Source organism: Cebidichthys violaceus, unplaced genomic scaffold (genome assembly GCF_023349555.1).
Source record: "Cebidichthys violaceus isolate CVI_PGR_0920_01 unplaced genomic scaffold, fCebVio1.0.p SCAF_20, whole genome shotgun sequence".
NCBI lineage: Eukaryota > Metazoa > Chordata > Actinopteri > Perciformes > Stichaeidae > Cebidichthys > Cebidichthys violaceus.
Window position 1 is genome coordinate 3,988,568 of NW_027176373.1, and position 144,179 is coordinate 4,132,746.

The 144,179-nt window shown below is 39.5% G+C and overlaps 2 protein-coding genes and 1 long non-coding RNA gene across 3 annotated transcripts; 1 reads left to right on the forward strand and 2 right to left on the reverse strand.

Annotated features, from left to right (window-relative positions):
• Positions 1 to 13,278: 13,278 nt before the first annotated feature.
• yipf5 (Yip1 domain family, member 5) lies at positions 13,279 to 18,638 on the reverse strand. The gene is made up of 6 exons (XM_068715728.1): positions 18,558 to 18,638; positions 17,325 to 17,433; positions 16,732 to 16,907; positions 15,518 to 15,663; positions 14,851 to 15,032; positions 13,279 to 14,493 (listed from the first exon to the last, which is right to left on the reverse strand). Exons 2-6 carry the CDS (start codon positions 17,423 to 17,425, stop codon positions 14,331 to 14,333), a joined length of 768 nt encoding a protein of 255 aa, XP_068571829.1. The 5' UTR covers positions 17,426 to 17,433; positions 18,558 to 18,638; the 3' UTR covers positions 13,279 to 14,330.
• Positions 18,639 to 31,160: 12,522 nt separating this feature from the next.
• kctd16b (potassium channel tetramerization domain containing 16b) lies at positions 31,161 to 105,666 on the forward strand. The gene is made up of 2 exons (XM_068715729.1): positions 31,161 to 32,984; positions 99,424 to 105,666. The coding sequence occupies exons 1-2, from the start codon at positions 32,147 to 32,149 to the stop codon at positions 99,885 to 99,887; spliced, it is 1,302 nt and encodes a 433-aa protein (XP_068571830.1). The 5' UTR covers positions 31,161 to 32,146; the 3' UTR covers positions 99,888 to 105,666.
• Positions 105,667 to 139,796: 34,130 nt separating this feature from the next.
• On the reverse strand, positions 139,797 to 141,986 carry LOC137876787 (uncharacterized). Its single transcript, XR_011103464.1, has 3 exons — positions 141,854 to 141,986; positions 141,202 to 141,292; positions 139,797 to 140,468 (listed from the first exon to the last, which is right to left on the reverse strand). It is a non-coding gene; the product is annotated as an uncharacterized lncRNA (long non-coding RNA).
• Between the last annotated feature and the right edge of the window lie 2,193 nt (positions 141,987 to 144,179).

Consider the following 144,179-nt stretch of genomic DNA (forward strand, 5'->3'; position numbering starts at 1 on the left):
ATTGTGAACACAAACCCACCTGCATTCAGTTTGGACACCATTTTATGTGATATAAATTCATGATTTAACTAATGGTAAGTAATATCAGACTGGTAGTTGCATTAAAATAATGAAATGATTAGTGAATTAATTGATTAGTCGATTTACAGTAAAACAATCAACAATAAAATGGTGATAATCAATTCATCATTTATCAATTAGAGAAACCAAATGTATCAGACCCTTCCACATCCTCAAACTCAAGGATCTTCTGCTTTTCTGCTAAAATGGTAAAATGCTAAAAATCTTAAACTTATGGAAATAAGCTGGAATTGCAGGTGTGTTTTGTGATCTCATTTCCCAGAGATCCAAACAATGTGTGCCACTTTGTTTTCCCAGAAACCATTTTGTTACCTTGTTTGGTGATAGATATTTACTTGACATACATTTATTCAAAGGAAAAGTTTAGAAATGATTACTTTAAAAGCTCAATTACTAATTTTCTTAACAATGGATCAGATAGGTGTAATGTGAAAGGGTTCTCTCGCAGTGATGAATCCACAGGGAATCATCACCCGACGTATTATGGCCTGCAAGTAACATAGTGTTTTGGTGCTGAACCAAGCAGCTGAATAGCCAGATATTTCCCTCAGAAGTTGGTGGAGACCAAAACAAAGCTAAAAGGACATTATACTACTGTAATTTTGTTGTTTTGTATTGGATGTTGCTGTATTCTACAATACATCACTGCTTACTGAGTTTAGTGCAATTGAAAGATCCATTGAAAGAAATTAGGTGGGTGTTTCCATGGAGTTTATTGCTTTAAAAGGGGATTAATGAGTCAGCCTTCTTCTCAGCAAATGTTTGAAGAGAAAAACCTTGGGAAACTGAAAAATACGTCAATCATTTGTTTGTGAATTGATAAGCACACATAACTTATTGTTACATTTCTATTATTGTGGGGGTGGGAGTGGGTTTGAAAAATATTCATATTGATTTAAATGCACCTTCAAGAACTCATAATGCATAATCACTCGTTTTTTAAGGGCACAGGGTCATTGACGTTTTGGAGTATGTCAAGTTTTTTCTGCCCTCTCTTTCAATGCTATCTGTTACATTATAAATGTGCAGATCTCACGAATAGGCAGATCCACATAAGCGCACACCCAAATGGGAAAAAGGTATTCTGGGATGATGGTGATGTGATGGGATGAGTCACGCAGCGGCAAATCCACCCCAACTGAAACTTCACACCACAATTTCCATCATCGGCCAAACTGCTTCTCCTACTCAACTCCACCAGTTCTAACACATTGAAACATTCTTTTCACCTGATGCTGTGGATCAAATGTAACGATCACATCACTGCTATTTGTGCACTTTTAAAATAGCTCTTTGACTTTAAAACGGATCTGAAAGAAAAACATTTTTTCCTGTTGTTTGTTCAGTTTTTGTAAGTTGTGGAAATTTGACTGTGGGATTTTTTTTTGTTTTGTTTATTCACTGCAAACAGCCAATACAACATCTGCATAGAGGTTAGCTTCAAGCTAGCTACGTAGCAATGTACATAATGACTAAGTCTGGAGTGTGTTTGTTTATGTTAAGAGTTCAGCCTCAAAACAAAAAAGGAACTAGAGCTCTTTCTATCATTTTTCTCCAGATGCTCTCTTTCTTTTAGTCACAATAATATGTATACACCCTGCTACATTCTTCAGCTGAGAGAAACTGACCTTTCACAGGGTCACAAGACTGCATGCATATTCAAAAAATATATTCAGTAAAATGCAAATTGCTTCGCTGAACAATCAGGCACAAATATTTTAATACAAACCACAAAAATAAGCACAAAAGAAAATTTCCAAAAAAGCAGAAAATCATATCCTCATGTATGAAGATGATTGTGGCAAATCAATGGGCTTCTGTGATTATAATGCCTTGGTGTGTTAATGCAACTAGTTACAATCAGCTCTGAGAAACATGCTGTGCGGTATAACCACTAAACCCATGCAGCTTAGACAGTGTTTACATTCTACACTGATGTCAAACAACTTCCATAGCGTAATTTTATTGACTGACAATGAAAGCCACTTTAATTAAGGATACATCCAACTGTGAATACTATTTTACAGCCAAACTACTTGTTTAACAAACGATTGTCCAGTGGGCCCATACTGAGAAGGCCTAACAGACACAGGCCCAGGAGCCTAAAGTATCATGACCCCACCTGGACTCCAAAATATCAATCAAAGAGACACTTACCAACCAGGACTATACTCAAAATGACCACAAAGAAAAACACGACTACAAAGAAATACAAAGGAACTACTACAAAGAGACAGATAATAATGACTGTGCATAATAACAAATATGATTGAAAAATATGATTTTAATAAATTAAAAAACATTGCTTCTGTTGCTGACATCACTGCAGTATATCTTAATTATGCATTCAGGCATAACCTAATTTACATTTTATTTTGAAAATTGTACTTTTTTGGACTTACAAAACAGTAAACAACAGTTATAAAACTGAATGGACGGAAACAAAGGGTCAGACCAGAATGTAAATGTCTCTCAGTGATAACATATACTTTCTGCGATGCCCTTCCTATGTTGAGTCACCCAACGCACCTGTCAATAAACTGCAAGTGAGGAGACAAAAAATGAAAAAACAAAGACAATCCTAAGTGGAAGAACAATGAGGACGGCAAAAACAAACTGATATCAATCTCAGCTAACAACACAAAGTGATAAAAACACTTAAACAACTATTATACTGTATTAAAACAGCCAATTCGACTGTTAAATTGCAGCACAAAGACTGAAGGCAGAAATTACCTTTTTCAATATTTATTGGCAAAAATGCAGTTATACGTCCTCGAACATAATGCAATGTATGGCAAACTTAATGACAAAATACCATTAGTAATGAACTGTCATTGGAAGGAGATCATTTATTTGACATCGGCAAAGTATGCTTTAAACATACCTAATAACTACAGAACACATAGTATGATTTATCTAACAAGGAGAGGTCGGTCACAGCATACTACATGCCTAAGCATACATTACCAGCAGTCAAGTCATTTTTGCGCCAAATGAGCAAACAAAACAAAAGTCTTGCTGACATCACTGTGGACTCTACATTATTTGTGGTATCTTAGATCTTCTACTGACAATCGAGCAAAATCGAGTAGGCAAAGTTTGATTATTTGAAATCTCCTTGAAGATGGACTTTAGTGTGAGTAGGCACTATTGCTTTGTAATTAAGGCTGTAGTGGTGCGAAGAACCTCAAACGCAAGCAAACAAATCAACAAACAAAGTCCCTTACAGAGTCAAGACGTTTTCCTCATGCACCCTTTGTTAGGAGATGTCCCTGTTTTCTAAGTATTTGATCTTGATCCCCTTATCATTTATGACATTGAGAAGTCATCCAAAAACAAGGGTTTCATTAGCTGGCTAATTGCTGGACTAATGAGAAGCTTGTTTATCTAGGAGTAATTAGTTGTGTTGATTAGCATCAATTAGACCCATAGTGTTTTAATCTGCCATTAGGATGCAGCCAGAGACAATGTTCTCATGCCTACTCCAGGTTGGACACTGTTATTATGAGGGATAGATAGAAGATAGAAGATAGAAGGATGAGTGCTACTAATCGGAGTGTTATGTGAACAGAGAGGATATTGTAGTGCTTAGTCCAAATATTAACAGAGGTTTTGAATGTATTATGTGAATACAGAATAGAATATGTATATAGTTGATATTTGCTGTCTGGGCTGTGACCTCGTCAATCCCTGCAAACATTCACTCAATGCAAAAAATAAATTGTGTCGAGATACACATTAAATACAGAGCCTCACTCCAGCTTCATGACATGTACTACATGTTGGCTGATCACGAGTCACCGTGTGGCTAGTCCCCAACAAAGCACCTCCAACAATGGTAGGGAACATACACCCGATCTGCTAGTGGGGTATTACATAGCGACTTTCTCTTATCACACGATCATGTCTTGTAGCAGATAATCCATCCTTATTGATTTTTATGTCACATGGAGTGTGAATGTGATCATCTCTAGACAGACAAAATTTACAGTGCAATTTACAAAATAAAAAAATAAAGTGCAATTAGGAAATATTACCAGAATAAATAATAGAGAAAGAAAGAAGAGTAGGTAATTCAAAATGAGTCTTTATAAGAGTGTCAAAGAATGTATTAGAGTTGCATATGATTCATGACATTACCCCATATAAGTGGTTAAACATAGTTCAACATTCACTGTTCAATCAAAGTTTGAAGATGCAGTGAGAGTACATCATGTGGCCTACTGTCCATCCCCCTGGTACTATTACACATGTAATAGCCTACTTTGCTCTAGAAGCAGTAGCTCTCTGCTCTGTGTAATTAGTGCCCGAACAAACAGAGCACAATGATCTCATTTGATATTAAGCTGTGCATCATGCATGCATGGCTGAAGACAGAGAGAGGCACTGCCTGTACAGTACTGCGAGGAGAGAGCAATGACAGAGACAGGGATAATGACGAGGAAGTGAAACAGTCAAGTGATTACCATAATTGTATGTATGCATTATAATGAATATCAAGAACAACTACAAAACTAAAGTGCTTACACTTTTTGCAAGATATAAGTGCAGCTGCAATATTATTTTTAAGGTTGAAACTAAATATATATACTGTATATATAGCTAGGGTACAATTTGGTGCTAGTTAATCCATTTACTTTACTATCTGGTCATATAGGTATTTGACCGTGTTGTCCTAACTTCTGTTTTCATAAAAACTATTCTTTTTACGGTAAATATACCATTTGACAGATTAGGTATTCGTCATATTAAAAGGTGCAAAACATTAAATGTGTTGGTTGTATCCATCTCACAAAACTATTGGTGCATTACTTGCCATGACCCTGACAAGCATGTAACCTGCTGCACAAAAAGTATTTTAGTACATAATATAACTCAGTGAATGCCAGTGATTATTTCAGCACTGTTTCTTCACAATAATTAGTGACCTTGCACAGCCTCTCATAGGTTGAGTGGAATGCAGGGAGAAGAATAAGTCATTTGTTGGGCAAAAGCAGTGCAATTTGCTTAATAATCAGAGCTTTTTAACCTGTATCATTGAGATAACCGCTGAGTGTTCATGAGTATATAGTCAAAAACACACATACACAATGGAGAGTAGATCTTTGTGTACATGTACAGTATACTAATACATATAAATGTATTGTGCAACTACACATACTGATTACTAAGAATTGTCACAAAACTCAACTGATTAAATAAAATAAGTCCATTCACACGCTTGTCATCTGAAGTAAATGCCAACTTCCTGGCACAGTGAGCTGTTTCCTCTCCAGCCTGGAAACGTTCCATTCATTGTCCAGTATCTGCTGCGCCACAGAGCACATGCTTTGATTGGTTGTCAAATTCTAACGCTCAACGCCCCTAGCCATACTGGAAAGGAATTGCTATCACTAGCTTGTTAGCTTTTTACATTTTCCTGAGTCTTCCTGTAATTTGAAAAAAGTAAACAGTGGTTTGTTAAATTCTAAAAAGGATTTGCAACCATTGTAGGTGTGCAGGTTAATTTGGTTGTATTATATCTGCAACAATCTGGATATGAGACACACATTAATGACGGGTGTAAAGGAGTTCTAATTGCATAATATGACAACGAAACTTACCAGACTCCCAGATCCCAGTGCAAATTGAGTTGCAGCAGATTGTACCACCTCCAGTAAAGAGTCCCTGTATCTTCTCCCTATTGATGCACTAAATGAATGTTTGGTGTCAGCAAAGTTAAAGACATGATCTAGCTGCACTTGAAATGACAAAATACAGCATGGGTGGTCTATCCAATGAGAGCTGGACCTTGAAACAATGGTTGCCTCCATACTATCTAGGCTGTAGACAATGCATTGGTTTGATTTTCCATCTAAAAATCAAAATTCTGTCTTTTTTCTCCAGCCTGTCAAACTCAGCATTATGTTTTTTGCTGACCATTTTATGAATATTTAAAGCCACGAGGTTATACAAGGCACTGTCAGGATGTTTTTCTTCTGCTTGAGCTCTTCCCTTTGAGGTTCAATAAGGTCCAAAGATCCCTCTGCAGCTCTCTGACGTGCTGCCAATTACTTCCCAGGATCCCAGAGGGAAGGAGGGAGTGGTTCAAACTACTGCTGCTGCCTAAGCTTGTGCTACTTTTACTGTTGAGCTGATGACTCCTAAAATAATCATGATGTTATCCTTACCCCACTGAGCAGTATAGAATAAATCAAGCTGCTATACGATGGGTAGGCTGTGGCAAAAAGAAAAAGTGATGGAAAAAAAGAATTACAGTAAAATCTCACCCTATGGGACAAAAGTCGTTCATCCAGAAAATAAAAAGGCCCTGTGCTCTCTATTTACTGCAGAGAAACATGATGCTTACATATTATACATAGATGATGTACACGTTTTTCTGAGGGCCAAGTTTACAATGCGCTACATTTGTGCTTGTAAGATACAGCATTTTAAATTCAGGGTCGTACTACTATACACTCTGAACCACTACATCATGATGAATTTAATGTTCTAAACATATGAAGGACTGCTGCTTAAATGTCATAGAGTTACCAGAGGATCCAGTGAATCAGTTCAGCATCAACACTTATTTAGCCTGTTCATTCATCTCTTTGTGCATATATCTGGGATTTTGATTGATCTGCTGTAATGGTACGGGGCTGTTAGTTATGTTACAGAGAAACACAGCGCTTTCTATAAATAGCAATAGCTTTCATTAATAAATAAAAAGGCAAGATGATTAAGTTTATTTATATTTCATTAGATGGGTACTGCAAGTAAAAAGAGACACTGGCATAAACAATGCCAACATTTGTGGTTTATAAAATTAAAATATCGATGAGCAATGCTATGTTTTTTTAATAGTAGTCTATTATGAACAAAGATAATATAGTGAGGTGCATTTTTATGTTCAGCACTCATTTCCAAACCGCTGTGGGTACCATATAAGTTAGAGGGAAACACAAGAATGGAATATAAATGATGAGTCACATTTCTACTAATGAAACCACAAATAGGGAATGATGTCAGCTGAGTTGCTGCTTGCTGTGGTATGCTGATGTTCTGAATTATCATGCTTATGTCATGCATATTGAATAAGAACGCCCCCAGCAAGACCAGATGGGTTTCCAGTTTTTGTAGCTGCTCTAATCTGGAGCTGCACACAATTTCACTGGCCAGAATGAACAGTAAAATCCTATCATTCAAGCAGATTATTGAGAGGCTAAACACAGAATACTGACAAATGGTCTTTAATGGCCATTGTCATTTATACTGAACTCTTCGCATTATGTCAAAGCTAAATTGTTATAATATTATATTATGTAAATGATTATGTAATACTGTGCTTAAATCTGATAATTCTTTGTCATCCACTAGACACTGCTTGGCTCACTCACCATCATGTGCTCTATTTTTTTAATTCCTCTGTTTGGGTTTTATTTCTATCTAAGGAGTAATCGTACTATGAGCCATTCAAAATCTGTTCATGATCCCTTCACAATGCTTTCCTTTTCTTTGCCACATTGAAAATCTTCTATGGTGGAGAGGAGAGCGTTTTCTCAATGGGGGAGGCAATGGCCCCTGCGCCCATCAACACACCTGTAACGCTTCTTGACTGATTCATTATTATATAGTTGTCTAGTAAAAGTTAGATTTTCTGCACCCAGTTTCATTATATTGATCATTCAACTTTTTCTGACTCTTTCTCCACGATGATGCTGAAACAATGATTAAGTATGAAAGTCATGTTGAAACCTTGTCTTTTTCATTAAACAATAGATATTTTGATTAAAACCTGGAACACCGAAACTGAATGTAGCCATTTAATATAATTATGAACTAACAAACTATGAAATAAGACAACACATTCTGTTTTTGAGAGGGAGGCGAGATCAGAAAACATGTGATTCAACAAGCCATTCAGATTTGGCTCCACCCCCTATATGTCCCACGCAGACTCATTACAACAAGCCAATCAGAGCAGACTGTGATTTTATCGGGAGGGGGGCTTAAAGAGACAGGAGCTTGAACAGAGTGTATAAGACATAGTGTGACTACAGGTATATTCACACAGACAGCATGAGGAAAAACAATGTGTTTTTTCAACATTAAAGCATGAAAACATATTCAAACTCAAAGTACAAGTATGAACCTGAAAATGAGCATGATATGTCCCCTTTAATCTACATAAAAAGAATGTGGAAACAATCAGCACCATTTCTTCACTGTTGTTTCAAAAATACAGTCTATCTTGGCGTATGTGTGTGTGTGTGTGTGTTTCTGCACATGCTTGTGTACATCTGTGGAAAGGCACTGAGAGCTTACGTGTAACATATCTGCATTTTTGTATTTTTGTGTGTATTTGTGACCTCTAACATCTTTAGTATAGGCACATATTGTTTTGCACATGAGAAGATCCCCCCCAAACACACGCAGTACATACACACCCACCGATGAACACACATGATTAAGCATTCATGTTCACAGACACACACAGACAGACACACACACACACACACACACACACACACACACACACACACACACACACAGGTTTCCTCAGCTGGACTCTGCTGATCGTCCCTTGCAGTGTTTGCGTTGGTTCATTGAGTTCTGAATCAACTGTTAGAAGAGGCCGCAGTGCAACGAGGGGGGACAATTAGCCTAATGAAGTGCAGGAGAAAATCACACTCAGTGCTATGCTAACAGTTGCTTAGTGAATATTCATGTGCTGTTGGCTTTGCAGATGCATTAAAAGGCGGCGCTGCGGCGCTGAATACCAATCGCTACATTTCCACCTGTGGCTTGTCTGCTCTCTCTGTGAAGATAACATCCTAATCAGCCTCATTGCTGGGAGGCTTTTTGGAGCGCATTGCAAACACAGGCCACATTTATTATGCTATCCAGATACATCTGCTGCTGGCCGCCATTTGAAAACAGAAACACCTTCTCACCTTTTACCAAATAATGAAGACACATCACAGTAGGCTACTTAGGATAGAGTAGAAGATGATGTCTGACCGTGCAGCAGACCAGAGAATATCATTTAGCTTTTGTTGAGATGATGTTTTTAATGTTAAAGCCCATTTGTGTACTATATTTGATGTGATTATAACTAATTCTAGTGTAAAAAATAAACAATCCCAAGGAAAGTGTCTGTTGCGTCTTCACTTTGTATGTTTTGTATATTATCACTCGGAGTTACCAAAGACACAAATATTAAAAATAGTACATTTCATGTATGGTGGGCTTTAATGAGTTGATGCATTTATTCTCAGAAGTCTTTCTTTTTTCAGTGATGAATTTGTATGCAAAGAGAATATTGGTGCGCAGGTTAACCAAAAAACTAGTTCTTCTGTGTATCCTAAACAAAGTGTTTTATTTCTATTTTTGGCCACTTGGAGGCAGTGAAACAAGCTTAAAAACAAAACATCTGGCTGCTCTATGGGCCTGAAAACCAAAACAATACTTATTGGGGCTAAAAAGCTTTATATAGCTGTGGGGCAACGCAGAGTTGGGTGAGATTTCACTGTGGGTTTGTCAATATTAGCTACATCTTTCATATAACACATAGTAATAGGTTTGTTCCAAACGGACATGCGGTTTTTTGTTTTTTTTTCAAAATGAGCTTCATTCTATTGTGAAGTTCTCCGGTCTCAGAAAATATACCCAAAATATTCCCCTGGGTGTTCTCAGTATGATCTATAACATCTTTCATAATTCATTGTCTATGGAGAAGTTTCAGACTTTATACTTGATTACATCATAAATTTGAGTTTTAGTGCTCTAGTTTATGGATTGGGGAGAGTTTTTTCTGATATGTTTGGACTGTCCTAGACCGTAGAACCGACATGTTTGAATTTTGAGAAAAAGGACATAGTTCTCCTTTAAGCTCATGACTAGTGTATGAGATCACATTAAAAGGACATATAAAATGTCATAAAAAATGTATTATACAGCTTCCAGTTGTAAATGCAGAACAGTAGCAATCTAAGAGTTACATGTAGACCAAATCTAGTGGGCATCAACATATATTTATATTTATCTGGATGCTATGAAGTTGAATTTCTGATAAAACATGCAGCCCTATATGCCAGATTTACAATTCCTCTGTGCAAATTTAATTACATTTTTTGTGTATTTCGTACAATTCCCATCTGTTTCCTCCTCTCCTTCTCTTCTCATCCATCCAGCTCATCTCACATGTATTTCTTTCGAGCAGAGACGAGTGCATCATGAGCTGATCTAACTCACCAGTCAGCCGGGCCAGTTTGCTGGGCAGGACAGACTGTGGCTCAGGCCGGCCAGATGGAGGTGAGATTATCCTCCATTAGAGAACATAATGGTACGGTGGCCCTTATTCCCCGGAGACAAGCGGCAGTCAACTAGTGAGCTATACCTTAAACAGCTTGTAGGTTAGGATGCTGCTAAATTTGTATGAAGTAGTGGTGGAAGGAAGAGTGGTAGCAGCAGGAGCATTATTGCATGTTAAGTAGATGTATTTATTCAAGTGATGACTAATATTGATACAACTTTCTTTCCAGGACCAAAAATAAAAAGCCTTATACCATTCAGCAATATTTTCCCCATTAATCTCACTTAAATAATTTAGGTTTAGTAACAGTGATGGTTTTACATTGTGCAATATGTGTTTAAAGAGACAACATAAGGGGCTGTTTTGGATTTCTCAGGGCCCACCTGTAGTCAAAGTACAGTATGTGTATTCAGGATACTTGAGGCACCTAAATAAAATGTGCCCACCAAATGGCATGTTCATCTATGTTATGTAAAATGAGATTATCCTACAAACTAAACCAGACAAATGTGTAGACAAAAGACCCATAATACAGTCTGAGTGGTGAGCTGGGTGGGTTAGACTGAAGCTCCTTATAAGCTGATCTGATCCAGAGTGAGCCATAATTTCGCTGATTATGACAATAAGGAAGTTTTCGAAAAAAAAGATGTGGGGATGTAGTTATTTCTCCAGGGGAAATGTCAGACTGTAGCCAGTGAACACAGCAATAACAACATTCAATCAGCCAAGAGGACAGACTGTAACTCAACACTGTCATCTGGAGGCGCTTGGATGTAAATGTTTCAGGAGGTGACGAAAAACAGGAAGTCTTGTCATTTCAACAGCCATCTGGCTCCTATCAAGATTTCCATCACCTGCTGTAAATACTCCATGAACATCCCAAACAGTCAACTTGTTTGAGGTTCACTTTTCTAGCTTCAAGCTTCTATTGTTGCATCCAGTGTGTTGTGAAGACAGTGAATCATTGAGTCATCGCCTGATCTAAATGGATGGATATGCACTGACATCTCGGTTAAATTCAGCTCTGTTGAACATAAATAATCCAAGTTTCAGTGGTAATATTGTCAAAACATTGTGGATAGGAAGTCCTGCAGCTGTCGAAGCCTGGCTCGCATTCAGCAAATTCTGAAACCATATTGGCCTCATGGAATGATGAAATACTAAAATAGAGAATCTTTAATGTTCACTTCAGCACCAACGGTACATTTGGGAACCCCTAGAGTTTGGACAATCAGATGGCGAGAAGGATCAAATAAAGATTTGATTTAAGGCAAACATGGAATTTTGTAATTAATTCCCTCTCTAGGCCTAAGAGGGAAAATGTGAGAATGTGAGATACCCCTGAGTGAATCCAGATGCAAGACATTGAAACCCGACTGCACACTGGCTGAAACCAGATACTGCAAACACGAGGGGTGCGTGAATGTCAACATCCTGCTCACTTCAATCATACCCACAACATCTTCAGCTGTTTCTGAGATCCCCAGAGCTGAGAAGATGCAAAACTGCAGAACTATTTGTAGCACTCGAGACCCCGCACCACAGTGGGTGTGTGCATAACATAACTTGGAAAAAGCAATTCATGACACACACAAGCAATGTTCTATTTAGAGAAAAATCAAAAAAACTCCCAATGAAAGTGCGACACTGAACCCTTTCATATGTTGAGAATCTAATTGAGACTAAACTACGAGTCAATTTCACCTACTTTTTAAAGCTACATACAAACAGATTGTACATACAGAAGATATATAAAACACTTGGCCAAATGAGAGCAGACTTTGCCCGTTACTTGAAATGTGAAGTATCCTCCTTGATGTTGAGTTTGTTGGACAACTCCATTTTCATTTTTGAATTATTCATTCCTCCTAAGTGAGTTATCGTGCATTCAAGGAGCCCCTCTGCGTTTATGTTTAGTGTATGTTAGAACACAGAAAACCCAGAAGGGAGAAGAAAAAGAGAGGGTTGTGTTCTAACCATGAAATTCTAGTAATTTCTTCTCGTCAACCCTGTTTAAATTAAGACAGCTCTTGGATTTTAAAGCTTTACTTCTAAGAGTCAATGTGTTTTTTTTCTGACCATCTCCTCCACACACCATCACAGTTGTGGTTTCTAATCTACCAAACACAACTGACCTTGAAGGCAAGTAGTTTCACAGATAATGATACAATTAGACAAACTTCCATAAATAACCTGGTCTGCAGTATTAAGTGATATTGATAATATTTTCTTGTGGGTTTTGCTTAAAAGATGATCCTCTGGTGTTGCGGTGAAAGGGCAACACACTGAAATTACATTCAGTGGCACCGTATCATAACTACGCCATTAGAGAAAAATCCTGCCATCTATTTGTAAAGTGTCAGTATTTTTAGGGTAGCTTGTGATTGTCTAACTCCTGTGATATGTGCAATGGTGTAAAGGTGTTTTACTGAAAAAGCATTCTGCACTTGTCAATAACTACTTCCTAGTTGATGGAAATAAACAGGAAAAAAAAATTAAATGAAGCTTGCCATGAATTGCTCAGCTGAAAATTTTTAAATCACCCAATAACTATAACCAACCCATCCTGAACACACTAGAGGTAGAAAGCCTTCGAGAATACTTGAAACTGTGGATTTAAGATGTGAAAACGTTGTTGGGGGAGAAGCAGGAGAGGTGATGGGTGGATAATGTTTGGTCTTTCACACCCAAGAAGCAGGAAAAAGGACAATAGCGTGGATCGAAGCAGGCAGGATATTTCCTGTGATCTACCGACCAGCTGTGACTAAATCTGCCCAGCTTGCTAAAAAGCCTGGCATTATGCATCATACGCCTACTTCTTCCAGTGCATGTTATACCACATCTTACAATTATCTGCTTGACCATACAATGTATGTTTTTAATATCACAAAGGCAGATCAATTTCAAAGACAACTTTAATGTGCATGAGAAGACATGAACAACAGATGAAACATCAAAGCATACAGAGTGAGTCGCCTCTCAAACAAAGATTAGAGAAATGTTAAGGATGCAAACTATAGCAACAACCTATATAGACGTGTGTGTACCTAGAAATATACAGCACCTCAGAGTTTTAATTCTCAATACCTTATCAAATGGGTTTGGTTTTGTGCAAACTGTGTTTTCTTCTTGAAGGGTATCAAAAGTCAAATGAATCTAAAGAGAATACAATAAAACATTACATGAGAAGATGTAGCAGAGCTGCTGATTTTACATCAAAGATCAGATCACTGCTGTGATGAGCAAATGATGAGATTCATGACTCGCTCAGTCCTGGAGAAAAGAAGATACAGAAGAGGAGATTCCACCTTTTCCTCCACCCTTTAGGTGGTGAAGTACAATTAGCTACCGTGGTCTTGCGCTGAAGGAAAGTGGGCGTTTCCCTTGGTCTTGCGGCTTTAGAATGTGAAGGGGTTTGCCGGACTGGGCTCACATTAAACAGCTTTTGCCAAAAAAAAAAAATCATGTTTCCACTGGCTTCAAATCCCTCTGCAGGGTTAGCTGAGGGTTGGTTATCAGTCCTTAGTAACCGAGAACCTTCTCCCGTCAGTGTCCAAATTAAATTGTCTCCTCGGGTTCCCCGTGTGTGTGTGTGTGTGTGTGTGTGTGTGTGTGTGTGTGTGTGTGTGTGTGTGTGAACTATTAACTATAACTGCTAGCTTCTTTGAGCCATCATGTCCTTAAAATCATACGACTGCTCTAGGCCGTTCAAGGCTCAACATGGTCCACAGGAGAGTTTATTTGACAGTCCTCTCCTTTAAGGTGTATGAGCGGAACAAAGTGGAGACAAGACATGAGTGAGACGATACACTCCAGCCTGCAGATGGTCAAGTCGGAATGTAGAGAGAGGTGGAGGCTTGAAAAAAAAAAAAGAAAATTGAAAAAAAAAAAAAATACATCTTGGTGCCATTTGGGGGGGGAGCCTTTTTTTGTTACACAATGATTTTCTTTAGAAGACAGAAATGAGTGCAAAGACCCCATATAAGAGAGCGCATGGGTAAGCAACCAAAAGCTGCTGTCCATCCATGGCCAACGCCGAGATGAAGATCTTTGAGGCTGAGAAACTGCACCAGCCAATGATCGCTGCTGTTAGTATAATTCCCACCATGCCCCTAAAGAGGACAAGAAGGAAGCAGGAAGTTACCGTTCACTGTTTAACAGTTAGCTGTAGCAAAACTGCATTTAAACTGTTTTATTAAATGTAGAACTATTTGTGAAACTCCAATCAAACATCCAACAACAGTTACATCATCCCATAAGCTCATCAAATCACACTTAAACTGAATTCTTTAAGCAAACCAATGATCATTTTAAAGTTGGACAATACAACAAAACCCAAACTTAAAATTGTAACTTTTCGACAGTGTCTAGTAGTAGACAGAAGTGGCGTCATAGACAAAGAAAAGCCTTTGCTTGATTTACAAGTTATATTAAGATTCATAAGCTTGACTATTGTCCTGTGTACTCACTGTAAAGAGAGGAGGACTCCAAAGCTGGAGAGGAGGATCATGGGGAGGAGGCAGTATCCCAGCACGCTGGCCACACAGCCGAAGGACACACCCGTCATACTCATCAGGTTGAGCAGGCAGTACACGCCGAGGCAGCCAATTGCACTGATACCGTACACATAACCAAACTGGATCTTACCCGACTGTTAACGGAGAGGGGAGACAGATATATCCACACAGTCAGATATCGGTATACACACTTACACTATACAGATGTGTATGGATATACGTTTGCAATAGGGATGCACGGATACCGCTTTTTATGTAAATCTAAATGTAAACATGTACTTATATTAAGGTACTTGATGATACCAAGTACCGATATGAGTACTTAATACCATTACAGTTCTAACAATGAATTTGAACACATTATTTTCATCAGACGTTCCCCACTTTCTGACTGTAACAAATTAAATATACAACATGATGCTGTTGCTGACATTTTAAAACTCAACTTTGTGTCTTCATCATTCAAACAGATCATTATTTGCATTATGGCTGTAAATAACAACACCGGTATAAGTGCATCCCTAGTTTGCACCATGAGGTATTGCAGGGATATCTAGTGATGTTTTACTAATACAAGTCCTTAGATGTAATATTCACCAAGGTTAACCAAATGATTTACCAGGAGAAGCGTCGCTCCGAAGGCCAAACAGAAGACCATGGGACCAGCCAGGTCTGTCTCATTCATGATGCTGCCGTCTGCTGCTTTCAATGGATGGAGCACCGTCAGAGTCTTCTGCCAGATGTGGTCAAAGTTGATTCCTAATTCTAAAACAGAGAAAATGATCAAACATAGTCAGTGGCAAAATATGACACAAATAAGTAAAGAGTTGTATAGGATCTTTAAAATGGATATTGACAGTATATGCAACAGGTTTGTCGTGTAAATATTAGGCCTTTATACAACAAAAGAAACATCTTTCGTCCATGAATGCTCAGAGGTTTCAGTCAGCACTTTGCATGAGGATGTAGACAGAAAGGTCTCTCGTGTGACAGAGTGTGATTTGTTCTCAGAATAGACTCAATGTGTTTCTTCACCTTTCTAGGTCAAACTCCTTTTAGTCTAAAGAGTCATAATTAGGTTTGAGCGATCGTCAACATTTATATGTACCTGGTCTCAGTGCCACAGCACTGCTGTCAAGTTGACATTGAGACGTCGCCGTGTGGTGCAATACATGTATCCAAGCCCAGGAATGGAGACAATGAGAGCAATAGAGACTGACGTCTAGGTCAAAGTGTTCTCAGCTTTAGTCTCTAGTTTGAAAAAAATAATCTGACAAAGTGTGAGAAACAGGAAGTGCAAGTGTCATACATGGAACCCTGGAAGGCTCGGTCCTAAGATTAAGGCCAACATAATTAACAACTCGGTGTCGCTCAGTATCAGCATGTATGCCAGTGAAAAGTTTTTCATGTGTGCAACTAGAAGGAAAATACTGCCAATTTTGCAGTCACTTTGACAGGTAGCCAGCCTTTGATCAGTCAGTCATTTCTATTCTATTAAAACTCAATATGAGATTCTCTTAAGTCGGCTAGCGACTGCAACTGTCGAACAAAACTTTAATTTCACGCCTTAAGAAATTGCTTGGGTCCATGGCTAAGAACTGAAAATGCAGAACAATTTCAACAGCATGACCAGAGTCTAACAACGGTATTCAATTTGCACTTTTGAGAAGTTGTGATGAGCTCCGACTTAAATGTTTTATCACTTCTGAAACTAGCAATAACAATCAAGTGACAGGACAATAACCAGTAAATCATATTAGCACAGTTAACGATATACACATAGCGAAATAATAGCAAATAGAAATCACAGACTACAGGTTGAGGTTTGCCTACCTTCTAGCAGCGGCGGCTCGTCATCAAAGCCGCTACTATACATGGATTGTGACGGGGATGGGGTGTAGGTCTGTGTGGGCTGGAAGATTTGTCCTGTGTATGGCTGCTGGGGCTGCATCATCCCTGGGGGAGAGTAGCCCATGGGCTGGGAATAGTCGTACTGACCATCGTATTGCCTGTGAAACACATGATAATAATAATGCTCAATAGAATGAAATCAACTTAATCACAAATGCACTGAAAAGATGTCAAATAAGGTATTCAGCCAGGCAACAAAGTGTTAGGTAGGCAAGTCTTCAGCAGCTGAAATGGCACATACATTATTACAGTCATTTAGCAGACGCTTTTATCCAAAGTGACTTACAATTCAGTATCTATCTACACACCGTAGGCACAGCTACGGGAGCAATTTTGGGGTTAAGTGTCTTGCTCAAGGACACATTGACATGAGACTAGTGGAGCTCTAGATCCCTCCACTAGCCCTACTAGTGGAGGGATCAAACCGCCAACCCTCTGATTGAAAGGCGGCCCTGGTCTCCACTTAGCCACGGTCACCCACATAACAGGGGGAGCATCAGTCGAGGAGGGCTTACTTGTTGTAGGGGTTTTCAGTGTTGCTGTAGCCTTGGCTTTGGTCATCTACACTGTAGCTCGACTGGTAAAAGTCTGTGTTGAAATTGTCAAACCCTGACATTTCTCCCTCTGTTGGAAACAGACAGCAACAGGCACACAACTTATCAGCTAGGTTGATTATTTTGTTCTATATATATATATATATATATATATATATATATATATATATATATATATATATATATATATATATATATACACACATCTGAAAGTACTGTTATTTTAAACAAATATGCTCTCTGTCATAGAGCTCAATCTAGAGAGAATCATCTCAAAAATACATCTTGCAATGACATTTGGTTTGGTACACTTTGATCATCAAAACAACAATGGCATTTAAACACGTTTTTATCATCTAAAATGAGTCCCTCGGTGAACGCTACATGACAATGTTTGAGGCAACACTGCTCTTGGTGATGTCACGACAGGGAGCTTAACAATGCTCTAGCACACATTTCTACATCCATAACTTGACGCTGCACAAGTTAGATCATAACATTTTTAATCATAACATTAACGTTACATCACACAAGGAATCGTTCATGAAAACATGACATGGTTAATGTTGGTTAAAGCTACATTATAGCTCGTACATTTAAGGACCGTGTCTTGAGTATTCTTAAAGTCTATTCTTAAGAGACGGTTGTATTATTATTGTCTTAAGACGGAATAGCTTAATTAACGTTAACTAGCGTAACGTTACGTGATAGAAACTGTTGTCCCGTATGAACCGTTTCAACATCTATTCATTGCACTGTCTTGTTAGTTAGTAACGGTAACGTTATCTCCATATAGATTTAACTAGCGTTAATGTAACTGTTAACGTTACCTAAGGTAGCTGCTACCTGAGCTAACGCAACATTGGCCACACACACAAAACAAAGATAAAATTAGATGTCGTTAGTCTATTGTGAGTCTAATGTTAGTATCAACTATCAGATGGCTGGACAATTACAACCACTTTAAAGGATAATTCAACAAACCTCGTAAAAATACAAAACAAGCTCGTAATCACTGGGTGGCTAACGCACCGTTAACTGCTGCTAGTTGGTTGACTAGCTAATGCTAGCTATAACAATTGCGGAGACCTGGCATGCATACCTCACGCATTGTGTCAGTAGAAGCTTTAATATTCTAATGAACTTTTCTTACACAATGTCTATCCTTAAAGCATCACAAATGCTGACACGTACCCGTGATGTTTTGACAAATCTACCCAGAGCACTGCCAACTTGGTTGTGGTTGCTACGTGTCAGGATAAAGGTAAATCTTCCGGTATGGTACGTAGCCGATGGGAAGCCGTTAGGGACATTGGTAAATTTCCCTTCGCATGAAAATGTGGCGCTATCTGCAGGCGACTGGTGGTATTACATTATAGTCACAAAAAGCATCAATTTACAAACTGGGCTACTGTATAGACAGTCTACAGTATAGTATGAACATATACAAATAATGAAAACATCTTCTATCCTCTTACCTGATTTTTGAATTCTGTTTGTATACAGAAAATAGGGAAACATTATGGAAGCATGAACGTTTTAATTCTAAAGGTCATACCACGTGTTTACCGCAACTGTGTGCAGAAACGCCCTTATTTAAAATATTGAGTTATTCTTATTAATACATGCATTGGAAAACAAGTTGAATTCACAAAGGGCTATGGTTAGACATCTTAAAGTATTTCCTGTTTTCCCACCACAGGTAGGTATGAGACCCTGCTGGGTCCAAACCTATAGTTTGATAAAAAAAACAGGGTCTAATGGAGACAAATAGAGAAAGAGGGTAGAAGATGATTTAACAGGGCAAGCGCTGGGCCCCTGGCCAGAACAAAGGTAGTCTCTTTCATCAGGATGCAGAGGAGCAGATCAATCACTCTGCCAGTGCAGGAGAACTGCAGCGCTACCATGTACTGCAGGTGGATCCATCCTCTTTGATGATGACAGATAATGTAAAATAATAGGCTGACGACCCCTGCTCAGAGGAAATAAGTTTGGGAGGGAACAAGGGAGGCAGACAGCATCTCAGATGGTTTGACCTTTAAAGAATGGAATCATTGAAAAAAAACCCACTGTTCTTCTCTAATACTCTTTAATCAAAAATAAAAGAGAAGTAGCCAACAGGAACAACAAAATTGTAAAATAGGAAATTCATACCAATATCCTTCTGTCACATCAGTAAAAACTACTATCCTGGTGTTCTACCTACGGCTTATTAAAACTAGATTATTTCCGCCTCAGTGCTGAAACGAAAACACCTCTGGCAACCATTACAATAAAATGTTTGACTTTTAAGCGTAGATTAACTGGATTAACTGGCGCAGTGTGAAAAGGAACTAAATCATACAGACTTGTCTCTGCTCCCTGCCTGGAGTTACAGAATTCTTTACAGAATGAGAAATGGGAAAAAAATGCAGTGGAAAAAGGCATGGAAGAAAACGTTGTCATTATTCAGAGGAGATATGTTGAGCCTCTTCTGTCTTTGACAGAGAAACTCTGACTGAGTTATGGGTCTCAGGGCCACAATACATAGAGACTCCTTTTGGTCAGTGCTGCACAAAGCAGTTGCCTCAGCAAGGCTGCATGATTTTCGAGGACATTTCCTTGCCAGAAAACTTTGTGACCATCTGTCAGATTTTGCTCCAAGACAGTTCTATTGCAGGCGTCCTTTTAAGATGAAGAACAGGCAAATGCAACACATGACACATGAAGAATTGGGGCGGATGAGAAAAACCAAACAAACAAACCCAGTAAATGGAGAAAAAAAATGTCATTAACAAACCTTTCAGCTGTGCAGGCCCGACATGGATCATTCCTCTGCCTCATGATGAACAAAATCAATTTGATGCACGAAACATGAATTCCTACAAAAAACACCCATGATTAATCACATGCAGAAATGAGTCTCCTCCCCTCCGTTGCCTCTCATATTCCTTTAGATTTTTAAATATTTCTAAACTTGAAAAACATGTATTTCTACTTAATCCACTTAATGAACGGATATTGAAAAGTGCCAGAGAGGGTAATTGAATTTAGGGCAGTGTATTGCCGTATGCTGTCATAATTGGCTTCTTTTATAAAGTCCCTGCTGTAATCCTGCTGTAACTGCCTCGGTGGATTAAAACTAGTGATTTTCCTACACTGCAGCAAGCCCTCATCTGCACCTACTGTAAGAATTGTCGTTCCACCTATTTAATCATATGTTGTTCTGGGCAAAAACATGATGAAAATGGGAGATCATTCTTCTCCTTCTGCACACAACATACTGAACATGTGAACCAACACAGAACAAACAAACACACCTCTATTTTTAGCAGAAATGGATGCGCACATTTCCTCAGGACGTTTACAAGATAAAATAAATCCTTTAATTCATCTAATTCAATTTCCTGCCACCCCATTGATGCGACAGCTGCACAGACCATAAATTAGTAGGCATCTGGTACTTTGCAGGGTCCTTTTTCTGAAGCAGCTTTCTTTTCTCTGTGTGAGTGAGCTACATGAGAACTAAAATAACAATCAGCAGATGAAGAGTTTGTGAAGTTTGTTTGTTCCAAAATGAGCTTTCCACCCACTCGAGGTTTAACTGTTTCTAACAAAATTATAGTCAATATGAAAATACATGTCATTCTGGAAGCTAGTGGCAATGCTGCCGATACTAAAGCATTTAAACATATAATATTAGAGTGTAATTGCTTGAATGTAAGACTATTTTGGTACGAAATCAGGAAACAGTTGTTCTCTATCAAAACAAATTGATCCTGGCATCAACTAAGATGCTAACATCTATCTCAATTGATCTTTACATCAAGAACTTTAATGACATGAGATTATAATTGTGAAATGTTGATTCTGCACTCTGGAAACGCTATAAACGACAACCCCCAAGACGCTGTGAAGTGGAAACAAATTATTGACTTTCTTTCATTTGATCTGCAATAACAAAATACTGTAGCGTTGACCCACCGGGCCAAAGCCAATTTATGTCAAGCATGACTTATCTTGCAGGGAAAAGAATGAGTACGGACAAACTTTGTAACAAAAGTTAAGGGAACGGGGAACTTGGCAAAGTGGCTGTTAGGGTGGGATGGAAGAAGAAGGCGTGCCAAGGCCACACTACTGTTTATATGAGAGTTATTTTAGAAGCCTCTAAATCTGTTTTGACATGTAGAACACTCGTGGGTTGACTGGTGCTGTCCCCTGATGCCAACCAGAGGCAGACAAGAAAAGGATGGCAAAACTCCACAGTACACTCTGTCACAAAGCATCACTTCTGTATCAGTATTAGAACTGGCACATATGTAATGGTGCATGTGTTTATTTGAATACAATATAGGCTAAGAAGCAAAACATGGGCGTTTATGTGAAACAGTTTTAGAATCTATAACATAATCTGCACTTTTGTCTATTTAGAGTAATGCCTCTGTTCAGCACAAATCACTTTGATTCCTGAAAAATAACATAAGCAACATTTTGTTCCAATATGTAACATATTTAAACTAGCAGTTTTCAAAAGGTTTCAGCGTTTCATATTTATAATGAGTGACAATTCTCCAAAATCCACAAATGCATACTGTATAGTACTTCTACTGCTATTATTAATAATAATCGGGGTATTATTATCACATTTTCATGCACACTCAATCATATAAATGAATGTTCAATCACTCTGAACAGGCTGACAAGAGGCCAATATTGTCAGTCTGCTTGTAAAGCTCTCCATCTGAAAGCTTCTCTCTCTTCTTCAAGTGTGTTCTTTCCCGTCTAACTGAAACTAATGACATGACAGAGGTAAGAGTGGGTCCAAGACTAAGAGGCAGATATTTCTTTTGGGACTCCAGTGGAATTACCAGCTTACATTATCTGATCATCAGTCTGGCCACTAAGTGCCAAAAAAGCCTCCCTCAGATGCTCTCATGGTTTTATATTATCACTTTATGATGTTTAATAACACATTTCAGAAGTTTCAGACGTTATGATGAAGTGTCTCAATTTCTTTTGTGTTTTTTATAGACCCACTTCCCCTCAAACTGCCTTCTCCATTTCTACTTCATTCTATATTTCCCAGAATGGCTTTTGACAATCCTTTGAGAACAGGTATGATCTTGTTGCCTTCAGCTGTGTTTCCTTCTCTTATCTGGACATCAGTAGAGAATAAATGACAGCGTTTCTTGAGGCTCTGTTGCATAAATAAATAAATGTCCTGTATTGATGGAATTCTCTCAATATGACAGTTGAACGCCACTGCTCCAAGATGAGTCTGGACAGAAGTCATTCTGATTCTGTGAGACCGACACAACAAAAACTTAAGTGAACCATTTCTGTTTTAGATGGCTGGACGATTTCCTGCCAATGAACACCAGCTTTATTGGCAATATCCAAGATCTCGCACCATCAACGAAAATGAGATATAACAAGGAAATACGCCCACAAATGCAAAGAACCCTGAAAATAATTGATTATCACAACATCTGGGGTGGTCTTACCTTTAACTTTGGGTAAAACAAGATGACAAAAACTATACAGCAACTCATTACATGCACAGTTACTGGATCCCACTGGATGTCCTGCTTTCCTGATGAGATTACTGATGACAGGAGTGAACAGAGACCCACCACACATTCAATTATACATCCTCTCGGCCTACTCACTATCTGTCGCCTTCACTTTCTCCATACTGACAGAAATGATTCATTTCCCCGTGTGTGAAGAAAGCTCCATGCAGTTCTTGATTGCACACTTCAGTCGTCTGACTTACTGTATTGAATCTCAGTTTGAGAATGTTGTTGGAAATAGAAGGACACTCTGGAGAGAGGTGTGCATTTACATTGTATGAGTATATGTAAGGTGAGTATATACATTTCCTGCCCTTCAGCAACACATTTGCATTTGAACACCCTTTAAATCATTTACAGCAAATGGCTGATGGTATTAGCTGAAGAGTAAAAATGGACACTACACCTTTAAATGGGTTTTTACAGTTCTATGGGCTTTTAGAGATTTGGCTCCATCAAGAGATTTTTCACACACTGAGGACCTGTGGAAACCACCCTTTAATCCCAAGAGGCAGAGAGTAAAGCATGGAAAATACTGGAGGGAGGGGGGGAGGGGGAGAGAGAGAGAGAGAGAGAGAGAGAGAGAGAGAGAGAGAGAGAGAGAGAGACACATACCACAGGAGAGCTGACTATGGCAGTAAACTAGCACAGCTATCTACCCCTCCACAGTGTTCCCTCATGGCCTTTACTCTGGCAGAGGGAGAGCAGGTGCTTAGCAACACCTCATCTGCATGGTTTACCAAATCAACAGGATCGAGATCCCTTTAGGCTTGGAGAACTCTGCTGCGAGGTGCACCGTCCAAGGAGTGGCCTCAGAGATGGAGAGAATGACATGGACAAGGGCTGACTCTCTTATTGGAAAAATACAAAATCATATACAAATTCTTGATCTTAGTCTTTAGCCTTCCAGGGTTAATTCTTCTTCCAACAGGAAAAAAGCTGCCGATGGGAGGTGATCCGTTTCAAGTGCATTTTCAAATATTTAAGTATAAACAGAGACCGGTCTGTGCCTCCTAAAGCTTACATCCCCAAATCAAGACTGAATGACAGATATTGGCAACAAGTCACATCATCCCCACATTTGGCCAACTCAAACTTTTTCATCCTTCCAGCTGATATGGTGGTCTACTGAAAAATGTGCAGCACCTCAAGAATGTCATAAGACTCAAGCAAACCAAACATAACAAAATTAAATAACAAGGGCAACTTAATATGCAATTAGCAAGTTCAATATGAATGTGTCTTCATGCTGTTAAATGAATCCTGAAGCTCTACATTATAATTAAAATATGTACACTGTGTTATATTTCAATAAGGTTATGTGACATTACTGAAAACCACAAAATGCTGCAAATGACATTTCACCTTTCGGTAAGAGTTTAATGTCCAGTGAGTTCTGACATGGATCTGAATGAATGGTTACTCTGTACATGGTCATCACGGCTCATCTGGGTCTGATACAATCCAGATATGAGTCAGTATATACTTACACACTCTGACTTAATGGATGTCTTTTTTTTAACAAGCGAACAGAGATTGTTTCCCCCCCTTCGCTGTGGAGCTGTCAGATTCTCCGCCCCCTCCCATCCTTTCACTACACCCACAACTTGATCCTGGCCAACTGCTTTCTGAGTCCCACATGGTACAAATTGAATCAAACGCCAGCTACTGTACTGTAAGATACACACGAAACCTACTGGGTTTAGCAATGCGTACCAGTTTGATTATCTCTGTGTGCAAATGAGCTTTCTTCCTTGTAACAAAAGTGGAGAGGAACTTTAGGTCTGGCTGTTATTATCACTTTTCAGCACATTAGTGTTTGTCTCCATGTAGAAAAAAAGACAAATTTTGCTAATTGATCAGTTCTATTATATTTCTAAAACCCACAATTATCTTTTTACTTAAATTGCAAGTTACAGAAGGAAGTGTAAATCTGTGCGAACAATCCAAACAACTGATTGTTGCCTTACAATCCATGAGCCATGGGCATTGCAATCATTTCACACAATCACTTGTGACTCAAGTGCTGTGAGCCCACACACTCTGACTGATATCACAACTATGTGCCTGAAAAATAAAAAGCATGAAGTAGAGGGACTTGGTCATTTTCCTCGGCTTTATCAGTTGTGCCTGTCACACAGTGAAGACCTGAAGTTACCCAGCCTCTGACCCAGTGCATTCTGGGAATATAACCGAGGCTTAAGGCTCCAGACCCCTGCAACCCTTGACAGGACAAGGGGTTTAGATATTTGGTGTATGGATAAATGATCTATCGCTTTTTGGGTATCTTGCAGTTACAGTACATTGTCTATCAGTATCAGTAGTATACAACATAGCATCATCCTTGTTAAGAACTGAAGGAAAAAACGTACTCCTGTTCTAATAAGTGAATGGCTCACAGGCTGGGAGGGGAGAGCTTTGCACGCACGACAAATTTCTTAGATCAGGTTTTGACAAATCTTGATTTTGTCACGAGAAAAGCTGTAGTGTATGTGACAACAGATTTAGATCAATGATCTGAGTCGATAGAGAGTTCATTCATGGTCGACAAATGCCACCAGCAAGTAAATATGGCCACACTACACTAGCAAATACAAAACAGAGAAGCCAAGACAAAAAAAAGAATAACCAAGTAGAACATTCAAATAAAGCAATACGTATACAAAAGAATATAAACATTCATCTGAGTAACACACTGAACACAATAATTAATTCAAAGAAGAAGAACATTTGTTTCTACTGTAAACACCAAATGTCAATTTCAGTTATCAAGTGAGTCTGAGCCCATAACCAATCAAAAGCATTAGAGAAATGGCCGGAGCTAAATTCAGCATCATCATCTAGCGTCGCCGCCGCTGTCAGCTTCACATGCTAGAAGTAACATAAACACAAGAGTAAGTCCTAGCTCAGATGGCTGCATACAAAATAGCTTTGGATCAATATTTCCCTGCTTTCCCTGTGTAGACTAGGCTCCAAGGATAAACCCTATTTCTTGATGCTTTCACCAGTACACAGAACAACACACACACACACACACACACACACACACACACACACACACACACACACACACACACACACACACACACACACACACACACACACCTGAAGAGTCAGTGTTAGTGAGTGGGATGACAGCTCTGCTGCTGTGTTGCTGGCCAGAAGACAAGCTGAGACATTCAACTCCCGAATCTCTGTGGTGTCTTACAGGCTTATACTTATCCTGGCTCCAGGAGTCACTTGTCCGTCCCTCACCACTCTTCTCTGCTCCGACTGCCAAAGCCCTTAATGTTCAGTGGACTTCCTGTTAAATAGCCTTGTCTCCAGGGAGAGCAGTGGACCTAGTTTAGCAGGGTAAGCTGCCTTGGCCTGTGCAGGGAGTGGATGAGGAGGGGATTGAGGGGCTGCAAAGCTACACAAAGCAAGAAGAAACTCATTTTTTGACCTGCTGGTTTGGGCAGAAATCCAGAGATATTGCAATTTTAACACTTAGTACCCAAGAGAATATCGCACTGTAACATCACAACAAATATGCCCCCAGTTTGTCATTCTGCACGGCGTTTAGACTGCGTTTTGAGCCACAGAGGAAATAACCTTCTACAAGAAACTGTTTGTCGATCATAATATTTGATGCCATCATTTGAGACCTGATGAAGTGTAGCAACTAAACCTACTTCCTCAGTTCAACCGATTCCCGTAGCACATCTGAGTGAAAGGGGTAAGAAGCTCGCTGTTTGCTTGAATCAGCTAAAAATATCTTGTTTTGATACCAAATCTGGGGCATTGGGACTTGTTGCTGATTCCCACAAGGACTTCATGGAGTTTATGTTTGAAGATCAATTCTGCGGAGACAAGAAGTTTCTTAATGATTATGAGTTCATCGGCTGACTTCTATAACATGCTGAAAACCTTGCCGAGCAGTCTTTGAAGACACATTTGAGGTTGATGACTCATTGCGTTAGTAGCCGGAGGTGTTGGAGTGTACCTGCTCAGTAGGACAACAGGGGTTCAGTGCAGTCACCAGCCTGCTAAGATGATCTCATGGGGACTGAGCATCAGCAGGGTATTTGTGTCTCACGCAAAAACAGAATGAATAAATAAATGATTAAAAAACAAAAAATCTATTTTTTAACGAAATACGTTCTCTCATGGATTTTCTAAAGAATTGCCAGAGATTCCCTGACACGAGAACTGTACCAGCTTTGAAATACAAAGCGCTGACTCACTACAAGTTATGTGAAAAGTATTTGTGCAACATTGGTGATTATCTTATGTATTTATTCCTATTGGTGTTTTAATTGCTCACTTTACTTTAATTGATTTCACACATTGCCGCTTTCCTCAGGGCAGTTTCACTGAGAACAATGCTCACTTCTGTATTAACGCCATAATCACACAAACACATCTATTTACATCTAGAAGCTGCCCAGTACAGCTCCAGTCTGAGTTGAATGCTCGACTGGAGTAGGAGGGCTTAAGGAAATTGCTCAACAGGTGAAACTCTTTTTCTCCCTCCCAGACATATCCTGGCCACCACTGACCTTTTTCTTGTGTTTAGCTCTCATCATACATAACCAAGGAGTGGATACAAAATAACATACAGATATAACTGATGACTGCTATGCTTGATGCCATGGTACTTTTTAAAATTAAAATTGAAATGCTTTATTGGCACAAATGTAACAAGGACACTATTGCCAAAGCGTGAAGTAATAATGAGACTATAGAGAAAAAGGTACAATTCATAACATCAAGATAATAGCAGCAGGCAATTAACAATTAGCTCTTGCTCTGTGTGTGCTTGTGAGAGACTGTGGAAGTGTGTTTTGATGTTGTTTGTGTCTGTGTGTGTGTGTGTGTGTGTGTGTGTGTGTGTGTGTGTGTGTGTGTGTGTACATGTGTTGATGTTCTCTCTCTCTGTCTCTCTCATGCCAACCATGTACGCACACATGCACTGATGAGTTAAAAATAAACATTTTGACATTTTGCCATGAGAAAAGGCATCTGACGTTTCCATGACATCTATAATCACTTTCCCCAAATACCATATTCCATCTGACAAACACCGTATTCAGCCTTAGCCTCCCTCTCCTCCGATTGGTGGTTTCTCTCACTTTCAACAGACTTTTCCCCTGCATACTTAAAAAAGAAAAAAGAATTCTAAACTGACATTTAAAGTTTTTGCCTGTTGAAAATCTTAAATAACTTACCAATTTTAAATGAGAAATAACAAACATCCAAGTTTGAGGGATAACTAAGTCTTACATAGGAACCCATTTCAGTAAATATTATCGGAGTCAACTGAAATTATGCATTGAATGTCTGCCTGCTGTACTAGCAGATTTCCCATCTAAGGCCTGGCATAATTCAGTGTGGATGTAATGAGAGATGGAAGTGGAAGTAGTATTCTGTTTATTTCAACCATCTGTGACCAGCCTGAAAATTCCCTTTAATAGTTTTCTCTCCACTGCACAGGAAGAAAATGACTGTGTTGCGATTTGATGTGTCAAGGAAGCCAAGGGCTCGTGATTGTACTTGTGTAAGAAGTGGATTCCTTTTGCAAATGAAAATTAAAAATCTCTCTGAAATTGCATCTCTCTCTTGGAAAAACGATACATTATTAATGTTGCCGCTGTGCTTGTGGAGTAAATATTTCATCATATATTTTTATTGGCTAATATGGAACTGAAATAGTTTTCAAAGACATAAGACACCAAGAAACTCAAATAAACGTCACAGACTTTTTTGAGTAAATATGTCCTTTCAGCTCTGGGATTTTATTCACTGACTGAAAAAATGGGAATTCAGATTTTCTAAAATGTCTTTTCAAATAACCATTTACTGAGAGTCTGTGTTGATATATTTTGAAATGCATGCAGTGAGCAAAAAAACATGGAGGAATATATTTTCTGCTTTGGCGATGGCTCTGCTGGCTGTGTTGCTTTTTGCTTTATTTTAAGCTTTGTTGCCATTAAACTGAGAGAACTTTGGGGACTGAGAAAGTGGAGTAGGAATGAAATGTGTCGACACAAACAGATCTAAGTCCTTAAAGGTGGTCAGTCGTCTGGGCTTTAAATAGCAGCGCAGCTGGGAGTGTTGTAGTGGCTACTTGTATTTATGATGAAGATACCAAGATCCAAAATGTCACAGGAGTGCCTCATCATGTGTGAGGCCATGTTGCCAGATGAGCTGAACACCTTTTGTGCTCACTTTGATCTCCTCAACAAAGAATCAGTTGTCAAGTCCTCCCCGCCTCCAAAAGACTGGCCACTGTCAGTCTGTCAGCCCTGTGACACCCCCGTTACGATGAAGTGCTTTGAGAAACAGCACATAAAAAAACAACATCGCAGCCAGCCTGGACCCTCACCAGTTTACACAAAGAGGCAGCAGATCCACCCTCCACATATAATATACAGGTAGTTTTGTTCTGCTTTATTTTATGTAGCACAATGGGACTATAAACACAACCCTGTTGTACAATGACAATAAATAAACGTGTGTCTCTGGACAAATGCTCTCTCTCTCTCTATAGTCAGGTATTGATTTTGGAGTCCAGAGGTTAAGTGTCTCAAATTGTACTGACATTTGACCCAAGATATACTATCAACATGATCATACTGGCTGACAGAAACTCTACCACCTTTATATCACTAATTCTATAATGAATATGCAACATATTGTTCTTCATGGTGCACTAATTTGTGTTGGTGGGTGTCATACTGAGCTGAAACTTCTGAATAACCACAAGTTTCAAATTTTGAAATGTTTTTTCCTGTCTTTTCAGATTCCTTTGAAACACTGCATGACACCACATCGCAGATACAGACATCAGTAGACCCCCCATTTACTATTAATTATTGCATTTAGAATCAGTGTCAACCCCAGAGTCTTGCCCAGGGACCGCAAATGCAAATTAGCTGTAAAGCTAATGCCAGCGTTGTGCATGGCCCCAATTAAATACACTAATCATCTGCCGATTGAAAAGTCAGCGATTCTAGGAGGCATGTTTGGATTTAAAAATATCTGGTATTTTCTAAAATGTATCCAGTGGGATCAAAAACATTGTGAAAACATGTTTAAGGAGTTGGTAGAGAGGGGAAATGTTGTTTTCTAGGCTACATACAGGCAGGGCTGCTTGAGAGGCTACTCAGTAGTTGAGGTCATTTCCCAGTACAAGTGATGCCCATTAAGTTCCTCTGAGAAAGAGGAGGACTTCCTATGTTTTATACTTTTTCACAATATTTCACAAGCCCTGATTTAGTCCTGCAGTTGGAGCCTATGCTGTATGTCTGTGTGCTAGTTGTCTTGTTTTTGATTGATCACAAACTGCACTGTTGTGTGTGTGAAGCATGACGTAGCAGGAAAAGATCAATCTTAGTCAAATTTTTGTAAAAAATGGATTTGAAAGGTGTTTTTTTTAAGTATATTAGGTAAAAAGACAGCTACCATGCACGAATTACATCCCTTTCTGTGTGATGATCTGTCCATGGTGCCGATAGAAGAAGTCTGACTTTGTCGCAACACAAACAGAGGGAGGCGCTGTTGCTCACCTTACAAAGCCGAGACAAAATCGTCACATAATGTTACAGCTCACTGCCAGTTACAGCCATTTATCTGGGTCTTGAAGATAGTATTTTCGTTGATATATTTTAATGTGTAAAAGGGCTCCAAAATGTAAACTACAAACATGTTGCAATCAAAATGGAAAACTGGGAACAATACAAACAGTCTGGAAACCAAAATGTGTCCTGTATTTAGCTATTCAGACTAAATGTCATGCAAATAGATTCAAGCTGGGGGTCAAATTACAGCATTGTGAGCGTTTAGCTCATTTGGCACAACAATTGATGCAGCGCTTCCACGACTATTGATGTTAAAGCCTAAAACTTTATTCTACAAATTTAGGCAGTGGCAAAATTAAACATTATACAAATTAGTATACATGTGTGTGACGTACGTGATATAGGGCATTTCTGACAATAGAGCTGATTTCTGTTTAATGGTTCTTGGCAATGATTTAGAGACTTTTGTTTTTTCCCACCCAGAAGCCTGGAATCGCTCCATAAGCCTTTAGAAGCCTGTGTGTGTGTGTGTGTGTGTGTGTGTGTGTGTGTGTGTGTGTGTGTGTGTGTGTGTGTGTGTGTGTGTGTAAGAGGGGGGAGCAACCGTGAAGACACCACCCAGCTCTGTAGGGGAGGGGAGGGTAGTGTGGAAGGGAGGGTGATGAGAGGGGGGTGGGATGCTCGTTTCAGCACCGCGGACAGCTCCGGGTAAAAGCAGCCAGCAGCGGCGGGTCGGTCCTCTCCGCTGCTGTGGAAAAAAAAAGAGATTTTTTTTAATTTTTTTAACAACCTCTTGAAGGCAGCAAATACGATACGTTTTTTTCTCGAGGAGGGGACTTAATTTAATTCAGTCCGGATCAGGCGACATATTTGTAGTGACAGGCTACAGACAAAAACCATTACAGGACTCCCGATTGTTGCGCGTGCGATTCTCTGCGAAGTTTCTGCCACTGAACGGGATTCTACCTCCTCCCGCTCGTCGGCACAGTCCGGGTAATCAACCCGGTGTTCAAGGGAAGTTGAGGAGAAATCAGCACCATCCGCACCATCTCCAGTTTGGACTGTGTCCTAAGTTGTTGGACTTTTCTCGTTTGCCCAGTTCTTCTGCTTAATGTTCTGGCTGTGTGTGTTTGTGTTTGTGTGTGTGTGTGTGTGTGTGTGTGTGTGCAGACGGTTTTCTATTTGTCTATTAAGTAGGACTTTTTTGTTCGGTGCTATAGGCTTTACAGCCTCCTCCGGTGCCCCACACCCCCACCCCTCCACCCTGTAATGCTCTTACATTTGCCACTGATGCACGGCTTTGATGCGCCCGGATACATTTCCTCTTTCTCGCAGCACTGATTCTTTTCCTCCTCCCAGTCATCCATCTCAGCCTTCTTTTAATTTATCATTCACAGGGGGGACGCCCTGGACTGCCATCCCACCCCCCCCCTCCCCCTCCACACCCCATTTTCGACAACTGCAAAAGACTGGTAGGTGATAATGGCCATGGATCGGTGAAGAATGCATATTCAGATTGTTGTAGGGTGAAGTTGGAGGCCCCGAATCAACACAAAATAACCGAGGACACAGCTTAGGAACTTTTAACATCCTGAGCTGTCGCTTTTTTTTTTTTTCCTTCCTCGCTGAGACTTGCTGTAATAGGTGTGTACCCTGTTTTTAGCTATTCATGACGGAAACGATGGCGCTGAGTGGGAACTGTAGGACTAACACCAAAGAGCAAGCATCGGTTCAGAACAGTTTCCCAGATGTTGTTGAATTAAACGTGGGGGGGCAGGTTTATTACACGCGCCACTCAACTTTGGTGGGTACCCCGAATTCATTACTCGGCAAGCTGTTCTCGTCCAAAAAAGATGCATCGAATGACCTGGCGAGAGACCCCAAGGGCCGTTATTTCATCGACAGAGACGGCTTTTTATTCCGGTATGTGTTGGACTACCTCCGAGACAGGCAAGTCGTCCTCCCGGACCACTTCCCGGAGAAAGGGAGGCTCAGGAAAGAGGCGGAGTACTTCCAATTGCCCGACTTGGTGAAGCTCCTGACCCCTGACGATATCAAGCACAGCCCGGACGACTACTTCCACAGCGACTATGAAGATGGGTCCCAGGGCAGCGACCACCGGCAGTGTCCGCCTCCCTCTCTTGTCCCCGCGGACAGAAAGAGCGGCTTCATCACGGTGGGGTACCGGGGGTCGTGCACCATGGGCCGAGAGACTCAGACGGACGCCAAGTTCAGGAGGGTGCCTCGGATACTGATATGCGGTCGGGTGGCCCTCGCCAAAGAAGTTTTCGGGGAGACCCTGAACGAGAGCCGGGATCCGGACAGGACCCCGGATCGGTACACCTCCCGGTTTTACCTCAAGTTCAAGCACCTGGAGAGGTCTTTTGACATGCTGTCGGAGTGCGGTTTCCAAATGGTGGCCTGCAACTCGTCAGTCACGGCCTCGTTTGTCAACCAGCACACAGAGGACAAGATCTGGTCGAGCTACACGGAATACGTCTTCTACCGTAAGTGGCACTTTCGCTTCTTTTTTTTTTTTTTTATCACAGCAGGTCATCGTTCACGTGCGCGCACACAAAGTTGGAGGCACCGCTAGAAGGCGCACTTGTTTTGCTGGTCCTGTGTGTGAGAGAGACGTGGTTATAAGAGTGAATGGGCGTTTCTAGCACAGGACATCCCCTGTTTTGAATGATGTGGGTGTACCGGACACTTCAGTGTGGTGGCTGCTAGAGACAGTGTGATCAAAGCTGCTTCCACTTGTATATTTAACCTACAGTTCCTGGAATTGTGTAACTTTTTTTACTTAAAAAAAAAGCATTTGGTACATTTTCATGCAGACACAAACACAGAGTCAAACTTCTACGCTCCGTAAGCGGAATAAGTTTTGTCTTAGCCTTGTGGAACGATAAAAAAATAAATAAAATCACTCTTGGGATTAAACCAAGGTGTTGCTATCTCTCCCTGGAAGCGATGAAACCTTATCAGCAAACATGAGGGACTACTTCATGTTCTGATCACAGTGTGTTCTTCAAATCTATTACAGCATGTTGCAGCATTCTGCACTCTCTTGCAGGCTAGTTTATATTTCATAAGATGTAACTAGATTTTGATAATTTCACTCCCATCTGAGACACGGCAATAGTCAGAGCAATGATTTGTCAACGCTTGCCATTTCTCATCTTGGTGCAATTTTCTACTCCACCTCCTGTCTGCTTTCATCCATCCCATCCTTTCAACTTTGTGCATTTCCTTCTGGCTTTTCTGATTCATTACGTTTCTCCATCTTTGCTCACTGACTGGTAGGAATCTGGCAAGAGCAGTTGTGAGGAAGAGATCGTGACTTTTAAATGAGCTTCCGTGAGATTTTATGATGGAAGAAAAAAATCCATATTCTCTGATATAATCTATCACAAACTTGATTGCTGCCATAAAAGAGACAGTGTTACACTGTGTATGTGCTTAGCTCTTAGTACCTATGCACTAGGATAGAACAAAACCTTCCTTGGAATAACTGCTGAATCTGCAGCCGAGGCCATTTCTGAGATGCCATGAAATATTATGAAAATAATAAAAACAGGCCTCTAAAAATGAAACAAAACTCTTTATTTAAGTAATAAATTCAGTTTTTTTGTGTCTTTTTTCAAGTATGCCTGGCTTTATAAAAATAACCCTGTTTTAGTCACATATGTAGTTACCACAGCTACCACAGCAAAACCATTCAACAAAAATGTAGACATTTGTGTTGTGTGGTGGGTTTTTATGTTAAAATTCCCTAACATTAAATGGAGTCTTGTTACATAACTGAGATACAGTAGCTGCAAATAAAACTGGAGAGGCTGCCAACAGTACTGAGATCAATGTGTCAAGGCAGCTATCATGATCTTGGTTAATAACATAGAGTAATAGTTTCTCTCAAAGTTAAAAAATATGGTTTATTTTCCCTTAAAAGATCGAGATTTGAAAAATGATTTGTGACACATTCTTCTCTCTAGTAAAACTTGTTTCACTGAAATCTTTGGGACTGAGTCAGTGTGGGTTTCATTGTTATTTGAATACTGTATCTAGACACAACAGGCAACTTCCCTTGTGGTTTGTTTTGTTTGGTATTGATGCGGTGGACACTGTTTCATATTCATAAGAATTTTTTTTTTTTTTCGGTTCAAGGAGAAGGACATCTAATCCTTTTTTTTGGTTTTACTACTGGTTTTGCTGCATGATTTCAGTGCCCAAGCGTCCAGATGTTTGACAAGTAAAATCAGTTGTGTTGCAAACATCCTTAAAAGGATAATTTGTAGTTTGTCATGTAAGAATAGTTGTGTTTATAATGTTATAGTGTTATCTGGAAATTCTTCAAATCCCCAAAATAATACTCGTTATTCATCTTCAGACCACTGGTTAGAAACCACGAGGACATGCAGTCACCACCACTTTAGGGAAAATCACTGCCAGCCCCATAAATCACCTATAAGTCAAAAGATCACTTGGCCACAGAGCAAACAGGAGTAAAAAGAAAAACACATGAGAGCGATTCGCTGAGCTAGCTCCATTTTAAATGAGCTCTGCATTAATGGCCTGGATGGCTCTAGGCTCTTATAACCCCAGAAGTAGCACTAACAAGCCAAATCAAGTGGTGGTGGGGGCTACTGACACGCACACTACACTTACACACACACACACACACACACACACACACACACACACACACACACACACACACACACACACACACACACACACACACCTTGTGCAATATCTGGCAGTGTGTCTGTGGGCAGCCTCTGCAGGCCTCTCCTTGCTTACTGGCAAACAACAACTGCTTCCTGGCTTTGTTGACAAATGTTCAGCTTGTTAGAGGGCGCACTCTCAAAGGCGAGGGCACAGTGGCAGATGTGTTGGGCACAAAAGCCTACACACACTCACACAGGGGCAAAAGTGTGCACAGAAGCTCAGGTAACCAGGCACAATCACACACACACACACACACACACACACACACACACACACACACACACACACACACACACACACACACATACACACACACCAAATCATGCAGGGAGTTTGTTAAATGCTGCAGTCACCCAGTGGATTAAATGTAGTCTCTGACAGTCTCTTGTTTATCTGCCCGTCAGATTTTTGGCGAGCTAGTCTTTCCCTTCTCCCCATCCTCCCTCTTCATCTCGTCTCTCCCTCTTCTCCTTTCATGTCTTCTCATTTTGGTCTAGTCAATCATACCCGGCTTTTCTCTCTCGTCTCGGTTCCCGCCCTTCCCGCTTTCCAGCTGTATTTGGCTCCGTGCGCCGCAGGGGCAAGGAGCAGCGCGGCGGCACCAGTTGCCTTTACATGCCTCACTGCTCCGTCACGCCTCCTGTCTCGCTTCTTATTCATATCTCTTGCCTGTCCATCTCCATGATTGTTTGTTTACCTTCATCTTCGTCTGTCTCATTCTACATTTTAGTCTTTTGTCTGCCTCTTTGTGTTTGTGCCTCTCCTTATTGTTCATATGCCAACGAGTCTGTCTTTCCTATTTGTTGGCGTTCTATTGGCCATATTCAACATACCTAAGGCCTTGGGCATGTTTTAGACAAAATTGAGCTTTTAGGGAAGATTAGGGAAGCTCTTTTTTATTCAACTTGGCAATGCCCCTGTGCACAAAAAGAAGTCCTGAAAGCTATGATTTTCCCATCTTGCCTTGACCTTAACCTCACGGAAATCACACTCATTTTAGGATTAATTGGAACAACAGCTGCGAGCCATGCCTTATCCCAACATCAGTGGCCAGTCTCACTAATGCTTTTGTGGCTGAAAGGAAGCTAATCCCTGCAGCCAGACTCCAAAATCTTGTGGAAAGCCTTTCCAGAGGAGTGGAGGCTGTTTGGTGTTAATGTCAATTATTTTGTAAAGAGATGTGCAACAACCACACACGGGCGTAATGCACATCTTTCCACATATTGTTGACACATTTGATGTGCTGAAAAGTCACAAAACATCACTTACAAGAAGTTGTCATCAGCATTAATGGTTGCCAGTCATCTGCCATTAACGCTAACCCTGCTTTGCTAAAGTTGCCTGCTGGACACCTAATATGACCAAAACCTTGTTGTTGTTTTTTCGGGTATCTCATTATTATACATTATAGACACATCGATGCCTTCATGTGGCTTCTATAATGGAGCCATACATGTTTAGGGTAAAGTGCTTAAGGGCACAACAACAGCAACTCACTTTCCATTTCCAGTTTGACTGACACAAATTCGCCAATTTCTACTTACAAGTTTCATGTTTTTCTTGCCAGAAGCCAGAACCACCTTTATCCTCTTTTTGCTTGTTATCTATTGCCCTGGATCCTACACTCTTCTGATTGGACCCATCAATCTGTTTTTTTTTCTGTTTGTGGCTATTCAAATTCAGGATGGTCTCTGAGACCCCAGAAGGCAAATATGTTTACCAATTTGTTGCATAGCTAGAGTGACTGATAATTAATCATCACTGTTGACAGTTGGATGTGGTATTCACCGCAGGGCCTGACAGAGCCTACTGCACCAGAACCATCGAACAACACAACATCATCTGTGTGGAAAAAAACAGGAAATATTTATTTCAAAAGTCTACTGAAAGGATAGGAAAATCTATTTTTTTGTTCTCAGGATGTGTTTTTCCAGGCTTTATCTTTTTTTACACCTCAGCCGAACATGCCAGAGTGAAGTGTGTGTCATTACAAAAGGCCATTATTATATGACCATGTGTGCTGGTGTGTGACACACTGTGCCATTAGCTTGTTATACGCAGATGGGTAACTCCTTGTGTAGCAAATGTGTTTTGGCAGGTGGGAAACAAGGGGCCGTGGTTATGGTAATGGTGTTTGTGTGTTAATGCTTGACCCATGTTGCACTACCTGAGGCATTGGCACACCCGTTGGCTAAACACACCTGCACACTAACCAACCCCTCACACACACATACACACACACACACACACACACACACACACACACACACACACACACACTTGCAGACACACACGCACACTCATCACCATATGAAACTACATCACACTCATCCTGCGAGGTGCTCTCGGCCCTGTCGCTGACGACATTAGCAGCGGCGGTCCCATGCTGCAGGCCTGTAGGAAGTGATTAGCCAAGGAGCAGACAGGCCGTGACAGCTCTGAGGAGAGTCTTGATAGGGACAGCTGCTACCCTGGTCTCAGCTCCACAGGGGAGTCCACCACCACACACGTCGACTCTGCATTATTCAGGCTGAGACAAAAAGGAAGGAGAGAGGAGCCCATGGACAACACTGTTTGATTTATGAAAGAAGAGAAGAATACTGCTATTCTTCTTACTACTGCTACGGCTTCTTCTGGCTCCCTTTTGATTTTAACTACACGGCTTTAAGTTTTGTGACTTCAAATCGGGCCAGGGTAGTAAAGCGGTAACGCCAATGGCCCCTCCCCCCTCCCTCCTCCCCCCTTTCTCCTCCTTGCTCGGACCATGGCCAAGTCCGTCTTCAATTTGATCTTAACTACATGCCTGTAAAGTTTTGTGGCTGCAACTTGCCCGATTTCTATGCTATCGTGGTCACAAAATCTGTCCACAGTCACCAGACAGAAAGTACTCAAAACCGCCTCTGTGGTGGTTTGTGCTAGAGAGGGTTTCTCCAGGACCACATTTTGATGACTCACACACACACACACACACACACACACACACACACACACACACACACACACACACACACACACACACACAGTCACAAGGTGAAAACAATACCGGCATCACTGTAGCGGCTGGTCATTACTTACATTATAGGAATGACTATCAAAAATTTGAATTTGAAAAGATGACCCATATTTAGCCTTTTTAACTGTGTGCTGATTGTGAAAGCAACCTGGGTGATGGTTTACGGATGTTTGGTAAGTGGTCTCTATTTACAAATTCCTTACATCATGTTGCTGACTTTCATATTGATCCGCTGCTTTGGAGAGTTAGATAAAACTGGCACGAGCTTCCCTTTTTGTCCAGTAAGAATCAGAGCTGCTGCGTTTTGTACAAGCTGCAGGGAAGGAAGAGACTTTTGGCTGAATCAGAAATACAGACGGTTGTAAAGAAACAAAAGAACAGATGATCTTCTCCTCACCGAAACATTCAAAATGGCTTCACACTGGGAATATTCTTCAGATAGAAGAAATTACACTGAATACAGTAACAGTGATAAGCAGGTGACAGAGTCATGAAAATTGAGTCGTTTCAGGGAAATAAACCTAAAGTGACCATATCCTGAAACAATGTATTTGTTTGCATGTATACTGCTGGTTTTTCATTGATTTTGCATAAGAGCTCATAGTGTGAGGTGCAGGTGGGGTTGTATGAAAGTAAGTGGAGGACATTATAGAAGAAATAATGGATAAAGGGCAAGTGGGTCATATGGAAAGCGGCTTGTTTGTCTAGCCTCCTACTGACCTTCTCCCTTGGAAGCTTAGTGTAGTTACGTAGCGTAGATTCCCATAATCCTCGGCCTCTGGAGGATATGGTGAACTGCAAGGCTCTGGGAGAGAGAACAAGAGAGAGAAAGAAAAAGAAAAAGATAGAGAGAGAGAGGGAGAGAGAGAGAGAAAAAAAAGTGAACACCGAAGCGTCAACAACAAGCTCCCCTCAGCCCTCTGCGACTCCCTCCTCTCCTCGCCGTCTATCAGCCCATTTTCTCCTCCTCTGTGACTCTTGACACTCTATTCTCTCTGCGGTGGTAGGCACAGTTGAAATAATGCTGATGCTCTTCCCCTGTTGTGTTGGAATAAGTGCTCTGCGGTGCGACGAGGTGTAGAGCGCTGCCATAATGACAGAAACTGCAGCTGGAGAGCCTCTCCGCTCAACCCACCGGCTGGCTGCTGCAATGCATCAATGCTTTAATAGTCCCGCTCTGCACGAGCCGAGATTGGCTGGAAACTCCATGTAAAGGATGCACAGAATTCCCATCGCATCAGTAATTGCATCACCTAATCACACCAAAGGCTTTTTTTCCACCGTGGGAGTGCGTGTTCACAGTTCAGATCAATGCCAGCTGCATTTGTTAAGTTTGTTGTAAGTTTCTCAAATAGACGATCTCATGCAAAAGAAGACCTATATCCTGGGAATAATATCAGGTAAAATACCTAACTTCTGATTGCAGTGTTGTTCTGAAATATCATGACAGGCCAACATTGAATTATGTTTTTTGTTGAGAGAATTGTTACGTGGAGTCTTGGCTTCACTAGTGCGTGTTTTTTCTTCTTCTTGTTCTCTCCTCAGATAGTTAATTCACCTCTACCAGGCCCTTCATTCATCTTCTTCAGTGTAAAGATAGTGTGACTGATGAAATTATTCAGACTATAAGTACTGAAATATCGTGATGGAATTTCACATTTTGATCGTGTTTTGGATCGTTCCGTATTCCACTGTGCCTCATTAGCATCACACATTGTCACTCACACAGCAGTGGTCCACAGCTTGATTGAGCATATGGTCATACTGCTGTAATTTCATTCCACAGTGCTTTATAGCTTCTTAGGGCAGAATGTCAGTGGCATTTCATTTGTAAGTGGCAATGAAGTCCTAATGTTCATTAAGAAAGCTAGAGGCACTAATATCACAACTCCAGAGGAAATTAACTCCAGAGGAAATTACTGAAACCACCGATGGTAACTTGTGATAAAAGCCTAGTCCTGGTGTTTCATAAAAGTAATAATAATTTCCCCTCATATCTCATAAAGGAGAGAGGACAGTTGGCTTCACAGGTAGGGATATAAATAAAGGCTTACAACTTGAGAAAATGGAAATATAGTTGGGAAGCATTTGTCAAATATTTGAGACCTGATTGATAATTTGTCAACAGGTTTCCTTCCAGAGTATAGTGAAAACACTTTATAACAAATGTTGATTATATATATTTAAAAAAATAGAAAATAAATAGTCTTTAGCATGACACCTGAAGTGATAACCTGAAGTTATTCCACTGCAGAGGATTATTCAAAACTCCAGTATTGTGCCTTATTAGTAATCCCACGGTGTCATTTCAGAGTACTCAGCTGCTTGCTAGAGCACACTGCCATCACCATTTCATTTCTAAGTGGCTGTGAAGCTCCCTGTCCATTAAAGCACACACAGAAACGATTCTAGATCTATAGACACTCTATCTGTGTGCATAGATATCAGCAATATCTCTCACTGTTGCGTGGAATCCATCCTACCTATTAATGTAAAGCAGGGACAGGAAGGAGTTTTAACTCTTACAAACCATTTTGCCTGGGATTTTGTTTAATTCTTCTGAATTCACACTATTATTATCATATTAATACGGCACATGGTATCGAAGAGGCGCCTCACTACATCAGTGATGTGATCAATTTAGAAACAGCCACATGTATTTTTGAAAACCTAGCTTGGATAAAAAGAGTACTCCACTATGACACTGTCAGACTCATGTAGACCGTTTTAAAAGAAAGGACAGAAATGATCTGAAAGCGGAGGTAAAGAGAGGGCCATAGAGGTTCTAACTCCCCACACTCATTTTCTTTCATTTTTAATCCCGTAGTCTTCAGCACCAACTGACGTTGCCTCGAGTCACATGTTGGTGTTTGTGCTGCTCTCTCTGAAGCCACAAAAGGCTTTATGCAACAACAACAACAACAAGGCTGACTTAGGCCCTGTGTGGTGTAGGAGCCTGTTTTGATGAGATTTAAAAACAAAAAACAAAATATAGTTCAATTTGGTGGATAGATTTGTGCAAATTGGAATATCCCATATCGGATGATGCTAAATGGGGACATACCCGAGTCAGAACTAGGGTTTCCAAAAAAATCAAGTTAGAATGAATTATAACCAACATGTCATCAATCAATTGAATGCAATCCATTTAGTCCACTAGGTTTATGCACAACGCAAGGAAGTGACGACAGTCCTAAACTACGTTGACATTGCCCCGTTCCTTCAAGCGGCCTCAGCTGCCTCACTTCACCTGCAATTCACTGATGTCACTGTAAGACCGTTGCATTTGACAAAGTCAGCAAACAGCCTCACATTTATCCAAGACTTTTCTATCCACACTATACCGCTCAGATGGTTTGGTGCAGTAAGTCAGATGAACAGTGCATTTTGGTAACTCCCCACCCTTTGAGTTAGAACAGATATTTATGGATTGAAAGCTTGATTTATCCCCTCACATTTGAACAGTAGCTTGAGTTTCACATCTTGCAAATGTGTAAGCTATGCCAGCAGTCATTGGGAGTTGGCTGGACTAAAACTTGGATAGTTTTGGAAATGAACCTGTCGTTTTAATTCAAACACGGGGACATTGCATAACAGACTTTCACACCATGATAACTTCAGAGTTTTGTTTCAAATGCACACTGAATACAATTAGTTTAAGAGATCCATGACAAAGAAAGCATTACACATGTAAGAGTAAAAAAATGAAAAATGACATAAGTTGAAATTGTAACAAATAAAGGAGGAAAAACCAGCAACGGATTGGTTGGTGTCATTTTGCTGTGCTTCATGAAACATACAGTGAGATTTTGAAGAGTTAGCGGCTAATGACTTTGTGTTCTCTGTCTCATAGCGATGACGATTTATAGAAAATGAAAGTGTCCGCTATCGTCCCATCTCGCCTGCGCTCCTTGTTTACTATTCACGATGCAATGAATAATTGAGTACTGTTCACAGAGGACTGTGCAGTCTATGGCAGCCACACAGAGGGCCCACAAACACACTGTTTGTTTGCAAAAGTAATGGGTTGATACCTGGGTTTCCTATGTACACATACTACCTGTATTATGGTCTCCTAACTACACAAGCCTGTATTAAGTGTGTGTGGATAATGATTTGCTGGCTTTGAAACTGTGTGATTGTGGTCTGCAGACAGGAGGTGTTAGTAAATTGGTTTTGCAGGACAACAGCAAGAGCATCAGGGTGTGAACACTCGACAGGACATATACACAAAACACACACACATTATGCAGATAAGATCAGACAGCGCAGTCTAGCCTAGAGACACATTGTTTACCACAAGATTAACCTGGCTGAAGCTTTAGAGGGATTAGTAAGCAGTATGCGTCTGTCTACGGCAACACAAACAATGTATCAACACAAAACAACACTGTATTTGTGTCTGCACACCACATGGCCATACCATACACTGAGAGTCTAGATCTGATCTCTGGAGCGCGGTAAGCCTCATTTGTACACGCTTGTGTGTGCTGGGACGAGAAACAAGCAAATGGAGCAAGACAATTATCAACATCCATCACCTCAGAAACTCATTTAGCCAATTAAATCCGTAACAGGCTGACATTTAGGTGCAATCATTAAGGATTCTCTCCTTCATGCATATACATACAAGCACACGTACTACACTTCACGCTGGGATCAGAGCAATAATGTAGTTGTCTCATAATGTAATGACATGTCCTCATTGAGGAGCAAATCTCATTCATCTTGATTAGGACTGCTATGTGTGTTGCATGTGTATGTTACTGAGTGTGTGTGAGGTGGAATAGAGGACACTGGCCTTTTCAGATCGCACTCTCCTGTTTTCATGCAACACCCAATAACAAATGTCACATTGCCTTCCACTCTCAGACGTCACTCACCCTTTGGAAAGGTCCTTCTCTCCTTCTCTACTTCCCTTCTCTTTCGCACATGTCCCTCCAGTTTAAATTCCCCTCACCAATACACAATTAGCTATGCCGTTAAACTAAAAAAAAAGAGCAAAAGATTCTTTAAGAGATTGTGCGAGCAAACAAACTAAAAATAGACTAATAAAGTCAAAGGAGAAAAAAAAAGCATATTGAGTTACCAATGAGCCAAACTGAAGATTCAGAATAAATATTCAAGGTGTTTGTCGAGGAAAGTTGGCTTTGGAAATCCAAATCTTTTCAAAGATTTTTTTTTGGCTGATCTGTTAATACCTTAACTCCTCATGGGTATTTGGGTGTTTGGTTTATGGTTCCCAGCCCGTTTTACTGATCAGGTGGTTTGTATTCTCCCTGTTACAATGCTGTGCTGTTAGAATCACAACATGGGCCTTCTGGATATTCGTTAAGAAAGTGTCCAGCACACAGCATGTAATATATCATATGACACCAAGAGGCACATGGCAGTATGTGCTATGAGAGAGGAAACATTTAAGAGAGCAGAAAGGAGAACAGGAAATGGTGGTGACGGGAAGAAGAGATGATGGGAGCAATACACACACACACACACACACGCATGCACACACACACGCACACACACACGCACACACACACGCAGCTTAATCTCTGGTGATGGTATCAGTGTATCCCTGTGCCTGTTGGCAAAGCAAAGTTCTTACAATTTTAAAAGCTATGTTCAGTGGAGACAGCTGAGTGTGAACAAATCCATCATGGATAACAAACACGTTTGCAAAAATACAAATAGACGCTCACATTTTGGCTCACTAGCAACGTAGAAATATGTTTTGGATTGAAATCTACAAGTGGGCGTCAAGTATGAATGCCACAAGCGTGTTTTTTTCTGATTTGTTGTTTTTCTTCTTGGGGCCCACCTTCTTGTTCTGTATCTGATGCTGCTTCTAGCATTTGATTCTCTGCCAGCTGGGTAGATCGGATATTTTTCGGTTTTCTCTGGAGCATTTAAAGCATCAAGGTGTTGTGCAGAGAGCTCATCCTTGTGTCTTCCGTAAACAAACTCTGGCTGGTGTTTCACAGATTTCAAGCATCTCTCCTGGAGTGCACAGCTGCCAGTGCTGAAGCTGCTGGCAGATGTTTCTGACTTTTTGACTTTACAGCTCTGGGATTCTGTTTCATTCTATAGTAATTTCTCTTACTTACCCTGCTCTTATCGTCTTCCTTTCCTTGTACATCTGTGTTTGGTCAGTGATGTTTTTACTACTCCAGGTCTTTGCCTCTTACTGTCTATCCTTCTTTCTGTATACACCTTTTCTCTGATTTTTTTCTTCCTGCAAGAGCTCGAGTTTACTGTGATTTTCTGTAACGGTTGCTATAATTGCTTTCAATGTCTTAATCCTCCCGTTTCACTTTATTAAGTTTGTGTCTCTATCTCTTTTTCTCTCCAAGCACCTGAGGAGTAAAATCAACAGCAGCCAAAACAACAGAACTACTGGTCCTTTTCATTCCGTTTCATTTTATATTCTGTTCCTCTCATTCAACACTATTGGCCCCAGTTTTCTATTGTTTCTTCACTAGATACCTCATATCTTCCCCATTGAAAACTACTACCAAGGGAAAGGCATATGGTGCTCTAACATCAAACCTATACAACATAAATACTCAGCCTAACTGACCATACATGTCAGTTGTCCAGGGGACCGTAAAATAAAACCTCTAAAGGTCAGCACAAGAGGGATGAGTGGGACTGGGAGTCATTTGGAAGTGAGGCTGGGTGCCTTGTTAGATGTATTCTATACTCAATTAGGAGGCGCCGCTGCCCAAGTGTGAAAAGACAAAAGTTGGGGAAAAAAGGTCAGATTTTGAACAATTCCTCAAGTCCCTTTAGTGACTGTTAAAGTTTATGTTGTATTTTAGCTTATATCAAATCTAAGGCAACTTCCACTGCAAAATAACATCATCAGCTTTGGTTTCTACTATGAAGCTGTTGTTTTGGTCGAGAGAAATCTGACTTTGTAATTTGGTGACCCCAGTGTGATCTCTGAGCCCAATAGCTGGAGTACATCTTGCCCACATGAAAACATGCTACACTTGCTACACAAAAGCAATCTCTACGAGACCCTTGCTTTCCTCTGACCTTCAACCTTCAACATGGTAGAGGTGGTGATGACCTAAGGCATTTTAAGTCCCTAGTAGTTCAGTGTTTTAGGTAGAAAGACAGTGTACATGCAAGCATAGATGCACATGTGTACTCTGTCTTAATTGTCTCTCATACACACACACCTTGCACAATTGATACAGGACACCAATACCTAGCATGCATCTCAATAGATCCATCCAGTGTAGCTGAAGCAAACTATGCATGTAGCCTAGACTTCCTTTTTCCCACCCACATTCTTCATCCCTTTGTAGGAGATCATGAAGTGATTCCAGGCCAGATGGGATATGTAATCCCCCCAGCATGTTCTGGGTCTGCTCCTAGGTCTCCTATCAGTTGGACGTGCCCAGAATATCTCCACATGGAGGCGTCTGGCACCCCAATCAGATACAACCATTTTAACTGATTCGTTTTAATGCAAAGGAGCAGGAGCCCAACTCCAAGCTAATTTTGGATGATTGAGCTCCTCACCCTGTTCTGAAGGGTTATCCCTGAATATACTGAATTATAGCTATCACGGTGTGTGGTGGTCCCACCATAGATACCCCCAGTGTAGTTATTACTTGTCGTTGGATTTTATCCATTGATAACTCTCGAAGAATGTGTTGATCATCACCAAACCTTATCTTGCTTTTATATGCCCCGAAATAACATTTTCAGAGGGCGATTTTTGTGGCCTTGCTAGGCAACAAAATATGTTTTTCTGGGAAGAAGATTACTGAGCCTTTCTTCAATCTTCAACCTTTTGTTCATCTGAAATCCAATTTATAGCTACATTTCTGAGGAGACACACATTAGCTATGGTGTAAGCTGCATACCCTACATACAGTATGTAGCCTCCCAAACAACGGTGCGGCTCCTTGAAGGGGAAATGTGCTCAATTTACACACCATGTCTATTTAGAGGTCTTGGAGAGCAGTACTGCAAATGTGAAAAAAAAGAATAATACAAAGCTCCAGTGGCTCCAGAGGGAGGTGTGGAAATTCTGATGAATTGCCTCAAGGGAATATCAGGGTACATTAGCCGCTACAAGCATAACACACCTGAATCTCTGAGATCGGCAGACGCATTGAACTGTGGGTAATGTAGGTGGCCAGGTTTTCACAAGGAAAAAGAATGTGTGAATTAAAAAAAGACGGTCAAGACGATGCTTTATCATTTTTTATACTTTCTTTTACAAACTTTTCATCAGACTGAAAATGTTTGAGAACTACAATGCTACCTAAAACAGCCTCACTACAAAAAGCCTGTGAGCACTGAGAGTTGGAACGTAATTTGTTTTGTATTTAAGATCCTTGCTTCATTCTGACTGCTTTACACAGTCACATCCTTGGTGTAAACCATTGTCTCATGACAATGCACTCTGGCGGCAGCTTCTGTTTCTGAAAAGTGAAGCCAATGCAGAAGTGCCTTAAACTTGCATTCGTTCTGACTCCTCTGGTTGCCAAAAGAAGTCTGATTGCATTGAAGTTTATGAGAAAATGGCCCTGCTCTCACTTGATTTATTACCTCTGTAAACATTGTGAACATGAGTTTATGGTCTTAATCATAGTTTCAAGTCTTTCAAGTCAGAGTAAAAGACGATAAAGCAGGGTATGCTTTAGGGCGTGGTTACCTTACTGTCTATTACATATTTACTTATTTATATTACTTGTTGCTCTTGTTTTTTACTCTGTATCTTATGTGTACTGTCCACTTTGCTGCTGTGATCCTGTGAATTTCCCCACTGCGGGACTAATAAAGGATTTTCTTATCATATCTTATCTTATCTTATGACTGACGCTACGATGACATTGTACAGTCTAGTTTTCATCTCTAAAGGGACAGTTCATCCCATAAGTATACGGCTAATATCTCCAGTAATAGGCACCAAAACAGTCTAGATTGATACACAGCACTACAGGTAAGAGGACAATATGTATTTTTGATATTCCAGTGAACTGACCCTTTTACAGTGTGTTTTAAGTTCCTGAAATAGAAATGTAACATTTTTGGTCGCCTAAAATTGTCTTAATCAGTTTTTTCTTTAGATATTTGTTGGTTTGCTTTGTGGATTTTGTTCTAGTGTTCCTACAGTATGTCTTTTGAATGCAAGTTTAGGATTTTGGTTTCACTTTGTGTAGCTGTTTCTTCCATTCTGTCTCTGTGGCTGTGATTTATTCCTGTTTTGCCTCTAACACAGATAGAAATGCCTCCTACTGTAACCTTCAATCCCAGGATGAAACTGTCAGCCCATGTACTTGCATGCGTCTGTCTGTAGCATATACTAAATAACTGACCGGAGATCGTGTCAGTCATGTTTCAGGCCTGTCTGTTTCCATTTGCCACGTCTCTAGTTTATGTTTGCAGCTATGCTTGCATGTATTCATGTATACGTTTATGTGAGTCAGACACTGAATGACCACAGAATGAGTCATAGTCAGAGACATTCAGATGTTGAAATCAAAACACTTAACACTGCAATTCAAACATTCTGAAAAATAGGCAGGATATATGGGAACACATTGCTATACTGGGTACACACACTCACACACACCCTAATGCTTACGGTAAGACAGGATTCCATTATCAATATGGAGTAGACCAGAGAGAGGGTGAGTGATGTGGTATGAGTGTGTGGGGTGCTAATGTGAATGGATGCCTCTCATATACTGCATGCAGCTACCAGCCAACTGAAGTGATGACTTTGTGCATTCACGCTGAGCGGAGGACTTCCTGTGATCAACTTGGTTACGGTGTGATGAATGCGAGTCAGTACGACTTCATTTTGGGGAGGCGGGGTGCTTGAAGCCTCCGTGGCAGCCGACAGGATATGGTGACTTTTTGATTTAGTTGAGAACAACTTCAAAAGCAGGTTCTCATTTTGTTTCAAGTGTATGGACTCATACTTAATTATGTCATGTCAGGAGTGTCACTTTATTTTATAGTGTCTTTCATTAGAACAATGGTTCAGGTAAAAGCTTAGTTCTGATTGGCTGAACTGGTGTTATTTTATTCAAGCGGTTGCATGTGTCTGGTGCCAAATTCACTTCAGTAATTTCTGTCAAATTATCTTTTGTGTGCCAAATTTTTTGCCAAAGTTTTAAGTATTTTAAGCAAAGTAAAACATAAAGGGATTCAAATATACCAGAGTGTTTTTGGTTGAGGAAATTACAATCTTTTTTTTAGAAACCACTAGGTAAATTTAGGGGGGAAACTATTGTGCAAGTTAAATTTCAGATCATGGTAGATTTCCAAAATGGATCTATTGTACATTTCATGTTTTGGAAGTGGTTGCGACTGCTTAGCTGTGTAGAACGTTTGAGCTGCTGTCATTCTGTGAAGTAAATGACCACTGAGCAACTGTCAGCCTCTTGGCCAATAATTTTTTAGCACTGTCACTTAGTTGTTCACAAAGCATGATGGTGCTTGGGATTTTCAGAAAGAAGGTTGAGCACAGTTTCAATTCAATATTTAACAACAAAGCAGTGCAATGGTGAAGTCGTGATAAAAAGATAACTTGTGTGTGCTGTTTTTAGTCAATTTACCAGAAGAATGAAGTTTTAGTCTTTGCTGAGAAAATAACTATTTTATGCAATTGCCTTGTTTCATTAGCTGCTGGGTGCAAACCGTCTTCTGCCATTTGCATCAAAGACACTCTACTGGGGCTCTTATGAGTTACAAGCAATTCGCAAAGGCACCTCAGCAGTGAGGGAGAGAATTATTCATTCATTTCAGTTTCACACAAACATCTGTCCAAGCCAATTTATATAATCTGTCTCTCCTTGAAGTTTCCCCCATGCATCCCCAGCATTATGTGAACCATAAACTGCAAGGTCATGTGTTATGAAAGAGGGGATCTGATTTGGAATTATCAAGCGATATTTCCACTCCATGCGCTGGCTTTCACTGCTGCTTCACGCGCTCATGGATCATCAGATAAGGTAGCACTATGACAGGAAAGCTATTGGCTGGCAGTGCCTCTGGAGACTCCACCAATCCACAGCTCACACTGGCACACATACTGCACATGCAGACACACACCGAGATACACAGATATATAAGAATTCACATTTACAATGCAGATAAACTAACAGAAAGACAGACATGCAATGCTGTAATGTTGATTTCTCTTAGTTTTCTATATAATATACAAGTGTTGTGGCTATGGCTCAGGAGGTAGAGCGGGTCGTAAATGAATCACATGGTTCGATCACCGGCTCCTCCCTTCCACATACTGAAGAGTCCTTGAGCACGACAGTGAACCCCAAATTTCTTCCGATTGTTGGGCCCTGCTTGCTGCCATCTGTTTGTAAAGTAATTTCTCTGCTAAGGCAGAAAAGCGCTACATAAGTGCAGTATATTAACAGGATATACACAAAATCCACTTTTTAAAGACTGCATTTCTAACATGACACTCGGCCCCTGTTCCAGTGCGATGAAATGTGAAATATGTTGAAGTGAATATGTAATGAATAAAGTCAACAAAGATTTGGAGAATTATTATAATTTATCAACATACAAAACATACAATTATTATGCTCTCCTCAAAGCCCCCAGACTCCAGTCAGACAACAGTCATTTTACCTCACATTGAAACACTTCATTCAAACTCATCTAAGCTGTCTTTACTGGTCTTTCCACTGTTCAACAATCACCTACTCTGGTTTGATGGTTTGAAGGAGAAACTGAATAAGCAACAGATGGAAGAAAAGAAGTGACCACAGTAACATTTTCAGCTGCACTGACTGTCTTTTGTTCATTTAAAGCTTCAATTGAGGTTTTCAAATGAAGCTTTGAATGTTTGTCATCATATTTGATATTTGATATTGGGATTTTGTGTTATTGTGGATATATAAATGTAATTTATGGTGCTACACCGCCCAGTTTATATGCCGCCCTTTGTGTGTGGCAAGCCGGAGAGCAACTAGTGTTTTGACTGCAGTGAAAGTGTTGTTTTTGAAAGGCTTATGCCAACAAATATGGATTAAAGCAGAATATCTTTTTAGATAAAAAAACATGTTGTGAATTTTGTAATCTTTTGTCAATACATTTTGAATTTTGGACTGAGACGATAACAAATTAACTATTCAGTACACCCTACCTGTTTTTCAACGTGTGTTTCAAAGTCAAAAGTTACACACCAAAAAAACTAAAACAGAAATACATACCTGTCTACTGGAAAGGAGTTTATTACCAGAGAGTTGTTGTCAAATGGCAACTTTCAGGTAACCAGAGAAACATGACTTTTACATGTGTGACATGTCATCTGAAACTCATAGAATCACAGTTGAGAGTCTGCGTGAAAGTGTGAAAAGTACAACTTCTTAAATGCGCTGCCCTCAAAGGTGGCTTTAAGATTTGAAATCTACCTCCGCTTCTTAGTGCCAGAGGGTACACCACATGATCAGGGATCCAGTAGGCCATTGTGAAAATCATGAGTCTTGTTTTCACCAGTGTTCATTTTAAGGCAGTCTGAAAGTACCCACCAGAAACTCCTCAGTACAGAACCTCTCAGAGAGACATGACCTTGAGGTTTTTCCAGTCGCTTTTAGGGTGGGGGCCTTTGAAGTCGGGATTGTTCTGGCTAAAACGTACTTTGTGTCTTTTCTACATTATGATACCAGGGCTGATGGCTCCAGGAAATGTCTGGTCCCAAATGGAATTCTCTACTGAATACAATTGATGTGTGTCTCACTGTGCTCTGGGGACCTCTAGCTTCATAGCATAAAGTGAAAGAGATATATAGTACGGATGATTTATCCTGATTTTGCAGCAGGTTGGGGCCCAGAATCAAAACGAATAGAACGAAAGATTGCCTAATATAAGCACGCTCTTAAAAATAATTGTTGAGGGACAATTTCAGTTTTTGCTTATTTTAGTACATCAAAAAGTAGAGACAAGATCTGATTATATCACAAAAGTACTATAAAATAAAAGGATGTGGGAAATGAGCTTCAGTCACACATGCACATGTTCAATGTCAACAAATTCTTGATGCCAATGTGAACATCTGCTGCAGGAGGTTAACAGAAGAGATTCATGCTGATAGTTGATAAATCAAATGTCAGGAAAGCGCAGATGCCTTTGAAAAACCAAAACTGCCTTTATTGTGTTGAAGCATTCTAAATACAGGTAAAGTAGCTTGTTAGCAGTCTATATGTTGAGGATGTCATTACCAGTCATATTTCAAAACTCAAGCTTATTAACTCTCTGCTTCTCTGAAAGTTGAACACTAACATTCTAAGACACGTCTTTCAAAAAAATTCGGATTTATTGCAAAATACAATGTCTTTCGCAGTAAAAACAAATAAGCATCAGCAAACATTATAGAATTGCCACCCCAAATAGTGCCGGGTCCTTCATTATTTATTTGTTCTGCTTAATTTGGTGAACTTTTTTGTGTAATCGATTCCAAGGCGCTCTGTAAGGAAGAAGAGGAAGAGAGAGGTTCAGGGAAAGAGGCAGATATTAGATTGAGGGTGGATGTTTGATTTGATATTCCTTTTGAAATAATGCAATACTTCATCCTGCAACATACAGCTTTAATCAGCAAAATCTTAAGGTAAAATGGAAAGCTATGTGGTCTGACTGCTCTCAGATATATTTCCATTTTTTCGACATATTTTCTTCATATGGAATCGGCAACTGATTAAGTAGGTCATTAATTCACTGCTTGTCTCATGAATTAAAGAGTCAGTACTGTTTTGAGTCGCACAGTGAACCTCATGTTCTGTATGCTGTTAGCCTATTGCCTCCGTCAGTCTGTGCCATCAAGACAAAATGTAAGCTGTAATTACTGTATGTGTCCTCACCTCTGCATTTAGTGATTTTTTTTGATGTGTGATGAATTAAAAGGTTGGTTCAACTAATGAATTTCATGTGACCTTGATTTGAATAAAAGCACAATTACACAAGCAACAGTCAAACTAATTTGCATGTAAGTACATGATTGGATATGCACTGACTGTCCGCCTGATGTCAATGAATGACTGGATCACCACAGTTCATGAATGTTAGCCCACAGTTTAAGTCTATAGTGCCACAAAAAGACACGAGTGAGACATTTTGTGTAATTACCCGACGATCTTGTCCAGAATGCTCTCTTAAGGGAGAGTCTATCTTTTAGCGACACTTGATGAAGGCTAGTTGGACAGATTGTGAGGCTTTCTCTTTAAAGGGCAGTCTAACCATGCTGTCACCCTGTCACCGTGATATAAGGAAACAAGGGAGGATGTCTCACAACAGCTCTGTCAAAGATATACTCTAACAGGCATGGAAATAGCAAGTTTTTGTTTCATGTCTTCTGGGTTTAATTTTACTTTGTGCATGATTTCGATCACAGCTCAATGCCAATACATACCTAACTGAGGAATGCACGTTATGCACTTCCCCGCTTTTCTATTTTTTTCCTTACTTTCCTTTTCTTGGAAATGACCAAATGATGAACTTTAGCAGATTGTCATGCATTGTCAGAAAAGATCACAGAAAGTGGCCGTTTGAGGCTGTGATGCCAGTTACATAAATCAATGATCATATCTTAAAGATCGATCTGGCATTAGTACATTTTGAGCTCTCTAAAGGAATATGACTACAGCCACCTCGTCAAATCATTTTTCTTTCCTAGTATGAAACGATTCAATGTGATAATTTAATACTTACTTTCTTTATTTATTGTCCCCTCAGAGAGGGTTGATGTACTTGCAGTGGCAATGCAATAAAGACTTAAGCAACCCATACATGAAAGACACCTGCACTTGATTTGGCTACAACTGAGTCGGCCTGCTTACTCAACCAACTGTTTGTCAACATATATATACATATATATATATATACGTATATATATATATATACGTATATATATATATATATGTATATATATATATACATACGTATATATATATATATATATATACATATATACGTATATATGTATATATATATTATTTCAGCCCAGGGTATCAATTACAAAATGCCCTTTTTTTCTGGTGCCCTTTATGCTATGTATCACCTTTGGACCACCACAAAGAAAATATGCATTGTATGTATGTAATGACAAACTGAACCGAGCGCTGACTGCAATGGAGCATGTTGTCTCATGACGGTAAGACGAGAGCTGGTTAGCTGTTAGCAGCCGGTGGGAGTCCTACTGTGTGTTCGGCTAACAGAGCTAACAGCTAACTGAACTAAACACAGCAGGACTGACAGATTCTGTTTAGAGGAAGCATGAAGCATTAAAGAATGAACTGTAGCTTAGCTGGACAGAGCCACTGCAGACGGCTGCATAGATTGCATTGAGAGCACACACTGGTAGTGAGACACGCATCTAATACACTTGCAGGCTAGACAGGGGCAATTGTGGTTTATATTCAGTGAATCAAACATTACAACAGTGGTCGTTGCAGACACACCTGGCGGAGATCTGAAATCTACTGAGTGCACTTTTCTACTTGATTTCATTTTACAGCCTGCAACTTCAGTGTTTTGATTCACTCCCATGGCTCTCATCACAGCTTTCTGTCAGCAGCTGTTTTCAGCAAAAACAAGTTTTGATAAATCCAGTGTTACAACACTAAACACCAGAGAAACGTAATTTGCAACGAGCTGGCGAATACAGTGGAACAGTTAGCAGCTTGAGTGCTGACATGTCCCTCAGGAGCCGGTAGAGGCTAAAACAGTGCTAAAAAGGAGGATGAGTTATGACTTACAGTCACCAGGTGGACACAATTACTACTCCAAATAAATGGTTTTGTCACTCCATATCTGTTGTATAGGCAACATGTTCACCGTATCAACTTTTTAAGGTGCTAAGTCAATTTTATCAAAAATCAATTGTTGGAGGTTTTTTTGTACAGTCCCAAAACACATACACACACACACACACACACACACACACACACAATCACTTAATATAATATACAATATTAAAGCTCTGAAGATGCATTTGAGCAAGAATCATGATGCAGAAAGTAGCTCATGTAAGAACTATGAAGCTAATGCTCAATCATTTCTCTGACAATACCACCGAAATGATAATTGCTACAGAGACTTGGCATTACACACAATAGAGAACTCTGGGTGGAAGCAATTTTACAGTTGCATGCTATTAATTAATTAGACACTGCTCTCAACAAGAGGGAGAGGGAGACTTACAAAGGCAGGGGCAGTGAGTTTAAATTTATTTTAAACAAAATGCCACTGATAGCCTTTGTGACTGGAGGGTGAATCCTCTCTCTAGAACAGTGAAGAGTGAAGCAAAGCTGTAGTCCCTTTATAATCAGCAAGATTCATTTATCCAGGAAATTAATCTTAATTTTCCTCCTCAAGCGCCCTCTGTACAGCGACACACTTTATATTCATATCATCACCTCAGGGAGTTTTCCAGAACAACAACTCGTTACTGAGCAGCCTCTCTGGAGCGGTTCGAGGCTGTGTGCCTTGCTCCTTGAGTGCACCCACCCATCTCACCTTTAGGCTACACCTCCAGGTAAAACAAACTTTAAATACCAACTGGGTGGGTGTCATTATAATTAAGGAAAGGTTTAAAAGGAACAACTGAAAATAAACATCGTAACATTTTATAAGCGGGAGTCACTGTGTCTCTTGCTGTCCATTGACATATTAACCCCACATGACTGAGATTCTGTCCTGTTTCCCTCAGACAACAGTAAAGCTTTTTTAGTTGTTTTCAACTCTTATTTATAAAAGAATTATGCAACTTCAAAGACTTGGACTTGAAAGACTGTTTGAGGCTTTGAGGCTTAATGTGATATGTAGCCTGTCTTGGAATTTTTTTTTGCCTCACTCTTAAAGGAGCTGTATTTAACATTCTGAACATTAATAGCAGCAAACAAATATTTGCTATGTAAAGATATGGTGGAGTAATGAGCAGAGAATTAAGTCGCTCTCCCTCTGCGTTGTTATCAAAGCTTCTCCTTGCTTTGACAAAGCCGTGCCGGCCGCGTGTGCTTTTGGTGCATGTTCGTGTACATTAGCATGCCCCACTGGCTAGCTCAAGGCTGGCACTCTGCACTGCACTTGTACAGCGGTTACGGCTGATAATTCCGTCCAGATCGACAGCGTCGTCATGAATGGGTATCATCTACCCTCCAGGTCCCCCCACAGGTGAACACTGTTAGCTCTGTCAGATGTACTTTGCTATATTAATGTAGTTCCTTAAGGACCAGGAGCGAATAGATGATGACAAAGTGGGGCTGCTGCTGTTACAATTATTTCAGTTTACCACGTTTGAGACAATTTTGTTATACATACCATCGGTTTTTAGTGTGCTTATTTGTGCTCCACGAGATGAAATCTACAACAAAAAGTATCTTTTACGAGATTGTTACCGAAACAAATAAACACATAAAGAAAGCCTCCTGAGGATTTTCTGTTATGCCACTCATGTAATGTTTATGGATCTTAAGTCACTGTGATGTCAATGGATTTCAACCTTTTTTTAGGCCACAGCTAGTTTCTGGGGTAAGTTGGTGTGGTAATTTGTCAAGGTGAGTTACCAGAGTGGGTTGCAAGAGCCCAGAGTCACATTTTGATCGACAGGGATGGACATTTGCAGAGCATTCTTCTGTGACAGTTCAGTGCTCTTTGGGATGCTGCCTCCAAGCATATGTCCAGGTATAGGCAAAGGGGACAGGAGGATGACATGGAATATACAATCTGACCAAAACAAGGAGTGCACTCACTCCCCAGAGGGACAAGCACCTTAACTTGTTCCCTACGCAGGATAACGTCATAATGAACTCCGACATACCTGGCATGACATGAAACTTAAAGTTACCTCCGGCTCATGTGTACTTCAGAGGGACAGACTGCACTGGATCATTGGAAAGAAAATATTTAACAACCAGCCAAGTGGAGAGAAGTCATCCAGACAGAGCGATCCTTACTGTCTCCCTTGTTTATTTATTTCTGAGTCATAGTAGAAAGGAATGAGACTGAAGCTCCGATAAAGACTACAATGCTTCATTAGACGATGAATAACATCTATTGTTTTGGTACTGTACATGCAGATCTAGTCATTGTTGATAATAAGAGAACACTTCTGGGTGTACAGACGTGTCTAATGATGTTTTTGAATCAAAGACATTTCCTCAATTAGTGCGTCTTAATAATAGCCCTTTTTTTTATAATATTAACAGAGTACGCTAGATGAGAGAACAGGAGCGCTAGTTTACACAAACACTGAGATTTCAGTTGCTTTTTGGGAGTTCCTGATCCTCAATGGGTATTGACTTTTTATTTATTTATTTATATTTTATTTACAAGTTAATTTGACAGGGACCACGTATAATAAATATACATTTCAATAATTGAAATCTGATGGAGGAGACGTATTAGTGTTCTTGATATCATTGTACTGCGTAATAATTTTTTTCCATCTTTTAGTTTCCTTCAAGACACTTTTATAGACTCTAAACGAGTTACCTACTTTTTAAAGCAACAAGCAATTTAAAATGTTGCCATCTTTTTGCTGAGGTTTCATACTACTTTCAGACTTTATAATGAGACACATTGGAATCTGCTGGAAGTGGGTTATGTCATGGATGACATCACGTTATCATTTTTAATCATTGTGAATGCACTACGTACTCTAAACTCCATTTGAAATTACATTGTGGTTTGGAATTGGGGCACAGCTTCTTTATCGCTCTCTCTTTCTCTGTCTCTCTTCACGGTGCTGAAATATTCAAACCGTCTCTCTCCGCGGTGCTAAAACATTCAAACGCTGTCTCTCGACGTAGCGTCTAAACATTCACATTTTTTCTTTCTCTATCTTTCTATATCTCTATGTGTCTGTGGGGAGATATCTGCGCATAACGACATACATATATAATAAGACACTTAATTAACAATTCAAAATTAAATTCATGTTAAATTAAAGTACCTTTCAAATGAGCTATACAATTATATCATGGATTTCACTGCATTTATATTACAGAATAGAAATCATTTCGCTTTTGTTGCCAAGATCTGTGCTTTCCACTCACCCACACACCATTAGGCAAGTTTGCCTTCTCTCTTCAAACGTTTCTTCCCCTGTTTGGGGCCTTTGGAAGGAGCTGAAGTTTTTTCCTCAGAGTCTCACGTACATCAAAGAAGCCAGGTTACACACAGATAGAAGGAGAGAGAGAGAGTGAAAGAGAGAGCACGGAGAAAGAGAAGAAGAGAGAGAACGTACTGCCGAGCTCATCAGTTGGATGTATTTCTGTTCCCACATTCGCTCACATGCTGAGGAACGGCACACAGCCACCTCCTCCTCCACCATCCACTCCTCCACTGTTACACAGCCACACACACACACACACACACACACACATACACACACACACACACAGACACAGACATAGACATTTACACATGTACCAACATTTCCAACTGCTGTAATGTGGAAATAAAGTAGAGTATAGCTGAGAGTCAACATGTCCAACTGTCTTCAGTGATTTAGGACTAACAAGTAACAAGAATCAACAAAGCTGCTTACTCACTTGTGTTTATTTGTCATTTGTTTTCACACCTCCGTTAACATTTCTCTTTTCGCCTCCCATCTATCCATCTCCCTATCTTTTTCTCCGCTGCCACTCCTATCTTTGGTCCATTTTTCTCTTTATGTTAGTTTGTTTTCTGTCCTTATCTACACCCAGTTGCAGCACCCTCTCTCTCAGCTCTCCTTTTACCCCATCATGCTCTCTGTCTATCCTTCTTTGCCATGTCTTTCACACTGTGTCCGTCTCCTCATTATCCTTTCTCCTTCTCCATCACCCATGATGCTGAAGTTCAGCCCACTGCACCAATTTGCCCTGACAGTGAATTGTGTCGAAAATAATTCCCATAGCTGAGCTGCCCGTCCTGGGCTGGGGTTCAGACAGATAGGACAGGATGGGAAGGGCCGTCAGCCTAGAAATTGTGTGAGCAGGAAGAACACAGAGCCAGTAAAGGACACAGCAAAAATAATAACACTTCCAGCTCCTGGTACAGAACAGGAACAAAATATAGGGTACTGATTGGAAATAAGTACGCTTACTTCATTTATCAACAGTGTACAGGAACAATCTCCATTTTTTGTCATTTCACTTCTTCTCAAAAATCAATGTTATTGGTCACCCTTTATGTCTGTCCATGGGTTTTACAAATATCTAACCAATGGAATGTAATAAAGGAGCTCAGGCTCCAGATCAGGCTAAATCACCGGACATTCATTTGAATGTGGGTAGAGCATTTAGACTGCAGCGTTGGGGGCTACAGGGATGCTAAAAAACCCTAAATAATGCATTCTGCAGCTTAAGTAGAAACAGAATAAACTTTGGGAGGACACAACATCATGTTTTGCTGGGGTGGCCAATCACATAACCAGCAATCAACAGAACATTCAAGTCAAATGAGTAAATCAAATGAGTGACTTCAAGAGCTACAATGCAGGGCTAAAGAGCAACATGTTTGAATAAGTCCAACGTTTTCTTTACTTAAGAAGCATAAGGTCTATAAAATGCGTTATGTATTTTAGGTCTGTGACATGTAGGAGCAGAGAAGAGTGCATGCAAACCACAGAAGGTTGTTCAGTTTAGTCCGGCATTCTAGTAACAGCCAATTATATCTTCAATGGCCTGTTTATAGAACTTTATCTTTTATAACAAGAGTATTCAACAAAAAAATTGAGCGCACACTTCGGTACAATAAACATTGTAACCTGTAAGTTTATGGACAAAACATGCATTCAGGAAAAGGAGCGGTTTTAAGACATTCAAGGTTTCCGCCCAATAATTTCTGGTAATTAGAAATGACTACAAAATGCAAAATGACTTGATGTCTGCTTTTCATTCATTGCTTCTGCTTTCATTTAGTCCTTTACAAAAATTCATACAGTGCAAGACTCTCTTTTGTTATAATTCTAACGCTGAGCGATGAATGAATTGAATTCCATGTTACTCCAGCTGTTTCCTGCACATTTAAGAACAATGCACTCCACAACTAGCATCTTATCTCTTTTCCAACACAAGCACTACGAATACGCAAAACTAATTTATATAATCCGCTAATCTCCCCGAGGCAGTGTTCTCATCGCACAACACACACTCAAATACAAAAGCAGAGGCTCACAAGCATAAACACACACAGAAACGCCATCGATTCACCTGACAATCCCACATGCATTTTCCCAAATTCACGTACTTGTGCGAGCAGGCGCACACACACGCACACACACGCGCACACACACACGCACGCACGCACGCACGCACGCACGCACGCACGCACGCACACACACACACACACACACACACACACGGACACATAAACAAGACTGGTTTCTGGGGAGTTCTTAGCTACCGTGTTGTCTGGCTGACACAGATCCAACTGTACTTGGGTGTTGGATGCTGAGTGTGTCTGGTTGTAGCCAAGACGGCGTTGGGGCCAAATCTAATTCCTGCACATTCAATAGCAATCTGATTAGAGCTCTAAATGGCTTTTCCGCTCAACCTCTTAGCGCTCTCACAGTTTCTCTCTCCCCCCAACAGCCTATCTCAGTTCTTTTCACCGTCTCTCTTTCTCTCTGTGTCTCCCTCGCCCGCCTTCTATCTTTATAATTGCTGTTCGCCTCTCTATCTCTCTCTCTTTCTTTTCTGATCCCTCTCACTCTTTTTCTTCTGCTATGCTGTCTCTAATACTGCTGCGCTTCTCACTTCCCTTTTCCTTCAAAATCTTTCAATTTCTTACCCTTGTCACTTCATCTCGCTCACATTGTCTTACACCCTCACTCCATTTCTTTCTTTCTCATATTTTCCCTCCTTCACTATTATCATTTTTCTCTCACCACCACTACCAGAGTGTATCTGAGTTTTGTCTTTATACGCTTAAGTCAGAGTGGAGGCTGTTCTCCATTCTTTTCCTTACCCACCCCATTAGCCCATTAGAAGCTTCAGCAAGACGTACATTATTCTGGTCACAGGGGACAGCATATCACTTTCACTATAGCCAGAGAGAATGGCATGTACTCAAGGCGCAGGGCTCGGCACGCCTTGTTAGGTGTGTCTCAAGCTTCAGCGATTAGCAATTACACTGTCTGGCTAAACTTCTTGATGGAGTCAGCACTCAGCACTTGACCAATCAGATATCCGGATTAAGCTGTTTTCCACCCACCCAGAGTGACTTAGTGTTTGAAGCTGGCTCTTGCTGTGTTCTAAAGTGAAAGTGTAAGCCTACAGCCAAGATTATACCGGTTCAATTTGCTGTTTTTAACTAAACAACATGCATCGTCTGAAGAAATGTAGAGCACAATCTCGCCACCCTTAATCTAATTCTCAGACGCATTGGTGCAAAACCACAGTATGCAAAGGTGAGGTGCGTAAGACACATAAACAATGTTTTTATGTGTCTGATACCATCAAACACCTGTATTAAGTTCATTAATGTGCCTCCTGCATGAAGAGTACAACATTCCTTCTTTTGTCGCTAACACACATCTCATAACTACAGAAGGTAGCAATGGAGGTAGTAGAATGGTCAAAGAGAGGTAAATTGAATGAGTCATATTCCTGATAATGTGATACCTTGGTGATCACTATTGGGAAGTTCTCTTTTCACAAATCGCCCTCCAGCAAGGTCAGGGCTCCGGTTATTCCAGAGTGCTGAAGCTGTAGAGCTGTAGCTTGTAGACAACTGTAAGAGTTTATTATCATGCTCAAGAACATCGAAACAGTGCTGTTCTATACATAATCACTGGAAGAGTCGCTTTTTATTGGCTTGAGCCATTGTTCGTCTATGGGAGTTGCGATGTTGGCAAACCTCTTGGCAGCGTTAACTAGTGTGTTGTTCTCAGTTAAGACTCCTTGACTCCTTGAGAGGCTGCCCACTGAGAAGCTCCCCCGAGAACCACATACCTTCAAGGGCTTTTTTCCTGTTAGTATTTGCACCGCCAATAGTGACATTAGCCTGCCGGAGCCACTCATATGAATCACCAGCCGTGATGATTCATGTGATAGCAACTAGTGTGCTACGTTTCACAAGCTCTCTTAGCTTTTTTAGTAATACCTGAAGACAAAAAAACAACTATGTTACATGTCACAATCAAAAAAACTCAAGCAAAATAGCCCTCACAAAAGTAGCCAGTGCGGCATTTTTTAAGAACCATTAAATGGTTCCTTCCATCCGAAAACGCCTATTGAGCATTAATGTGTAAACGCAAAGTATGTGCGAATGTGTGCCATACATTTTGATTTATTTTTCTGCTCAACTATACAATGTGTGTGATGTGTGTTTGAACATTGCTATGGAGTGTTTTTGGTAATGTTTTCCCCTGTCATCCCAGATTGTGGATCAAAGAGAACTCTGATCACAGGCAGAAGAGGGTGGCCAGGCTGCGATAATCTCCATCCCTGACTTTAAACATCCTCAGCCTGCTGCCTTCTCTGGCCAGCTCAGCCTTGCTTAGCATTATTCTACCACCACACAAACACACACACACACACACACACACACACACACACACACACACACACACACATACACACAAAACCTACTTTCATCGTTGCCCACCCCTCCTTCTTCCTCCGTAACCTAAAGCTCTTCTGCACCCATGTAGCCCTTCGGCTCTCTGGCCTGTTACCCGGGCTGCAAAGTGATGGATTTGTTTTCATCAGACCTTGTGACCTCGCTTCTGGCCATGCACTGGCTACACTGCCCAGACTTGAATGACATTTAGCCCTCCGCCCCAACCTCCAGCTCGTCTCTGCAAGGACTGTGGATGACCTTTAAACTCTCAATCACCGCCGGCATATTTACTCTGCTGATACAACACATTGGCAGAGCGGGAGGGAGGGTAGAAAGGAAGAGAAGGTGGCAACTTTAGAGGCGAGGGTTTAGAAGCTAGGGTCAGTTCATGCTGTACCCATTGATCACTGTCAGCTGTTTGCTGAGATGATAGAATCAGACAGCTGAGCATCAACTGAAAAACAACAAGGTTCATCAGCAGAAATTCTGCATTCACAGGATCTTCATTATTTGCTTTTTATTTAGGTAGCTTGTTGTCAGTTGATATATCTGAGGAGCTCTGTTGTGTGTTTGTCTGGCTTATAGACTTTAGATAAGAAGGGGATGTAGCCATTGTGACGTCACCCATTGGTTTAGGGACTGGTTACACTGTGAAAGAGGGGAAGACAAAAACACCGATAACTCCCAGACCGGAGCTATGGTAGCAACCTGTCAATCACTAGGTAGCCATGCCCTGAAGCATACCCTTTTTTATTGTCTATTTTACTCTAAATGGGACCATAATTTACCAAATAAATACCATGGTGTATTTAAAAGGCTTGAAACTAGCGACCATAAACACATATTCACAATGTTTACTGATGTAATAAATCAAGTGAGAATTTCTGCCGCAATGAAACAAGGGAATCATGTCTGAAATTGGCTACAGTTTCTATGGTGGACAACCTGTCTGGTTTCCTAAGGGAGCATTTTGCTGATTTTACACATTAAATATCTGTTTACTCATCATGGTTCGTAGTACTCAGCATGTGAAAATGTTGTATCATGTAGTTTTGTGGCTCTAGAGGGAGATTTATCAAGTCTGAGAGAATATCACCAGGGTTGTCTGGGCAAATTACAAATTAACAAAATAACTTGGGGTGTGAAGTTTGAAAGATGTGGCCTTTAACCATCTAACAAAAAGATACTTTTAAGTTGCATTATGAGAAGCTTAGAATCCAGTGTTTTTGGAAACTGACCCACACTAGAGACAAATAGTCGGGATATCTCAGGACCTGTTCTATCAACCACTGTAATAATATAATTATTACAAATAATAAAATAAAATAAAGTATAATCTGTCTCTCAGGGCTCCCTCAAGTTAATGGAAGTACAATGCTTGCTGCAATACTATCTGATACTGTAGGTATTTCAAATTATCATCAAGCTATTTGAGAGTTATTTTATTACTAACACAGAGCAGCTCAACTAAAAACAGTGGGTGAAAATTTGTAGCGTGTATAGCTAGATTTTCTCTTTTTTCAACATCGCGTCAGGGTGTCAAAATTGTAGGACTCAAAGAAAAAGGTAAAATAGTGTGAAACTTCAGTGGTCAAACATGGGACATTGAAACACAGGACCACTTAGTCTCACATAAAAGCAGTGCATTCCACTGTTAGGCATTTTGCAATAGCACATGTCTAGAGTACTTCTCAGACTTTTACCCTACACAGTGTGTCTACCATTAGCAGACATGCAAATTCTACAGCACCAGTACTGCCCCCTGCGGCGACACAAGATATGTGCCTCATCATGACAAGCTCTTAGACCCTTGCAATTGTTCTGCCATCACTTGAGCTGTCTCTCTGTCTCATACCGTCTCTCTCTGTCTCGCACCGTTTCTTTGTCTCGCTTTCTTGCTCTGTGCTTCTGAGCCACTCTATGACAAGTCCTCATCCCCCTGTGCTATATTGGTCCAGACAAGCCAATGCAAAGATGCCCCAAACAAATGTTAGGGAGAAATGTGTGTGTGTGTGTGTGTGTGTGTCTGTGTGTGTGTGTGTGTGTGTGTGTGTGTGTGTGTGTGTGGGAGCAGGGAGGAGGAATGGAGGCTTTTTCAATTCCATTCCCTCTAGGTCTCCTCATATAGCAAAATAGCAGAGCTAGAAATGTCAGACACACTCACTGCGCTCTCTCTCTCTCTCTGGCTTTCTTTCTGTGTGTGTGTGTGTGTGTGTGTGTGTGTGTGTGTGTTTGTTTGTCTGTGTTTGTCTCTCTGCAGAGGCACATTCCTCACGCATTTTTTTCCAACTCCCGGTCTCCTGCTGTCCTCGGTTTTGACATGCACCAAGCTTGTTTAGGCCAATGATAAGGAGGCTTGTCATTGATGTGTGGTCAAAGTGTTTCTTTGTGTGAAGTTAGAGGTGGCTGTTTTGACAGCAGATAAGGTGGAAGGTGGGTGTCTGAATTCTAATGTATGCCAAAGGAGTCAGCAGCTCCTTTCATCTATGGAGAGCAGAGATGAAGCACAGAAGGTGAGCTAAAGGCATCTAGAACAACACAGGGCAAGAACTTCAGGTGGTGGTGTTTATTTGTACACATCTTTCAACTGCATTTTGACCCATTCGTGTCTGCTGTAAATAATATTTAAGCTTATTGTAGGCTTGTTAAGTGTACAAAATACCCAGTGGCAATCGAGGGGTCCCCCCCTACCTAATGCTCCGGTGTTATGCTGACGTATTACACAGACTCAATGTGCATTTTAGATTTCCTAGATGCAAGCCAAGGCAATCAACAAAGGCTCTACATGCTTTACACACACATTACCGAGACTAATATTGTTAACAACAAGGCCACTCACACAACTACACAATTACCCAACAACTATGCCCTGCAAAAGAATAGACACAGCACACTTGGCTCTCTCTTTCTATCCCTGACACACACGCAAACTTGTGTCGCTGTACAACTTTGCACCTTGTGCATATTTCAGTCACAGCAAACACAAAGTAGAGATAGAAAAATAGCCTTACTTTAAAAAAGAATGGACCACAAGTAATGAACGCCTTTGACATACTTCCTAAACTTGATGAGTCCATATTTGTAATGGAGTGTAACTGTAGCGTCAAAGCAGAAGTTGTACAGGGTAACATGAGGTTTCCTTACCTACACAACATTTGCATTGTGGACTATTTGTAACCAATGAAAAGAAGCCTTATCAACAAAAAAAAAAAAACAGGTAATAAGAGGAAACACCACAACAATACATTTCTGTATTAGTTGTGAATACATGTTTTGCAGTTTGAATAATGAATACTGCTGGACATAGTAAGCTTTTCAAAGACATTTTTAGTGACAACGGCAAGTGACAAAACATTTTTGTAGAAGATTTCTCCAGAGACCCTCTAAAATGTTTCTTGTCAAGTGTCGATCAAGGTGTCTTGGACCCTCAAGGAGCCCCTGTATTTCACATACTGCTTGTATGCTATGAGCAACCAAATAAAGGAATGCTGTGTTTGTGTGCAAATAAACATACATGCAGAGGCATCTGAGTGCATCCCGTTGTGTGTCACTGGGCATTATACACAAACATAATCACTATGAACAGTCCCATTACTTTCTCTTTGTATTTTAGTCAGATTTCCCACTCCCTGTAATATTGGGAGAAAGGCAAGCCAATTACAAAGGCGCCCTGTTCCAATTACATAAACACTGAGATCTAGCTTTGCACTGGCAGCTGGTTGAAGGGTGTTCTTGTTTCCGCTTAGCTGTTGCCTCATTCCTCTCGTCACTAATTGCATCCCCAAAAAAGTAGGAAATTAAGAAGGTCCCCTAAAATAACCCCTAAGAGTCCTCCTCTCTCATTGGTAAGTCGTTGGCCAGGAGTAAGCATGACCTGGTGAAAAGGAAGGAGCAAAGGCAAAGGGGAGGAAACAAATGAAGAGACATGGGAGAGGAGAGCTGGGAAAGAAAGACGAAGCCAGGAAGACAGACAGTGAGCTCAAACTGGGCAAAAATTGAAAAAGAAGGAGGGAGACACAAACGAGAAAAAAAACAAAACAACCTGCATGGCTCATCGAGTCGCCCCCAGCAAACCTGCAGGCGTGACATCTGAACGCTTACCATTATCACTGCAACCTCGCTTACCCAGGTCTGCTGATGGCTTCTTGAGAGCGACATATTGGGGTCAAGGAGGATTTTGTACCAGCAGTGGAGGAGGCTGTGTCCGGGGCCGTACTCCAGGTGTGCCGGCCTGGCTCTCTGCAGGGCTGTGGAGAGGTAAGCAAGAAGATGACTCAGGCGAGACAGGATCACAGTGGCAGGTTTACTCAGTCTTATGCAGCCAGTCGATGGCCTCCATCACACTGCTCTATCCAGACACACACACACACACACACACACACACACACACACACACACACATACACACACATACACACTCCCTGTACTTCTTTCCTGCAGTGAAAACATCATTATAACCAGCAGTAGTTGCCTCACAAGATTCAATTTTCTCGTTGAAGCCCGGTGAAGAAATAGCTCATTCCATTTCCCAAATGTTCTCATCATTGTTCTGGGTCCTGACCACTTTCTGATAAATGGCCTAAGCCTGTAAGGTGAGCACACACACACACGCATACACACGTACACAGATAGAAATCATATTTACCATGCATTTAGCATATTGTTTTTCATATGACTGTGAGATTAACAGCAATGCCATGCAATAGTAAGGACTGGTGTTAGAATTTGTTGGAATTAAGACAATCTCCATTACTGTAAACCTGCTGCAAAGATGACTTTTGCCATCAAATATTTTCCATTTTGCTATCAAAGGTTTACATGGCACTGGCTGGTTTTTACATTAGCCTATTACACATTCCTGTCTGGCTGAGTGAGAAACTGTTCTTTCAGTGCACTCAACATTTAAGAGGCCTGTTGTGTAAATCAATCCAGCAGGTTTCCTGTGAAATCCAGTGGCACCTTAGATATGTAGTGTAGAGGTTGATAAAGACTGGTGATCTTTTTATAATTAGTCCACTGTCAACATGATTGAATGCGCTGTAATGCCACAGACATGCTAGCAACCTCAGCTCAGTCAGAAAATATTCTACTGCAATGTACTGTTTGTTTGACAGCAAAGAGACGTAAGACGTAAGGTAGTTTACCTAGATTGGTTAGTGACTCACACTGCACGGTACCCAGGGAATTTACTAGATAGTAATTGAGAGGTAGAGAGCGGTGTGATGAGAAAATAAGATTGGTAATTCCCTTCCTGCCTGAACTTTCATTAAAAGCTTAATTGCCAGAATTAGTGCTGGTACATCCAATTTCCAGCATTTAAGGACCCACCATGCCCTGACCTGTGGAAAAATTAACAAAATTTAAAATCCTAATTTAAGGTCAGCTCACAAGACTTTTTTTCTGGTGCTTTTAACTCTCATGGAACACATTAGGAATTTCCATCTGAAGATCAAGACTGTGTTTGTGGATTGTGTGTTGATGAGATAATTTGCTAAAATGTTTGTAGGTAAGTTTGGTGAATGTCACCTATAGCTAGAATCTTGATTTTTTTATTTGACATACTGTAGCTGTCAGACAAACAAGGTTTTGAGTCATTCGTATTAACAACATAAATTGGTGCGCTGCTCAGGGCCTAACCTTCTGTTAGTACAACCCTGGACTCTAGCTCCCTGCAACCATGAAGAGATAAGGAGGAGGTATAAAAGAAATGGATAGATGAATGTACATTAATAGAACATGCCACGAGCAACAAGAATTCCATAAGAGACTGAGGTCATTTGAGAATGATGAAATACTTGACAGTCTACACGCATTAAATGACAAGGGACTTTAATTATGCAGAAATGCAACAACGTAACACAACCTACACAAAGAAAAATTACTATAATCATACCCCTGGCTCACACATTCCTAAGCTATTGTGCAATAGACAGTTTGATCCGGCTGATGTGGTAAGATGACAATGCGTCTGAAAAATGGGCTGACACTAACATCAGCTAATGCTCCTGTGGGGGACGATGATGTGTGGAAGTCAGCAGGAATGAATTTGCTACAATACTAACAATAATAAATAATGTAATAACGATAATAAATGTGTGTGTGTGTGTGTGTGTGTGTGTGTGTGCAAGTGTAGTGAAAATACTGCACCACACATAGTGAAACGTGGCTCGAATCGCAGAACTAAGAACTGAGTGAAGCACACAAATTTACAGAAGGCCTACATCTAAATGGAAAATACCTTGAGCAATTTAAACTAGTGCCACTGTCACAAACACAATATCTATTCATTGCCTCTAAGGCACTTCCACTGTAAACAATTTCAATGGTGTGGACTTCTGCCCCACTTTCTTTTTTCCTCCATTTTTCCCACCATTTCATTTTTTTTCTTTTTTCCTTCTCATGTGCTACACATTTCCCTTGTCCACTCCCTTTCTCCGCTCTCACACATTCTGTTTTGAATGAATATGAAAAAGCCTTCTTCCTCATCCCTCCCTCCTGCTGCTGAAGTGAACGCAGCATTATTTGCATTCTTAATGAGGCACTTTGCTGTTAGAGCACAGGCTTAAGCAATAAAAAAAAATATATATATATATGTAAACAAAAAACACATAGCCTGCTCTTTTAGAAAAGTGCTCTGAAATGAGTCACCCGGGGAGGGGCAGTGCGAAGATGCACTTTTTCAATAACAATTACAAATGTCTCAATCATTTAAAAAAAAGAATGCATAGAGAATAATCTGTGTTCATCTTGCTGGCTTACATGAACCTGAATTGCAGCCTCCAAACTCCTCATTTAGATCAGAATACGTCAATGCTTTTTGCAGCCGCTAAACCTGCACATATAAGACAAAAAAACCCCTGTGTAATTATCAAAGCTCCTGCAAATGGTGTAATGCACCCATAACTGCGCCGCAAAGCAAATGGCATTATATTTGAATGAGGTAATATGCATACAGTACATTTGGCACAAAATTTGCAAATCATAAGCAAATGAGCCTCATTGTAAAAACAGTCCAGTTCACGAAGTTCAGCGCTAATAGCCACATGCAGTTACAGCGACATTATTAGCATCTACAGTGAGTTGGTGGTAAGTAAAGTGCATTTGTAAGGGGTGTCACCCCCAGACTTTCCAGTGATCATGGCCAGTTAAATCCCAAATACGGTTTCTCTCTGTCAAAAGTTGTGAAATGACTCTACACATCGTTGGTCAGGACCTGTAGCTCGTGGTCTAAAAATGTAATTTTTCCCTTTCTCTCCGGCACAAAGGCAACATTTATCCTTTGCCACCAGGATAACTGCAATCAAAAACAGAAAAGGCAAATTCCACTCAGCTGCAGAACCTCAAAGCGCGCATTTGCACTGTAATATCATTAGTACAATATCTTTTGTGAACTGGACCTTGAGGCGGGGCAGATAGCGGTTGCAAGTGATGCACGATTAATGGTGCAATCAGCGGCCGCAATCCATTCTTTGTGAATTTGCCCGTCTGTGACAAACAGAGCTGCAGAGGCCTGAAGTATGATACCACTGGCTTACAAGATGCAAAAATGTTCACATTGTCCCGGGGGAAACTCAGTTTTCAAGCCTATCTAAGAAAACAGTGTGAGTCATACGCAACAGTAGACAACATCCACCACACTGACAGGTAAACAACATTCTAAGATTTCAGTTTGGTGATGCCAGCTCCTTTCTGAGCTTATTTTACAGGTTTATTCCCGACATGGTGAATGTTAAGCCGTCTCCCTCATACAATCCCTGTATATTTTGAATGATTGTATAGATGTCCTACATTTTTTTTTATATTTTCAAATTATTTAATGTGTATTGTAGCAGATAAAGGCAGACTTAACTGTTACAAATACCTAATACAGTGCAACAAGATGAAACAAAGAATAAAACCTTCTTTCAAATTCTACCGACATTAACTCTATAGAAATAATTAGTCTGACTTAATAGAGTCCTTTCTTTCACTATAGAGGCCTTGAGACATGTTTGTAAGATACATAAACTTTATTTGAAAATGCTAGCAACTTATTGAAGTAGTTCAGGGGGTACGCATTAGATTCAGGCAACTAAACAATCATAGAGATACGTTTTATTCATGATGAACTACAAAAGCGTTTAAATACAATTTGAAAAAAGAAAGCTGCTCTTATCAATATTTTTCTGTTAACAATGGTTCAAATGACTCTTTGTGTGTGAATGGTGTCCCTCGTACAACCCAACTGAGCTGCGCCAGCTGTACTGTCTTTTTGCATCTTTCAGGTTATTGATCTGGTTTTACGGCCCACAGCTTCCCTTGTTTGGTTCACTCTCAACCCTCTCATTAGCATTGTTACCACCAGAGGGAGCAGGTAGCTGTTGTAGTGAAGAAGTTCTAGAAACCCACGCACAACTGAGTTGTGACACCTTCTATTCAACATCTGCATTATGGTTTTCATAGCTGCCCTTTATAAACTGAATAGTGTATGCATGTAGTAGTATACCCTTCTGTGGTAATGACACAATTGAGGCTGTTCTGAGGAAAATTACAATCATCAAACATTTAAATAGTACAGGCAAGATGGGGTATATCAAACAGCCCCACATTTTATCATCAATCTCCTGCACAAATTCATTTTTCACTCCATTTCCTCGAGCACATCCAACCAGGAAGGAAGCCTTGACCGCCTCTACCTGTAATAAATCAAATGTAGAGTGTATCCACTCAAACATTTTATGCATTCTAGTGAGTGTCTTGTAATGGCCCAAATGTGAAATAAAACATTATTTCATTGAGTTTTTGTTTCGATGGTAATTGTTTCTGGGGAGAAAAACAGTTCCTTTCTTTGTTATTTTCCGACTTTATAAAGCGGCAATGTACTAGTGAGAGGGAAGGGAATCGTCCTGCTGCAATTTGTCTATTTCTATCTCCATGCATAATTTAAAACACAGGGCTATTTTAGGGGCATTTTGCGGGCTGGCAAGAGTGCGGGCAGAGTGTGAGCCAAGTGAATTTGAGTACAAAACTAATGATGGTAATGGCCACAATTATATAAATGGCCGTGTTCTCATTTGGCTCGCAAATTCACTGCCTTTTCCATCTCTCTCTCTGCCTATCTCCCTTTATCTGTACCTCACTTTGAAAGACAGCCACCTGATCTGCCTCTACCCCCTTTTTCCATTTCTCACTTTCTCTACGTCTCTCTTAGTCTGTTTCACCATCTGTGTCTGTGCAGACAGGTGAGGAGAGAGGGCTCTAAGTTGTCTCAGTTCTGCTAACCTATCTAAATCCACAGCGCCGTTGCGATGACAAAAATCCAAGATTGCATGACAGCAAGCAGGAGGAGCTGCACTGTCATCAACAGTCACCCGGCGCACTCTTTGACATCTTTAGTGCGCTTGTTCTGAAGTCTAAAAAAAGTACTCTCCGGAGACTTAAAGATTTTCCAATTTTCCCAGCCATTTCGAGAAAAGTTTTGGTACATTTTAGAGGAGTTGGTCTTCAAAACTACACTTGACAGGATTATTGTGGAAAAATACAGATTAGACATGTTATAAAGAAAAAAAAAAAACTATCATCTAAGTGCCATACATTCACCTCAACTGCCTGGACATAATTAAGTTGTTTGTACAGTCATCTTCATTCAAAGTATGACTGGAAATTGAATTTAAAAATGAAATAAAAAAGGTCACCTTAAAGGGTACATGGTGTGCTCATTTTCAGGTTCATACTTGTATTTTGGGTTTCTACTAAAACTTTATTTTTCTCATACCTGTATTAACCCCCCCCCAAAAAAAAAAAAAAAAAACAGGAACATTATGTGCATAGTTAGCCGTTGCAGCTCACTTCTGGTAACACAAATCCTTATATTATAAAGCTACTTTCACTATTTCAATACTGCCTAGTGCAACTTTGATTTATCAGCTTGCCTTAGCTTTCCTCTTCATTTTCTCCTACCTTTTCGATAATCCTATTCATCATAGTAATTGTTGACGTCTCGTTTGAATATTTGAAACTGTTCATTCAAAGACACCTCTGCACTCATTACTGTTTTATAACACTGCATGTGCTCTTTACGTTGGCCTAGTTTCATGAAGTGTAAACTATGAAACTTTAATGCTTGTCCTTCTCACGCAGTTCAACATTCAGGTTTTTTCTAGAGGAAGATGCTAGCTCAACACTGATGCCAACAACACGGGTGTCACAATGTTCTAGGGGAAGCAAATTATTTCTGCACACACGCATGTTCTTATTTCTCTCTCTCCCTCCTTCAGTTGGCATTACATGCTGGTCAGGTTGACATGATTTATAGAGTTCTTTCCGAATAAATAATCCATTGCACTACTGGGGAATCAGGAATGGGTGATGCATAGGCTTACAAGAGTAATGGGGAGGAAAGGGAATGGGACTGTATAGAAGATGAGAGGGGGGGATGATGAAGGTTAAGATAAGCAGAGAAGAGGGACACTCAATGAGGTTGTTGGTTCACTTCTTTAAAAGCTGTTTGTCTGTAAGCCGGTTACTTATGCAGTAAATTCTGTGAATCAACAATACAATCTTGGATTTCTTTTAGTGGCCTTTCAATTGGTTTTCCTTCACAACGCATACAACATTAAGTTACAATTAAAAAGCTTTAGTAGCGTTTAAATTATGTATTCAATGTTACTACACACAATTATATCCAAATGCACCTAATGCCAAGCTGCTGGGAGTTGTTTTAACTTCTGCATAATGTTAATTGGAGAGATCAGAAATAACAACTTTTCAACAGATGTAAAATTTTAATTTTAATCTCTGAATTTTTTGCATTATCTTCAACAGTTTTTCTGCATGTCAATCATGACTATAGCCTCAGCAAATGGAATGTGAAGGTGCCAACTCAGGGGGTATAGATTAATAGTAAACATTATTCACATGTATTCATGTATTCACATTGTATGCAAAATAAATGTTACTCTATAAAGCTGAAAGTAACACGCAGCTACACAACCTTAAAAATGTGTGGCAGTGAAAAAGCATACAGTAGGACGATTGACGGTAGTACACAACACAAAAGTAAATGTGTCTGTCATGACGCACTCAACCAAAACACATACACAGCTACATACACATTTATGTAGCTGTATACATACAGCTATGTGTATTACATACACAAGCTGTTTTCAGTTTCACATAAATATATTAGAAGTACTGCTGGTTGCATGCATGATGCTCCTATTCACTTTCATTGGGAAGGTGCAGTTGTTTAGATTTTGTGTATCAATGATGCATGTTACAAAGGTGTTTTATGCAAATGAGACTCATATGGGCATCTGGCTAGTTCAAAGGTAGCTACGGTGAAGGTGATGGTAACAGAAGCTACATCAGTGAATAGAGGATGACACAACTGCGGAAGATGCCACTTACTTTTGTTGATGCTAAGAATCTAATGAAAATATCGTGATTATGAGAGAAAGAAATGGACAGCTGCAACATGCATCTTCATCTTGCTCATCTTCATCCGTCTCTGAAATGCGCACTATGGCTTTGATGTCAGTTTGAGCCCTTGAACTCTACAGTGATTTCAATTGCAAATGAAACCCAACATAATGCTAGATAGGATGCAAGCGGGAGAAAAGAATGCAGCGTTCGCTAACACGTTCATGCCTGTCACTGCCTCGGGACTATTTATTACAGGCACAGGTTATTTTGGTGCCAATCCTCTTTAAGTCTGAGTCTTCTTTAAACTAAGTATTGTTTTAAGGAGAGTTTCATGACTCTTGATTAGGTTTCTCACAGTTAAATGGAAAAAGAAAATGGATCTGTGTCTCTTTTTCAACAACTAGCTCAGTTTAAAAGGGATGCTATTACCTTACTTATTACGTCCTGGAAAGAGTTATTCATCACACTAATTCAAAGGTCACCGTAACTCAAAAAAAGCTCTATGCACACTTGATGTCTGAATGATGAAGGAACCCAGATAGCTCTGATTCACAATGTTCCTGTAATTGTGTCCCTTTTTTCTTGTTTTTCTCATCGGCCAGCTGGATGTGTGTGAGAAGGACACTAATTGTAAAAAGTCAATTTCAGGCAAAAAGTAAATTCATGGTGAACTGTAGAGTACTTATTTTAAGTATTCTTTGATAAGCAACTAACAATGTATCATAATAGCATCAATGGTTGATTTGTTCTAAAGTGATTCTTGGCTGGGACCTGTAACTTCCTGGAATATCCCCTGGTCAACCAGTAACATGATGTTGAGAGAGCCACAGTATGGGAAATACACCGGCAACGTTTTACGACAACAATCAAAAACCAAAACTATTCTCGGATCATCAAGTTACAGAGGGGATATTTGTGTCGGTATACAGAACATTGGTAACAAATATACCAAGATGGTGCAGTATTACTTAAAAGCTTGTCAGCTGTGTAAACACAAGGAAATTCACATTTGTATTCAGCAAGCAGAAGAAAGTAAAATGCCAAATCAATTTACAGATCTTGTGAAATATAACAATTTTCCAATTGTTTTTTTTGGAACTAAATTAGTCTAATAATCATTAGCAATCCAGCACATGTATCGACATTTGTGGTTAGAGGCTGAATCTATATCCCTGTGGCTCCAGCTGTTTGACGTGTAAACCCTATCCCTTGCCTCATCAGCACCGGTGTGCACCTTTTGGATAGAAGGTGCAGAAATGATGTAAGGGCTAGTCGTTTAATGTGGTGCCCCCTCCCGTTTCAAAGGCCCTGCTGGGACCTTTAATGTTTCTGTTAGAGTCAGTAGGAGAAATTGTCCAACATTTGCTGCCACTTCTTCAGGGAGCCCAATTGGAGTGGTTTGGGTGTCTTATAGTCTCTCATTACAGTGATGGAAGACTGGATCAATCGCTCTGTCCCTGAGATCATTATCCAGTCATTCTGATTCTGGTGCTGCTTCCAGGGAGACTATTGCTAACTGTCGTGTGTAACTCATCGCACCTCTGCAACTTGAGTTGCATCATTATGCTTCACAAAGTAATTTGGTCGGATTAGTGCCTTTCAAACGAGTCTGGTCATGCAGATGTATAAGGATAGCCTTTAAAGGAAGTGCTGTGTAATACCCAAACTAATAAATAGATGTGAGAGGCTGATATGACTTGGGATATTTTTTATTCTGAATCAGTCATTCATCCTCAACCAGCCCAGCAATACTGGATGTGATTTTAATTCCTGAATGGTTTATCCGACCTATGTTCCACATTCAAGCTGCTGTTGGAGTGGGGCAGTAATGCATCACTGGGAACCAATGATATGTCCACAGAGAGCACCGGAGCATGTTAACGTCAAACTGAAACCTCCCACCCTGACAGACCTAGTACAAGGCAGAATAGAAAGTCAGGGAAACAAACTGTGGTCCAGTAGGGATATAATTTGTTGTCCTTTCATCTCCCCTTCAGGAGAATCCAGAGTTCTCTTTGAAATTCGTCCCACATGTTCTTCAGATGAGCAGAAGAGTGGAGTGAAGAGTGTGTTTGAGAGTCCTCTGTGATTGTCTGTTCTGCTTTGTCTGACCCACAATCCCCCATGCGAACACATGGAGACACACACACACACACACACACACACACACACACACACACACACACACTCTATATCTCTCTCGATTGATTGCTGTAATCAAACAGCAGGCTGTAGCCAGGTCCTACGAGAGTGCCGTGCTATTTTCCACTTCTCCAGCCCATGCTGGGAGGAATACTCCCATTTTCTACACAAGCAGGTCACAGAGTGAATGAGGTCACAGGTAAGCGGGGCAACATAAGGCAAACACAAAAGCATCACAGTGGAAACCCCCCCCCAAAAAAACCAAAAACACTATTCCCTGTAGTAAAAGAGTCGCACAGATAGGTTGTGAAAGACTTTATGTGGGTGGTAGAGAAAATGACACGGAGAGGAATGAAAAGGTAAACTGTGAAGAGGCCTCGCTGTGTGTTTATTTATTCCATCACATAATGCAATGTTTTTCTTCTTTGAAAGAGAGAAAATATTCCTTCCTGGCATGAGGAGAGACAAGTGACAGTAAGTGCAGGCAGGTTAATCGTCTGGCAGAGAGACAAGCCGGCAGACAGGCAAACAGATAGGAAGTCAGAGCAGACGAGGTGCTCCACAGCAGAGACGGGCTACATTCAGCATGCAGACCTTCAGGCTCAGGTTAGACTCACGCTGCTTTTGGACAGTTTTTGCCTGATCTGTGATGCAACCCGTATCTAATGCAAAGAGGCAAGTAAACAAGACAGGAGTCAAAATAACCAAACTTCACACATCAGCTGTTGTACTCTTCTCACTTGATGATGGGCGCCATGAGTGAGAGCCATGAGCTTATCCACTCGCTTTCTTGCACAATCCATAAAAGTCAATGCAAAGCCTAATGGAAAAAAAAAAAAATTTTCTTACACTTGGCTGAGGTGGGAAAGTTGGCGTATCAATAAAAGGATAGATGGTAACCTCATGTTACATACATACAGATGAAACAAACCAGTAATTAATAAAAGCCAACAATGACATGCCAGGATCTACTGCATTTAGAGTTACAAAACACGTTTTGCAATCTTGTGGTTTCCTCTCCTGAATGCTGAAGCACACTCACATTGATTTGCATTGTCTTTCGGGAACTATTGCCAAAAGGATTTTCTTTTGAGGCTGAAATGCCTCATTAACCGCAAGTCAAAGAATTTTCTTTTGAGGATTACACACAACTTTCGCTCCATTCTTTTCTTTTGCCATTGGGGCTGAAAACAGGATGAAAAAAACGTACATAACATGTACAACATAGCCCTTTTTCCTAAAAAATGCTTTCCCATACAACGCAACTGCATTGTACATTACGTTAAGAAGGAAATTAGTATTTTGATATGGATTACGCTTGCTTTTGACGTATCACAAATCATTTTCAAAGTAGATTTGTAGCATTTTTTTGTTTTGTATCAAATTACAACATTAACCACGTTTTAAACTATTTAAATCTGTGACCGGAATCCCGGAGAAAACATGTTACCTTCTAAACGTGACTGAGAATGCAGTTTGGATGTCATTTTGAGACAGGGTTGCATGACATAGTATCAACCTATTTCAATAAGTTGCTGTGACAAACTTGCAAAGAGTATACTGACACATCATGGAGTAACATTAACAATCAATATCCTGTTTCTTTGCATCTGATGAAGTGGTCTAACAGTGACTTCCCTTTGGCTCTGTTGTATTTTCCACCAACTCCAGAGAGAAATATCCAGCTCTTTAGCTGCTAAACGCTCCGCTTTGTTCACCGGCAAGTCGCTAACATTGTCTGTCAGTCCTTTGGTGCTGGGCAGGTAGCGTACAAAGTAGTGGGACTGAGCATTATCTGTGGGTTTGTCACTACAAACAACACTTCTGACATTGCATGTAGCCATTCGACCATACTAAATGAATTATTGTCAAATTACCAAGGGATAAAAGTTGATTAGTGCAGCTGTAATGGCTTGCAGAACTGACATGTAGCCAAACAGACTAACAGATACAAAAGCAAATGGAGACAGACAGCCAGGAAGAATAGAGACAGGTGAGACGCGATTCCTTTAAGTGCATGCAGACAACTGCGTAGATATAAATCTTCTGGTCCTGAATTATATATTGCACAAAATGCTGCTTTTTATGTGTTTTTTTTTTATGTTTTTGAAATTTTTAGTTTCCTGTATTTCCCCTGTGTCCTTCACACAAAGTAGTGGTTGTTTGATCTTGTGAAATGATTATAGGAATCTACGTGTTTGTGAGCATGTTGGTGTGTGCAAACAAGGACAGAGAGCAGCAGCAGAGTTGAGGGGAGAGGCAGAGCAAAAGAGTGCGATGGAGGCGCAGAACCGTCAGAAAACAAAAGACGTGAGACATCATAAGACCCCGGAAGGACGTGACAAGAGATGATGAGCAAGTGAGAGATAATAAAGGAAGAAAAGAGAAACGAGAAAGAGCTGAGACCAAAAAAAAAGCATGAGTCAGAGCAGAGCTGAGAAAACAAGAAAGAAAGAGGGTGATGGAGGAGTGAGAGGGACGGAGAAATGTGTGTGTATGCGTGAGTGTGTACGAGACTGAGTGGAGGCAAGATTAGGGAGGCAATATCAGACTGTCCATCAATGTCACAGCGCTTGTGTCCTCTGTGAGCCATTTCATCCATCAGCCTGGACGGCCTGGCTGTGCGGAGACGCCAGCCCTGCCTGTTTACCTATTTTACATCGAGACACTCAAATCCCTTTCTCTAATACCTAGTCTAGATTAGGGCTTTCTGGTAGACGCTATGGATGCTATTCTGATGAATTATTAGAGACACTGCCCAACTTCAAAATTGGAATATTTTGGATTGCAGTTAAACTAAATTGGTTGGAGTTACATTTCTTTACCCATCCACCAACTAGCTCTGTGCAGAATCTCAAGGCATAATGCAGGTTCAGATAGCTTTGGTGAGCACAGGTTTTGGTATCCCTAAAACTATTTATTGTTGTTTTTGACATTTCTCTTTCTGTACGAGTTGAACAAAAAATGTAATATAAGTAATTAGTGCGTTTTCGAGGTGTTGGTAGAGACAGGTTAGCTGTTTCCACTTGCTTCCAGTATTCATGCTTTCCCTGACTGCAACTCTGCACGTAATGCGCAGACATAAGACATCGATCACATATCACTCTCAGAATATCAGCAAATGCATGTTTGCCAAAATGTTAAACTATCCCTTTGAATTGAAACTTCTAAAGCTGAAAATAAAGAGCTACTGATGTATGAGTAACACCTTTAGATCCAACATCTCCTTCGTGGAGTAGAATGAACATCATTCAGACAACTGAATTCTAAGCAGAAATAAGATGTTCATACCGGATTCTACAGTGTAGGTGTCAACATTTATCCACCGTTACGTTTTGACAAAGCAATTGGAGCTCAATTAACACAAGCTTTAATGACTGAATATCACATCTTGTCAGCATGTTCTTAACACTGATGCTAATAAAAAATCTGAAGGGCTGCTGCTACACAAATCCCCTGTGTACCGCTGTCTAAAAGTGACATTGCTTTGAAAATGGAGTAAGGGCTTTTGTAGGTTACAAGAGCTACAGAGTGAGTCTGGGCTGATCCAGCTGCTGTGATTACCCCCTGCCCTCCATCCTCAAAACAGAAGTACTCGCTCAATATCAGTATAATGATATCTGTTTCCGTGCTCAATATGTAAATATCTTCTGCTCTGCCAGATAAGTTTTGACCAAGAGCCTGTTGAGCACAAGGCGAGACTACCTAAGGGGCCCTTCGAGGCCGTTTTGCACGCTGTATTTTAATTGGTCTGGAGAACAGTAAGAGCTTTTCAGGAATATTCACAGATTACCAGGCTGCAACTCAGACAATGTCCTAATTAAAAGACAACATGCAAGCAGGAGTTTCAGCAGCCTGTTCCAAATAAAGGAGCTTCTATTATTAGCTTGCAGAGATATTATGCAAGGTTCAAATGTAATTCCGGTCGTAAAAAAAAAAGCCAACATTGGATAAACCTTCTTATTTTACAGCCAGATCTTGCTGTCTATTTATCATGCTGTTTCGCAAACAGGGAACCGTGTACATTTTTTCACCTCTGGCTTGTTTGTTTTGTCAGCATATGTAGCGCAATCTGTAATGAAGGATTGGTGCTTTTTTCTTATCAGGAAATTGACTGACAAAATGAAATCATGTTAAGTAAGCGGGAGCAGAAAAAGTACATCTTTATTCTGGGGTGAAGCAGAGGGGTTTGTCTGCCAGTTATTATTTTAATATTATTTCTGACATTTCAATGGCATGAATTAATTTCCAGATTTAACTAAACCAAGGTAAACCAATGGCTATATTCTATTATATATTGTGTTTTCAGACCACATACTGTTGTCATAACATGTAAAATCCATTGACATTGACAGATATTGACCAACCATTTTCATAAACTTTATGAATTTCTAACTCACTCTCATCCATCATCTATTTTTTTTGTTTACTGGAATTTGGTTGACCGTGACAGAGCTTCATGAAGTTCTGCCGTGCTCTAAAAATCACTGATTTTCACCATTTTCTGGCGCCGCTTAGGTGAATAATCTGCCGGTGCCGCTCACTGCAGGCTTCAAATAAGATTTTCAGCCCTACATAATTCTACTAGGGGGAAATTATTCATTTTCTGCTCTGTATGCGTGCACATATTCGAGAAGCTCAGACATGACAATGGTCCAGGAAGTGCAGTCTATTCACACGGCTTGGAATGAAGGAGCCTTTATTCATTGTGTTATTGTGTAAAGAGTCAAATTGCAAAGAAAGACGAATAAATGTTTACTCACAATAACTGCTACACCGAGAGCATTTACATTTAATAATAATTTTAATTAATGTAAACTGTATGATGACGACGATGATGCTCATGATAAGATGTTCATTCACTGATTATAAAATTAAAAGAGGGATGAGTATAAAGTAGGAATGATGAGCAACTGTGAAATCAGCTCATACACATTTGTTTTCTTTCTTCATCTCTCTTTTTTTAACAGTTTGTCTCCGTCTCCGCTGGCTGTAACATGAACCATCATTTTGCCATAAACCCATGTGATATCTGACCCCTCTCTCTCTTTTCCAATTATCTATCTTTCTCTTTCTCCGGCATCATGTTCCCTCTATTTGCATCCGTCTTCAACGTCAATTAAAGGGTTGTTCATCAAACATGCCGCACCATGTCATGCAGCGGCATGCAGTGAATAATGCATCATTTGAGGCTGTGGGGGCTGCTGGGGGTAAATTACTGGCAGTGATTGAGAACCAGGTTCCCATTGATTACCTCTAAGCTGATGGAGCACGAAGAGACATTTTTTGCAAAACCTTGCCCGCTATTTCATATAAAGTACGTGTGAAATATGGAAAGAAGATTAAGAAAAGAACAATGGGGCAGTAATAAACGGGGCAGTTCATTTCTTTGTTGTGTTGAGATTGAATGGCTGTTGCCTTGGATACCATGAATTTAAACACAGGGTGATACAGAGAGCAAAATGGTTAAAGACAGAGCGTAATAGAGAAAGAGAAAGAAACAGCGGGACACATCGTTTAGCATTGTCCCTCTTATCGATTCCACCCTGTCATCGCTCAGGTAATGGCCGAGACTACCTACCAATTAGAAGATTAGGGATGTGGTATACCTCACACAGACAGCTGGATGGCTGGAGAGTGGCAGGGTAGAAGGAGAGCTAGGTTTGGAGTCTAGGCCAGTATGAGTCCTCAACATGAAAAGCAACATATGGTTAACAGAGCATAACAGTGAAAGATGCAGACGGGAGCGATTCAGAGAGATGTTCACTCCCTGCGTTGTCCTGCTGAGTCACAAGTATTGCTAAAGGGAGCTGACATCTGGCACATGAAATCTATCAAGCACACATGCAAACACAGCCACCAACACCTGCTGCTTTTTGGATTTCTTTTAGATTTTTTGAGCCTCAGCAAGCTGCATTTTCCTCTCCTGCATATCTAGAAAGCTTATAGAAACATATAAATGGCTTTAAAGGTAGTTTTTCCATCAATAGATCCACTAGTCACACTGAAAGAAGTTGAAAGAAATTAATATTAGGATTTGGGGGCATTGAGGTAAACAGTTGGTGGTGCTAATTCTTCAGTTGGGTGCCATTAAACCACCACAGGCGAAGAGGGTTACATAATTACATTTACAAACATTTTCGGAACAGAAATCTCACCATTGGATAAAGCCATGTTGAAAATTCTTATTTCATTTTGTTGACATCAGTCAAAGGTTTTTAACGTGGGAACTTTGGGTATCTCTGCGTATTACTCCATAAATCAGAAAAACTGTCAGCAGCCATAAAAAATACATTTTTGCCATGTTTTTAGGAAGGAAATACATCAATATAAATCAGGCTATGAATGATATATGAACCAATCCCTCTGTAAAAACCTTCAGAATGAAACTTGAAAGTTTGATATATGTAAGTGCTACTAAGGTGGAGATTTCTGGCTCAGAGTCTGAGAAAAAAAATTGTTTTGAGAAAATGATATATTGTAGTTCATACATTTTGCAAGACACTACAGGGGAATAGGGTAAAAATGTTAACTAAAAGATATCACTACACACAATCCACAATTGATTTCTTAAATTAAGACGATATATTTTAGTATTAACATTTAATTTTCTGAAATGTTATGTTTAAATATTCAAATGAGTCATTATCTAATTCTAGCTTTTGGTGAATTTATGATAAATCTACAGATGCAAACTACACAAAGTAATAAAATAAAATACAGTAGTAAAATAAACACCTAAATGTGTATTTTGTATTTTTTCTTTCCAGACATGTTATGAAAGCAAAATAGCTGAAAAAAGAAGAAGAAAACTGATGTTTTTGCCTGAGGTGTCACGCCATCACACGAAAGAGAATGATGTGGAAAAAATGATAGAAATGTGACGCTTATCTTTGAATCATGTATGAATTTAAGGAAAGTTAGTCTCCTTATTGTTCCACACAGCTATTCTGTTTTCTTCTACCGCAAGTTTAGCTTACTATCGATACAATCACTTCACCACCTCAGCAAAGCATTTTGAGTAAAATGTTTGGAGTGAGCCGTCATGCACAATGCAGGACCCGGAAACTGAAGTAGCTGAATAGAATTCAGCCATTGGTTTTCCATGTCAAAATGCCTTCAGTGAAAAAAGGCCTTTATTTCTGCCAACGCATGTCATTGAACACCTTCAGAGAATAAATCAAAATTTCCTCTTGATAACAGCAGAGAGCCGTTTTGCTTGTCTTCCTCCTGAAGAACATATTGCTGCTGTCAGGGGTCGTATGATGTACTGTAAATGCTTTTACCCCTGGTGGGGAGGATACTGACCCTCCTACTGCGCCATCAGGGCTCATTACGAGACAACGGCTGCATGTGATTGAACTGTAGCAGTAGGAGCTGATGGGAAACTGAGAGACAAGCCTAACTGTGTGTATAAATCTGTATATGAGAAGTAAGTAGTTGTATATACAGTGCATTAGCATGCATTTGCACACAGTATTTTTTACACTGCAGATCTGATTGGATGCCACATGGCTGGAAGCTATATGAGTTGCTTCGGGGCATAACATACCCCTGAGCTTTTTTTTTTCTCACTTGCAGATGCTTAGGTAAGAGATTCTCTGCAGTCAATCTGCACAAACAGAATGGCTGGATAGATCAATAGATCAATTTACAGAGTGAAAACAAACTCATCATTGTCAGCCATTAACTTACAAAACAGCAACAGTTTACCATTGTGCCATTATGTGCATTTGTAAGTGACATATTCAGCCCACAGTGGAGAAATAGTTCCGTAATATATATAAATTAATTATATAAATTAACACACTGTTTTACCAATTACAGTTTGAGAAGCATTGGTGATATACATAACTAACAACAATGTGCTATTTGATATACTTTAATAAGATCATTGATATGTTTTTTGCAAAGAGTATATCAAAAGGACATATATTCCATCTAACTGTGTCAAAACAAATTGAAGTACAATTGATTAAACTGAAGTTAAAATACCTAAAATGAATAGAAATCAATGAGTAAAACTGTTGAAAACGTATTTCAACCACAATGACTATTTCCATTTATGAAATAGAATTACACTTGACATTTCTACAGTATCTCTCTTTTAGCGAAGAGTGACGGGGATTATGTGTGAGGGAGAGCAGATGATTATGTGGGTTGGATTTAATCTTTGACATAGTGAGCAAATGGTACAGAACACTCATGCTTCAGTTTGCTGAGCCAAAAGAACTTCATGTCATCTATTAGAAAAACATTTTTTTCACAGTTTATGAAAGCAGGTACTTGCTTACTTTGTTGACTTCCTCACCAGTTGTGACATGTTTTCGTCAACATGTAAAACAGTGACTTTCAGGGGGACATTTTGTTTGTCTCTGCATCATTGAATGTCCTCCTGTCTGTATGTGTATGTATGAGGACCTGCCTATTAAAATAGCATAAATCACACATTGTGAAGGGTGTATGAGGTAGAAACTGAGAGACACCATACGGAGCTCCGTCAGTGAGCTGTAGAAGAGCTAAATGTTGGGTGTCGGAACACAGCCTGCTCACAGTACATGCACGCACACACACATGCACATTGAGAAGTACACACACTAATGCTCACCAGCTGCGTGAAAAGACGAGTGGCTTAATGATACTTAGCGTGAGATCAACTCTGGAGACGCCCTAAAAGTCACAAAGAGCCAAAGCTGTCGAAGCTAATGACCCAACACACACGCACACACGCGCACACACACACACACACACACACACACACACACACACACACACACACACAGATGTGTACACGTGCGCACCCATGAACACACACAAAAGCACATACAATTAAATTAACTAAACTGACAAAACAACAATGTAGCATACGAAACACTGGGGTTTCAATTAGCTTCTTTTGGCTTTTGTTGTGAAGAAATATCAAGTGACATGATCATTTTTTTCTTTTGCTTTACATCCGTACAAACTTGTTGCTGCCATTTGCATGGCACTTGGTATACAGACACATCACTTTACTGCCAATTACTTTTGCATGTCATGCTCTAAGGCTCCCCCCCCCCCACACTATGTGTATGCATGTTTAAATGTGTGTGGGTGAGAGAGAGCGAGAGCGAGCGATAGAAAAACGGCATATGTGTGTGTGTGTGTGTGTGTGTGTGTGTGTGTGTGTGTGTGTGTGTGTGTGTGTGTGTGTGTGTGTGAGAACATGCGTGATTTTGTGTTTGTGTCTGTGTGTTTGGTGGCTGTGCCCCATTTTCTCAATCTACCCACCATGCAAAGTCCCTAATGAGGCCCCTGGGAAACTGTCCAGTGCTTGTGGTTCTCCAAAACCGCTCCTGTTCCAACTCTATTTCAAAGCTGCTCTCTTCAAGGCAGCTCAGCCTTTGAACTGCCATGGTTGGTAATCAGCAGTCCAGCTTTGTCATCGTCCTTCCTTACTGACATTATCGCCATCAGATCTGGCCAATATGATGATATTTGAAATAATGTTAAAACACCCACCATTTGTTCAAAATTTAAAAAAACTGAGAAACTGCCCAGACAGGCAAGCTCACACAAAAATAGCTCAGAGCCACTTGCATGACGTGGATTTTGTTTGCCCAAGCTGTTTCTTTTTCATTTTTTCCCCTCATTTCTCTCCTGTTTGTCAGTCATCGCATCGCGAGCCGCACTCGGGGAGAATCAGTGATGACTTAAAACAGAACCACCACACAGAGAGAGAAATAATGTCTCTAGTTTTAACAAAATGCCTGCAAATGGGCAACACAATTGATGACTGACAGGGAAGCAGAAACCAAAAGCTGCAAAACAAATGAGAAAATGAAGTGGAAAAGAGGCTGTGAATGTGCTGTGGAGAGACGGAGAAACAGTGAGCATCACCATGTAGAGATTTACAGTAGGTTCAGTTAAAGAATGTCGCTTCCCCTCAGGGAATATCCTATTCCTTTTGGTTCACCAACCATGCTTTTTTCTCGACATCCTGTCCTGTGCTGTTTTCTTTAAACCCTCCCTGCTGGGAATACTCCAGGTAAAATGGGACAACTGCGATGAGCCTTTTTCAGATGATGCTCCAGACTGAGGCACTTGAGTGGAGTGTAAAGAGGGAAAAGCAGTTCTCAAGTTCACGTACTGTTTTGTTTTCCGCAGAATTCATGGAGATGTGATGTTAAACCCTCATAAGCATACACTTCCACAGCCACCTGCACAGAGAGAAAAGGATTATAGAGGGAGATTCACAACACCAGAAGATGGTGTTGTGGTGAAGCCCTGCCTAAATGCCTAAATTGAAAATTATCCTTGCTGGCCTCAGACCAAATCTCTCCAGAGCTCATCGCATCTGTTTCCTCTCTCAGCTCTCCCTCACAATAAAGAAAAAGCAATTTTGGAGCATGTGGCCGCCCGCTTAAAAAAAGTAAAACAGATCGAGTAAAAAAAAAAAAAAAAAAAGAGCATGATGGTATCAGAGATAAAGAGGCCAAGTACAGAGAGTCCTGCCAGGACGTGAGAGGATTTAGCACCACAATAAGGTTGTATTGATCAGACGCCTTTCAGTCTATATACCTTTCAAAACCCACAACAGCCTTTCTTAATCTTTTGATTTATTTACTTTTCAGTCAATCTTTTCATCACTCCAACCATCCATCCTGGACATCCACACTGATTCTGTCTGAATCCAGAATGGCTGATGTTTGTTCTAAACTCTTATTTGGTTTTTGAATTTTGTACTTTGTGTAGGTGCAGCACAAATGTCTTTGCAGTTTGTTTCATGAACGCATTATTTTCTGTATCTGTTATATTTCAATCTGCCTGGATTGTTCCTGACAGTCCACCACTTCTCGCAGTCGCCTCAGTCATGCACATGTCACATTCCAGGCCACAAAATGGACAACGCGTTTACTTCCAAGGCACTTGAGATGTCTTGCTGCAGACTCCTCAGGGGAAATCAGTGCCAGTCCCATGAATTGTTAAATTCAAGTGGTCACATGGGGCTGTGTGTTGACTGTTCATGAACTCCTTCAGAGCTGTATCCTCCAAATGGCAGTATAGTAATAATACATTTGTATGTGTGTTGTATGCTTTTACCTGACGTACGTATATGAATGTGACAAAGACGCCACTGGCAGCATGGAATAAGGTCTAATAAATAAGGAAAAACCCCATCACCCCACAAGGCTGGGTAAAGGAATGTCCAATCCCTTACCTGATAATGTCAAGTACATGCCAAGGCCTGGTGATAAATTAGGTTAACCAAAAAGGACAGGATGGTCCTTGAGGGGAAGGACTTTAACTTAACCTACTGTAAATCACTACATGATGCTTCTCTGTGTTTTTCCATCTCTCTACAGCACAATTAGCAGCCTCTTTCTTCCCTTCATTTTCTCATTTGTTTTGCAGCTTTGGGTTTTTGCTTCCCTGCCAGTCATCCATTGTGCTGCCCATTTACAGTTATACAATATTTTGCATCATTCTTACAAAACACATGTTTGACCTGTTAGATTGCCTGGATGAAACTAAGCGTAGATAAACCATGATCCTTAATCATTATCCATTATTTCAATTTGTTTTAATAATTCATTAATTCTTTTTTTAATGCACACTTTTAAGTCATAGTTGTATATAAAAAAAAATTATTTCATAATTTCAATGAGTTAATACTCCAAGTGGCCGCTTAATTTCCACCTCCTTGTAGTTACAAACAGCTAAGTCATGAAGTCACTAATACAGACAGTATGAATGTTTCAGCTACATTACTACGGGCAAAATATGTGACTTAATTAACGGAATATGGTACTATCATTACCGCTCAGAAACAGCATGCCTGCGGGGATTTTCCTGCACCACAGCGTCTTTCGCCTCCCAAGAATGACAATAACCCAAAACACCAGCAGTCAGTGGCGGTCTTGTGGATGAAACATCTAAAGGATGATGCACGTGAGAAGGGGAAGTGCTGATTGTTATTGAACATGTCTTGCACTCTGTTGAATCCAAGCCTCAAACAACTCCAGAGTGCCTGCAGAAAAAAGAAGGTCCAATCTGGTAGGTTACTGTATGTAGCTGAAGTCTTGCATCATTTACAGACTACATTGGATACTGGTTCATGGATCTAAGGGGCAGGTCAAGGCTGAGACTCACTATTATGACCACCCAAAAACGGCTGGATGCATCCAGCATCACAGCAAAAGTAATCTGACTCACCGCACGCAGACTGCAAGCATGCCATTGGCTAACTAGTTAAGCCTGCATTCTCCTCCCAATTCACTATGCGCTATCTACTTAGCATCCTGGGCTACGTGACACCCAAAACTGATGAGGGAAACATCGCTGTGGAGATAGGTCTGACTATGCGAGACTACAGAAAAAGTGATAATGAGGCACAATCATCATTTCCCATCGAGGATGGAGTTACAAACTATAGACTTAGAGCAAATGACTGGAAAAATAACAAAAAAGTGAGACTGCAGACGAAAGAAAGAAAGAGAGACGGAGAGAAAAAGTCTGCAATGGCACTCCATTATGTTGGCAGAAAGGGGTAAGAGGGGTCAGATGAGAGATTGGGGAGACAAAGGGTGGAGATTGACTGAGAATTTATGAAACAAGTGGATGGAAACTGAACAAAAATGAGACTGATAGTCACTGGAGGGAAAAGGAGATGAGAAGAAAAAGAGAGACAATAAGGCCCAATGTTGCTAACGATGACAACAAAATAATAATTCATGAAGTAATTTTATAAAAGATGAAAAACGGATCATCATTTTTCAGATGATGATAATGGGGGAATTAAAATGAAATGAAGCGCCATTTAACCTGAGATTCCAGAGTCTTCAAGCCGTCCAAGATATGACTGAAACCATCACAGAGCAGCACAGTGTCAGGATTACTACAGTCATGGGGAAACATTCAGTAATCTGTAAGCAATTACATTTGTAAAAGTAACCTTCCCAACCTTGTGTGTGTGTGTGTGTGTGTGTGTGTGTGTGTGTGTGTGTGTGTGTGTGTAACAGATGGATAATGAGTGAACGTGTACGACAGAGATAGTGGCTGGTGAGCGCTCTGCTGGGCAGTGATAATGCGATTGTTTTCGCGATTACGGTCTTTGATTACAGTTAGTTGATCAGAGATAATTCATCACTAGACACTGTGTATGTTGCTCCTGACAAGTTTTGGAAGTGTGCACTTGTATTACCATATCTTCACCAATTTGTCAAATGTTTACAGTGTGTATGGTCATAAACTTCAATGTTTTGTCATTTCATTTCTAACACCCAGCCACAGAAATCAACTTTTTTTTGGGTCAGATTATGTCCTAAATTCAATATTGTTTTGTTCGATTTCACATCATACCAATACTTATTCCAGAGTGTTGTAAATGTGTCTAAATCTGCCTTTCAGAAGTTGCCACATCCTTCTCTCCGTACACCTTCCAGCCTTTGACTGTAGAGTTTAGTTGTTATCTTTATTGATATTGCAGCACTCTACTGTATGTGCGGTCTGTGTTTTCTTCTACTGCTGCGCGGTGCCAACATTTCCTGTAGCTAGAAGCTGCTCGCTCGGTTGCTTTCAGATTAAAAACCACTCTATTTTTCTCACTGTAAAAAATCACCTGGTTGTAGGCTCCCATTAATCACCCATGTTTGCCCACTGGGGACATAGTCACATTCACATGCGAATGTTTAAAATCAGCACGAAGGAACTGGACTGGTAAACTGCAGATGGAGACTGCTGCTATTAATTAACAGCATTTTGGTAAATCCAAGGGCCACTTTTACCCTTTACATCGATGTTCTGTTGATATTTGTCATTTACGTTTTAAGTAACGAGTGGGTCAAAGGTAAAGAAATATGTGGATTGATTGATGGCTGTGAGTAGACCTGGAGAAAATATTACGAACCGGGAGTTGCCAAAAAGTGAACTAACAATGTGACAATCAATACATATTTTACATATGGCTGGTTCATGTATTATCATGCAATAATAACACTCTAATGGCTGTGACATCACTCTGTGTGATCTTTATGTATTCTGAATGACCAAAAAAGGGGGAATGCATGAAGCTATTGTTTCATCGACTTATAAAAGAAATGCTACAGCTGTTTTTTTCTAACTTTGAACATTTCTCAATACTCCTGTAACATTTATTGATAAGCAGGATAATTAAAATAAAGTTGTAAATACTGTATAAGCAGTAACAGTGTGAGCACTGATGGCCTGGCACTCAGTGTGAGCTGTGAGAGGCGGATCAGAGTTGTTGTTTTTTTTTCCAGAGAAGGTGCATTAATTTGCATCATGATGAATGTTTAAGACAGCAGTCTGTATTTGGTGGGTTGAAAGTGATAATTTGCAAGTATTATTAATGAATGCTAACGGAAGCTGGTGCCTGTCCTAAAAACTCTAACATTTGAAGAAGAGGCTTGATTAGTAATCAGTAGGATTAGTACTTTAAGATGGAAATGTCTCTGTGTCTATTCGGAAGTGTTTCAAACCACCCAAGTCCCCATTGTTACAATTAGGGCACTGCTGGTCTATGTTAGACATTAATGGGTAATGTTCAAACCTACTAGGACTTCAAACCATACTTGCAACTTCTTTGCATCGTTCTGTTCCCAATCCCTCCCTACTGCTACAAATAGTTTTATCCACATATTCAACTTGAAACGAGAATAAAAGCGAGTGCCAGTGGTATTACATTTGTTCTCAGAACTTGCGCCAATTTTGCCAAAGCACCTCTTGTAAACGCTCAGGAAAAAGCCTGCCGCTGTGCTTCTGAAACATATGGTAAATTATACATGCAGAGGCTTGCATTACATACATTTTAAGACAATTACTGTCACTTTATAATAGACACCCTGAGATTTACAGTAAAGACCCTAGGGATGGAGGAGAGGAGAAAATCAATAGAAAGAAAGAATGAGGGACAGCAATAGGGAAATAAATGTGCTGCTAGAAATAGAAACTCCTGTCACCAAGCAGTGTCACTCTCAGAAGGGAAATGTAACACCTGCTTGTACGGAAGAAAGGAATTTCAACTCAAGATACACAAAACAAAACAATGTGAGTGCAGAAGCACACTCACCGTGGCATACGACCCTTAAATACAGGGGTGAAAAGACGTAGGCATAAAAGAAGTGGCTGGTTTAAGAAGCTGAACAGTCAAACGTGTCATTTCACGCTGCCTTGCGAGGAACTAATTATGCTGCGTCAAGAGAAAGCCAACCTTGCAAATATGGCTCGAACAAACAATCTGCTTAGAAACACACCCCTTTTGCATTGTGAATATGCTGAATTTTCATTTGGCAGCTGATGTCTTTGTCCAGAGCTCATTCCCAAGGCCAGGGACAGTTCAATCAATATCTGACCAACCGAGCTTCTCTCCACAGCAAAAAACCAGACAGCTGAGATGTAAAGCAGGCTCCTGGTCCACACTTGACCAGCATCTGTCATGCTGAAGTGTCCTTGGGCAAGACTCTGAATTACTGCCAACTTTAGTTGCTGTTATATGACCTCTCTTTGCCCTGCAGATTCAATAAAATAAATATATAATCTCCTTACAGGGATAAACACATTACCACATTTTTATTACATTTAACCTGTGATGGCATCAGGTTGTAACTTAGCACTGGGCGCTGCTCCATTAACAATAAAATAAGACCGACTTTGTGGACCCAAAGAGCATTTGTCTGAGCTTTTGAACCAAAATATAATCTATTTCATAGCAGTGATATCAGCTCTGAACCAGAAAATAGACTCATATTCCCAGAAAAACCACACAAGGTACAGCCAACGCTGTTCGCTGATCTTCCCTCTTTTCTGATTGATTTCTCTACGGCGCTACACATCGGTCTGATTCTCAAGGGAAAAACAAACTCTTTCTTTCTGTTCTCTCACTGTTGTCGCTCGGGTGGACTCACTCATATAATCACAACTTTCCTTGGGATTGTAGTAAAAGCATATGAGAGTTGAGTTCATTATTGATCACTAAAATACAAGAAATGTATGGCTTATACATAGAAGCTTGTGCTTTATATGTTGTTATGGCACCATTTGACAAAGACCGTATATGTACTATAGAAAGATCTATTCTCATTGCCACTCTCTTTAAAAAGAAACAAATTGGACAAACAGCATTATTGATATGAATTAACCAAACTGGGTCCAGTTAGCATCAGAACTGCAGTAAACTTGTGTATTAAAATAGTTTGCACACCTGTTGTGTATTGATAGATTAGCTGTGGACTTGTGACTATTTGTACAAACAATTAACATGTATGTTCAAACAAAGACATGCACGCTAGTCTGCTAGGGCTTCTTGCTATTTGGTCCAGTGCTATAAGTAATACAAGTAAATGTTAGGTCAGTGTCAAAAATGTTTAGATGCGAGAAATAAATGCTACATTTCTTTACAAAGTCCTATAAAGCTAACATTTGGTATTTTACAGCCACATGTTGAATAATGTTTCAATTTCCTAAATCCACTGGAGGACAGTATGACACAATGATTAAAGTGATAGAAGTAGATGAGGAGATGCAGGTTGAGTGGAGGTGGTTATATGAAAAAAGGAAATTGCACTCTATCACAAAATAAGCTTTGATGGTATGTAAGAAGTGTCTGAGTGCATAAAGTTCACACATGATGTAGCCTAAATCTAATGACAATAATTGAAAAAACAAATGCCAAAAGGACTGGATTTAAATTATTTACAATGAGTGAGTTTATCTTTCAGAACTGTTCTTGGTGTTCTCTGGCCCTATTGTTAGATAACCTAGCAAATTTGCATTATTTCCAGATATTATAAATGGTCCGACCAGTTGTCTGTTGAGTACAAATTCAATTACAACATTGAATTAAACTGACAGAATACGATAAAAAAAGGTCTGCAGCAGTGCAGGAATCCATCAGGACTGCTGACTTGCAAAAATAAGAAATAGGAAGAACAGAAATTTAACATGAGAGAATAAACAAAAACATGAAAAAACATTGAACAGAGATGAAAATGGAAAATGGACTGATGAGTAGAAAAAGGTGAAAACCTCAATCTGAGCGAGAAAGGCAAAACAAGAAGGGAGAATCAAGAAGAGAAGGCGTACGGAGCGAGACACAGTGGCAAAGAGATGCAGACGGCAGAGTCGAGGTGGGAAGCAGAAAAAAGACCTGACGGAGAGGAAGTGATGGATAGAAGAGGTTTATTTGCTTTTGTTGTGCCAACATCATTTATCTCAGGTGAACAGCCTCCCAGTGCTGAGAGGCTGTATGACAGAAATCAATCAGAGGGCAATCGTCCATACACTTCCCATGATGCCCCAACCCATCGATACAGACATTAGGAGGGGAACGCTACGGGAGAGATACATGGGGAGAGGAAGAGAGAAAGATGGAAAAAATGGAGGACAAGAAAAGAAATCAAAATAGAAAAAAAGGCAAGAGATGGCAACGTATTGTGCATGCGTGTGCCCTTTATATGATCCCCAAACAGTCCACAGTCCGTAGCCTTTCCCTTATTTTGAATCTCTACTCAATGAGGAAACATTTACCTTTTCCCCAGAAGACCTAACATGATGATCTATCTTATCTGCTGCAGTATTTTGGGAACAAAAGAAAATTGTGCTCCATGAGTTGTTTAAAGACGTGGTGTTTAATGGGAATGGAAGAAGACAATAAAATGAATGAAGCTTACTGCCTACCTCTAGAGTGTGTACTGATGTGGACAAGCATCACAAGTCAAATGGCTATGTTCAGGTTAGATAGTGTGGTGATATGTAGGTCAGTGGTTGGGGGTAAATTCTGCCAATCTTAGGGGATGCAAAATTCAAAATCCGAAATCCAGGTGGTAAAGCACCACTTACCCACTTATCAAATTCTGTAGGTATACTAAGCCAACATTGTATAAGTCAACAAGATAACAAGAAATGTATTCATTTTAAGTCAGATAGTCGGAAATGACAGATGATTGATGATATATGTGGATAGAAAATGAGGTTTGTGCTTTGAGTGTGTGAGCGGATGTTTATTCTATTTAATTGTGAGCACAGTGTGAGTCAGCCAGGTCTTTTTACTGACCAGAGCTAACACAAGTTGTGAAGGTCCCTGCTGAGATCAATACATCAGAGCCCGGAGCACCTGTCAGGAAGCATTCTGTGTGTGTGTGTGTGTGTGTGTGTGTGTGTGTGTGTGTGTGTGTGTGTGTGTGTAATAGCATGTGACATCAGTCAGACCTCCTGCCCACTTCCATGGAAGAGAAACAACATGAGATCACATGAATCAACGGCTGCATGTACAGTACAACACAAGCACCGACACACACACACACACACACACACACACACACACACACACACACACACACAGGATGTGTGTGCTGAGTGATGCTGGCCAGAGGCACGGCCGACAGTCTGACACCCCTGATGACACGAATGGGAACCCCACCTGACATCAGCCTCCCTTTCACTGCCCAACGGCATACAGATAATAGTTCCAAGGCCAATGTCACTTACACACTGAGGGATGACCACAGGCGTCCTCACTTGCCGTTGGTGCATACTTTACACACACACACACACACACACACACACGCCGCACTACAACATGTATAATATAGCCTATATGGAGGAAGTGAGACGCCAGTGAAAAACACAAACAAACCTGAAAAAAGGCTCTCGCCTATGGTGCATCATCTGTCACATGTTACACATATGTGCCTGTACTATGACGGCCAGCGTATACATTCCTATGTGCATACACACACACACACACACACACACACACACACACACACACACACACACACACACACACACACACACACACACACATCATGCCCTCAGCCCTGAAGGAAAGCGTGACCTTACTCTCACATGAGAGCACAGCCTGCCACATGTACTACATTAGGCCTACACATACTGTGGACAACATTTACATTTACAAGCACCTGCTGAAGTATGTTTTCTTCACTCTTTTTGTTACCTAGTTTGCACTCTGGGCATAAACGTAACACAAGTCATAAGCACATTATTAATTCAGTCTTCTTGCCATAACAAAGTCAGAGAGTGCATATTTTAAAGAACCAAAATATTTTATGTGACCATATGTGACACTAAATCACTAGATTTGCTGAGCAAAGATGCCCCTTTTCCCTACTGTATATGTAAACATTTAAACACAATCTCACTCAGGAGCAGCTCAGTGCAAGCAAAGTCTTTTCTGTTGGTCCCTGTGGCAGTTTTGGGATTAACTGCCATGCTCAAGATTCCAAGGCAAGCGCTCCTGGCACACTTTCTTGCCCAATTTTAGCCTGAGGGTCCAAGTTTGAGCTGGCTGCCTTCCAGCCATAAGTCCACTAGTCTTTCTTTTGGGTTGCTGTTTTTACATTTAGCAATGTAGGGGATATATTGGACATGTCGCTATGTACAGTCACGTTTCAGTAGATTACTATTATCTGAGGTTGCTTGATGTCAACACAAGACATGTTTGCCTGCAGTATTATTGTTACCATCAGCACATGTGTTTTCTTCACGCTTGTTGGCATTTTAATTTATTTGATCAACTAACCAATATATTATTCATTTAGTTCATATTGGTGAGGCAGTTGGGCCATTTCATGGTTGAAAGCAGCTGTTATGAAGAGTGACATAAAAGCTGCGCTTTAAAGATGCTCACTATGAAATTCAGCACATATCTGGTGCCTCCACACCTCGAACATCAACAATGGCTGAGCCGGGAGCTCGCAGCTAACAGTGCTTACACCTGTCACCAGCGCCTGTCTCAGCTCCACTAACGATCAACATCCAGACCATTTTTAGAGTTCGACTGATCACCCATTCAGCCACTGGTAAAGGTCTCTACCTGTGCTTACAGAACTAAGGTTGCAATATAACCTTCGCTGCTTCTATAGTAGCACTCGGAATATTGTATAGCAATAGTAATTAGCAAACAAGAGTTGCTCCGAATCACATGAGAAGACTAGTATGACAATTTTGAGTACTTGAGAAAGAAATTATCTTTATCTGAATTGGTGTGAATGTGTTTTCCTGTCCTGTCAGTGGACTGAAGTTGTATCTTTTATCATTTGCTAAATAGTTAGCTTTTCTTTCTTACAAATCCTTTTGTAAATTACGCAGTTTTTAAAACGGATTTAAAGCGAAATGAAACTGTGATTTGACAATAAATACATTCTAGAGAATTGTGCACAGGGTGCCATGAGGTACTAAAATAAACAGTAATATTCAGACACATTCTTGCTACAGTAGCTGCGCCTCCTCCCCAACTCCTGTCATTAATTCGGCATTTTTCCAAAAATGCTGACGTGCACGTGCCCTTGTGATTGGCAGGCAGTGGGGACGCGCTCTCCCCAAGATATCTCCCGACTGATATAAACATAGAACCTCAGGTTATTTATTGAGTGAGCGGATCATTCAGTAGTGTCGCATACCTGTCATAGTGAGAAAGTGTCAACTTCCTGGCATTTTGAGTGCTAAAATTCCTCTTCTATGACAATGACTAGACAGGAAATTGGTCATTTTCTAATAATCATGTATGCTTTTTTCACAAGATGTAGAAATACAATGCCCCAGTAAGTGGAGTGCCAAGGTATGCTAGGTATGTATCATAGTTCCTGCAGTTTGACCTCAAGAGCTGAAAAGAAGCTAACTTTCAACTAGAAATGTTCACCTAGAGTGATGGATGCAGGCATCCTTTGGGCCAGTCACAAGTAACAAGATGCATCATTCCTCCCCAGTATAATTAAAATCCATCAATTTGTGTGGCAGCTATTGCCTTTTCACTCTGAAACCTTGACCTTTAATTATGGCACCTCCATCAGTGTAAATTTTGAATCTCCAGAGCACACTGTCAAACCGCATCATTAACCTACAGTTAGACAAAATACCCTGAACTTTAGGATCCTTGCATTGGATCGGGATCAAGTTATGTAACAGTTTCCTTTGTGGATTCCTAAAATGGAGAGGAGTTACTGTGTGATGCAGAAAAATGTACCGAACGTCAGTGATTCACCTGTAAGAAGCAATACAAGATAGAAATTAGTTCAACCAGACAGTAAGTGAGAGAAAAAAAACTGAATAAACATAACAGTGATTCAATTTTCACCTTAATTAGCAAGACATTATAACCAGACAGTGTAAATACCAATGAGAAAATGCAGGTCTTTACATTTACACATTTAAAAAAAAAAAATCAATTAGCAGGGGAAATTGGTTTTACCACTAACATGACTGAATGTGCTACATAGCATCAACACTGCACACTGATACATCCTCTTGGGAACTTAATTAAAATATTACTGTGTAGCTGAGAGAGGCGATACAACTCAATAACCTGTTTTACAAATCTCAGTTATCAGTGCTTGGATTCTAAAGTCCCTGTATTTGGTGTTCTCAATTGAATTATTTGTTGAACAATTTGTCATGAAGCTTAAGGTTTGACAGGAAATCTAAAGTGATCAATCAGACCCCTCCCTGGTAGTCTTACGTGTTAGCGAGGCTAATAGCGAGACACACTACCTGTAAATTAAAGCAGCGTGTTGCTGTCAAGACTCACTGTGTCATGAGCTACACAGAGGTTTAATCAGAATGTCATATAGTGTACAGATGAAAGGCCACACACACACATACAGGGCTATTTGTTACAGCTGCTTTAGCCGTCTCATCGTGTTAATGTTATTTGGACGGGCAGATTGGCTACTGGCAGACTTAACAATTCACCGGAGTCTGGGGCCATTTTTCAAAACACCAATTACGAGTTTGTATCTCATTGTCTCATCGATCAGAGAGCTAGCTATTCACTCAGAGTGACACAAATTAACTCATGTGTCCCTAAACAAAAGTTTGGGGGGGAGACGTAATTGCGCCCATCATGGGGTTATGTCCTTTATCCTGCAACTGTATAACAAACAGGCTGATACATTTCTAATTGTACGTGAACCTTTAAATCACACTATTAAAGCCTAGTGTATTCTCTATACTTTGTGTGTTTGTGCATGTGAGAGCTGTAAAATGTCTGTGGTAATGGTAAAGATCCAGAGTTGCTATGGGTGACAAAGGGTGTAGCGTTCCATTTCTGTCACTGGTTTGGATGGGTGATGTTTATTTCATATACAGTAGGCAGCTGTGTGTGTGGGTGTGTTTTACCCATCTTGTGGGGACTAAATCTGTTTACAGTCACATTGTGGTGATTTGCCTTCCTTATGGGGACAAAATGTCTGTCCTCATAATGTACATCATTACAATTTAGGGTGAAGACTTGGTTTAAGGTTTACGATTAGGCTGTTAGCAAAATATAGCAAAAAAAAAATAAATAAATAAATAAAAATAAATATATATATATATATATATATATATAGTTCAGTACTGAATGTGTGTCAGAATAACAGTTGGTGTAAGTGTCAAAGTTATCCAAGGAATATTTCTTCAGTTTATACTCACAAAAATATAATTACAATATGTGGTAACTGTTTTATAAGTGGTACTCAGAGGAACAAATATCGGTTGGATGAATTGATTTCTGTTCCTTTGCCTCTCCATAAACAAGCCAAATATGTTGCTGAGGACAGGAAGTAAAAGCAGGGGGGCATTTATTTTAAGCAGTATTATTTATAGTCTTGTTCTATCTCGTTTGAAGTGAAATGCTCAGCAGCACAAGAAAAGAAACAACAGTGCTATTGAACTTGATGAGTAGAGGAGGCATCAAAAACGGAAGCCTGCGCTTATGTTTGAGGGGCGGGTCTCAAAATCAGAATGGAGGGACGTTGCGTGTGTGTGTGTGTGTGTGTGTGTGTGTGTGTGTGTGTGTGTGTGTGTGTTTGCCTTTAGAGGTTTTGATCTCTCTCCTCACTAAACAGAGTGGAGTCCATCAGCAACAGATTCCCCTTCAATTATTCAGGAGGTTAGCATGAAAAATAAATGGCTTCTTCCTGCAGTGAGAGGTAGGTTGCTGCTCTGGTTCCAGTGAGTCTTTCAGCCTTTTGCTGTTCACTCACACAGAGGACAGGTTGGGCAATAGATTTCTTTCAGCTATGATTGCGGATCGCTGCATTTTTCTCCTTATTGGTCAAAACCACAACTTCTGGGTCAAACTCATCAACACTGAGATATCTCTCAACTTTTTTATGACTCACTGGAGGTTCTAGGTCAGGTGAAAACAGTTGTGGTACTCAAGTGTAAAAAATTATACGTTTGAGAGATAATCAGTTTAATAGAAACTCACCTGTACCACTTCAATTCCAAGCATTGCACAAAATTAAAAAAAATAAAATTAGAGGGCGATTGTTAGAAAGAAAATGTTGCAAAGTCATCTATGGGTCAAAAGTTTTAACGGTAATTAAACTATTGCATGTGGTTAAGGGTTAAGACCTGCAATACATTGAAAAAGTATAATTTTAATGCTGCTGAAACAATGTCACCAAGACATCTCTTAACATGCAAAATCACTACATCAAAGCTCACTGGGCTTTTTCCTTTATTATTTATTTCTAATAAAACGACTCCAGTCATGTTGACTGGAACGTTTTTAGTGTTTGCATGTATAATAGCTGTACAGTTTAACCTCTACTCATTATTAAATTGCCAGACTCCAGTTTTATAAGTTGTTTGTCAGTAACAATATTGCTACAATATATCCTTCTACAGTTAAAATCTTTGTAAAGTTAATAAAAAATAAAAAAATTGTATTAAGTTGAAATACCATTTGCATTAGTTTTACTGTAAATACATTCAAATAATGTAAATCTGGACATTCGTGGAGTGTTTAGAATTGGTTGTAGCTCTTCCACTTGTTTCATGTGACAGCATGGAAATATGAGGGTAGCTCTCTGAACAATGTACAGTAGGCTTGTCCCACAGACAGCCAGCTCATTTCCATATTTAGACGAGAAGTAAGCCAGGTGTCTCTGATGGCATGTCACTTTGTTCCAGATGATAGCCATTTGGCTAAAGCTGACCTTCCTTTTTGTCTGTCTTCAGTGCTTCTTACTTTGTCTTTCTTCTCCTGTCTGACTAATTTGTGGCTCTCATTGTGTCACCGTCTCGTTTTTCTCTTCATGATGATCGGCCTCGAAAGAAAGAAAAGGGGGGAAAAAATAGCTCAACTCTAATGTAATGGTTTTGTCTATTTCCAGGTGGTCCATCACGTTGGTCCTCCCCTCCATGTGACTGCTGCTGCAAAAACCACAAGGGCGACGGCGAGGGCGAGAGCGGCACCTCATTCAATGAGCTCTCCACCTCCAGCTCTGAGAGCCAGTCAGAGGCCAGCTCGCCCCAGGGAACAGTCATCTGCGGCCCGGTCAGCCGCCAGTCACACCCCCACGCCAACGTCCAAACCCTGGACAGGCCGCTGAAAAAGGGCCCCATCGCCATGCTCCAGCAGTCCGAGCAGCGGCGGAAGAGTGACTTGTTGCGCACACTTACGGCGAGCTCCCGCGACACCAGCACGTGCAAGAAACGGCCGGCGAAAGAGAAGCCGACGGTCGAGGAGGAGTTGGAAAAGTGCATTCAAGACTTCCACAAGATCAAGATCCCAGAGAGGTTCCCCGAGAAGAAGTACATGTGGCAGGCCGACTTGCTGAGAAAGTACCGCCTCTGAGCCAGGAAACTGGACAGAGGGTGCAGACACATGAGGCCAAGGATCAGTTTACATGTTTTTTGATCATGACTTTTGCAACAAAAGGGAGATAACACCTAACTCATTAGAATCCGGTTACTGGGAGAAATGTCACCTTCATGCCAGTAGGTTGAAAGTCTACACAGAAGCAAGTAAGAAGCATAAAAACCAGACTGTTCTCTTATTGACATAGTACGTATGTGTGTGTATGTAGTTTAGGCCTATGTACTCCAAGTATGTGCCGCACTTGCTGAATGCTTCAGAGCTTTGAATAATTTATCCCTGAGGACCAATCCATGTGGGTGAAAGACAACCTCTATGAGCCGATCAACCAACTGAAGGCTTGCTAATGGCTACAATGGAGGTTACTGAGGGTTACTGGACTACACACACTGTCATCTGTCATAATTTCCATGGAAAACCATCACCGGAGCTACAGTTTTAGTCCACAAAGACAAACTAATTTAGTACGTGAATGTGTGTGTTAATGTGTGTGTGTGTGTGTGTGTGTGTGTGTGTGTGTGTGTGTGTGTGTGTGTGTGTGTGTGTGTGTGTTCGCACCCAGGTGGCCTAGAGGTCATGAATAAATCTACATCAGGAACCATTAATAATTCATGCTGTCCCGACAGTGCTCTCACTATAAATACTCCTAGAGCGCTCTGCTGCCAGGTTGGCGTAAACAGCTGGGTCAATTACTTAACTTTTAGGCAACATTTGGGGACTTTTGAAGCAGGAGGCGGTACAATTTCATCAGCAGTACAATTCATTTTCTTCTTCTATTATCAGTTGTGTTGCAAACGTACCCCAAGTGAATCAAACTACTCTGCATTGCATTGATTTTTGCTGTGTTGGCCGGATGTGGAGCAATTCCCAGGTTACTGTGTGAAAGATAAGTGAAAGAGTGAAGGATTGTGTTTGACGGTCAAACCATGGGGGAAAGGTTCCATAAAGAAAAGTCCTGATTCAACACACACTTTTCCAATTACATCATAGCCATTTTAGCCAATAACTTTATCAAAATGAACACAACACTCACATTTATTCCCACAGAGAAGGCGATCAATTGTAGGGTCATTCAAACCATGCTGAATATGACACCTACAGTAAATAGACAGAATGGCTGCACAGGATAACCCATCAATACAGACGGATGCTTTCTACCCGGACTGTTGACATGGTGATTGATAGTTATTGATGACAGGGCACAGTGAAGAGCTGATAGATGTGGTTCTTCTTTACAGTAATGAATGAAGCCCCTGGGTAACTTACAAAGACAAGCTGGTTATGTATTTAGTGAAAATTAGCCATTATTCATGTATGGATTGATGTTCTCCTGGTTCAGTTATTGTGATGTATTGTGTTGTGGTTACAGAAACAACAAAGATGGCAGACATCTATTTTTAAAAGAGTGCAAATCAAGAACACAATTTAATTTCCCCGGTAGGTTGATTTTTTTATTCAGGTTGCAAATTAAGTTGTTGACCACTGCAGAGGGCGAAAGCACACAGGCATTCAGTGATGTTGTAAACATGAAACATTTCTTTTCAGTTATGATGGCAACGTTTTGAAGATGATAAATGCCATTTAATGCAGCCCTTTTAAAATAGTTCATTGTTTATTTAAACAGGTAGTGTTACTGACATCACAATCTCTGTTTTAGGAGAGACGCATGCAAAAGAGAGAACATATAGAAAAAGGATTGGACCTATATTGTACAGCGGATTGTACAACTAAGGAAACAAATACATGATTCAGTGAGAATTAGAGTTAAAAATGAAAAAAATATTTTATTAGCAACATGTACTGTGAGAGGCAAATTAAAAGCATGACGTCCAAAGTGCTGTGGAAGGAAGCTTCAATGACCTCACCATGTCTAATGTGTGAGACAAATTTGATCCGATTTAGTTTAAGTTTCCATAAGAGGAAGTAGCTGATAAGATAAACAACTGCATATAGAGACGTTTGTTGGTCCCAGCATCAGGTCAAAATCATGTTATTTATGAGTAGTGTGATAGACAGCTATGATGAAAGATGTAGTTATAAATATTGATGAACTGTCTTGTACAGATGATAGTTCAGAAAGGCCGTCTTGGTAGTAGTAGTAGTAGTAGGACAATAAAAAAAGAGCACACAGTGGAAAGCATTTTCACGGAGAAACATAATTCAAGTTCTCAATATATGTTTTTGCAGCTTATGAAAGTGTAGAGGAATGGGCTTTATAAACAATCATAGCTTTTACACAGCACAATGTTTAAAGTTAAATTAAAAGCACACACACATATGCATATATAACATATGCATAGTATAATGTTATTCAAAGATCAGTTTATTTAAAAAATACCCCAATTTAAAACTGTTCTATTATACTTATTTTTCTATCTAAAGGCCTTTACATTACTAGATTATCCAATGCCCTTATGTTGCCCATTACACGCATTTCCTGTAAGAGAAGTGGTTCATGGGTAGTAAGATATTTGTAGTTATATATATTCAGTGGTGCCCATATGTCTGCTGTGGTTTATTATAGTATACATTAATATGGTTGCAATAGGTGCTAGATGCAAACCAACCATTTTCCTCATGTCCATACAATGAATATGACATATTTTTCTACAATACTGGGATATTACATTTTCATTTTGAAGTCATCTATCTTATGAGCTGAAGTTGAGATATGTTAATGCACACCACACAATATATGTAAATAAACACCATAAATCATACCTAACCAGAATAATGTATTATACTATCTGTATATAACACGCAAATCCATGAGGTGTGGTTGCCGCGCTGTTTTTAGTGATGCAGTAGACTGACGCTAATGTAATACTGCCATTCTTGTTTTATCATTTAGAGTATTGGCCCATCAGGGACGAGGAAAATATAAGACACATCTATAACATATTATAGCCTATATTTACCACTATAACAAATGATAAGCAACTTGCTTTCCAAGACAACATAATCATAAACTGGTTGTCAGCACATTTGTCTGACAGCGCAACACAAGCAACACAAGCAGTCACTGGTGACTAAGACATTTCAGCAATGCTGGATTGAAATCAATAAATCTGAAGATGTTCATGCCTTAGACAAACAATCTATCCCTGAAGCGTTTGTTACTGTGCAGTGCAGTCAGAAAGTGTTGTGTTTATTTGTTGTTGTTTTGGCTCTGTACTCTGGGATATAGGATTTGAAACGAAACAACAACTATGAAGTTAAAGTGCTGACTTTCAGCTTCTAACAGTGTTTGGGGGTGTTTTACATCCCCATTGGGTGAATACTGAATAGTGTCCTCATAACGTACATCATTACATTTTAGGGTGAAGACTTGGTTTGAGGTTTACGATTAGGCTGGTAGCAATATATAATAGTGAACAGCACTTTCAGGACAATATAACAGGACAAAAACATACAGGCAAGGCAACAAAGGGTTTTTTATGACCAAACACTGACCGGATCAGTCACTTGACCTCAATCCAATTGATCATCTGTTTTACTGCTGAATACCAGACTGAAGGAAAAAGCCCATAAACCAGCAGAAAGTGAAGCCAGCTGCAGTATAAACCTGGCACATTGGGCAGCATTGATTGCAAAGGAGTCAAAAAACAAATATTGAAATTTCTACATTTCTCTACATTTCCCAATAAGTCAAAGCTGATAATCAGAACTTAACCATAACAGTCTCATGTGCTGGAGTTATGAGCCAACCCACAACAAAACAGACTGCACTATATAAAACTTGTAGTGGTGTTGTATTCTCGGTTCACCGTTCCTGGTCTGAACCAAAGGAAAAAATGTTTCGTCTTTTTGCACAAGTTTTTTGTTGTTGACTTGCATACAGCACAGTAAGTTCACACTGGCCAGTAACAAACGTGGGCTTATGATTATAAGTCACATGTATTCTGGTCTTCAAACAGCTTGTAAATACAGGAGGAAATAGCTGAAATTTAGCGTTAGGCCAGACAATAGTTTGCCTTTGGTTGATTATTGCTTTAAGCTTTCCGAGAACAGCATGCTGACTGAAGTACTGTATAAAGATGTTTCTCTTTTACTTATAAAATGTGTGTTTTCAGCTGCTGGTACAACTATTATCTGGCCAAATGATCCAACAAAGTTTGAATAAACATGATCCATATGAAAGATGAACGTCTCTGATCGTCAAGAGATAATTGTTGCATAGCTTTTTGCATATTTTTGTTTGTAAAGTTATTTTTGACATTGGCAGTAGATAGTCTTGTGCTGCTTTTATTCAGTCCAGCTCAAGCAAAGGGATATTAGGAACCGTGTTTGCTTGACTCTGCCTACCATTTTAAAAATGTGTTGGGTTTTGTTTACTTTGAGATGATTCAACATCAAGGTCGGTCGGTCAAGGAAATCTATCTGAAAGCATTTTCAAACACAGATTTGTCTACAGACGGGAGAAATGCTGTTGAACAGACACAGAGGGAAAATGCATACCAAGACACCCGGTGGCCTTCTAGAGTAGAATACAGCTGTTTTTGCACAATGTATAGAGTTATACAGAAACACAAACAAGTATTTGAAAAAGAGATAAATCAATAATCACCTTACATGCACAACACAGTCACAAATATTGTGTCTGTCATGAGAGAGAAAGCTAACCAGTTTTCACCTTTAGAGCACTTGCGATGATATTCAGTTCTTTGGGCCTGAAAATAAAAAATTAAAAAAGATGATGTAAAATTTTTTTTTTTTTTAAAAAGAATGACTTCAATTTGGTTTTAAGTCAAATGTGATGTATGAAAAAGAAGAGAGACTGAAGTGATGTTAAGTATGTGAATTAATGTGATCTTGGAGTGCCCGTCTACAGATTTTCTTTCCTGAAGTTATGGTCATGCCCTGCAAGTGAAGCCAATGTACATGACTGCAGGCCCTGTTATTTTCCTCCCGTCTTTGAATTTGTCAAAATCATCTATTCCGATACCACCTGGCACATACTGTTTGAAACAAAAGAGCGTCTGTTTTAATGTATGTTGTTCTGACACTAAAAAGGAAAAGAAAAAATGGTTCAGATACATTGTGAGCATGTTGGTATACAAAACATATAACAGATTTAACTTAGTCTGTTCTTGTGAAAAAGATTATGTCAAAAACTGATATTTAACAGAAAAAAAAGAAAACTTGCAAAAAAAAAAAAAAGAAGAAAAAAAAAAGATAAGCACAAATGTGTTGATAGTGTCTGCTGTTTCTCCACAGGTGTATAACATTATCAAATAAAAAGTCTGCAGTGTGACTGAGCTCCTGCAAAACAGAGTTATTCTCACCCCGGGCATATGAAAATAGTTCAAGGAAATACTCTTTTCACCATAAACCCTTCATAAAATATTATATAGTATTTTGGTATTACAGAATTAGGAAAACATGCCTATCAAATTATACATAGATTTATGTCCAGAAACTAAATGATTGTTTTCCATTAACAGCCAAACATCTGTGGTGAGAGTTACCCTGTATTCCAGGTGTTACTACGTCTACCTTTAGAGTTCAAATCATCTGAGAGTCTTTAGATACAAAGCATATAGTAATTTTGAAAATGTATGACGACAACAATAAACAAGACATTCTGTACAGCGACCTACGACTTGCTTTTATTCCTAGTTCTCATCTTCCTGTGCTGTGGTGGTCAATAATCCTCTGGGGTCCACACGATATCAAGAAAGATAGTGCATCTTTAAAATTGATAATTCATTTGAGATTAATGTTTCACAGATGAGTGAATCTGAAGGTGAGCTGATCAGCTCCCCTCAGTTGAATAACGGTGACACGCTCATACCAAACTGCTGCATTGAAATACTGTCTATTGTGGCAAAGTGTTAGTGTTTATAGTCATATTATTGGGCACTGGCTGTAGAACATCAGCCTTTTTGGCTAGATCCTAAAGGAGGAGGAATGTGGAATGTGGACATCTTAACCAAAGCTTTTAACCAAGAATGGACAGACTCTTGTGTTTATTCTTCCCATGGACAGTTCAAAACCTGAGTGTCTCATATGTACAGAGACCATGGCGATTATTAAAAAACGACAATGTGAAGCACCACTATGAGACAAAGCACAAATCTTTTCAGCAAACCTACCCACTCAAATACGAAATAAAGGCACAGAAAATAAACAATTTATGAGCCCTACATGATCAGAATCCTAACACATTAATTCACTGCCCAACAATGATGTAAATAGAGAGGAATAGAGCTGAAACAAGTGGTTTCAATAACCACAGATACAGTCCCTGAACACACATCTCTCTTTTTAGAAGAGGAGAAAAACGTAATATCGTGGCTTTCTTGGTTGACATCACTTCACACCTGAAATAACCAAATTTATATCTGCAGAGCAAAGACAATTCAGTTAAATACATTTTCCTAGAATTAAGTACTTTATTTCAAGATAAACATTTTTCAAAAGCTTTCCGTTATTTAAATTTGTTCTCCCTTATTTTACTTGAAATGAGAAGAAAATGTATTCATTATTAGATTAAGTAATATTTATAATTCATCAGGTTCAATTTGAAAACTGAAAATGAATATAGTGAAAATATTTAATTGAATGTTCTTTTTTTGATTTGACAGTCCATTGTTGACTACATATAGACGTTGATACAACTGTTGTCTACTTCAATATATATGGGACTAAATCATAGCGCAAGCTAGACATTATTGTGATGTTCTGGACCTTTGTATGAGGAGATTCTCTCCAACTGGACCTCGTTGAATATTAATTGAATAACTCTGTCCTAGTCTAATACATAACATGCCTGCAACTCCCTGCAACTGCATCAATCAGAGTTTTACTTGAAACAAGATGTCCTCATATTTCATCACATTAGCCCAATGCACTGTTTACTTTCAAAACAAATTAAAACGTTGTTTGTTTGTTTTTTAGTTCAGTGTGTGCTCATTTCATGAAATAAAACATTAATATTGACATAACGAGAACTTGAAGTACTGCAATCTACAGGCATATGTTTCTTTTTTTGTTATGCAGGTGTAGGAAGGAAAGGTGAGTTGTACGCTGTGTCTAAAATCAATTCCTATTTACTGTGTACATAGTGTAGTGCTATATGTATATACTTTACTATAGTACTATATTTACAATTCTGAAAATTCCCAAAAAGGAGCAACTATGTCAAGTGTCCATGGCATTAATATATATTTCATACTATATTTTGCTCACTGTGCCACGATGCAATTTAATTACTGTTTTATGTGAACTACTGACTGTTTACTATAGAGAGTCGTTAATGAGAGAACAAGAAAGTGTTTTTGGACACCGCAGTAGAGCCATATTTACAGCCCAGTATCATGTATTTATATGCATAACATGTACATCATTGATTGAGCTTGGTTGGCTTATTTTTGTCACAGGATATGACAGAACTTGGATCCACAAGCAGACAGTCTAGAATGAAACGGGTCCAGTTCAGAGCCTCAAAGGTCAGGTCAGGCTTACAGTTTGCAACAAACCAACAGTGTGAAGAATGAGACAGAAACCAGCTAAAGCATTAAGGCCGGTTGGACAATCTGACAACCAAAAAGTGGAAACTACACTGTACTGAGAGGCTAATGAGAAAATGAGAGGCCGCTGTGCAGGCAAGTGATTTTGACAATGCTTGACAATGCTGGGCAGGTGAGCGAGGCAGGGTTGGGAGTGACAGGTGAGTACAGTACACAACAACACAAGCTGCGTCTCACAGCCTTAATATATATTCACACATTGCTAAGCGCTCATCACATCATCATAGCAAAGTGTTTTGAATGAGTATACAATATATGATTGTACTTTTCTACTGACAGGAAATGAAGCAAGACATCAGCCAGAGGATGAAAAAAAAAGTAACAACGTGTACTGTAATATGGGATAGGGAGAAATGTGAGGCCTTTTGTTCTGTCAGTATACAAAGCTGCAGAGGTTCACAGCATTCCAATAACAGGGGTAATCAGAAATCATGAAGAAAGAAAAGAACAGACAAGAACAACATACAAGAGGATAATGTATGTAGCAGAAGTGTGAGCAGTCCTTTGTGAAATGAAGGCCTGATGATGTTAAATATTGACATAAACACAATAATTCAATTTAGTAACACACCAACAAACACTCAAATGTGAGTCATGCAATTTCCTAGCCAGGGAAAGGCCTCTTCCCAAGATCAGTATTTCAAACTGCCAAGATTTCCCCAATCTTCATAAGCAACCTTTTTCCACTGAAAGCACCCTCACTGATCCTGCAGATAATGTCTATCAAAGTCTTTGAGGGTACAGTTCTCATGGTGGCCACTAGAACCAGAGCCTAATCAGACATAGAAGATAAAAATGAAGCAGGAATGAAGACACACGTTTTAAAAATCCACATTCACCATGAAAAAAAAAACTTGCCTCTAAGTCCTCTGACAAAACTTCAAGACAATTAAATCATCCATTTGGCATTGGCATATGGAGAGAAATCAGCTATTTCTGTCTGACTGGCTCGTCCCCTGACAATACAGTTAATTATACTGATTTCAAAGTCACAATCAGGAAGAGAAAGTCTGGTTATGAGGGAAGAATGCATGTTTCAAGTCCCTCTTTGTAGCTGCCAGCTCTCCATGGAAGGGAAGAGGAGGGAGAGTATGCATGACAGGCTTAAAATAGCATCAGTGGGATCAGCTATCTTCTCAAGATCAGGCGATGGCGGCTCCATGTGGCTCTTAGAGCTGGCCTGATCCAGCAATGAAGAGACTGATGAAACAAGAAATGTAGAATGTGGGGTGTGGATGGAAGTGTAAGGGAAAGGTGATAAAAGAGTGTTAAAGAAAAAGGTATTAAATAGGATAAAAGGTGAGAAAAGGGAGGGAAATGAGGCAGGGGGCAATGGGCAGAGGGAGGGAGAGGTTAGAGGATGGACAAGATAGAGGGAAAGTAAACCGGGCAGATGGATGGAATAAAGATTAAAAGGGAGGAAAGGAAAAGGGAAGAAAGAAAAATAAGTCACAGATATTGAGGATAAGAAAAGGCACTTTGTAGGCAGAGAAGCAGCAGGAAGACAATTCGATGCAGGTGTAGAGACAGGTGGAGGAGAAAGAAAGGAAAGGAGCAGAAGAACATCAGCAATGGGATTGAGGAGGAAATAAAAGATGAAGAGCTAGGAGGGGGGGAAAAAAGGATGACGTGCACAGAGCCTGTGTTAGCTGTCAGCATCCATCTCCAAGATAAGCGCACCAGCAACATGATCTGTTTTCCAGCATTACAGATGAAAGCGAGCGCTCCTGCACTGCAATCAGATCAGCCGCCTGTATCGCTATTGTTGCAACTAGTCCGGATGATTTTCTCAACAACACAGCTGAATGATGCACACTGCCAGCCATTGTGGAGCGAACAATGGTACAAGCCCTTTGTGCACAATAGGCTGATCCTGCGTTAACTGTGTCCTGGAGCCACTATCCCATTGACAAGATGAGTAAAAGGACTTTTAATGCATTATCTCTTTTTCGCTGTGAACTGTACCGAGCCAAACATTACTTGAGGCCTTGCTGTGCAATGAAAGTCGCATAATAGATACAGCAGGCTTTTTAATATACAGTACAGGAGTCCTGTCAGCAAAGGGCTAACGGCGGCAAGCTTAACACAGGATGTTTTGTGAGATTTGAGAGCTGCTGAGCTACATTACTTTGAAATGTCATCGGTTACTGAATGCAAATTACATGGATGTAATTAGTACAGAAATCCATGGGATTACAATAAAAAATGTGATTTCATCTGAATACTTTTAGATTATTTAAAAATGAATAATTAAATATCACACTTTATACTAAACTTATAGTATAACTGTTTCTTTTTTTAATCTACATTTTTGTTGCTGTTGCTTTTTAATCAAAGGCCACATGGAGGACCTATGCTCTTGTTACTTAAGAGGAGCACTTACTCAAAATTCAGACCAGATTATATTTGATAAAATCAGCAATTACATTAAAGTTACATTGTCTAAGATTACTTAACTACATTTCTGATTGGATCTTTAAAATGTATGTTTATTCCATCATATTTTTGAAAGAATAATTTGATTTGACCAATTCTAAAAGCTAATCTCACACTGCCTAAAAGCCAGACAGCACTCTGAGATATAACTTAAAAGCCACAGATTTTGATTATTAACAAGAACAAACGGCCTCCATCTTATCTCAGATTAAAAAAAAAGACATGTCTTGAGTTGCTCCTTGGCTCTCTGTCTAAATACCCACCAGAGGAAAGTGTACTGATAACGTCAGTTTGCTAGTTAGCAAATAAGTTTTAATAATACAATAACTTTTAAATATTACTTTAAAATCCCTTTGGCATTATATTTAACTATAAAACGGGATGACTTATTGTGATATCTGTTGGACTTTGTGACCACTACCAATTATTTGATGAGGTAGTCCCTGTTTTAATTGCATCTCTTGTTTTATTAACAAAATGATACACATATATGCAGACGCTGACTGGCGATGACATACACATTGCTGCCGTCGGTTCCACACTATTCTTAGTTGGTGGCAGTAGCTCTTCACCATCAAAAGGCAGAGAAGAACATGGATGTAAACAAAGCAGGTTTCCAAATATTAAATTAATCAGCATAAGCAATCAGTAAATCTTTGATGAGAAAAGAAAACACATCCAAAATTTTTGTCAAGTCTTAATGATTCGCACAATGCGTTTTGGTTAGAAAACAGCGAATGCAAATAATACAGTGTTTGTTTACAAGAAAACTCCACAGGGAGCCTTTAATATTCCTTTTATGTCTACTGCAGGATTTAGGTTTATTATTGTACGTTTCATTATCTCTGGTATTCCACATTCCCCAACATTTGGGAAATTGATTTGAGATATGTGAATTAATTTCTTTAGTACATATTCATGAGTGATATTTTTAGCTCTGATTAACTACAGACTGGAAAATGCACTCTTGTGTAAGTCTGAAGCTGAAGACCGACATAATTTCATACGCCATTTTTTTTTAAATTGGGTGTGTTCTTTTATCTGCTAGTTTCCTCTCCTCCCTCACTACCACTTGTATCCTACAAGGACGTATCTCAGAGAAACACATGGGGACAGAAAGAAGAAACAGAAGTGAACAGAAAAGACGGATAACAGCAACGGATGACAGTTTGCCAAATACTGTAGAGCTCCTGTTGCTGTTCTTGTAGGTTGGAGATTTCCCTTTTAGTCGACACATTGCTTACACATCTGAGAGCTGTCTGTACAGTAAAGCAGTGTTGAACTTAAACTGTGAATGTTAAAAGAGGCAAATTAATTGTAATTAAGTATAATGGCATGTATGTTAAATAAATAAATCCCCTTTTAATTAGTTATAATAATGTATCATTCTACAACAGAATACAAAATTAATTTTTAAAGGGTATATTTTTTTACTTTTTTAATGCATCACTTAAATTAACATTTGACTAATCAATGTATTTATTTAATATAATTGAACAGCAAAAAAGTAATTATTTCAGTGGTACACTCCAGACTGCATAATGTATCAGTCAAATGTGAATAACATGTTAAAATAAAATGTCTAAAAGCCTTATTTAAAGCATTGATTCAGTAATGAGAGTAACACTGGCAGTATACTTCGTTATGTGGCTGAACATTTGCATTGTTTGAAATGTTTTACCTCTGAATATTGAATACTTCTAACATTTCTCAGAACTGCTTTTTAAGCCATCAGGATCATTTATGCCTGTTTATACAGTGTGTTGTCACTAATAAAGGGAAGGCCATTTCCAGTTTGAAGAGTCACAACCCAAGTCCATTAGTCTGCTGTTGTTCATACTGATGTGCTAATGATAGGGTGAGGTGTGAAAGTGTTAAATGTATCTTCAGTGCTGGTGTTGTGTAAATGGTAGATTAATTTATTTTTGTCTTGGGTGTGTCGAGTGTGAGGAGAAAGAGATTTCTTGTGGTGCTTGATGAATCTCTCTGTGCTCCGTTCTTCATCTTTTTCTCACCTCACTGTTTATATAGTGATCTTGAATTGTGAAAATCAATGGATACTCAAATTTTTTTCAAAATCAATTAAAATGAAACACATTTTTGTGTCAATATATATTTAAAAACATTTTTTACAGTCTTGCAAACCTATATTGGATTTAAGATAAGATGCTCTAAGTCGTGCTTGCATAAAGCTTTGCCAGCTATGTTATATTTGCATTCAGGTTTTTAGTCCATTGTTTGAATGCTTTCTTGAAAGGTGAGAAGATGAAAACCAAATCTGATGACTTCAATCACTTTAACTTGGATTGCAGGGCTACGGTTAAGAAAGAAGCCACTGTGAGAGTGCACAGTAATTTCTTCAGGCACACTTCTATTTTTATCTCATTGTTGACCTGAATATATTTTTAGATATGTTGACTCACAATATTTGGCTGCCTCTGTCAACAGCTTGTGTATCTTCTGCTGATGCCGGATCAACGAAGCCAATCAGCTCATGACGGCTCAATCGGGAAAACGTGTCATTAGCTTTCTTTGAAGGCCTTGGTTTTTGGACCGCATTGTTATTCCACAGAATGTGTTCCATCATTCCATTCCAAGAAGGAACGCCAAATTTGCAAATGCCAAAATAAAATAAAAAAACTAAAATCAGCCACCATTTCTGCTGTACTTTTGGCAGTTAGCTTTAACTTCAGGAGACACGTTTCCAACACCTCATTAATTTGAACAATAAAATAAACCCTCAAAAGCAGTTTGTATACAAAACACAAACATATTCTATACAGTATATGCATAAATACACAAACATACTCAGCCTTTATGCATACACCTACAAGGGGCGGGGGGGGGGGGGGGGGGGTAGCACTACGTGTGAGGACACCACATTGTAATATTTAATGTGTTAATTAAAGTGCCTTGTGGGAATACAATCTAACATGCTTCATCAACTTGGTGCAAAATCTTTATATCTCTTAAGTCAGCAAGGCTGAAAACTTGTGTTTCTGTGTGTGTAGCCATTACCGTGTACGTATGTGCATTATCACATGATGAATTTAGTGTTTGCTTTACACATCGTGACCAGGCCCTGTTAGCTACGCTGCAAGGCTGTGACTATTTCTGTAACACTCTGTCGGATTAATGGAGGATGCTCATTAATATAAGCACTGTGATTAAGTGTACTACGCATGGCGAGGCTGGTAAACAAATACAGTACCACACGTAAGTATAGTCTTCTGTTGTGTAATAAATCATGTCAGCTCTGTACTGTCAACATTGTATTTTATCTTTAGTGTGTATGTTTTCTTCAAAATGTCTTTAATTTTATTTGTACTGAAGTGTCAGGACCAGCTGTTTAGCTTCATCTCATGTGCATAGCAGGGTACAGCATGCGGTTTACATGACCCTTTTAAGTCTGGTCTGTTGATCACTTGCTGAATCATTCTGATCTAGCCCTGTTTCGTTGCACTGCAGCACTGCAGGGAGGGAGAACATTGTCAATATCTGTTTACAAAACTGTTTGCTCTACATTGGATGCTCACACCAGCTGCCACTTTTTAATGACCTTAGCCATGGTCACACCTAAATATATAAAGGACCGGCTAGCATGAATTGAGTTTTCAGTGTACCAAAGTTTTTGAGAAAGCCCAAACATCTAGGGAACGTTTGTATACACTTTATAAAGTCAAGTGCAAAATTTCATAATTTTCCAATTACTGGGAGATCACCATTGTTCTAGCTCTCAAAACTGTGATAAACACATGGGGGAAAAAATGGATGTTTGTTTTTTAAAAACCATCTCCAACCATAGAAGCCATTACTCCCCAAAATAGGAAAGTGTTGTAAGAATTAAAAGACTGATATTTGATTTATTTTTTAAACCTCAACTATACCATGGGACTTGGATGTGCTCATTAATTTAACAGCAAACTGCACATTGAATTTTGATATTTGATGGCAGCACTAGATTAAAGGTCAGATGGTCACAACATCTTTGGAAATCATTTTCTGGGAGCCATGGGACTATTTAGGTTGTCAAGACAACTGTTTCGGCACCAGGGTTTCGGACATACCAGCTGGCCAAATGGCATTACCAGCCTTGCTGTAGGTAGGCCATGTTGCGTGCAGAGCATTTGGGCATCTGCAGTTTACAAATGTCCATTTTTGCTTTTCGTTACAATTTGATACCATAGTTCCAGTGTTTCAAATATTTACACTGTTGTGAATTGTTTGATTGTATAATATAATGTCAAGCTGTATAGTGTGAAAAGCATAAAACAGGAAGTGCTTTTACTTTGAAGAGCCGTTTTGTAGCATATGAGTTTTTTGACGCTAACCTAGATATGATTTATACGTAGAAAGCCACATGTCGAATGTTCACTCTTCTAACACTGCAGTTCCAGACAGTAAAAAGGTCCGTTCAAACCAGACGTGTCTTGGTCCTCATTAGAAGCTCCACTTCACAACATACACCAATTGCCTTCAGAAATTGCCTAAATCATTATTTGCATTTCCTGATCCATTGCTGGGCTTACATTAAATTACATTACATTCATTACATTACATTCATTTAGCAGACGCTTTTATCCAAAGCGACTTACAATTCAGTTTCTATCACATTTTTACACCGTAGGCACAGCTACGGGAGCAAGGCTTACTCCTTGTACCGTATATCTCACAACGCCTAAAACCTCTATATATGGACTATTTTCATCTCCTGGGCAGAGTGACAGCAACATCAAATGTAAGCCCAGCCAATTATTTCAAAGTGTGAAGCCTGAAAGGCAACATGTTACAGCAACATAGATGTAGTAGAGAGAGCCCGACTAGAGAAATCTGGAAACGGCCCTTTCTTTATGTGGATACCTGTTAACCGCTGCCAAGGAGAAGGCCACTAGTGATTTTAATCATGGCGAACACTGAAGCCTGCCAACATGGAAGCCCAGTTATTATCATGTATGAAGCCTAAAAGCTGAGTATGGCTCTGCGGAGAGCAAGAGGGGCCTGTGTTAGGTTGACAAGGTGAGTGCTGTTGAGATTAAGAGACGCTCAAATCCCCAAGCATCAAACCAGGGTCAGCAGCTCAGGGCAGACAGGTGCAGGCAGACAAATGAGTTACTTCTTCATGCGTAGAGCTCATTAGTCAAGCTGGTTTCCTAACCTGTAATACAGTGGTGTGAAATCCAAAATGAATGTCAGCTCAAATCCTTACAAGCTGTATTCACAGCATGAGGGCATGTTTTTCTACACTATGACTTAAATCCAAGCATTAAGATATTTGAATGGCCAGAGAGAACCATGATATTGCTAGTGAACTAGTTAAGATCATGATGCTGCATTGGTTCTTCCATTGTGAATACACTTTTTTTACTATATAGCATTCAAGAGCTATACTTGCACTTTTAACCTAAGTGATATTTAGCATACAGACTATAGCTGCAAAGCAAAGGTCAAGGGTGTAGGGCTTTTATTCAACATTTTGGGGTGACACATTAAGTCTAAGGGTCTTCCCTCAAGAAACTTTGACACTTCATTTTCTGCATTCAGGTGAATTTGCATCCATTTATGGTGGAAATGTCATGGCACATCCTACTTGATTCGTGCACAGTTGCTTAATCTCCTTTCCGTTTTATGGCAGATTGGAACCTGTTTCTTTGGAGGTCACAATAAGGTATACAAAACCCTGAGAAACAATGAGCAAGGAATTAGTTAGAAGGTACCTGATAATTTAATCAGGTCAGTATGTAGTAGTTCCAGGGTTACAATAAGTAGTTTTTGAGTCATTTGAAAACAGCCTCAGAGATGTTGACATTACTAAATTATTAAATCATTATGTAATGATTTCTTTTTGTTTGCTGTTTCTAATTGTGAATTGTCTTTACTATTGTTAATAAGATGTTTTGAAAAGTTTACAAGCTGATTTTAAAGTAAGACCTAATCTATTATTATTATATAAGTGCAGACTCAAGGTATGTAGGATTTCTCTTGGCCTTAGTCAACTTTAATGGTTCTGAATCTAAAAGAAATATGGTATCTGTCTTAAAACAGCTTTTATGTGCAACTTAAAAATGCAAAACCAAAAATATTTTTGCAAAAAGGAAATACCAAGGATATTACCTTTTTGTCCAAAATGACAGCCTTATCCATCAATACATTACTGAATCCCGCCTGCAAGGTGTCAGTACATCAGTTTCATCTCCACAGAGGCAATAACAGAATAAAAATGGGCATTGCTTTTTCAATCAGTTCTGAATTGTATGTTATTGAAAGTCAATATTAACACAGTGAATGTAATAAAAAGTATCGCAGAGCCTTCATAATGAGCTTATATGTACTGAAGTTAGAGGTAGTATGATACTAGTTGTAATGACAAAGGAAATGCCTGTATTTATTATAAAAGCAAACCTTTTGTATTCTGTACTGTTATTTTATCTTGGTAGATATGATTAGCATAATATGAGAAAATACCGTCATGGCTTGTGTTAGCTTGCACATACTGTAATATTTGATTTGTGTCATTTATCACGCTGCACAATCAAAACTTTCACTACTTCTGCATCCCAGTTAAAACAAACACTAAGAAATATTTGCAAATGTTGAATCCTCTGTGTTTTCTGATATGGACAGGAAATCAACGACAGAGTGCCACTGCAGGATTACTTAGAGATGGGAGTCAAATCCTTTTACCAAGAAGGTAATAGCAGGCAACAAAGAAATAGCAGAAGAGTGAAAAGAAATTTTTTACGCAATATTCTGACTGTAAAATGTCCCATAAAAGACCCACGCTCAGAATAGCTGGAACTGAAAGTGGAAAACGTTCCAGTGGTTTCAGAATTGCCATTTGAAAATACAAAATGTCTGTGTTGTTCATGTTGTAAACAGTTTGACAGAGATGAAGTAAACAGACAAACTGCTGTAGTGTTTTCTATCTTTTGGTAATTTCAGACCAAGACTGAACCTCAGTTCTTTTGACATTTAAAATGGCATCGTGTTTCAATTTGAATTTAGATAAGCCTGGACCTCCATGGTGCCACACAGTTCTGCCCTCAGATTCACCAATTATGTTCATTCCATTTAGTGATTTTACTGAGGAAGCTGGCAGAAAAAAAGCAAGCCTTTAAGCAACCCCAGGCCCCTCCAACGTGTGATGCGTTCATGCTGCTATTGGGTGACAAATAGGACATAATAGCTTAGTTTACTGTGGCTGAGATCTCGCTTTCATCCATCCAATTAAATTGGCTCAGTCATTACAGGAATAAGATGTAATAGAGGTTAGATGCATCTGCACAAAATCCAGCCAATCACATTTAATATATTCAGTGATTAGGTCTGTACCCTAAAGAGACAGCAAGGGATGGGCCAGGCACTTCTGTTGACAGGGCGTCATTTTTACAGGAGAACTATTCTAACAAGGCACAACCCTATGATCTCCATCTGAACGCCTGGGTCGCTGCCATGACATCATTGTCTCGGCTCTGACTCCATTTCAAGGCATCACAGAGGAAGTCCCAATCTTTCTGCTACAGCAAATCTAATGCTTTCAACTATTGTTAGAGACTGACGCACCACGACACAGAGAGAATAGCCTCTTTATACAGCTCTCTATAAATAACCTTCTACTTAATCTATCCAAGATTTCATAGACGTATTTCAGACTAGTGCAGTGCCCGATATTAACGTGCAGATTTCTTGGCCTCCATTACTGCTGCATGCAGTTTTCTCGAGAGCAACTCATCCAAAAAACACTCGACACGGCGCGCCCTTGGGTTCCTTGGATATACGTATCTCTTACGATTAATCGATTAGTCGTCTAATTTTTGAGAGAAGTCAGTGACTACCAAAATGCAGCAGTCGTGAATGCCCTAGTACCAAGCAAGCCATTTGCTGTAAATAATTTAATAGGGGTCCCCTCACAATATACTACACAGTGTGTACATAACACACTGCTAATAAATATGTAGATCTCAAGAGCTTGCACTCGACACTGCACTACTTTGGGTTCTCCGCAATACACCCGGCAAACGTTCAAATTGATCTGATAACGGTTGTCGATTCAAAGTAAAGACATACAGATGGAGACTCCTTCAATTTCAGTTAGATAGATCTGCTTAAAACCAGATGACAAAGGCTGGGGAAGGCAGTGCACGGTCCACTCACCAATCATATTTAGCCTTTACCTGGTTGAAGATTAGACGAGCAATGGGAATCATGATAACTAGCTACAGGCTACTATAGCTGTCATAATTGGCGACGCTGCTTCGAGGCTTTTGTCCCAGGGAAGTGGCCATGGTTTCATGTCTTTGCCCCAATTGCCCACTTTTTTTTTTCCATTTTCCAAAATGATGTAGTGGGTGGATTTAGGCTCAGACCTTGGGGTGAAGTTACACATTAAAGCACCATGAGCCCTGGGGCTCCGACTTTTTCAATGCCCTTCCCCACTCCCCCAAGCTATTACGATTGTTGAGGCATCAAATACAAGTCCCAAAATCATTATAAGCCCATAGTGTAGCATACAATACAGAAATTGCATTACCAAAAGGTAATGGCTGGCTCACTGTGCACCAATATACATCTCACCCATACATAATGCATGCATATGCATGCTTACACCAACACACACGCATAAAGAGGGATATAGTCTATGTTACAGTGTAAATGGAGAGTCCTCTTCTAATTTTGAGCATCAGCCTCTCACAGTTCACACAGTCAATCAGTCAGTCGGTCGGCCGGTCAATAAGAGAAACAGATCCCAGATATGAGCTGCTAGAAAAAGTTTTAGTTTTTTCTCTTGTGGCTGGTTGGGACGGAGTAGAAAACCCTGGTGCCGTTGCATTGTTAATGCGAGGAGCATCCTGTGGAGCACCCGGTAGTGCAGAGCCCTCAGTCCTGTTCCCGTTCAGTCAGGAGCACCACACTGAGCCAATTGTTTCTTTAATAATGGCTTGCAGTTTTTCTCAAAAAGATCTGATTTCAGATCCCCATATATTCACCTACCTGCCCTCAAAAAGTAGGACATATTTTTGCTTTGTTGTACAGAAAATGAAACACAAAAAGATGAACGGTGGAGTGTATGGCGTTTGGCAGCGTGTGACAAATACATTATTGCTTTGCGCACAGCCGCAAACAATCCAAGTGCTGCTTTAGAGAGTGAGCTGTCACAGTCGCCGCACCCAGACAGCATCACACCATAAATATCAATAAAAGAGAGAAAGTGAGATGTCCTCAGGGAGACTACGGCGAGGTACATGAATTAGAAATGTCACCAATAAGTTTGGGGTAAGGGGAGCAAGTCTACAGCATGGCTCTAAATTCTTTCCTGCACAAAACACATTTTACCTTGAGGGCAATAACATCACATGATAGCAGGCTGTGGACTTACTCAGCCGTAACGGGAACAACTGGATAACCATCTATCAAGAGCCAATACAAAAAATATTTAAAAAAAATATAAAACAATGTTAATATAAACTGATGTCACACAAATAGAACATTCATATAGTACCCTTCATACCCTTGTAAAGGGCAATAATTTGAAGGGATTAATCAATTATCAAAACAGTTGTACATTATTTATCTGTACATCAACTAATGGATTAATGGACTAATCTTTTCAGCAGTATATAATATTGAAGACTGTGTTAGTGTACAGCTGAAAGCTCTGCAAGAAGCAAGTGAGTGGACTTTCATTTCAGATTTTTTATTTTTGTGCTAAATGGAAAAAGGCTACATTTATGGCAAAGTGTTTTTTTCACAACCCTGCATATTTTCCTGTTATCATTAATTGTAATTAATCAGAAAAAAAAAAAATTGCTTAAATAACATTGAGAAAAAGTATTGCATTGTTTGAATGTACTTACAAATGTGTGGTTCAACGTGGAATAAAGAAGTGATGGGTAACAGAGCATTGGCAAAATTAAAATATATTATCATATTCTGGATCATCTATAAGTACTGTACCTTAGCTCAACTCTGGGTGCTCATACAGAACTCCAATGCAGATACCGTACAAAGTAATAATTATTACTGTAGTTAGTGTTTCTGGAAGATTTTTAATCAAAAATGCAAACTCTAACGCCACCGCCTGTGGTCAGGCATATGCAGGAATTTATCATCTCGACTCGGGCTTTAATTAATAACATGTTAGCAGTGTTTTCCAACTTTTCTAATGGGTTCAAATGCATCTTTACTCGTACCAATGCCCCATTGAGATGTAACAAGTGTTTGAACTTGAAGGCTTTATAAATTAACAGAGTTATTTCCTCTGAGGCCTGAAATAAATAGGCATTATGAGCCACACCTGGCAAGACAGATGACCCAGTGAGGGCTGGAAGCTTTTCGACCCCTCCTGCTGACTTCACGTCTGAGATGCGTTCATAACTGAGACGGAGCAATGTATGTCAGATGCTGCCTCACTGAAAGAGGGGGCAAAACTAAACTTCAACCTGTTGTGCTGTTGAGCTGATGACTGATGTGGGCTCTTGTTAGCTTGCCATGCCGTGCTATTGTTGAAAAAAGATGAACTACTAAGCTGTCTGGTTGCTTTTTGGGAAGGTATTTTCTGCGAGTTGGGACAGGATGTAAAAGCAACTCATCATTCCTGATAAATGTTCTTGAATTTTTTCAAGAAGATCTTTTTTATTTTTTATTTCTTTTGCATGTGTTTGTTTCGTTTTCCTACTCTAACATTCAACATCTGTAAAATACAGTGGGCTGATATAATATTATGCACTCTGACCTATCTCTCCTTATTTTCTCTGTAGTTGCTGATTTATTCGCTGTCCACAGTAAGAGAGATAGCGACAGACCTCTCGATCTTTGCACTTTACTGTGGTGAACTCCTTTCCTTTCCTTTTCATAAGATTCCTCCTCTGGCAAACAAGTCATTTATTAAGCTCTGTTCAGTCTCCCACTGGGAAAGTACGCCAAACACCTCCTGACCTACAGCTCATTGTAGCTCGATGGGTTTTGCTCTAAAAAAAAGAGCCTGAGAATCTTAGACAATCATAACAAAAATAGTGCGCATAACTAGACCACCATTTATTATTAGGCCATATTGTTTCGCACATAGTTTGGAGAAACACCTTTCTGACCCGCAGCCTGATTTCACTTTACAGCGCCTATGCACTACAATCAAGAGTTTGCAGTTGGAAAAAACTGGAGCTCAAGTGAACAACACAAAATATGAAAATAGCATAATCCTGTTGTCAGGAAGAAAAAAAACTGTGTTTTCTCTCTAATAGACATATTTTTCATTTGAAGATTATCCCTGCGGTGGTTTAATGTGCTGTCTGACTGCTCAATGCTTTTTCCTTCTGCCTAAGGCAATGCACTGTACATGTTTGCCTCTGTGTTTCTATTGAAGGTATAGTAGGCTGCTCTGCATATTGAGAGATAACACAAGAGAGACATACTGAGACATTGTGGATTTCAACCTTGAATTATTAGTCACCTCAAATGTTGACAAGAACTTGTTTCAATCTTACAAGCATTGTTTAACTATTATGTACAACTGTATAACTGCTTAGGAGACCCTTTGACATTTGGAATACTTTGTATACTTATAAATAATGATAAACCAAGTTGCAGTCATGGATATTTGGCAATAGGGAAAACACATGTTTACTTGAAAACACTCAGCTAGATATGTCATTTAGTTATCTACCGATATAATACCCAGCCACTTCAACTGATGTGTAGCAGCCAGTTTCTGGCACCAAGGTGTGTAATTATCTATTTTAGCTGCCCGGGACAGACGAATCAAGACAGCACCAGCCATCTGGCTGTGTGAGAACTCGAGTCTCTGCTGGCAGAAACACAAATGTGTTTTCACCCACCCTGTTCAAACACCCACCATAAAAACCTCCGCTGTTCTTGTTTTACAGATTGCGCATTTGTCATGGTCACTTGGACGCTGTCTCAGTGATTTTGTGTGCTCCTTTATTCCAGCTGCCAGTCAAATGGCCAGTCTGGCTTGTTTTACTCCTCCTGGCTTGACAAGTATTTATAGAGCTTCACTGTAATTTTCAGATTTAAGGCGTCTTCTTCTTCTTCTCAAATCTCTGTAATACTTAAGGCTCTTTGTTAAACATGGGGAAGGAGGAACAATATGGTACATCGTGTAAAGTCCTCTGTCTAGAATACAGGTATATATATTATACTAATATTGTTTGTTTCTTTATATCTATTTAAAAATGGGAGATTTGTGGATGTAGAATTATGGGTTCCATATTTAAAAAGCATGCTATCTTTCTTTCAGAGTCATGAACCCATTCTTGGAACTGCTATATGTTCCTCCTTTGAGCATAGCTATATAGCAGCAAGCCAGTTATAGCCTATAGACAAGAACCACACTGAACTTAAGTGACAATGTAACAAAGCCCCCTGCACAGCACAAAACTCAACCACAAAATAAACCAATGTTGTAGTGTGTAATAGAAAAAAAGACTTGATCACGGGGGCTTATATACATAGGTCATAGGTCTATCTTTAGTTGAGACTGAAGGCCCATTGCGTTTGTTATCTGTGTGAAACAGGTCCAGATGGGGCCTAACCTTGGCTCATTCCCTGCTGGGCATTCATCTTAGCTCTAATTAGCTGCTTTTAGAAGTTTGCTATACCACTCTGGACACAGACACCTCTGCCTCTCACACCTTTGCTCACAGTGGAGTCCGGATCGTGTTCGGAATAATAAATATGTGTAGTTTTGGAATTTGTGTGATTGATGTGATTGACATGCATTACAGGAAGGCACGATTTAATATTTAAGTCAATGAAACCCAAGAGTGTGTTTAGGTCATACTGTACAGTGGTCTTTTTTTCAGGTTTAGCAAAAAGAAGTTACCAGGATACTGTTTCGTACTTCTATACAAGATAATTCAATACACAACCTGTATTACCCTTGTATAAAACCTTGTATTACGTTCAATGAGATTATTAAAAATCTATCTTTTTATAATATATGTGCATAATAACTAGGGTACAGTATAGGGAAGATTGGAAATAAGTTATAGCTACGGAACGATTGTGGTTGTGGTTTATAATGAAGCATTAAGGGCACACTGCTTTCTGCAATGACACTAAATGTTGGCATTGAATGTAATTCCTGCAGATACTGTGCTGCAATACAATGCTTGCAATAACTTCTATAAAGCTTTTTAGTGTTCAGTTTTTGCTGACATGTCAACTTGCTGATCATTTTTGTGATTTGGCAGTGGACAGCGGTCTAGTAGGAACAGATGTATGTTTCAATGTCTTGAAGAGCTGTGTGTGAGAATCTCATTTTCTATAAGATGTTGAGCTCCTTTCTCATAAGGACGATCTACTGGACCTCAGTACAACAAAGGCATCTTTCAGCATAATGTATTCCAATAAAACACTTTCTTAACCTTCAGCCTCAAAAACTGCAATGGAGTTGACACAGTGTCAACAAGCAAGCAAGATTTACTGCAAGCCAGCTGTATTAGAAGCAGTAGATCATTGATTGGTTGTTGTATTGCAAGGTTTAGATTGGTCAGGTGCACCTAATAAAGTCACTCTGAGTTACCTCAAATAGCATTTAACAGGTACAGAGGCCATTACAATTGTCCCATTAACGATATTCTAACACACAAGAAGGCAAAAAGGTACAACAGAAACTCAATTAGAAAACATAAAAGACAAAAATCTTACTATGGACTCACTTAATATGACAAAAAAAAGTCAAACAGAAGCAACAATTTGAGTTGATATGCTGACTCATTCCTCAATGTTGAGTACTAGAAAAGCAGCTTTGCAGATTCTTGTCACCAAGGAAAAAGCATTTGTGTGTGGAAATATTCAACCATGTAGTGCAAAGAGAGACTCATTCACATTTCTCCTGCTTCTTTTCCCATGTTCAGTGTGACCTTTTCACTCACTCAGAATCACTTGATTTACCTCAAAAAAGCACAAACTGTTTCAATACTGCCACAGCCATCAGCTGAGGCAGTATTGATCGCCATTTCTGCAGCTGATGAAGGATTATAGATCCAATGGGTTTTAGCCCTCAGACAAGCAGGACATGACAAGGTATTCTGTTAACACGGAGAGATCCTTACCAACATTCAATTGGACACCTCCCTCCCTCTCTATCTCAGTCCGTCCATCCATCATCCCTGCTTTCATTCTCTCCCTCGTTTTCTTGCTCCTGCAACTCATTCCCTGTATCTGTATCTCCCCCCTCCTCTCAATGTTTCCCCCCCCCCCTTTCTTCACTTTTTTTCTCTTTTCTCTTAGTGCCCTTCGGTCCTCATTTCATCCCCTCATCACCTCATTCTGTCTTCTTCCCTTTTTCCCACCTCTCTTCTCTTTCTTTTCCAGATCTTTTATTTTTCTTTTCCTCCATTGGGCATAAAACAGCTGCCACCTCAAGAATCTGAAACCTGGTGTAAAATCAATGGAGCTGACCTCAATTTGGGAAACATAATTTTTGATACAGTGACATTTGCATAGCTGCTCGTGAAATAAACAATCAAAAGCAGTTTGTAATATCTCGCCTGTCTCGGGTTAAAATGAGGAAGGAAAATGACTGGGTACAGTACATGTATTTTCAAGTAAACAATGCATGTGTGTAGAAAGTATTCCTTGGTATGGTGAAGGAAAGCATAATGAAGGAGATGTCCTGGCAATAGAAATATGGCGAACAACATGGGTGCATCAGGAAGCGAGAGAGAAAAAGACTGGCTGTCATTTCATCGCTCCAGGATTCAGATGAGACAAACAACACAATGCCTGGCTCATTGCTGTGCTGCAAGGAAGAGAAACCAGTAATTTTTCTGTCATTTCAACCGGGACTGGATTGGTCATTGACCCATAACCTATAATAAGTGGTAAAATACATCATTAAGAGAGTAGATTTTATCTGTGTCAGTGCTACAGTGCTGTGCATTTGTAATTGCTGTGTATGATGGTATCCGGTGAATGGGTGGATAAAATATGTGCATGTGTGAAGTGTTCTCCCATGTAGAATTCATGGTGATTGAAAGTGAGGTAAAATATCAATTATTAATGATATTACGAAAGAAAGCAAGATTATGCTTCTCTTTTTTTTTTTTTACATTGTGGTTTATTTGTACACTACGAGAACTCCAAAAATGAAATGTAATTGTTACTTTAAACACTCATGAAGAATTGTCTTAATAATTGTCTGTCATGCTGTCTCCTGACAAATTCCTTTAACAGCCAATACTGAGCAAATTCTAACAACCATCAAATATAGATCCCATATATTCTATGACATTTAGACAGGGAACCTTTCAGCATTATTACTGGTTGGTCCAAAGGTGAGCAAGTCCCACACCACTGTGATGTTTGTACTCAACTCTTCATTTAAGCTGCCGTTCGCTTAAAAAAGAGCAGCTGTGCTTACAGTAAAGACAGTTTTTTCAGTCCAATAACCAACCAATGCTGATCCAGACCGAGTTGTGCAACTTCTCTATTTTAACAAACAAGGTTTGAGAGATAGGATGGGGTTTTCTGGGATGTCCTCACAGACATCTTATCTTCATGGTATTTAGTACCTTTGGTTGGTGTGGGATGTTTGAACAGTGGGAGACTTTTAAAAAAAGGGCAATACAGTGCGAATAATATAATAGTCATCTTGCGGTTGTATGGCTCTGCAAACTGCTGTCCAAAATGTCAGCGTTACTGGCACTGGTACACAGAGGGAAGCTAGACATCGTTCATTTGCACATACCTCCCACAAAAAGTTTCCCTTCAATTTAAAGAAACTTTTGTGTTGCAAAGAATTGCAGCAGGGACAAAATGTGTATATGATTCTCACAATACGTCATGCATACTCAAAATGTTGGCATTGACAGTACCTTGAACCGCAGCTGTACCCTTGATCCCTCTCTCCAACTTACTGACCAGCTTGAACTTCCAATTCACACAACCATAGCGATTTACATAATTACAGGAACTCATGTGACCTGGTGAAAATGGTATGTCATCACACTGCTAGGAAATAATTTCCATCTGAAAGACCAATAACAGGTGGAAGGCAAGAGGAATAATGGAAAATTATACAGACCCTTTGTAACTAATTGGATAGAAGTCACACTAAAATAAACGTCTGCACTGATTTATGGGGGATGAATAAAAGTGATCTTTGAGAAATGAAGGGCATGTCACTAATTACAATAAAGGGTGTCATAGATGGCCACTTTATATGTTAAGCCGCATACCACATAACTGCAACGTCCACAGTTCAACTGTCATGTGGCGGACCTTTATTGCATGTCACACCCCTCTTTCTCTTCATTTTCCTTGTCTCTCTCTGCATTGTCAAAAAAAGGCAAAAAGGCAAAAAACATGTAAATAGCTTGCTAATACGTCCAGCAGTCTTAGCAGTGGTCACCACAGTCTTCTACGTGTAGACAGAGGTGTAGATGGTTGGAATTTCCACAGAAAGAGCATCTCCGTCTTCTTCAATGTGAGATATCCTATTAGGTAGACATCCAGCTGGAGATAGCAACAAGCCACCCAGAGCTCTGCATCGCAACTTGACTGTAAAACTTCACACAACTGTCAGACTTGTGTGGATTCTGGTTAAATGCAGCCGCTATCCCAGTGATTAAACAGTGCACTGTTTACAATGGCACCGAGTCCCTGAGGTTGCCGCTGCTAATGACTCTGGTTCAAAAGGAGCAACGCTTTCATGTCTCTTTTGATTAGTCAGGTTAGCCGTGACTCAGAGCTAGAAAACACTTTGGAAACAGAGTGAAAGTGTAATGGCGTTGTGACCTGGATTATAATGTCCTTTTGGTTTGGCCTGGATAGACTGTCTGCAAAGATTCTTCAAAGTCAGAGCGGATTGCGGAAAAGATACGCGGCCATCCCAGCACGAATAAGCGTTTTCTCTCTTGTGGAGATACTGATCACATCTATTTCCTCATCCTTTCTTCCAGAATTATTTTTGAAACTTCAAACCCAAAGGATCACTTTTTGATCAGTCTCAATCTTGCATTTCCAACATGAATTATTAGATTATCTTATTTTTTGGGGCTAGCCTCTCTTGCCCTCTCTCTGTCTTGCTCTCTTTTAAAACTAGTACTCTGCAATTTCAATTACAATATCACACTGGGAAAATTACATTTGTATTCAGTTTATTTGTATTTCTTCAAATAAATCTCTAATTTCTCTTCCAGTGAAAGTGGTCTGCCAAAATTGAAGCTCACACCCTTGAGAGAAAAACACAAATGAACAGAATACTAAAAATGCCCAGGTTTGTCTCGTCTTGTGTAGAACAAAGCCTGCACTCACAGTGCGATCGCAGAGCACCGAAGGTGTTTTGTGAGTAGTTGTTGTGCGAATAGTTTAGCAAAATACATTTTGTGATAAAAGAAATAATAAATAAAGTTAGGAAGAGGGGGTTAAAACCTGAGTGGGCATTGACTTTATTGCTTCGAAACACAGAGATCAGGCTGAAATTAAAGCCAGAAATGTTGCAGCTCATGAAGTATTCATTGTTTTGACATCATCAGACAGTGCTGGAGATATAACTATTAGGTTAGGGCTTTAAAAAACCTTACTGATTTCCATCATTAGTGTTCTATTTAGGGGCGTCATGACTAAAACATTTGAGAGAGAACACATTATCCATTCTGTTCTTTGTTGAGACCTCTACTGCCACAGTTAGAGGTCTGTGTTTGCCTGTTGGTCCATCTGTATTCCCATCAGGGTCAAAGGTCCACACTGTACACTGAGAACATGCTCAAAATGCAGAGCATCAGACTTGTGCTATATGAGAGTTGCATACTACTGGGGAATAAGAAACGATTAAAAAGATACGCAAATCCAACAAACAATAGGATGGTTGCTGGATCAAAGAAATAGCTAACTGAATTAAAAGGATTCAGTCCGCACACGTTGCTGTGTAACGTTTCGAGTAGGGCTGTCCTCGACCAAAGAAATCCTTAGTCGACTAATACTCATACGGGGAGCTACTTGTATAGATCGATTTGTTTTAATTTAGCTGCATACTATTGTGCCCATCACTCAGAAAGCACTGATAACTGTTCACAAATTCAAATATCAGTGTCATGCAGACATTTATTTACATGATTTCCTGAAGAGCATCAAAGAAACATGTCGGTATTAGAACAATTTGATTGCTCCTCTGTCGTCCCTTATAGTGAAATAGTAAAGACTATAGCTTGTTCATGTAAAATTTCAGCATACAGAAGTATAGCCATGATTGTGATGATTTTGCCAAAGTTTCCTCATATGCAGAAATATTTTTTTTGTTAATTTTTAAGTCATCTTAGAACTGGGAATTTCCTGAATTATTCTTACATAAGATTACTCCATTTTAGAATGAAGACCACCTTGATAAGGACACAGTAGGTACTATAATAACTCAAGGTCTTACATGGTCTTTAATTTTCTAATACGGACGTGACAGCGTGTCCATTCAATACGACTGAAGAATGGAATTTTATGGATAGAGTAAATGGAGATTGAATTATTCCTTAATACATTTTATCCTAAGATTACCTGTACAAGCAGAACAAATACAATATATAATAGTGTCCAATTCATTCTCCTCTGGGCGTTGGCATCGCACTAATATTAGAGACTACATTAAGTGATAGTTTCAGGCCACAGCGCCATAATTGGTTCTCTTTGTAATGAAAATGCCAAAGGAAGAGAAAGACTCTAAAGGAAAAGTTTACTTGATGTAATTTGAATATGCTGGGTGTTTTTTCCATTGTTGTAGTGGGTGGGTAGATTTCTCCATCTCTAACTCCTAAAGTAATTACCATTTGGAGATGTATGATGCCAAAATGCTGTTTAGTTGACCTCTTGACTGAAGATGCGTTTGTCTTGCAGCTCTTTTTGGCCATTAACTCGACCACTGGAGTGCTGTTCATGACCTGCTCACTCTATTTTATATGTCCTGTGTTGCTTGCTTTCCTAAGCCAGATGTCCCTCCATTTTTCCTCTACTGTATATTCTTCCTCTGTTATGTGTTATTTTCATCTAGTGCCCATTTTTAAGGACTTGTGCAAATGTCCAGAGTCCATATGCCACAATAAATCATAGGGTGGACCATTTTCTCTCCGTCTCATTTACCCTGATACTATTTTAGTAAGTATTCAGTGACGTACAGTAGTTGCGGGTGGCTTGAATTGAGTGTGTGAGCACCTTATCTTTCTACCGCAGTAAATCAACATTCACGTACTATAACCCATATAGTGTATATATATATATATATATATATATATATATATATATATATATATATATATATATATATGAACAGTTTATCATTAACTACATTACACATACAAGGAATTTGAACAGGTGATTGGTATATATATATATATATATATATATATATATATATATATATATACTGTATATATATATATATATATATATATATACTGTATATATATACTGTATATATATATATATATATATATATACCAATCACCTGTTCAAATTATATATATATAATATATATAATATACTGTATATATATATATATATATATATATATATATATACTGTATATATATATATATATATATATATATATACTGTATATATATATATATATATACCAATCACCTGTTCAAATTCCTTGTATGAACACATACAAATTCCTTGTATGTGTAATGTAGTTAATGATAAACTGTTCATGGATATATATATCAGTACGTGAATGTTGATTTACTGCGGTAGAAAGATAAGGTACTCACACATTCAATTCACCTCACCGGAGGATGGCAAATACGCTATGTATGATAGCCCAACACTAAAAGAAATACAAATGGGGGCATAATTCTCACATTAAATGCGGACAGCCCAAGAAAATTACTCTACAATAATTCAGTTCCGTCAAAAATTGACGGGCAAAAGACTTAAGTGTTTGAAGATAACCAGTGAGGGTGTAAAAACGCATCTGTTCCATCTAGAATTGAAAAAAAAACTAAGCTTTTCACAGAAAGCCACACACATTACGACTCAGATGGATGGTTCTCTTTTCATTTTCCGCCAGTTGCTTCTTATGGCATTGAGGAAGTTAATTGGAAACAACTACGTACATGAAATCATAAAAAGCTGAAACATTGTTGTTGTTGTTATGACAGCAGTAAGGTCTCTGGGCTCATAGCAGGGCTGCACAATATATGGCTTCAGCATCGACATTCCAATGTGCGCATCAGTCATATCGTAGGACTGGCAATTAACTCAAACATGACATACTACAACTTTTTTGCTTCTTATTGTGAAAGGACTAATCCAGTGGTTCGGATTCATTAATTGGTTCATTTATTTGCTACAGTCTAGGTAGAACCCAATAGCGTATGTATCACCCTTAATTTCTGCACAGTTGGAAAATCAAATTACCTTTAGTGACTTACATCACATTGAACATCGTGTGGTTTTTGTTTGTTTGTTGTTGTTTTTTGTAAAGCTGTATCATTGCTGCAATAATGTGAAGTATGCATGACTTACGGTATATGGACTTTACGGTGAACACATCACTTGTTAGTTTAACACTTTGTATTGATGGTGTAGTGATAATCATGGAAGACTACCCTTCCTCACTTGCTTATTTTATCTAAAGATGTCAGAACCCCGTGGAGATCCATGAACTTTGCAAACAATTACTTATGTAAGTCTGGCATATTTAAAATTGTGGATTGTATTTTTTTCTTGTATTCTTTACTTTTGTTTGAACACAGGGTGCACAAGGGCTAGGCAAGCGCTCCAGCAATTGATGCCCCCATGGTCACTTTTTGCAGTCATTATGAACAAAGAATGTGAGATCAAACTGTGTTTTCATTGTGTAATGAAGCCGAGACTGAAAAAAATGGTTACGCCGAGATAACCAGAGAGTGTCTGTGTTTTTTGGTTATGTGTGTGTGCAAAAAGATAGTCCAACTGAACATTGCAAAGTGCATGCACTATAATATTTCACATAGGGGCCTTTAATTGGGAGAATAACAGCTGGGTAGTATAAAAAGAAAAAAACAAAGAAAAAAAGTGAAGCATTCTTCCACAAAAGATAATTTTAAAGTATTCACCCATTTCCTAAAAGTGTGAATCCCCTTTTTCTTTCTCCCCTTCACCCTCTTTCCCTCTCTATCCACATCTCTTACCCTCCCCCTCCCTTTATCTTTTCTAAGCCACTTCAAAACATTCATAAGCTTTGATCAAAGATCTCAGCCCATGTATTTGACAGCCTGCATACATAGTGGATTACCATCAGCTGGCAAAAGTGGTAATTTCCCTAACTTATTACCAAGCTATATTCCCCAGAAGGCAATTGAATGGAGATTGATGTCTTGGTAATGGTCATTCAGGTATCACTCTGCATTAAGGACTGCTGAGGGGGAGATATCAACTCTGCAGACCCAATCTGATAAGGGTCACACTGGTGGAGGGTTTAAATTGATCCTGTCTGAGAGGAACACCTGCTGACTTGAGGACAGAGCCAGATACCTGAATATGTTGTGGTTATTTTAGAGATTAGTCATTTAATGTTCAAATGCATTAACTTTGATCTACTTCCATCATAACTGCAGTTATTTTTGATGAGAAAATATTTCAATATGGCAGGTTATAAAACCTGTGAACTAAAAAAATACTTTTAACTACAACCTCGTTGTTAAAATGTTATGGATAAATAGTGCCAATACCTGTATTTATAGCATATAGAAATGCATACCATGATCACCCAATCAGGGGATGTAATGTGTCCTAAAAAAAATAAAATGAAAGCAATGTACCTGGAACACTTATCCAAGCAGTCCAACTGGGTCTATTTCAAAGCCTCCTTTGGCAAAACAGCTGCTCAGAGCTGTGGCCAGAAGATTGTCAGTGTGTTTCATGATAAGGGCCCATGGAGGAACCTGTGAAAAATACCATCAGGTTGAAAGTGAAAAAGCTCAGGAAGTCCTGACATAGCTAGCAGCTGAGCACAGGGACTGTAGCTTTTTGTGGTTGCAGAGGCCAAAACATGCATGTGGCAGGATGTAAGAGTGGCCAAGGAGAAAGATTTGAAGTTCTCTAAACTGTCAGATGGTTCAGGAAGAGGAGGCAGGGTTTTGCCCCAGTCTGTTATCATAAAGGGTGGGGAATCTGACTGAGGATTTCCTGATCCTAACTGCCATGCCCTGTTTGGGGTTGCATTCAAAAAGGTGTATACTGTAACCTTTTCTCTCTTGTCAAGAATTACTGCAAATGTTGATTCAAGTTGACAGAGGGGGCTATAAAAAATGACCCATGAAAAACTACTATCATATTTCATCAGGATAACCTCAATGAAGCATTTAAAAAAGAATGGCATTGTTGTAGGTAAAATTTACATATGTACTAGAGGAAACCACAGCTCACCGCATACACTGACACATTTTAACACTTCGGCTCATCGATCATCAAGACTGATTTAAAAAAGATTTGTGTGATTTGACAAAGGCAGCTGGCTCTCTGAATGTTTAAAGCAAGCGGCTGGTTCATCAGCAAGTGAAAGAGGCAAAGCAGTTCAATCATTGCTGTGGTAACAAAACACTTTGGTTATTGGAGAGAGCTTAAAGCTGAAAGGAACGATTATCTGCAAGAGAACACTTGACTGCCTTTGCAGAGTTATTCTCATGGGTCCGTGCCAAGATTTGCACGAAATGTGTTCTCCATTCTGAGAAGCCATGTGGCTTACCTCAAATTATGCTCAAATTTAATATACCCTTTTCTAATTGACCTTAACAATTAATGGCACTAAAGAAATGTCAAGAATAGCTAAGGAATATTAACGTGTGCCGCAAAAGTATTTGAGATAACGTTCAATTGAAAATACAAAAAAAGTCTGATAATGACAAATTGAACTTATCAATTAAACAAGCCAAGCCTCCATGGCAACAGTACTACAAATATTCATGTGACAGAGCTGAATAAACACATTCACTTAGACAACCTGACACATATAGAGCGTAGGATGGAGTGTGAGGTTGTGGAGGGATAAACATGGAGTGTGGTAGGGGTGCTTTGATAAAATATATAGTTTAGTAGAGAGAGAGGACTATGTGAGGACAGCAGAATAAGGATTAGAGAAGAACGAGATGAGGCATGAAGGACAGCAAAGGAAAGGCATCACATAAAATGGTCTGATAAAATGTTGATGCCCGTCTTTCAAGGAACTACTTGAACATGAATATGATTTAAGGGGAACGAGGGACAAATGTTGGTAAATGGACACATCGGCAGCAGTCCAGCCAGTCAGTGAGGTGCGCCCACTCCTTATTAACCTCTGATTTGAGAGCCGCTGTGGGATGAACCTTTTCGATCTTTGTGCCAGAGAAGTGGGATGTGTGTCAGCATGGAAAAGGCCCCCTCTGTAGACTCTGACACAAACTCTCGCTCACATGCATACTGTGCTTCTCAGTGGGAACTATTGATTTCTGCTGAATGTATTCCCAGAAGGGGAGCTACGAGGGCAGATGCTTTATTTATATTTTTATTTTAATGGTGAACTGGGTAACAGATTGATCCATCCGTTTCTTGTAAGAGGCTGAATGTTGTTACGTCTCAGGGGTCTGTAGAGATATTACTGTTGGGTATGTTAGTTTAGCATTTCATTTCTGTAAATGCACAAATTTGACAGTTCAGGTCAGAATGATAATTCAGATGGTGAATTTTCCAGCATAAAATTATGTATCCCTTCTTGGCAATAAATAATTAAAAGGTGTTTGAACAGAACGCAAATATGGTTGCACATATTTCACACAACAGTAACTCGATGTTAGCAAACTATTACCAGTGCAGGTTACACTCTGTATTAGTTATTAGCAGAAGTAGCATCCATTGACACAAAGACTGCAGGGTATAGCCATGAGGTTAGTTTCCATCATTACCTCCATCTCAAATGACAATGGTTTACAATGGCTTTGCTGCTAAGCATTGGTGTCCATTCTCGTGTCCCCCATGATGCGCTTGCAATGTATCTAATAGGATCACACTGTGTGGACAGTCAACTAACAAAGAGAATGGAATGCCCCAAGATTAATTATGTGAAAAAGGCAACATCAACAAAGACAGAGAGCATGTTGGCAGAGAAAAAAAAAAATGGTGGAAGAAACACCTGTGTTGTTCAATTAACAATGCGACATCTCAAACTGTGATAACGCTTTGTTTTACCTCGGTTTCCCTTCAAGATGACTAAGCAGGAACGCTCCTCTCTCTTTTAGGGAAGTGTTTACTTGGCAATCCGAGACTCCATAATTACCATGAGGTTAAATTCGAAACCAAATGTTAAACTGATTTCACTAATTACCTTATTTGAGGAGGTTTTGGAAGTCAGACAATGTAAGTGAACACTGAAAAACTCTTGGAGGGAAACACTCCAGAGCACCTCAAATTGCTGGGGGTCTACACTAATGTTTGAAATTGTGGATTCAAGTAAACAGCCTGATTGAAAACTCAAAAAGCTCTCAGAGAGAAGCTCCCAGCACAAATGTGACTGTGTGGTTTGGGCAGTGTCATTCGCACCCCGTAATAGTTATCAGTGACGTTCTGGTTCAATCTTTGTCAAAGACCGTGTCCCCCAGATCTTCCAGAGAGACAGAAGCAGGTGTCACGGGACACAACACAACAGATGGCCATCTTGAATCGAAACAGTGAAGTTAAATGAAGTTTAGAAGTAGTCAAACGTGTAGTGAGGCTGCTCTACCACTGTGGCCCTGAAGCTGAGCAACAGCCTTCAGAGCCATGCAGTAACACCATGGGAAGTGTTCATAAAAAGAATTCTGGTAGCAAACTTCAAAATCATCAGCTTCTTGATGAGGTCTGTGCTTTTTTTTAAATTCACATTACGGTAACACAAATGTGAGTAGTTACTAAGTAATGAGTTAGGCAAAATATGTTAATGAGCAGTTCGTGAATAACTCAGATTTAAAGATTTTATTGTAAAAAATGTGTTACTAGACAACAGAGGGAGATTTATGTTAATGAATCATTTGGTAATGATTAGTTCATGAATATGAATGAACTTTCTTCATTTCTGATTAACTCTGAACCAGCACAAACTACTGTAGTAACGGCTCTTTCATACATTATTTGACTCTTAGTTACTCTTTCACCACCAAGTAAAGTGAAACATTTGTTACCCTGAGAAGTTAATATAGTCATTATTTTGTTTATTTCAGCCCACTCAGATGGCTCCCAGCTGAAAGATCACTGGTTCAGACCTCATTCGAGATAACATGCAGGTTAAATGACCATTATTGGATGTGAATGTGCCAACTGCAAATAAAGAACTCTGGGATTTTATTTAGCTTTTTTGGCTACACAAAAAGATTAAAAGAAATCTACAGTATATTTGGAAATGTGGGCTGAAAATCAAACGTTTGCATTCTCCTCAGACTTAGCAGCCTTCGCCAGTTTTCCTACAGAGGAGGTGTGACACTTGCTGTTAAATGTGCTGGTGCGTGATGCACAGCAGGTGTTAGCAAGGCAGCCTTTTACCATCTGTATAACACATTAGAAATCATGTTGTTGTACATTAGCTGGACAGCACCAGTCCCGATATCCCATTGGTGTTGGCCCTAACCCGATTCATGTTATTCTCAGTTAATTGCTTAAGCATTAAAGACTTTAAAGCCAGAGGATTTAGAAGCCTTATTTCTCACTTTCCACATGGTAATTGGAATTGGTCTTCCTGCATATCTATCCTAAATCCACATGCACTGATGCCCTACTGAGGTTCACGGAGCCAATGAAGCAGCTTGGTGTGTGCACTTGCTTCGGGACAAGAACGACAAGGTTCAGCAATTAAAAAGAATTCTAATTAAACCAAACTAAAATATTACACTATTTCAGCTTTCATTATTTGAAAAAAACAAACAAAAAAACATTCAACGTTATACTTTTCAAAAGGTGTGTTGACTTTTAAATCGCTTGCAGCACTGTGCATGTTTGGATTTCTGTGTGTAAGTTTCATTATATGTGCCTTTCACTATGTGCCTTTCAGTACCAGGGGGAGCAATGAAGAGCTGCAATGTAGAGTAGAGAGTAGAGAAATGCCCCACGTTTTCTTTTTTCCATGAATTACATTAAAGAAAAGGGAGATCAGCCAAGAGTTCTAGCCCAAAATGAAGAAAAAAAAATCAAAATATAGGCTTAAATAATTATATATGTGTTTACGAGTATTAACAGTATTTCTGTAAAGGGCTTCTGTGTTTGTTTAGAGGTATTAATTTGTCTATATATGGCTCTTGGCTGGGGTGTATCACTGAGGAGAGGCAGAGAGAACGGAGAGATATTGAAAGAGAGGAAGAGAAGAGTGGATGATGTGGTGCAGTTCAGCCTTCAAAGAACTGATTCCCCAGGGAAAACTTGCAGGAAACTAATAGTGTGAGCTTCTATAAAAATGAGAATACTGCCAGTGTTTTTATGGCATACACAACAGCCCAGTGTGAGAGAAGACAGGAAGCTAGAAATTACACAACTAGTGAAGGTACTAAAAATTGATGTTTTGCAGTATTTTTTACGTGACCAGAGGACATGTAGAAGATAGAATCATGACAGAAAGGTGCAAGGTGGTAAAAAAAGATGGGTCGATCGCACCTCTTTTATTGTGATTTTGGCTGAGAAGAAAACACAGCAAACGTTCCCCCTCCATTAATTAAGCTCCCGAGCAGCCTTTGTCTATTAATATAATTACAACATCATCCAAACAACTCTGTACGCCTCCACTAAGTGAGAAATATGTCAAGATACAGTAACAGGCAATATTGGTGGTGAGAGTGCATTTTCTGCCAAGTAAATGAGACTAATTTCCAAGCATATTATATCAATTAGGCATGGCAAATCTCTCTCATGATGATGTTTATCAACAGTGAAGTTACATCGAAAGCTGCACGCTAACTGGGTAACTGTTATTCTTGTGCTTTCACGTTGAGAGGGGAGGGAAAAATGAACTGTGGTAATGATTTACAGTATATTTTAATTAATGGGTTGATTTGGAGTGGAGCTCTCTTTTATTCGAATGGCGGCCAGTACAGACAGGAAAAACAAATACAGTAGACATTGTACATATGGGCATGTTTTGTATAAGATAAAAAATAACCTATCCTTTAATAAATTCAATATATATATATATATAGCAGCACTTTTAAATAGGTGGTGTTCGCTTTTACCTGTCTTTTATCTTCATTGTATTTAACCATTATTTAGCCACGATAATCCCATTGAGATTTGTATTTTCTTTTATATGAGATTCCTGGTCAAAATGGCAGCAACAGAGATGTAAATTAAATCAATAAGTGATAGGGCATGTATATGCAGTGCTCCTATGTATATTCAGAGCTACAATTATCCTTAATCCTGTTTTTAAATGTTTGCATGCTTATGAATTTCTCTAGTGTTCATCCTCTTCAAAATACAAGGAGCCTGAGAATGGAAGTGAGCATATTTTGTCTGAAAAATGCTACATTTAACACCTTAAAACGATTGTTTCCAGCCCCATGTCTGTGTATTTGTCATATTGCAGTGGTCTATAATATTTGCCACTGAGGGTTCCAGATGTCAGTGGGTAGAGGCGACTACAGGGAGACTTTGGCAGAGATCAGGTTAGTTCTCTTCTGTCCGCCTGGGGGCATCGCTAGCAGTCTGCTATTGTAGTTGACAACCATATTTTCAAGAGCCAGTGGATTACTTCAGTTTTCATGACACATTGTTAGAGTCAAACTGTGGGCTACTTTTATGAGCCACTGTCCATCACTGAGGAATATCCACATGGAGAGGCAGACAGAGCCACTGAGAGCCAACAGGTGGAGCAGACTGGCTGTATTTGTGCTATTTCAGCTGCCCTATGCTAACTTTGTGTGAGTCTGCATGTGTCTGTGTGTTTCACTTGCAATTGACAAGTGAGGAGGTGCTTTTCAAGCATACTGTTTGTTTATAACCACCAATTGAATCTTTTCACTAATTATATGATCACTAATGTGGTTGGCAGCTGTATGTTTATTTACATTACATTACATTACAGTCATTTAGCAGATGCTTTTATCCAAAGCGACTTACAATAAGTGCATTCAACATATTTCTCCCCTAATCAAACAAAAGGAGCCATTGTTCCATTAAATGTAAAGCTTGTTGTATTTGAGTTCAGTAAGTGGGTATAATAAAAAACCTATAGCAGCAATAAATATACTTTACACACACACACACACCTATGAAGTCAGTTTGAGGGTTTGACACACAATGCATTCTGGTAGCCCAGTGTAAGAAAAACTCACACAAAAGTTTGTTTCAATGGACTAAACGTCAAAATGTTGCCCTTAAACTCTTTCTGAACCCCTTTGTTAAGAAAAAAGATATAAAACTGTGGTCATAAACATGATAGATATTGTGGACTCATCTCCTACTTTCTGAAAACTCTTTTCTTCAACTGAAATATGACCAAGCCAAACATTTAGTCAATAATGATGCGGCTCAGGACCGCAAAGTGGAAATTATGTTCCTTGTGAACTTAACTTCCCTTTTGGCTTCTGTATGCTCGTTGAACTATTTACATTTGGTCCGACCGTAGGCTGATCAAAGGCCTCAGTCTCGAGATGGGTTTAATGAGAGCTTGCGGCAGCCAATTATTCAGAATGACCTAATTGCATGGGGTACTTTTGACAAACACACACCTTCTCTATTCCCCTTCCCGCTGCTGTTTTCTCTTTGATTACATATCTCTCTCCTTCCTCGGCCCCTCTCACATTAAGATGTCCTGCCTTCTCTCTGTCCCTCTCTCCCTCTCCCTCACATACATTCATCATGTGTACGCAAAAGACAGAGACACAGTGATTGATTCGATCACAAAACCACAGATGCTTACATCTTACAAACCCCACTGCAGGTGTTTAAGTTGTTTTGCTGCATTCAATTAAACTAGAGGTCAACATAGAATGCATTGCAGCAGCACAAAATTAATAAAGTAGCATACTTGTTTCAGCATTTTGTGTTTAAGTTGCATGGAAGCCGCATTTTAATCATATCTCGCTTTCTTAGTTCAATACTTTTTTGAATTATACAGGATGTCAGGGCAATATGGGGAGCAAGTGTTTTTTTTTTTTTTTAGACTAACAATGACTCAGTGCCTTATAAATAAGAGCTGAAGATCTGATTTTGCTACTGCACCAAGTTAAAAAAGGTAACTTTAAGTTAATTGTAATTCATTTGTAATTTGTTTAATTTTCCATCACAGCTCCTCGCTTCAACCTGCTAGATATCTTTATCTAAAGTTTACGGTACAACAAAAATTAGCTTTTCTTTCACTGCATTTCTTCCACAAGAAACTAAATGGGGTCATCTCGTCCGTATTTATGTCCAGAACATATTTTCTGGCTGAAAGGTGTGAATATTGTAGAGGCTCTTTATTGTGCAATGAAACCAGACTTCACACTTCTGTGGAGACATAGTATTATAGTTTATTTCATATTAGTATCATTTGCATTTCATTTTGCAATACATGCACTTATCCAGGTCTCAATATATCACAATTCACACTGAAAAAAATGATACTTTGGACTAACCTAAAAAAAATACTCTCACTTGTTACATGTAAATGTATTAGTTTTTCTCAAATTATATTTATGATTTGGTTGAAACCTGAAATTTAGTTTCAATACAAATCAAAATATTACTTTTGAACAAGACAAAAAATTACATTCACACAAAGTAAAATAATTAATTATAAAGACCAAAAAACATTTTTTTTACATTGATACAACTTTATTTTTCAATTTGGAAAAACCTTATATTTTCTATTACATACAAGCAAAGTTTTTACTTCAGACTAATCAAAACACTCTAATTTGTTACAGGTAATTTTATAAATTTTTCTCAAGTTATACTTATGTTTTGGTACAAACTCTAATTTTAATTACACAATAATCACATATTTAATTTAGTCCAAAGTAAAAAGGTTACTTAATGTAGATGAATATATATTTTCTTGTTGCTTTTTTACAACCTAAACTTTTACTATAAACAATAGCTAAATTTGCTAGAATATAAAACATTTTGTTACAGTCAGTGTCTAATTTAGTTCACTTCAAAAGATTCACATAAATCTTAACATGAACAACATGGTTACATCTCTCCATAAAAACATGAGACAATGGAAAAGCCATTACTGTTTCTAACATTGTAAAACTGGTTTGGACATCTCTCCTTTAAAATGTGAGACAATGTAATACCCATGAAGAATATTTGAATTTGAATACAAGTTACATAACAACAAAACACATGCTGTATCCAAATGTCTTTTCATTGATTCAATATTTAGAGTTTGACACTCAGACTGAACACTCTGCGTGTCATCTTCTGTGGTTCGATTTCCATGATTAGTTTTTGCAGCGCATCAAAAGTGTTTTAGCTGACTTGGATAGCTCAAGTTTAGAGCATGAATGAGCCCAAATAACATAGCACATGCATGCGCTACTGATGGCAAATCATTAAGGACTTCCACACCATTGATAACAATTCCAATGTCGTGTGGTGGCTGGAGGTAATCCTCCTCCCTGATGACAAAAAACACCATTTCGCACCTCTCAAGCTCTGTTCCAGCTTCATCCTTCTGAACAACCTGATAAAAGACAATACACTTATTAAAAAGGTTATTCTGATGAAACCAGTTTCTGATGTACCAATTTAAAAAACTACACCGTTCTCTAAATCAAATCTCAAACAAATCAATTGGAGCTCTAGTAATGCAAAAATGTAACAACTTGCAAAGTCCAGCAGATAATGGCAGCCAAATATTTTTATCATAGCAAATATTTGACATTATCACAAGTACAGCATTCACAGAAGTTATAAATAAAAGATATCCTCCAAAAAGTTATAACATCTGCTGTGACAAAAAACATATCAAATAGGACAATACAGTAGTATTAATACTTAAATTAAGATTTCCTACAATGTTAAAAGATTGAAACAACTGCTTAGTGTTTTCTGTTTTTCATTAATTTCACTGTGACACTTTACCTCAATGAAATATTTGGATATCATATACATTTTATGTCCAGGCTAAATATTTTTGCACTTTAATTAAAATATTTTAATATGGTCCCAGCAACACTATACAGGGTTTTACAAATATAAACCAGAACAGATATCTTAGTAAAAAACAACTGTTTGTTAAGAACCACTGGGGGACAGAGAACTCCACAATAATTATATGCATAGGCATACTAACATGTATGTACAATAAGCCTGAGTATTTGTATAGGACTAAAGAACATGTATGACCTTGAAAGTTTAAATATGTAATGTTTTATCTTGTCTAAAGCTTATGTGATTAATGCAAAACTACTTACCAGATACTCCTTGAGAAGGTTGTCCCCATCTTCCCCAAGGTACACAACCAGGCACTTAAGCAGACACTCTTTTTAGATTCACCTCAGGGCTCTAGGTGAGAGCACAAACACACAAAATTATTATAAAATGCAAAATGATGCTGTCCAATTTTGCCAATTGACTGAAGATGCAAACACTACACAATGAACAAATGGGCCCTTGGAGTTACAGTAATAGTGATCTAGGGCTGTCGCGGTTAAGAAATTTTCCCCGAAATTTTTTGTTTCAAATTACTCAGTTTGTCCTGTTTCAAGTGCTATGTAAATAAGCTATTTTGTAAGGCTAGAATTAGGTATATTGTTGCCTTTTAAATGACAAAAATGACTCTTAATACTAAGTAAATACTTTATTATTAAATGCAGAACACAGAAGGGAAATGAGATGCAGACTTTCATTTTTTCAACTTTTGCTAATGACAAAGTAAAATGTGCCGCACTCACTTGAAATTCGGTTGGATGGTCAATAGCAATAATAGCACTTTTAGCAAGGCCCTAATGTACACACGCTTTGAGCAAACCATTTTAAAGACCTTTGAAAGTCAAAAGATTAATGTAGTACATCTGTCAACAGGTAATCTCTGACTCCAAAGTCGTAAGCAAAGCAAGTACATACGTGATCAAGAACTTTCAGTATATTCCGGGTTTTCTCTCCGATAACTCCTCCCTTCTTTTTGATGATCTCCATCAGCCTGTCGTAGTGCTTGTCCAAGGAAGCGAGGAACCGTGGTTGAAGTGGCAGTCGTAATTCTTGTAAATTCAGCATTGATCTTTGAAAAACATAATAGCACATGCAAATGTTATAAAACAATACATGTTACATTGCAGATGTGCTTTTTAGTAGGTTTCTTATGATAGGAGAAAATATAATTTACTTTACAAGCCACCACTGACTTATTGCCATTGACTTTAAAAAGTCACATACCTCATCCACTGAGAACAATGCAGGCCATCTCTCTTTCAACTCTTCCACTCCCAATTCCTTTTCCACAATTTCCCGTCTTCACACTGAAAAAGTCTTGTCCATTTTGGACTTTATCACTGAACGATTGTTTCGCTTCTTCACCTCACTTAAAAGTGACAGTCTCTCATTTTCCAATTTGTCTGAGGTCTCTCCAGTAGGAATGTCATGAATGTGGTTGGCCTCTCCTCTCTTAGGTTGCTTTACTTTTTTTGCTGGCAATGCATCTTCTGGAGCTTTGGACTTGAGTGAATTTACAAGCAGTTCAGAACACCCGATGCCCTTCAGCTGAGTACGGTAGTTGCCCATTTTTGTCTTCAGGCGCTGCTTCCACCCATAGCAACCGGTGTACGAACCAGGCTCAGAGAGGCATGGGTGCTTCTTGAGTAGTGCTTCAGCCACGTCACTGAAGTCAGCATCTGTTGGGTAGGCTTTGTACTTAAATATATCTTCAGCTACCTTATCCAGGATATCTGACTTTAATTTTGAACTCATTGACAATCTTGTCATGTTTGACCTATGCTAATAGTTGCTCTATTGTCTCTATTGTCTCTGGAATTCCATCAGGCAGAATTAGCTTCCTGGTGTCATCAGAATAACTCGCAACTTGGCTGGCCTTTTCTCTGCCATGTCAGCCCATCCAAAAAGATCTATTAAAAACATAAATAAAAACAGTAATATTAGTGTCATAACATTGGCCATAACATCCAATTCATATTAACAAATGTATTGATATACAACCTTATGCATGAATGTATCTCTTCAGAGAGATGAAGTGCTGTCCACCAACTATGTAGTGAGCCAAAGGATAGGGATCTGTCAGTTCATGCACCCCAACAAGCCGTAGTTCTTTAGGAGTAGATATGACCAAGTCATAAGCTCGATAATGTTCCAGATACCAGGTATCCACTTTTTTGACAATGAAAATGAGTTTCTCTTGTAGAACGATCATATGAACTATTTCCCAAAACTCTGGAAGTCCAGCCAGCGACCTATGGACTACCACCATTCCAATCCTATAGTTAAAGCCGCTGTAGGATACATTTTTTGCCAGGTTCACATTGTCCATATGTGGGTGTTTCTGTTTCACTGCAAGTGCAATATCTTCATTAATAACATCAAGGGGAAGTGTTGAAACATCAGTAACCTCCAAAGATGGCTTAGAAAATCTACACATGTACAGATTATATGCAGTCTGAAATTGGTGCCTTTGCGCTAACGAGTACAGTACATTTTAGTAACAGTTTGTATGACGAATTACTCTTTTGAAGAAGCTATGTTTTGATTCAAATCTCATAGTCCATAGTGCAACAAGGGGGCCAAACTGACGTATCAACTGTGGATAATGCTCCAAGTAATGATGTTTGGGCCGAATTTTTTCATGGGGGAAAACTTCTTTGAATACTGTCCTGTGTTCAGATATCTTAAAGTCAAGATAAGAACTAGAGTTCTCAGTGTGAAAAGGTGCAACAACAAGTTCCACAATGTCCTTCAATTCACAAAGGACCTGCCACGCTGGTTCGTTTGATGGAACTCTTGTTCCGATCAAGAGAGGAAGAAATCTCAATAGGCTCCAATTCTCGTGTGCATTTCCTCCAATTGTTCTTTTTGTGGCATAGGTGATTGGCACAAGATGAGGACGATTTGTCTTATCAGTCCACTTAAATGGAAATGTTGTTATGGCTTCATTTAAATCGGCTAATGTAATAATAATAATAATAATAATAATAATAATAATAATATAATATTTTTTAGAAATTAAGCTAAGTGAATCCGCCATTAAAATTGTATACTGTAATGTTATGTCCACTACAATACAAATTCAACACAAATTATTGAAATAAATTCAAGGTATTCTCTGAAGTGCTGCAATTATATTTTGGGTTTGTCATTTAAACATACATAAAAATAATGTTCAGTTTTCATATTGGGACTTACCAAATTCAGCAATATGGCTACAATTTCGGACCTTTACTGGAAA

Excerpts from the sequence above, each read along its gene's own strand:
- yipf5 (XM_068715728.1), bottom strand. The coding sequence starts at position 17,425 with ATGTCAGGGTTTGACAATTTCAACACAGACTTTTACCAGTCGAGCTAC. Across the intron at positions 15,664-16,731 it reads CGAGCCGCCGCTGCTAGAAG|AATTAGGAATCAACTTTGAC; the intron begins GTAGGCAAACCT and ends TCTCTGTTTTAG. Across the intron at positions 15,033-15,517 it reads TCGGAGCGACGCTTCTCCTG|TCGGGTAAGATCCAGTTTGG; the intron begins GTAAATCATTTG and ends CTCCGTTAACAG.
- kctd16b (XM_068715729.1), top strand. The coding sequence starts at position 32,147 with ATGACGGAAACGATGGCGCTGAGTGGGAACTGTAGGACTAACACCAAA. Across the intron at positions 32,985-99,423 it reads CACGGAATACGTCTTCTACC|GTGGTCCATCACGTTGGTCC; the intron begins GTAAGTGGCACT and ends GTCTATTTCCAG.